The 144,179-nt window shown below is 37.3% G+C and overlaps 1 protein-coding gene and 1 non-coding gene across 5 annotated transcripts; one reads left to right on the plus strand and one right to left on the minus strand.

Annotated features, from left to right (window-relative positions):
* Positions 1 to 11,318: 11,318 nt before the first annotated feature.
* ECPAS (Ecm29 proteasome adaptor and scaffold) lies at positions 11,319 to 116,994 on the plus strand. 4 transcript variants are annotated; one of them, XM_063081556.1, is made up of 50 exons: positions 11,378 to 11,602; positions 19,314 to 19,417; positions 36,362 to 36,492; positions 39,888 to 40,004; positions 41,581 to 41,699; positions 43,185 to 43,334; positions 46,250 to 46,418; positions 49,103 to 49,242; positions 52,427 to 52,508; positions 54,722 to 54,841; positions 60,614 to 60,699; positions 61,068 to 61,146; positions 63,003 to 63,052; positions 64,150 to 64,216; positions 64,305 to 64,427; positions 66,252 to 66,355; positions 68,437 to 68,560; positions 69,550 to 69,630; positions 70,588 to 70,810; positions 71,238 to 71,329; positions 73,038 to 73,172; positions 73,972 to 74,134; positions 74,585 to 74,757; positions 75,992 to 76,093; positions 80,098 to 80,221; positions 82,642 to 82,787; positions 83,220 to 83,274; positions 84,295 to 84,409; positions 85,064 to 85,132; positions 86,589 to 86,706; positions 87,119 to 87,286; positions 89,453 to 89,532; positions 90,130 to 90,235; positions 91,013 to 91,060; positions 91,921 to 92,042; positions 93,741 to 93,891; positions 95,635 to 95,700; positions 97,080 to 97,169; positions 98,249 to 98,315; positions 98,895 to 98,986; positions 99,071 to 99,137; positions 99,377 to 99,568; positions 100,146 to 100,354; positions 101,200 to 101,243; positions 102,310 to 102,502; positions 103,743 to 103,881; positions 112,684 to 112,789; positions 113,008 to 113,096; positions 115,222 to 115,293; positions 116,722 to 116,994. In XM_063081556.1, the coding sequence occupies exons 2-50, from the start codon at positions 19,396 to 19,398 to the stop codon at positions 116,859 to 116,861; spliced, it is 5,520 nt and encodes a 1,839-aa protein (XP_062937626.1). In that variant the 5' UTR covers positions 11,378 to 11,602; positions 19,314 to 19,395; the 3' UTR covers positions 116,862 to 116,994. The 4 variants fall into 4 exon arrangements, with proteins under 4 accessions (XP_062937624.1, XP_062937626.1, XP_062937625.1 ...); XM_063081555.1 differs by lacking the exon at positions 11,378 to 11,602 and adding an exon at positions 11,860 to 12,241; XM_063081554.1 differs by lacking the exon at positions 19,314 to 19,417 and having other exon boundaries at positions 11,319 to 11,602.
* Positions 26,751 to 26,882, minus strand: LOC134366325 (small nucleolar RNA SNORA24). The gene has a single exon (XR_010022301.1). It is a non-coding gene; the product is annotated as a small nucleolar RNA SNORA24 (small nucleolar RNA).
* Positions 116,995 to 144,179: the final 27,185 nt, after the last annotated feature.

Consider the following 144,179-nt stretch of genomic DNA (forward strand, 5'->3'; position numbering starts at 1 on the left):
ATTATTTTGACAATGATTTCATCAGTGTACATGTATGTGAAAATTCATCAAATTGTACTCTTTAAATATGTGCAGTTTCTCAGTTGGTTAGAGCATGGTGCTGATAACACCAAGGTCCAGGGTTCCATCCCTGTACTAGCCAGGCACCAAAAAACAAACAAAAACCCACAACAAACAAAAACAAAAAAATTAAAATTAAATCTAGAGAAAGCTTAAAAATTTGTACCTCAATTAACCTGACTTTGGGAAAAGAATTAATATGTTGGAATATTTGATTGAAAGTTAGAATGACTGGCTAATGGGCTAAAAGATGGGGAGGCTTGAGCAATAGAAGAGTTGTAGGTGGCCACCAAGTCTAGGGTGTGCCCAGGGATGTGGGCCACTGCAATCAGATGACGATAAGGAAAGTGGAGAAGAAATTTCAAGGAAATGAAAGGCCAAAGTGTGGGATGGCTCCATCAATGGATGTTGACATCCAAGATGCTCTAGGACTTAGGATAGAGAGGAAGTCTCAAGCTAAGTGGAACATTGGTGTGCAAGCATCAGTGAGGAGCAAGGAGGCTAAGTCTACCACCTGTCTCGGTAGAATGCAAGATGTGAGAGATTTAGCAGTGTATGCTGGAGAGGGCTGCATGGAGAAAGACATTATCAGAGAAGGTAATATGTGAGAGTAATGTTTACAGAAAAAAAAATTTTTCTTTTGTCATTTGGCCAGTACAGGGATCAAACCCCAGACCCTGGTATTATCAGCACCATACTCTAACCAACTGAGCTAACCAGCCTGCCCCTAGAGAAAAACTTCAGACAAATTAAATGTAACAGTTTTTTTTTTTTGGTTGTTGGCCTGTATGGGGATCTGTACCCTTGACCCTAGTGTTACAAGGCTCTGCTCTAATCAAACAAGCTAACTGGACAGCCTACAGAGTTCACTGGAGCACAGAATGACTTGCAAATCAGGTTCCAGAAGAGGTTCAGAGAACTCCCCAATGTGGGCAGACAGTATTTAGAGACAAAAAATGTTAGCCGGGTACAAAAACAGCTTGATTGATTCCAGGTCCAGATTCACCTTGTTTGGGCATGGTCTGATCAGTTGGCAGCCTGTGACTGGCTGAAGTGTGGCTACTGTGATTGGGTGACACTCAGCTATTTGCTGCTAAAGTATACTCAGTTTGTTTAGGTACCAAGCTAGGTTGTAGTTCTTTATGTAGAGACTCAGGGTATCGAGGCAGCCTCAGGCCAAATTTAGTCCCACAGTAGGTTCTGGAAACTGTTGAGGATATAGGGGAGTGTGTAACTGCAGTAATTCCTCCTTATCCACAGGGGATCCATTCCAAGATCCCCAGTAGATGCCTGATACTGTGGACAGTACAGAACCCTATGTATCCTATGTTTTTTCTATATGTACATACCTATGACAATTTCGTTTATAAATTAGGGCTGGCTGGTTAGCTGAGTTGTTTAGAATGTGGTGTTTAAACACCAAGGTCAAGGGTTCAGATTTGGTACTGGCCAGCTGCCAAAAAAAGAAAATAAATTAAAAATTAGGCATAGTAAGAGGTTAACAACAATAACTAACAATAAAATAGAATAATTTATAATGGTATACTATAATAAAATGTATGCAAACATGCTCTCACTCTATCTCAAAATAACTTAATTTTTTTGGACCTTGGTTGAACGTGGGTAACTGGAACAGTGGAAAGTAAAACCATGGATAAGGGGGGATTACTGTACTAAACAGGATGCAGAGGCCTCAGCAGATGGTTTGAGGGTGCTTGTAAGAGTTTGGGTCAGCCTGGAAGGAATACACAGAAGCAAGGGGTTTACAGCACAGAAACATAAGTATCACACCTCCTCCTGGGGGGACTGGGGATTATTAAGAGAGGAAAAAGCAGTTCCTAGCCTGAGATAATTCAAGCTGAGTTCCAGTAGTTAGTTGTCTTCCCTCTTAGAGTATTGATACCATTGTTTGCCTACAGAGATTTCCTGCCTCATAGATACTGGCCCCATCCAGTTCCAAAGCTAATCTGGGCAGAGGCACAGTGTATCTTTCTGGGTGGGCCTTGGAGTTAAATAATTCTTTGAGGCCCTGGACTCTCCATGAAACATATTGGGTATTTGTGTTGTCCCTGCTTTCCCTGAGTCTCTTCTGCTGCCACATGACAGGGAAGACAGGTACCATACTCGACAACTGGATGCTATCCTCTCCCAAAGGCCTCATTGTCTGGGCCCTGATCCACTTGGGAACAAATGATAAGGGCAGGCGGCAATGTAGCCAAATGGTTTTCTACGCGTGTCCACCTTACCTAGTCAGAGTTGATGTCCTTGCTGGCTTAGAAATGTCCACCTTTGCGGGCTGAGCCCGTGGTGCACTTGGGAGAGTGCAGCGCTGGGAGCCCAGCGTCGCTCCTGCTGCGGGTTCGGATCCTATATAGGACTGGCCGGTGCACTCACTGGCTGAGTGCCGGTCACGGAAAAAAAAAAAAAAAAAGACAGAAAAAGAAATGTTCACCTTTGCTTTGACCTCAGCTAGGCATGTTGCTACAACTTGGCTTTTGTCTTTGCTGATAGTCTTTGTTCTTCTGTATCATTTGTCTTATTATTACAGTAAGTGGGTGACGGGGGAGATAATGAATAATTAATGTTTATTTAGATATCTCAACATATTCACAACCCATTTTAGCTTTTCCCTAGCCTCCAAACCTATTCCTCTACCTTGCCACTAAGGCATTATAGTCTGTTCTCTCCACTGGAAACCTTGGGAATGGTCTTCCTGTCCCTGACTCCCTACATCCTATCCGTCTTTGAACTGTCTCTTGAAATCCAACTCTCCATTTCTATTACTTTCATCTGAAATATTGCAGTACTACTGAAATAATTGCCTTCTCTTTGTCTTTTCCTTCTATTCACATTTATGAAACATCTGAATATAGAAATGAATTAAACATGATATGACAGCTTAATACAATCGGACACTACCAGTCAAGACAAAAAATGAATCATAATGAATTACTTAATTCTTATTGTCTCATAAAAGGAAGCATTGAAGTTTTCCTGAGATTCAAACTTTTTCCTGGCAAACTTTTCTAGGAAAAGCTATTCCTTGGATAAAGGACATTGGAAAACATAACGATCAGTTTCCTTAAAAGGATTTTCTTTTTGTTTTATTTATTTATTTATTTACTTTTGGTGGCTGGCCTGTACAGGGAACACTTGACCTTGGTGTTATCAGCACCATGCTCTAACCAAGTGAACTAACTGGTCAGCCTGGATTTTCTTTATTAGAAATTTTTTTTTTTTTTTAAGTTATTTTTAAATTTTTTTTTGGTTGTTGTTGGTTTTTCGTGACCGGCACTCAGCCAGTGAGTGCACCGGTCATTCCTATATAGGATCCGAACCCGCGGCGGGAGTGTCGCGGCGCTCCCAGTGCAGCACCCTACCAAGTGCGCCACGGGCTCGGCCCTTTATTAGAAATTTTAAAAATGTTACTGAGGCAAAGCAGCTCTTTGAGCCTGAGTAAAAACCTAAGGCAAAGCCCTACCTCCAAGAGCCAATGGAGCTTGCTGAGCTAGAGGGAACAAGACATTGGAATCTAATTTACAATGAGTTAAACTGCAGAAAACAAAACACATAAATTTCCAGAAAACAAAATATATCTAGAGCTGAATTTGGTGGAACTTGGTAGAACACATAATTAGCCTATGTATTCCATTCTACCTATCTTAATAGCAGTTATCTCAAATATGCTTTAGGGCCGAGCCCGTGGCGCACTTGGTAGAGTGCTGCGCTGGGAGCGCGGCGACGCTCCCGCCGCGGGTTCGGATCCTATATAGGACTGACCAGTGCACTCACTGGCTGAGTGCCGGTCACGAAAAAGCGACCAAAAAAAAAAAAAAAAAAAAAATCAAATATGCTTTAGATAGGTACAATTTATTCAAGATTGAATTCTTAGTCAAATGTCTCAAGGGAGGATGCTCTGTGGGTTTTTTTGTGTTTTGTTTTGTTTGTTTGTTTGTTTTGGTGGCTGGCTTTATGGGGATCCAAACTCCTGAACTTGGTGTTACAAGGCTGTCCTCTAACCAGCTGAGCCAATCAGACAGCCTGTTCTGTGCTTTTTTTTTTTAAATTTTATTTTGTCGATATACAATGTGGTTGATTATTGTGGCCCATTACCAAAACCTCCCTCCCTCCTCCTTCTCCCCTCTCCCACCCAGCATGTCCTTTCTGTTTGCTTGTTGTATCAACTTCAAGGAATTGTAATTGTTATGTCTTCTTCTCCCCCCCCAGTTTTGTTTTTTTTTTGTGTGTGTGTGTGTGTGTGTGTGAATTTATTTATTTATTTTTAGCTCCCACAAATAAGTGAGAACATGTGATATTTCTCTTTCTGTGTCTGACTTGTTTCACTTAATATAATTCTCTCTAGGTCCATCCATGTCATTGCAAATGGCAGTATTTCATTCTTTTTTATAGCTGAGTAATATTCCATCGTGTAAATATACCACATTTTCCGTATCCATTTATCCCATGATGGACATTTGGGCTGGTTCCAATTCTTGGCTATTGTAAAGAGTGCTGTGATGAACATTGGGGAACAGGTATACCTTCGACCTATTCTGTGCTTTTAATTGAAGAAATCCGTAGTGTACCAAACAATCAGGTGGTAAAGTTGACTTTCTGTTATGAGTATCATGAATAGGACTGATTACATCCTTACACCCCCAGACAGGGCCAATGTATGGAACCTCACTCTCAGACAAACCTTTTGACACCCCAAGTTTGTTTGGTCCCTTCTTAGTCACCAAATGACGTATTCTTTCCTTTCCCTGTGTTTCTCTGGTTCAAAGATTCCACTTATTCATATATAACCCCTTAGTTATGCCGGAAAGACTTGCAGATACTATCATCAGAAAGAAATGAATTGATCAACAGACATACACAAAGTCTACATGACAAATAGCTGAGTGTAGTGTTTAGTACCTGTGCTGTATACATTAATACATTTAATCCTCACTACAAACCTATGAGGTAGGTACTAATATTATCTGCATTTCACTGATGAGGAAACTGAAGCTCAGAGAGATTAAATGACTTATGCAAGGTCACTTAGCTGGTAAGTATTAGACAGTTGATAAAGTGACAGAATTGGGATTCCAACCCAGACAGCACAGCTCCTGAACCTGTGTTCCACTGTACACCATGAAGTTATATATTGTTGTTTTTGTTTTGTTTTCTCTTCATTAAGCATTCAGAAACCCTAAAATCCTATTTTCCTCTAGCCTCACTCTTTCTTTCTTTCTCAATAGCCTCCCGTGGGCAGCAGAGAGGTACTCACAAGTTTCTTGAGACCAGGATGACCTTTGCTCCTAGGAGGTTAACCTTGAAGTTTCCGCTCATGAAAGAGAAGCCTTGGGTCCTTCAGAGGGGGGCCACTTTTGTTTTGCTGATACCAAGCTTAATAGTAAGCTTGGAGCATTATATTGCGAATAAATTCTCTCTTTCAGCCCAGCAGAGGAGAGGAAGGACAGAAACAGGTAAAAGGGAATAGAAATTCCTACAGGGCATGGTCTCCATTCTGGAGATGTGCCACACAGTTTCTCTAGCTCAAGTTGAATTTTGTTTCTGGTTCTTACCTGGAAAGGCAGCCTAGATCCTTCTGTTCATATCAGCAGAAGGCTTAGATTTTTCAGTTTCCTCAGAGTAAATCATCTGCAAAACAGACTTTTGTCTTGATAACTTCGATGCATTGTTATACTACTGAAGTCTATTTATCTAGTACTTTGTTTTGCTAAAGACTTCTGCTTAGTAAGGAAGAAGGAAAGAAGGGGGAAATAGGGATGATCAATGTCATGTATATATACCTATAAATTTGCCTTATTGTGACTTAATTAGGTCCAGGATGCTGACTCATTGCATATTTCCAACTACTGCCTATCAGTTTATAGCGGTCACTTAACCAATTCAATAGGTAAGGAAGGAAGATGTAACCTAGTAATTAAATTGCTTTGTGATAATTCCTTGGGAGTATAATCTTATAATTTCAAGTGTTGGATGTGGTTGTAAACAAGCCTTTTTTAAATTTTTGAAATAAAATGTTCATTGTTTTGAAAATTCCAATCCTGCAGAAAAGTAGAATAGTACAGTACTCAAATACCTTCACCTGGGTTTGCCAATTGATAACATTTTGTGATGTTTTTTCTCTCTTTCTCTCACCACACACACATTTTAGTTTTGTTGAAACATTTGGAAGTTTCTAATATTGTTATATTTACCCTCTAAACATTTCAGCTTGTATTGTCAAAAACAAGAACATTTTCCTATATAACCAAAGTATTATTATCACATCTAAGGCATTAATGGATACAATATTATTATCTAATACACAGTCGCATTCAAATTTCTTCAGTTTCTCCAAAAAGGTCTTTATATATAAGTGTTTCCTCCACCTCCCCCTGCTAATCCAATATCCAGTCAAGGATTTGGTTGTCAAGCCTTGTTAGTCACCTTTAATAAAGACAGCAACCCCCCCCCACACACACACTTAAAAAAAAATCTTTTATGACACTGACATTTTATTTTTTATTTTTATTTATTTATTTATTTTTTAAAATGTATTTCTTTTTTTTTTTTGTCTTTTTCGTGACCGGCACTCAGCCAGTGAGCGCACCGGTCATTCCTATATAGGATCCGAACGCGCGGCGGGAGCGTCGCTGTGCTCCAAGTGCCACACTCTCCCGAGTGCGCCACGGGCTCAGCCCATGACACTGATATTTTAAAGAGTCCAATCTAATTAATTGTCTTGTGGAATGTTCCATAAACTGATTTAATGGGTATAAAATTTTTAATGGGTATAAAATTTCAGTTTTTCAAGAGGAAAAGAGTTCTGGAGATTGGTTGCACAATATTGTGAATATACTTAATGTTAATGAACTATACACTTAAAAATGGTTATGATGGCAAATTTTATGTTATATGTACTTTACATAGAAAAAAAACCCCAAAGAGTTTAAAGCAATGGAGCCTGAAGAACGCAGCACGTGCCTGAGGGGTGCGTGGAATGCAGAGGCACAGCCTCACTTGCTAGAGCTGGTGGGTTGTGGTCCGACCGAAACGAAAGGAAACTCCGGACAGCCAGCGGTTTCTCCTGTCTAGGCTCCCTGAGCTATGATGAGCAGTTATGGCATTGAGAATGAACACCAGAAGGATCTTAATGGGCTTTCGGATGGTTCTTCTAGGATTTTGAGCTTGTTGGAGTGCTTTCCATTTCTGTTCTCAATCTTGACATATACCTTTCCTGTAAAGGAATAGCTTGTGGCCATCTTCTAAGGCACCCCAAAATTTCAAAGGAAAACTATGGCCTCATATCAACATATGAACTTTGGAGGGACACAAATATTCAGACCATAGAATCCACTGCTCCCCTATATGTGGCAGATGAAGCTGATTCCCAGTTCTCCTGCCGGTGATTTTAAGCCAGACAGCGCACTGAGTACATTCATTAAGGGATGCATACATGGTTTAATTGGGTCCAATGAGATAGAGGGGGCATTTTCTTGGGGATTATAGAATAGAACTTCCCTCTTTTATGAGCGATATAACAGAAGACACTTTCTCCATCTACTCTGTGTGGTATAATGATATATGACATTTAGAACTGCACTAGCCATTTTTGCTACTGCAGGGTGACAAATCCAACACATAAATGAGGGTAAGGATAAGAAAATTCAGACATGACATGAATCTCTGAATCAGCTTTACTTTTTTTTTTTTTTTTTAAGATGACTGGTAAGGGGATCTTAACCCTTGGCTTGGTGTTGTCAGGACCACGCTCAGCCAGTGAACCAACCAGCGATCCCTATATAGGGATCCGAACCCATGGCCTTGGTGTTATCAGCACCGCACTCTCCCAAGTGAGCCATGGGCCGGCCCTTCAGCTTTACTTTTGGACTGTCGAATTAGATGAGCCAGTAAATCACATTTGTTGTCTGAGATGTTTTGATTTGGGGTCTTGTATTACTAACATCCTGACTTGATATAATAGTTCTCAAGGTAGGGATCAAGTTCCCCAAATGTCAACTATGTTTCTTCTCATGAAAGAAGAGTATTAGGTGACTATTTCTTTTTAAAAGCTACTTGTTATTCTAAAAAGAAATAACTCCTGAACGTATGTGTTATGGACTGAATGTTTATGTTCTCCTGAAATTCGTAGGTTGAACTCTTAATTCTCAATGTAATGGTATTTAGAGGAGGGTCTTTGGTAAGTTATTAGGTCATGAGGGTTCTTCCCTTATGAATGGGATTAGGGCCCTTATCAAATAGATTTCTTAGAACTCGCTCAACCCTTTCACCACATGAGGACACAGTGAGTAGACTGCCACTACAAACCAGGAAGTGGGCCCTCACTAGACACCAAATCTGCTGTGCCTTAATCTTAGATTTCCCAGCCTTAGAACTGTGAGAAATACATTTCTGTTGTTTACAAGCCACCCAGATTATGGTATTCTGTTATAGCAGCCTAAACAAACTAAGACAATTGATATCCCTGGAAAAAGTATACAATTCCAGGAGCCACACTGACAATGTTCCTTTATTAAGCTTGGTTAGGGAGTTGAGGGGACTGGGGGAAGGATGCCAACCAAGTATTATTCAAATTAACCTAATTATAAGGGTTTTTCCCCCTTCCACGCCCAACCCCTCCAATCTACGTAGAGAATTTAAGCATATAAACAGAGGTCAAAGAAAATTATCAAATCAAAATTTGAGATCTGAAAGTTTTTAATATGTTGCTAAAACTAACGGACTTTTTTTTTTTTTTTTTTAAACTAACAGACATTTTAAAGTTCTATCTCTTTTGTCTCAGTACATTTTGACACTCTAGATGATTACATTCTTGAAGCATTCTTTTCCCTTCTCTTGCTGGTCCAACTCTTGTCTTCTTTGTCAGTTCACTCTTCTCTGCTGAGCCAAATCTTGATCCTAAGTTACCTTCTCTTCATTCCATATTATCTCCTTATGTGACCTCATTCATGATCTTAGCTTCAAACACCACGTATACTAAGATAATTCACAGATTTATATTCTTTTCTACCACAGTGTAATCTGACCTTCATATTCAAATATCCACCTGCTTACTGGACATCTCTTCTTGAATGTCTCAAAGTCCCCTCCAACTCAACATACCCAAAATTAAATCCAACCATCCTTCCCTAAACACCTGGTTCCCCTATGCGCCATACAGTCCCTTAAATTAGAAGCCTGAGAGTCATCCTTCCTGTCTTTATCTCCCTCATCTGGTCCATCATTGACCTTGACTTCTTAATCCGTCTTGTATTCATCCAGATCTCTCCATCTTTATCACCAGCACTCTAATTTGAATTTCCATATTGCTCTGATTATTGAAATAAACTCTCAACAGATGTACTTACATTTTCACTTTTTCTTCCTTTAATAATCTTTTTTGAACTCTGTAGCCAAGGTGATCTTTTTGAAATGTACGTTTGACCAGTTCAGCTTCCCATTACTCCAAGGTTATGTACTTATTATGCAGCCATTTAAGAGAATGAGCTAGTCCTGTACATACTAGCCATAGTGGTTAAGAATGCAGACTCGGGAACTGGCTGGTTTGCTCACTTGGTTAGAGCGTGATGCTGATAACACCAAGGTCCCAGGTTTGGATCCTGGCCAGTAACAACAAAAAGAATGCAGACTCCCCTTACTGTCTAGTGTGAGGCATTTTAGATATGTTCCTCATCTATCCTGTGCCATAAAAATCCCTACGTCGTAAGATTGTTGTGAGGAGTTAATGAATCGATCCAAGAAAAACACTGAAAACAGTGCCTGGTGCTACTAGTATTTTATTAGCTATTATTGTCATTACTGATATGGAAGGACACTTGTGGTATATTATTTGTTGAAAAGATTAAGTTACATAATAATATGTGTAGTAGGATTCTTTTTTTTTGTTGTGTTTTTGGAGGTTGGCCGGTAGGGGATCCCAACCCATGACCTTGGTGTTATCAGCACTGCTCTAACCAAGTGAGCTAACCAGCCAGCCTAGTAGGATTCTTTTTGTCAAAACAGACAAAAATCTGTGTGTACACACACACACATGGTTTGCACATGTGGAGATCCTGAAATTTCCACATGGGAGGAACTAACTAGTTGCTACCTAGTTTTGTCTGGAGGTTAAAAATGCAGAACAAACTCAATGTTTTCTACTTAAATTCTTTATATATTCTTTGTAAATTGGAAAGATCCATTTGATGTTATGGGAAGCCACAATTTCCCCAAACGAATCTTCGGTGTAGCTACTTTATACAGTCACAAAAATAGTCAGGAAGGGTTGTAGGCACCGAACTGTTAACAGGGATTTGTCTGGGGAGTGGGATGAGGGGATGGTGGATATTGGGGGAAGGTGTTGATCTTTATACACTTCTGTATTGTTCGTTGTGCACTTGTTTTGGAGGCAACGTCAAATAAAAGAGCACGAGTGTCTACCAAAAAAGGGATTAACTTAACCATAAAGCCATTAACAAAAAGGGTGGCGGTAGAGTTAAGCCATACATGGGGTTGCATATATGTGTGCAGAGACAAGACCTTGAGGATGCACACTTAAATGTAACTGTTAACCATAATTTTCTCTGGGGAGTAGGATAGTGGAGCCGAGAGGAAGAACGTTCACTTTCAATTTTATCATATTCAGAATCATTTGCATTTTTTACAAAGATCATGTATAATTTCTATAAAAAAATAAAGGAAATAACAATGTCTTTAGAATTGTGTACTTTGTACTTGCCAATGTTACATCTGGAATGACATCTATTAAATTTTCAAGACATTAATTAGGGCCTTATAGATTTTCGCTTTTAGGAATAAATGCCATTTCAGTCCACTTAGGATCTTGATTTCTTCCTTTTACACAAAAGAACAAAAAAAGAAGTATCTGATCTTGTACCTAATTTATGACAGTACCACCACTTAAAGTACGGCAATTATGCAGTCCCTTGATTTGAATCCCATTTTACAAGTGTACAGGACCTCATGGACAAACTGAAGGAATTAAATTAAGATCGGTATATAGAAAATAAATCACACGGATTACCGAAAAGAACGTAGGTATCTAATAAACAAAATCTTAACAGCTCCCGTAACCATATGCTCGTATACTTCGACCTGAACTTTCGCAGGGCTTAGTGAGTCCCGCTCGCTCGGTGGCCCCGTGTCTAAGAGCATCAGCAGCAGCCTCTATGTCACTGCTGCCTGTCAGGGCCGTTCGCGGCGCTGGGGCTCGCCCGGGACTGAGTCAGCGCCGGGGCCGAGAAGTTCGGCACGAGGCGCAGGGCGGGGCTTCCTCCCGCCGACTCCGAACCCGGCTCGACTTTTCCGAGTCCACGTCTCTTCCTTTGGACAGGCGTGTTTCCTCAGGTCGGGCCCAGCCAACGTGACAGCCGCAGACTTTTCAAAAAGGGAGCTTCGGCCCCCGCGTCGAGGGGCTCCCCCGGCCGGGGCAGCCCGAGCTCGCTGCGCTCGGCCAAGCCCCTCACGGACTTAACAACGCGGGGCGCCGAGCGCGGCATCCCCGGCATGGAGACCGGCTCGGACTCAGGTCAGAGGCCCGTGCGTCCGGCCTGCGCTGGGGCCGCGGCAGGCTGCTCGGCGCGTTGTGGGGCGGCTAGGCCGGGCCGCCCGCGCAGGCCGCCGCGTGCCGTGTCCGCGCGGGGAGCGCTCGCGGGGCGGGCGGCGACAGGTGGGCAGGACGAGCCGCGAGAGAGCGAGAGAGCGAGCGAGGGCGGGCGGGCGCGCGAGGGGCCCTGCGGGGGGGGCCGCTGGGAGGATGGCTCAGCTCTTTCTAAATATAAAACCGGCGTGAGTGGGGCGAGCGCGGCGCCGAGCCGCAGAGCCGCAGAGCCGCCGGGAGCACGGGGACTCGGCCACACTGACGGCGGCGGCGGCTCCGCAGAGGCGCGAGGCAGCGAGAGCGTCCGGGTCGCGAGCTCGCGGGGGGCAGCGAGAGCGACGCTCGCAGCGCGGAGGACTCAGGCGGCGGAGACGGGCGGACCTCGAGGGCGCAGCGCGGCCCGCGCCAAGTGACCGGCGGTGGCACGCGGCCCCGACCGCGCCGCGAGCCCCGAGCCCAGAGCCCCGGCTCGGCCTGTGGGCGCCCTCCCCCTCCCGGCCCCTCCCTCACTCCCTCCCCGGCGCAACATGGCTGCGGCCGCCGCCTCCGCCTCCCAGGACGAGCTGAGTAAGTGCCGCGGCCGAGCCTGCGGCCGGGAGTCGCAGCTGGTGCCGAGCAAGGCTGGGGGCACGGCGGAGGGGGCCGGCTGGAGGGCTTGGGCGCGGGGTCGGATGGGCGGGCGGCGGCCGCGGCTTGCGGGGGCCTGGGGCGCTCGGGCCTGGCGGGCGGGCGGGGCGCGGAACGCCGCCGCCGGCGTTTGTAGGCCTCAGGTTTGCACCGTCATGTTGCGAAATTGAAACCGGAGCCCCGGGCGGAGCCACTTATGCCCGCGATCCGCCCCGGCCCGGGGGTGGGGGGAGCCCAGCCCCCTGCCCGTGGTGCCTGGGTTGGCGGATGGGCCGGAGACCCAAGGTGGCGTGCGGTGTCCGCCAGTCGCGTCTGACCCCGCCAGGGCCCCTGGTCCCGACTGTTGGGCGAGTTCTAGGGAGCTTTCGGGAAGGGGAAGAAGGTGCCATTCTGACATCCTAGAAGTCACCCGAGAGGTCACGAATAGGCGGTGACCCTCAGATAGAGCAGGGAGGGTGGGGGTGGGCAGAAAGGGCCGCCGTACCAACCGCAGGAGAAACCCCGGGGTGACAGTGCTTTCAGAAAGGAGAGTCGGTGCACACTCGACTGTGAACACTGCAGTTTTCCAGGGGACGGCGACCCACGTTCGCGGAGAGCGGTGGTCACCCTGAATCCCGGGGCGCCCCACTCGCCGCCCAGTTTTGCCTTGATGCTTTGTGGGAAGTGTAGTCCCGGGGTGCCCCAGGCCCACGCTGGGGTTACAAATACTGAATTTTCATGGCACACGTAAGATAATGATAATATCTGATTGCCTTTTGGGAGGTTAGTTGAAATGCTTTAGGTTGTTTGAGGGCTACCCCCCCACCCCATGCTGCTCTTCAGTTTATGACAAAAACAAGAAAGGTGTTATTTGGAGATGATGTGTTTAAATGGAAGGAAGCTTGGGTGAGGTGTTGCAAGCTTTGGGAAGCTTGTGTTGTTAAAGCCCCTTCTGAATTTCCATATGAAAGTAGTTATAAACATAATTTATACTTCTTTGGTGCTTGGCAGTTTAAAGGTACTTTTATATACATGATCTCACTTTTACCCTCATAACAGCCTTATGAGGCAGGTAGGTAGGAGTTATCCTGTTTTAAAGAGGAGGCAGGTTTGGAGAGATTAAGTTCCTTGCTGCTTTGACACAGAACTGGTGGAGCAGGAGTACTGTTTGCTCTTTTTGAAGCTGAAGTAAACACTTGGTGTGACCCTGGGCACGATGGAGAGCCAGAGTAGACAAGATCTCATGGTGTGGTTAGACATAGACATGGGCACATACCCACAGTTGATTGCTTGACTGTCACTTCCAAGTAGGAGCACCCCAGGCTTTCTGAGATCAGTTCCCTGATTTTTATTTTTCACATTTTTTTATTGTGGTAAAATACACATAGTATTTACTATCTTAAGCTTTTTTAAATGTACAGTTCAGTGGCATTAAGTACATTCACACTGTTGTGCAGTCATCACCGCCATCCATCTCCTGAACTCTTTTCATCTTGCAGAACTGAAACTCTATACCCATTAAACAACAACTCCTCATTCCTTCCTTCCCCCGCAACCCCTGCCAAACACCATTCTACTTTTCTGTCTCTGTGATTTTGACCAGTCTAGGTACCTTGGGTAAATGGAATCATACAGTACTTGTCTTTCTATACCTGGTTCATTTCATTTAGGTTCATCCATGTCGTAGCGTGTGCCAGAATTTCCTTCCCTTGCATGTATAGACCGCATCTTCTTATCCATTCATCTGTCTGTGGACGCTTGGGTTGCTTCCACATTTTAAACATTAGGAGTATTGCTGCTATGAGCATGGGTGTACAAATATATCTTTGAGACTCTGCTTTCACTTCTTTTGGATATATACCCAGAAATGGAATTGCTAGATCATGTGGTAATTCTGTTTTTAATTTTTTTTAGGAACTGCCATGCTGTTTTTTATAGTGGGTGTACCATTTTGCTTTCCCACCAAAATTGCGCAAGGGTTCCAGTTTCTCCATATCCTGATCAACACTTGTTATTTTCTGTATTTTTCAGTAGTAACCATCCTAATGGGTGTGAGGTGATCTGATTTTTTAAGTTGACGTATTGCATGATATCTGAGTTCCTGTCATAGCACTAAACACATTAAAATCTGAATTACTAGTAGGAATGGGAAACAAAACTAGGGGAAGAATTGGATGTCATTCTAAAGTGGCTGAAGTATTTGTGTATATGCAGTCTGCTACTGTGCATCAGGTACCTGTTAAGTTGCTGGTAGTACTTCTGGTTAAGTACTTTAGCAGCTAATGGAAAAGTTAGGAACAAATAATTCTAATCCTTGCTTTTTCATTGATTTGTTTGGTCAAATCATTGATCATCGGTCACAGGTATCTGTTGACTTGGTTTCTGTATTTCTTCAGGGGAGATTAAATACTTGGCAGTTGGTACCTTAGGATAACTTAACTTGACACATACATAATATACTGGTTAAGAGGTTTTAAATAAATCACTTTTAGTTTTAGAATGGCTATAGTAAAAGGGGAGATGGCTGATAAAAGGTGCTTTTAAAAATTCCACCCTAAAAAAGGAGGTAATTGTTTGAATATTTGCTATTATTTCTGACTAGTGGATGATAATAAAAGTAATGTAGTCGATACCAGCTTTGTTTTCTTCCCCATAACACTTTATTGTGAAAATCTTCAAACAAAAGGAAAGTTGAAAATGAATGTTCATATGCCTACTGCCTAGATTCTACCATTGATAGTTGAATCGCTTTATCATATGTGTTTGTTCCTCTTTCAGTCTGATTTTTTTCAAATTAACAATTTTCTTTTTTACTTTATTTAAAAGAAATTGTGGTAAAATAAACAAAACATAAAATTTACCATCTTAACCATTTTTAAGTTCAGTGGCATTAAGTACTGACTCCATTTTTTTTTTATGTATTTCAGAGTAAATTGGTGATGCCCTCACACTTTCCCCCTAAATATTTCAGCACCAGCATTATTTTAAATGATTTGTATATATTCTTTTATTTCTCAGAATAATCCTAGGAGGTAGGTAGAATTATTATTGTTGTTTTATGGAGTAATAAAAAGGCTTCTTATGTCCTTCCCCTGAGTCCTGTAGCTAGTAAGGGGCAGAGTTGGAATTGGATCCCAGGTGTCTCAGACTCTAGTATGCATTCATAACCAATCTTTAGGCCATATTACCTCTATTTACCATAGTCGGTGTGTTCATGCTGATGAAAAGTTCAAATCAGATGCATTGCTAGAGTCACAGCGAGATGTTACTTTAATCCAACTATTTGCTATTTTCCATTGCTGTTGGGTACAAAAGAAACACCAAAGTCCACCAAAGGAATTATAATGCTATCAAGGAAGAGGATAAATATGTGTAAATGGATATATAAGGACCAAAAGATATAATTATATGATATGGATAATACTGAAGTAATACCATCTGTGATTCCCAGGTCTGTTTTTTGAGATGTGTAGCTGTGAACACTGCATTTCTATAGATTTCAGATCAACATTTTTTACCTTTGGACTTGAAGTAATACACATATCATATCAATTTAAATTAAATCCATGGCCACTTTCAGTTGTATCTGCTACTGTACTTTGCAGGAGCTTCTGAGAAGCAGAACTGACTCTTATGTTTCTCTTTTATTTATTTATTTCTTTTTTAGAGTAGCATCATTGAGCATGAAAGTTGCTAAAAGGTAGGCAGGATAATTTTGGGTTGAGATATGTTAGAATTTGCTATCCTTTCATAAACCTTACGTAATTCTCACTTTGAGTTAGGTGATTATAATAGGATAATAGTAAAACTAATGTTTATTGAGGGCTTACTATGTGTTCTAATTGCTTTGTACATATTAACTGATAGAATCCTCACAACAACCCTGTGAGTTTGGTACTATTATGGTCTCAGTGGTAGAGCTCCCCTCATACAGAGTTTGTACTCAGATTCTCAAATTCCAAAATTTATCTAATTCTGTTCTACCACGGTCTTATCCTCCCTATAAGGGAGAATGTACAGTTTATAACAAGATGCAGATAGCTTTTAGAAAAATCTTATGTCTCACTAGTATCTAGAAGAAGCTCCTCTAGTGTTTAAAATGTGGTAATACTCTAATGTTTGTTGAACAGAACATACTAGATTTTTGGGTAAGGTGCCAAAAAAGAGAACAGTTCTGACTGTATAGTTTGTAAATTACTTAAGGTTAGAGTCTGTAGTTTTCTTTCTTTATATTTAGGGTTGTGAATAATATGAAATTCAATGCAGGCATGTGGCTAATTTTTCTTCTAATATTATCCTCTGCCACTTCATGGAAAAGTTGACATTGTAGTTATATTTTGCCAGCGGGTAGAGAGATGTCTGATAGAGGGAAAGAAGCATTTGAGACTTTTCACCTGGTCATTTGTTTAATGGTTTCATATTCTGGGCTATGTAATTATAAGGCACCCTTAGAATCTGTAAGAATTATCTTAGTTGGGATAAAGACAACTCATGAAGAAGCAATAGCCTGTAATCTTAAAGCATGTACTGTTCAATTTGAGCATTTGAGATAGCTATGGGAAACTTCACTTGCAAAAGTTGGCCAGATAATCAACATGTCAGATATTTTCAGAGAGAGTCTCTGCTGGTGTCAGGAATACTAGTGACTCTTTTGTAGGGTGAAATGTGGGAGGCTATGTGTAGCTGTGTGGTTGAATGTGATTCTGTGGACATACAGAAGTAGCCCCAAAGAAATGATCACTTTAATGATAGGCATACATGCTGTCAGTTGATCTTTGTAGAAAGTCTAAGCAAGCATGCATCATTTAAATTTTGGTTACTTAACCAAATAGAAAGGTTAAAATGGAAAATGACAATGGTATTTCTATTTTTTTTAAACAACTTCTAATCTTTTACTTTCACCCAATTCTGTTTTGAATTATGCTGTCAGTAAACTGTAATATTTAATAAAGGCGAATGTCAATAAGAATAGTTGGCACTGGGGCATTGACCTTGTTTAGAAGATAGATGTTAAAATCATAGGCACTGCCAGTGTACTCAGGTGGTTTGATCCCAGTTGCTGATCTCTTGTTTCAGTCCTGGCCAATCTCTTCTTTCCTGTTTGCCATCTTATATGGCTTGTTTTACCCACACATTTTCCAATTCAATAAGCAGACTTTTAAAATTGAGTGAATAATTTATGGTCCTGTCCTCAGAGGGCTTATAATTCTGCACAGAGACCAATTTATATATAAATATAAATAACTAATATGAAGCATGATATGAAAAATGCCTAACAGTTCTTTGGAAACCTAAAGGAATGAGAATAGCATTCCAGGCTAAAGGAATAGTAGCTTGAGCTGAGACATGGAAGTAGGAAAATATGTGCATTTTCAGAAAAAAATTGAGTAAATCTGATATAAATGGGATGAGAATGCTGTGTGAAGTACTGGGAAAGGAGATAAACTTTGGAGTTTGAGACTTGGCATAAGCTGCCTTTATGGTCTGGGATCTTGGGCAAATTACTATATCTTCCCAGGTCTCAGTTTCTTTCTCATAAAACTGGGATAACAACAAACAGTCATAGTGTTGTTAGGATTAGTGCATGTGAAAATGTCCTGTATAAACAAGCTCAGTACAAGTTATTATTATTATTTTTGGTGTGGGGCAATAGCAGATGATGCTGGAAGATAGGTTGGGACCAGGGTGATGCAGGTATGCCAATACAAGTAGTTTGGAGTTTGTTCTCTATAGAGAATCATCAAAGGCTTTAAGCAGGGCTGTAACATGAGTAGAGCTGTTGTATAAGGATAACAGGTGCAGTGGTGTAACATGGATTGCAAGGATCCAGAGACCATGAGCAGCAAGACTAATTAGGAGGCTGTCACAGTGGCCGAGTAAAAGAAATTTAGGGTCTGAATTGGGATAGTGGAAGTGGATTTGGCAAGGTGGTAATGTAATCTAGAATCCCTAAAATAGGCAGAAATTATTGGCCAAGTAGATGAGGGTTATTAAAGAGAGGGAGGAGTTAGAGATGATTCTAAAACTTTAACCTGAGAGTCTGGGAGGTGGAGGAATAGGGGAGAGTTTAGCCTTTAGACAGATGTAGGGAAGTGGAAGTAGAGAAAACAGAGAACAGGTTTGTGTTCAACAAATAAATTATATGTTGAACGAATGGGTTGAATTATTGAGGCACCCACGTTGAGTTGTTTAGGGAGACTGTTTTGAGTAGTGGCTAAAACCTTTGGAATTGGAGTCAGAGCCAATTTTGAATATTTAAACGAGGTACCTAACTTCTAAGTCTTGGTTTTCTTATATAAAATGGGATAATAACAAAACCTATCTTACAGGATTGTTATGAGAATGGGAAGAGATAATGCACATTAAGGAGTTGGCATAGTGCTTGGCACATGGGTTGCAGGTGTGTAGGAACTTCTGTTTTGGAGCTTGGGAGAGTATGGGAATGATGGTGAAGTCATGGGAATGGACAGATTGTTCAGAGGACAGCCATGTGGAGGCTACACATATGTAGGGATGAGAAGAAGACAAAGAAGAGCCAGGGAAAGAGACAAGGAATGCTGAGAGGTCAGAGGATACCAGGGTTGTGACTGTTAACCATTTACATTATCACTTGTAATGTACTAATAACATGTATATATACTCACTAACACTCTTCTTATAAAACTATTGTGTCATTCACAGACTTTCTTTTAATTTTAATGTAGGATTTTATATGTTTATGATATATATGCATATATATACATATATGATAAAATACGTGTTGTATTGGTATTGGAGTTTTTGTAGTCTTCAGTGAATAATTATCAATGTATTTTTTGAAGCATTGGCATATTCTCAGTAAATTCTGATTATGAACATATTCCTTATTCCTTCCCAAATTTTGTAATCACTGTAATTTTTTCCCCTCATTCTGAATTTGCAAAGCAGGGCTTCAAAGATCTTAGCAAGAAATAAAAAGTGCTAATTTTTTCTTAAAATGGTAGTTATGCATATAAATCTTTTAATTGTATTTTTTTGGTGTTCTAAATAATAGATTCTTTATACAATTGCATATGTACGAGTGGATGAACATACCATTGGTGATCCAGAGGATTTTTGTCAAGATTGGATAAACCATGTATCACATTGATTGTAGAGGTTAGTAGATTTAGTTCCTTAGGATGTGTGCATTTTTTTGTAGCAGCATTTAAAAATGCATAGGTTATCAGGTACCAATTTCCCCTCAACTACTTTATGTTTTTTTTTTTTTCTCTTCTAGCTATCCTGAGAGAATCAGTGAAGTTCATGTTAGTTTGTATGTGCCTGAAGCCTCTATTCTCTGTGATGATAAAAAATTAAAAAATTAGTAAGAAAGAAAAAAAAGATAAAATCTGAAAATGTTACTTCGCAGTGTGCACAAGGAAAAGACAATGGGTGATAATTTACAAGTAAAATTGTCTACCACAACCACAAAAAGTGATTTTACATGCTCCAGGAATATCACTATGGAGTTAATTGTTTTATTTGTGAAAAGAGATATTGAAGGAGGCATCATGATGGCAGTTGGATATTCCTAATTCAGCCATTTTGACATGCAGTGTGATTTTAAAAAAATCACTTAATTCTGCTTCATTCTGAGGCAGAACAAGAGTATGGTGTCAGTTTCACTCTTGGATGATGTTGGTTGGGTCCTCTGATTGAAATTCTGTAAATTCCGATTGTAATTCTCTGGTATCATGGGCTCAGTATCCAGTGAATGCCTGAGATTTTGTAGCTTCAATCCAAAATGTATTTTGTTATCTTCTAATTTAACTATTGGATTCCCTCCTCCCTCCATATATTCTATTTTTTGGTATATATGAGCATATTGCTGATATGGTATATGATGCCTTAATTCATTTAGGTGGAATTTTGAGGGATGAAATATTTTATAAAACAGAGTTCAACTTTAGAATAAATTTTGGTTTATTTTTTCTGTTTCACATATCTTTATTTCTTAGGTGTGTAGAGAAATAGAGAATCAGGAGGTTCAAAGAATTGTTTAGAAGAGTCATGAGGACATTATTTATTCCCTCCTAGATTCTTTAACTCTTAGAACTTTTGGGCCTGTGATGTGTTAATGTCATTTTTATATATTGAAGTCAAGCAGGTGAAACCACAAATGCTAGGATTTAAATAGTGACTTAAAGAACATTCTAGAGTTTACACATCCAAATGAGCATTGTTCATCTAAGTAATTAGCTGCTTTGGGTTGATCTTAACTATCGTACATTTGATCTGATTGCCTTAGTTCTAGTGGGCAGGGATACTAGCAGGGACTACTACATCAGCAGAGGCCTCCTGCTCAGGACCTCATTGCCCTCCTCTGGACAGCGCTGGCTGAAGGGAGGCAATCCTGCAGGAACTGTGATGGATTGTTCCTTTCTGGGAGTGAATCTTCTCCCCACTCCCAACTTATTATGTATGTGTTTACTGCTGGACTGCCTGACATTTTCCTTTCAAGTACATTTGCATTTAACGAGTTCCTTAAAAAAAGGCTGGAGGTGGGGGCAAACCTGTGTTTAAAAACAGGTAGAGAGATCTCTAGTAGTAGAGATCACATTTCTAGACATTAATTCCTAAAGAAGCATCCTGCTGGCCTCATTTGGATTTTGCCAAATATCAGAGTGGCATTCAGTGAATTGAAATGAAATTTAGGAATCAGTAGATGAATTGCACTTTAACTACCAGTTAGATTTATAATTCACAGGATTGATCTTCCAGAAAATATGAGTAAGTATTGACTATTACACACAAACTCTAGATGCCAGCCAGGGCTTCCTTATTCTTCATAGCTTTAGTCTCTAGCTACTAATTGAAGGGATTGTCAAAGTCCAGAAGTGCTCATTCTTTTCCCTACCCTCCAACCTGTCACTTGCAATTTTTATGAATTTCCTCTAATTTAGTTCCTTATGCTTTCCTTAGCCTCTGGGCTCCCATTTCTGAAAATGCTGCTCTGGTTCCACTCATGTCAGCTAGGACGCAAAACCCACCTGTTTCACTGGTTTACACACACGCGCGCGCGCGCGCGCGCACACACACACACACACACACACACACAATATCCCCTTTTCTCAAGCATTTCAGGAGTTAACTCTTGAAGATGTGATGAGTCATAGGGAAAGGCCTTGCCTTAAGAGCACTTGATTTTTCTGCCCTTTCACTGGTCCCCTCTCCCTCTTTGTCTTTTTCTTTTCTCCTACTCTCCTTCTCTCTGCAGTAACTACTGCACCCCTCCTGATTTGGAGCAGAACAGTTCTGCCACACAGTCAGACCTTAAGGAATCTCACTTTTTTATTTTTGAAAACCTCTAGGCAATTGTTATGATACCAGAAATATACAGTCCGGTTTCCAAGAGATTCTCATGCCAGTGTTATAAATTATCACCAATCCCCCTCCTTCCCCTTGCTATAAATATTAGAGGTATACACTTCTAAATAGCTTTTCTAGTGCATGAGGAATTAATATTTCATGCACTCAGCAGGTATTTGAGTAACTACTCTGCAAGACACTAAGTGCTGGGATACAAAGAGACTAAGTCATAGTTTCTCAACTTGGGGAACTGGAGGTAGATGAGACGAACGAGTATATAGTCAGGTGGAGTCAGATTCAAATCACACTTCAAATTGCTGTGAAGGTGTAGGAAGACTGGGCAATTCTGTAATATACAGCAAAAGATAAGTGCCAGGAGAGATACAGAAAAGGTGGCCCGGGGGTGGGTGGGTGTGTGTGTGTGTGTGTGTGTGTGTGTGTGTGTGTGTGTGTGTGTGTGTGTGTGTGTGTGTCATGTGGTATTTGAGCTGCACCTTGAATGGGATGGATTTGGAGGTGCGGAGATAGACGTGGGTAGTCTGGAGAGGATGGGAGAGTATTCCTGGTTGGGCCAGGAGAATTTACTGTACATTAAAGAAGCTATTGGTATATGGCTGTTGGGGAGTGACTGGATGTGTGGTTAAGTCCTTTGGGGCTAGATTGGCCTAATCTTGGGAAGGACTCCCTGTCTGATCTGATATTCAGCCTAAGTGTGTGATAGCTGCTTATTTTTTTAATGGATTCTTATGGAAGTATATATATCGTTTTTTTCTTGGCAAAGACCTTCCATTTGTATTTGGACCCAGTTGTAGGCTGGCTTAAGCAAAAATGGGGCTCGTATAAGGAATCAGGAAGTCTTGTGGTACCAAAAGAGGCCTTTAAAAGGAGTTTGGAATGAAGGACTAGAAGTTATCCAGATTTTCTTCAGCTTCTCCTCTTTGTGCCTCCATGCCATTCTTTCTTCAGGCCTACTTCCTCTGATTTTGTGCTCCTTGGTTAGGCTGAAGATGCCCATATCGTATCTTCTAGCTTACTCTTACAGGTCCAGTCACTCAAAGGAGTCTTGACCCTTTGGTCCCAATTCTGAATACCTGGGGAAGGGATGAATTGTGTCAGGGACCCATCCTTGACACATTGGCTGTGGCCAGGTACAAAGCCATGTTGTACATAGTTGTCTAATAAGATTTAGTATTTTCCACTTCCTCTTCTGACACCATGCTGTAATTTAGCATGCTAGAAGGAGCATTGTGTTTGGAGGTAGTCTGCCTAGGGCTTGCAGCTTAGCCCTGCCACTTACTAATTTTGTAATCTTGGACAACATGATTTTTTCTAGGCTTTGTTTCCTCATCTGTAAATTGGGGCTAATATTACCTACTTCAACAAGTAATAGTTTAGAGGGAGGTACTGTGTTCTAGTGTGCACCTGGAGGGTTAAGACCTCCCTGGGTTCAACTTCTGATTCTGTGTCTCATTAGCTTGGTGATCTTTGGCAAGTCAGTCAGGTTGTGAGTCCTGCTATGTTCATCTGTAGAGGAACAGACTTTTTTTGTTTTTGTTTTTGGAGGCTGGCCTGAATGGGGATCCGAGCCTAGACTTTGTGTTATAACACTGTGCTCTAACCAACTAAGCTAACTTGCCAGCCCCAGTTATTCAACTTTAAGTGCAAACAGTCTCTATACCTCACAATGTTTTTCCAAGGCTCAAAAGACCACAAAGTGAAACTTTGTGACTGTGATATGCTTACACATATGTGAGTCAGAAGAAAGTAAATGGCATTAGGAAGAATATTTCCTTGTGAAATATTCTAATAAGTCTAATACATTTCCATGGTAACTTGACAGATCTTAAAATAGCCTGTATTTCAAGCTTTATTTTATTTTATTTTATTTTGCAACTGCCTGGTACAGGGATCCGAACCCTTGACCTTGGTGTTACAAGGCTGCACTATAACCAACTGAGCCAAATGGCCAGCCCCTAACCTGATTTAAATTTAGAAATTTACTTTCATATTCAGAAAAAATAATGTTCTTTGTAGAAAATTTTTTTTGTGTGAAAAATTTTTATTTATGTTTTATTATTACACAAAGTATACATTTTTTGTGGCCAGTTACCAATTTCTCCCTAACTCCCTCCCTTTGTAGAAAATTTAAGCAACCTTAAAAAAAAAAATCTGAAATCTGTCACCCAGAAATAACCATTCTTTTTCTAATTCACACAAGTAATTCATGCTCATGAAGTAAATTAGTAATGACATAGAAGTAAACAAAAGAATCTTCTGAAATTCTATCACAAAGGAGTAGTCAGTACCTTAAATATAGTCCTTTCCTTATTCTTTTTGACAATGTGTACTTTTCTTGCGTACTTTCTAAGGAATGTTTTGATGTTCAGATTGTCCTGAAAAGGTGTTAGATCTAAGGAAACTGATTTATTGCTTTTTCTTTTTTTTTTTAACATTTTTTTTCCTACAAGTAATGATGTGAGTGAAAACCAGTGATTGTACGTATATTCCCTTTTCTAGTCTTGTGAGAAAAAAGGTTTTCCTCCTTAACTCAGAAGTCAAAGTTGTATTTTTTTGAGAGATCTGAAGAATGAGTGATTCATGTGGACAGTTTTATGTCTCAGGAATAATTTAATGTTTTCTGAAATATCAGCAGATAAAGGTGAATAATACTGTAATGAAGTCCTTAAACCTTTACTGGTCATTTCTTCCTTGTGGGGGCAGTAGGAGGGAGGGTTCCTTTGTCTTTAGATAAACAAAAGACATAAATAATATGAATTAGAGAATTATTTAAAGGGTCGTAAATGAATATATTTATATTTTTACTAGATTTTTCCTGCTTAAATTTAATAGTTCACTGATCTAAACTGGAAATTGGTTTTTTGTTTTGTTTGGGATTTAAGATTCTCAAGGTTTTGATACTTTTCATACTTTTCCTTTGAGAACAACTGATTTTATTTTTGTTCTTCCATATTTTTAAAATTTTTTTCCAGCTTTATAGTTCTGTGATTTAAATTTTTTCCTTTATCTTTGAGACATGGATTCCTTTTAAAAGTTTGTTCTGTGTACTATTTTTTCTACTTAAAAAAGAAATGTATTTTTTAATTAGAATACATTTGCTGAATATATAAGAATATTTAATTAGAATATAATTTGCTGAAGAATATTTGTAAAGTACATAAAAGTATAAAGAAGAAAAATCTAATGTATTTTCTTTTTAAAATAGTTCTATCATAAAATAGAATTATTATGGTATTTGTGTCTTTTTAAAAATAATGAAATATTTTAAGTATGAAGAGAAGTATGGATGGTAATCTTATGAACACTTAAGTATGTCCCACCCATCTTTGTCAGATCTTTACATTTTGTGCAGTTAGCTTCAGGTCTTTTATTTATTTATTTTTAGATCCCCCCCCCCTTCCCGGCAGCTGGCTGGTATGGAGAATCCCTTGATTTTGTTGTTATCAGCACCACAGTCTCCCAAGTCTTTCATTTTTTTAAATAAGTAAACATTACAGATACAGTCAAATTCCTGTTTGTTACTCCTTGCCATCTTATTTTCCTTTCCTTTTCTTTGTTCCTCTCCCCTCCCCTCCCTTTCTCTTCTTCTCTCCCAGACGTCATTCCTGTGATGTATATATCATATGCAATATATATATTGCATTTAAAAACTTCCCTGAGTGGAACCATACCATATATATCTTTCTGCAACTTGCTTTCTTTGTTTGATCTTAGATTTTTTAGATATAGTTCTGTTGGCCCATGTGACATGTAACTCTTGTTTATAAATTTCTACTGTTGTATGACTCTACCACAATTTCTTTATCCATCCTCCTGTTGATTTTTATTTAGGTCATTTCCATTTTTTTTGCTTTTACCAATAACCCTGTGGCTATGAACAGTTTCACCATGTGTCCTTGTGCTTCTTTCTCCCTGGGAGAGTTTTTTCCCAGGACAGTGTTATGCAAAGTGTGGTCTGAGGACTAGGGAATTATTTCTTGCAAATAAGGAAGGAACTTGCATCAGAATGTAAATCAACTAACACTGTCAATTTATTTAACATTTCTTATTCTAGTGTAAAACTTTTTCAGCAAAGGAAGAAGTGTTCCTTATCTCTTTGCTAACTAGTGACAGTTGTAGATGGGCTGCTTTGAATAGTAGAATTGCTAGGTTGTGCTTCTTCAACTTTACTAGAGATGACCGTCCCAGAAAATTGTTCTTCAGAGATTGTATCAGTGTGTACCCCATCAACAGTGAAATGGAGTTCCTTTTGGTTTGTTTCTTGTCTTTGCCAACATTTGGTACTGTTAGATTTTAATTTCTTTTTCCTGAAGTGATGGGTACAAAATAATATCTCATTGTTGTATTAATTTTGCATATTTCTGATTAGTGTGATTGGGCATCCTTTTATGTGTTATTTGGTATTTGTGTCTCTTCTCTGAGTTGTCTGCTTATATTCTTTGTCCATTTAAAAAAATTGGATTGATTTGCTTTTTCTTGATTTGCAGGAGTTCTCTAAGTATTCTCTATTGAATTCGTTTTTAGTTAAAAATATTGCAGCTATTCATAGCTTATCTTTTTACTTTATGGTGTGTTTTATGTTTTATCTGAATTTATTAGCATTTTATGCTTTGTGTTTGAGTTCTAATTTTCTCTTTTCAGTTTTCTTTTAAAAGCTTTAAAATCTTGCTTTTTACACCTTTGTTATTAATTTACCAAAAAGTGATCTTTTGGGCATTTTTTTCTATATGAGTAAACAATTCTTCCACATTTCATTGAGTAGTCTGTTTTTTCTCCTCTGATTCTTTTTTCTCCCCAACATGAATCAAGCATTTTATTTAATCATATCAAGGAAACACCTTAAATATTAATTTAAAAACTCAGGCTTATGTCGAACATAGTGCCCTGGTAGTTTCCAGAACATTATTTGGAACGCCCATACCCCAACTAAGATTTAAAAGTTTGGTGATCCACTGCAGGATGTTGAATTAGAACTTCACTCATTGTCACGTTGGATTTCTTTATATCTTGTGATGCTTTCATCACTCATTGGAACAATGAGTTCAGCTTCCTAGAAACATTTGAAAATAGCTGAGAAAAGTTTGCTCAATAACCTGGTGCCTTCCAGGTTTTTAACTGTGAAGAATGTTAACTTGTGCAAGTCAGAATCTGATACCAATTAAATGATGGAAGCTTTGCCAATAAACAAGAATATGCTCTTCCATGGCTAGGAAGGAAGAGTGTTCCAGCTGACAGGTCCTAAAGATTCATGGAGATCTCCTCTGATTCTTAATGCCATTTTTGTCAATCTCTAGTTTCCATGTTTTACCAGTTCTCTTTCCATTGTCAAAGAACAAAATGAGAATGTATTTAAAGATTTCAATTGGTTTTATTGTGATTCTAGAATTGTTATTCCATATAATAGAATAAGTGTTCCAATGAGCTGAGTACAGGAGGTTGGTTTTATAGACAGAAAAAGGTTGAAGAAAGAAGAAACAAAGAATAAAAGTGAATTGGTCATTTCAAAGTTATTTTCCTTGTATGGTGGGGACAGGAAGACAGAACAATGGAAAAATAACTGACTAGTTATCGTCAGGTTATTCTTGTGTAAGGATTAAAGCCCAGGGAACTTCATTATCATACCTAGTGAATATTTAAAGTAGCCCGTTTGGGAAATTGGCTGTTAATCTCTTTCTACTGATTTCTCAGGTCAGAGCACAATCTAAGTGGACCTTAGCAGGGATGACTCCATTTTGATTTTTTAGTCTGGTTCTTTGGGGCCCAGTGCAGGAACTTAGTCCATAACAATGACCTCCTCTAGTTTTATTTGACACCGTGTTCTCTGTTTTAATCTATTGATTTATTTGTGTACTTTTACTTCACACAATCTTAATTACTATAGCTTTATAAAAAGTCTTGAAATCTGGTAGGGCCACTCCTACCTCCTTTTTGTTGAAAATTATCAAGGTTATTCTTGGCTTTTTGCTATTCCATATTCAGTTCCATTCATATTCCATATGAATTTTGACGTTCACGAAGAACTCTGTTGCCTGTAGAGAATATTTGGTTGTGGGGGGCTTGCTGTCTTTGCATTATTGAGTTTGTGGGCATTAGTGCTGTTTAGCAGATGTTTTCTGTTTTCTGGGCACAAAATTCTATCTTGTTAACATCAGGATTTTATTTAAAAATATAATTTTCTGTCTGGTGTCTTTTTGGTCAGGGAAAGGGTAGGGGACATGCAATTTGTTTTGCTGGTGAGTTGAGCAGAAGGATTGGGGTGTGGCACCAGCCAGCAGTGTTCAAGATGGTGTTGTCTCTGTCAACTCGACTGCAGTGAGCAGAGCCCTCCTCCTCACCTGTGATTGATGAGTAGTGTAAGTTAGAACTTTTTTTTTTTTTTTTTTTTTTTTTTGTCGTTTTTTCGTGACCGGCACTCAGCCAGTGAGTGCACCGGTCATTCCTATATGGGATCCGAACCCGCGGCGGGAGCGTCGCCGCGCTCCCAGCGCAGCACTCTACCGAGTGCGCCACGGGCTCAGCTGAGAACTTTTTTTTTTAAGCCATGGAGATTTTGATGTTATCACAGAATAACTCATCCTGACTGATAGAGAAATCCACGAATGTTGTTACTATTCTCCATTTATTACTTGGCATTAGCCAAACCTAACGGATTAAAGGTATAGTCCTCCACAAGACTGTGCTCACTTCATACACTGCCCACACGTTCAGGTAATCCCAGGGCCACCCTCACTTCTGACCATCTGGCTGCAAATTTGGGGGTTCCCATCTGACTCCCTCAGGTTAAGTAATTTGCCAGAATGACTCAGAACTCATGCAAGCCCTATACTTATAATTACAGTTTTATAGCAAAAGGATACAAGTTAAGACCATCCAAAGGGCTCAGAGATATGTAGGGCAATGTCTGGGAGTGTAGCAGATGCAAAGCTTCTGTTGTCCCAAGTTGCTCTCCAAGCATATCAGTATGTGACGATATGCACAGAGTATTGCTGATTAGGGAGGCTCACCAGAGCTTTGGTGTCTATGGTTTCTATTGACCAGGCATGATTGATTGAATCGTTGCCCCTGTGACCCAATTTCTAGCCAATCCCTTATCATCTAGCCTGGGGCTGCAACCCTCTAATCTTATGGTGGTTTTGTGAGTTACCTTCTTAGCCTAAGCTGTCAGGTGTGGTTAGAGGGGCCCACCATGAACAACAAAGGTACTCGCCTCACTGGGGAAATTCCAAGGGTTTAGAGGTTACCTCCTTGGAACAGCGACAAAAGTCAACCAAATTCTTTATTACATAATAATATGAAAACTACACATATAATATGAGAACTGTATATAATATATTTTTCACATGCACATTTCACCCTCACAACATCCTTGTGGAGCAATCTTGTGTTGTTCTTTATAGATGAGGAAAATAACCTTAGAAAGGTTTAGTTTAATTAAAACCAGTAACTCGTGTCTGACATGAAAATATGGGTCCATTGGCTTCATTATAGACCCTCAAGAGAATCATTAGTTGGGCTTTTTTTTTTTTTTTTTTTTAAAAAGATGACCGGTAAGGGGATCTTAACCCTTGACTTGGTGTTGTCAGCACCATGCTCAGCCAGTGAGCTAACCGGCCATCCCTATATGGGATCCGAACCCGTGGCCTTGGTGTTATCAGCACCACACTCTCCCAAGTGAGCCACGGGCCGGCCCATTAGTTGGGCTTTCACATGGTTATATTAATAATAATTATGAACTAAATGAATTAATAATTAAATGAATAAGTGCCCATTTAAAATTGCTCCCATAATATATGTAAAGGAGGTATTTTATAATTTTTTACATATATATAATTTTTTTTTGGCAGTTGGCTGGTATGGGGATCAACATTTTATAATTTTTTAATGTGTTTTCCATGTGTGTATGTATATGCACACACAAAATCTAGATGCTTCCTTTGACAGAAATTCTCCTTAATTGGTTGATATGAAATAAAGGATATTTACCTAAATTATATTTGTAACTGAAGATTTGGAAAACTTTGGTTGTATGAGGGTACTTCAGAAAGTTCATGGAAAAATTAAATTAAAAGTTAATACAAATCTTTCCATGAACTTTTTGAAGTACTCTCATATATGTTTGTGTTTTTTTAGTCATTAGGAACTGGTGTAAATACTATGGGGGCTGGTGGCTCTACAGCAACAGCAGGTGGCATGTGATGACAAATGGCTTGAGCAAGAGAGAACCAAGCTTCTCACGCACTTTCCTTATAAAGCCATCAGAACCATGCCCATTACTCCATGAGTGGATCAGTGCATTCACAAGGGTACAGTCCTCACAATCTAATCTCCTCTTAAAGGCCCTATTTTTCAGTTACCATAATAGGATTTCCCACCTTCTTAACACTGTCACAGTGGAGATTAAGTTTCTAGTACATGGAACTTTGGGGGACTCATTCAGCCCGTAGCATTTACCATATTCTCCACATCCTTTTTAGACTTCCACTCATTCCTCTACCTTATATAGTTTACTTTTGCCTTTGCCACTTCATTGAAACTGCTTTAGCCAAGGTCAGGTATGAAATCTCTATTGCTAAAAGCACTGGATTCTTTTCAGTTCTTATCTTGCATGATCTCTTTGCATAATTTGAAATGATTGTCATCTCCTTGGAAAATCTTTCTTGCCTTAATTCTTCTGACCCCACACTCAGTTTTCTTCCCTATTTTTGTTTGTTTCCTATCATTCCCTTTTTCAGACTCTCCTTCCTCTATCCTTCGATGCTGTTGTTCTCGAGCAATGTGTCCCAGGCCTTCTGTTATTTTCTTTTTATGTGCAGTTATCATATACATGTGAGGTAAACCTATACAACATCCATGCCTCTTCCTTCTTCACTCTTTATACCCATGGCCACCAACCTCTGGCACATAGTAGAGTTTCAATAAGTACTCAGTGAGTGAATGAGTGACCTAGATAGGGGAGTAAGTGCTTCATTGTGAAAGTAGGAGCATGCTGGACCTTGAAGGAGGAGAGAATTTAGATGAGCAGGGAGGAGGAGGAGGAAGTTTTGCAGTTTGTCCCATTTAGTGTTAGCTTCTTACACATAGTAGTGAGCTTTCTCTAGTGTTGTTTTCCGACCTTTGAAATTGTGTATTTTTCCATTTTGTAATAAGTACTGCCTGAATGAGACACATTCTTAGGAACCTTTGGACATTCTCTCAAACAGAACTCCCTGTATAAAAGGTGTTGTATGGGTGTATAGTATAAGTGGTTTATAGAAAATAGGCTCATTGCTGTAGGCAGTTGAATGGTGTAGGCAAGGATTTTTAGACTGAAGGTCAGAAGACTCCATTCTAGTTCTTACTCTGCTGCTAATTACCTCTGTGACCTTAGGTGAATCCTTAAAACTCACTGTACTTTTTTTATATTAATCTTTCGGTCCTTTCTAACTCTGTAAGTCCAGTACCAATCTTTCTTTATGCGGGTTTCAAAATAATTTTTTTTTCTTGACTTGGATAGTAGTTACATGAATGTTTATAATAATTCATTAAACTGTGCACTTATATTTTTTATGTTTTTCTCTGTGTTTTATTTCACAATGAAAAAGATTTAAAAACCTGACGGAAGACTGTTTCCTACATCCTTACATTTACCAAAAGAAAATTCCAGATGGATCAAAGACTTGAATGCAGAAAGTAAAATTATAAATGTACTAGTAAAACAGATAGATATATGTGTCAGGGGTCTCCAAGACCAACCCCAGGTTCAGCAGTTCTCTAGGAGGAGTCAGCATATATTTGTACTCCTGGCTAAGATTTATAGCAAAATCGCCAAAGGGAAAAGGCATATTGGTAAAGTCTGGAGGAAATCAGGTGCAAGCTTCTAAGAGTCCTCCCAGTGAAGTCACACAGGATATGCTTAGTTCCTGTAGCAATGTGTTGTGACAACACATGTAAAATGTATGAAATGTATGAAATGTCTATTAGGGATGCTTATTAGAGACTCAGTGCCTAAGGTTTTTATTTGGGGCTGGTCATGTTGGTACCTTCTGCTTAAGGTGTACCAAAATTTCTCCCAGAAGGAAAGCTGGCATTCAGCATAAACCATATTGTTTGTCCAAACAGTTTAGGCACCATGAGCCACACTTACCCATTCTGGGTGTGGTGGGAACCCTCCTGAAGTTGAAGTTTTCAGATGCCAGCAAAGGGCCAGCCTCGGCAAGTAGGCCTTTCTACAAGTAGCAATCTCAGGTCTGCCATGTTAATTCTTTTCTGCACAATGCAATATTTTTAATAATCTTGCAGTGAAAAAGGCATTTCTAAGCATGTCTAGAAACTCTCAGAAGCCATAAAGGGAAGGAATGGTAAATTTAAGTACATTTGAAAAACTTAAATATGGAAAAGAAAAAAAGTGTTATAGAGTCAGAAGACAGACTAGAAAAAGCTATTTGTAACATACATGAGAAAAGGGGGAGATTTTTCCCCCCAATATATAAAAGCTGTTACAAATCAGCAAGTAAAAAGAATAATGTAATTTGCTGACGAAGATATTTCAAGTGACCTCTAAATATCTGAAAAGGGTACTTTACCTCAAGAAAAAATAGATAAAAAATGAAACAACAGTGTGATCCTTTTCATCTATCATATCAGCTAAGATTGATGAATTACAGTCTCAGTAAGATTGATTACTCAGTGTAGGAGAGGGTATAGGGAAATTGATATTACATTTCCTGCTGGTGGCATAGGTTAGCATAGCCTTTCTGAAGGGCATTTTTACAAAATCTGTTAAACTTGATGACACTTCCTACCCTTCGACTCAGTTCCATTTCTAGGGTTTTAGCTTACAGAAACCCATACAAGCACACAGATGCATATGGATAAGGATGTTTTTTGGAGCGTTGTTTGTAGTAGTATAATGCTGGTAATAACACAAATAGTTAAGTTATACTACTTCATAGACTAAGGGGCTATTTGAAATATATATCATAACACTATTATAACTTTCTAAAATCTGAAAAGTTCTGAGGCATATTCTAAGGGTTTCAGATAAAGGATTTGTGTTAATTAAAAGAAAAGAAAAGAAAAGAAAAGGCAAACTGTAAAATAGTATGTGTCATATTCCAGTTTTGGTGTTAAATAATGTTACTGTAGGAATAGGAAGAAATAATAGTATAGAACATATTCCCCACATTTAACAGTGATTAACAGGGTATGGTAATGTCTCTAATTTTCTCCTAAGTGAAATTAGCTTGATAAGAGTTTGCATAGATAAATAACATCAAAATTGCAGGGAGGATGGAACTTGCCTCTTACTCTGAGGTAATATTTGTCCTTCTCTGATGACTTGGAAAATCTCAGATCCTACATCTTCTTCAGTTGAGTCCTTAGGAAACGTAGACTTGAATTTTAGATTCCTTTTGAATTTTCAGAACTTTTGGTTCCGTCCTTCTTGTTTTTGAATAGACCCTTTTGTGGTCCTTTGCCTAATTTTGTTTGTTACTTTCACAAGGCTGTGTTTCCAGGGCTAAGGGTAAAGGACAGTGTTTGTATTCTGTGTTTCTGAAAACGGGATTCAGGGACCATACTAGTGCTAAGTCTTTGCTCTTTATTTTGCTAACTTTGACAGGTTGAAAAATGTAGTCATTGGGTATATATGTACATATTGACATTTCTTCCTTTTTATGAAGTTTGAACATGTATCTTTTATTTAAGTATAAATGTGTCTCTAAAGATGACCTAACAGCATTGCACTGATCCTCCTTAGAGGATGTAGGCTTTAACTTCTTCAGGTGTGCTCAACCTGCTTCAGAGGGCTGAAGTACATGTGATGTTTGGTGCCTTTTCTTCCTATTCCCACATTTCTACCATAAATAATTTTATTATGTTTAAGATGTATTTTCCTTTCTCATGAGGGAGAGTAGAAAGTGTTAGGTACGATAGTGGGGTTTCATAGGAAGCACCCAAATGATTGTATGAAAAATGAAAGGGACCAGACATTTCTCTCTCTCTCTCTCTTTTTTTTAAGCTTTGGCACAGATTCTCTAGGTCAGTGTGTTATGAAAAATTTAGCTTTCTGCCGTTGTCCACAGAACAATTCTTCTACAGTTCTTGTAGCTCAAATTTGTAGGCAGTTTTCACTGCCTATGGTCTGTAAGGCACTGGGCAGATAGGTGCTCCTTACCTGAAACTTCCACAAATACTGTGGGTTGAATTCACTGTTCCTGAGAACTCCTTTCACAGCAACATTCAGTATTTGTCAAATAGAAACATTGGTCTGGTAATCTCAGAGACAACCTGCTTGCCTTTCCTGCCTTCCTTTCTTGTTCTTTTCTTCCTTTATTATGAAATTTTAAAACAAAATTTGAGACTTGATTTGGATTTCACCAGTTTTTCCCTTAATGGTCCTCTTTTTTCCCCAGGATTCTATCCAAGGCACCATTGAGTGGTCATGTATCCCAGCTTCCTCTGGTCTGGGACAGTTTCCTAGTCTTTTCTTGTTTTTCATGATCTTGAAAGTCTTGAGGAGTATTGGCCAGGTGTCCTACAGAATGTCTCCCAATTTGGGTTTTTCTGTTGTTTTTATACTCATGATTAGACTGGGGTAATGGGTTTTTGTAACGAATATCAGAGAGATGAAATGCCTTTCTTGTTATGTCATATCAGAGGTACATGATTACCCACGTGACATCACTGATATTAACCTTCTTCACTGGGTTTTCAGTTTTCTGAACTGTAAAGTTGACATTTTCCCTTTTCTGTATTCAGTTCTTTGGAAGCAGTCACTAAATATAGTCTACCTTCAAGGGTAGGAAGGAGGCAAGAATTAAGCTTCACCTCCTGTAGTGGGAAGTGTCCACATATATTTTTAATTCTTCTATAAGAGAGATTTTTTCTCTTCTCAGTTTTTTAAATCATTCAGTCATTTATTTATATCACTATGGGTTCATGTAAATTTATACTTTTATTTATAATCTTGTACTATGTTATTTATTTCATTTCTCCAGTTGTTTCAGCTTTGGCCATTAGCTCTTTCAGGTTGGTTTCTGTATCCCTTGGACATGTGCTATGTCCCATTTCCTTTCTGGCACTATAGGGTGTTTCAGGCTCATCTTGTTTTTTCCCTGCCCAAAGCCCTAGAATCACCCATTTTTCCAAGGAGCCTGATTCCTTTTACTGGAGGATGGTATTTAAAAATATGATCAGTTCTGGGTGGTGAGTGTGCTTGTTGCTTATTGCTATCAGGGTGTTGTTTCTTCTGGCCCTCTCAGGATCAATTGATCTGTCTGTCTATCTATCTATCTATCTTCCTTCTTTTAGAAAATTATTATGGGAAATTTCAGGCAAACACAGAAGCAATTCTCAGTATCTTTTATGAAACTTGAATAATTATCAAATAGTAGCCAATCTTGGTTTCACTTATATGACCCCTCTGCATTGTCTCTCCCTTCATTGTTTAAAGTAAATCCCAGTAACTGTATTATTTCACCTGCAAATATTTCAATATTTATCTTTTTTTTTTTGGAGGAGCTGGGTGGCTGGTATGGGGATTTGAACCCTTGACCTTGTTATCACACCCTGCTCTAACTGACTGCTCTAACTGGCCAGCCTTAGTTTTTATCTCTAAAAAATAAGGATTCCTTATATTTTTAAATCGAGGTATAGTAGATACAGTAGAAATTATGAAAGTGTGGAGCTTGATGGAATTTTATAAATGTATACATCTGTGTAACCATCACCCGGCTTGAGATATAGAACATTTCTAGCCCCCAGAAGACTCCCTAATTGCCATCGGTAATTTTTGTAAGAACCTTTAAAAAACAAACAACTATAATACCATTATAGCACCTAAAAAATTGGCAATTATTTCTTAAATATCTAGTCATTTATGTAGTTCACCTCTTTTTTTTTTTTTGGCAGCTGCCTGTAGTTTCCCCTCTTATCCCCACCTTTCCCCTGCTGCTGCAATGTATTGGCTGAAGAAGCAGGGTTGTTTGCTCTATAGTTTATCAAAGTCTGGGTTTTACTGAGAGCATCCTTATGGTATCTTTCTTTTTTTTTTTTTTTTTTTTAAAAAAGATGACCGGTAAGGGGATCTCAACCCTTGGCTTGGTGTTGTCAGCACCACGCTCAGCCAGTGAGCCAACCGGCCATCCCTATATAGGATCCGAACCCGTGGCCTTGGTGTTATCAGCACCACACTCTCCCAAGTGAGCCACGGGCTGGCCCTCTTATGGTATCTTTTAACATGTTTCTCTCACAGTGGCTTTCTTGGGGGAAACTTTCTCTCATTTTCTTGTTAGGTAACCCCAACATAGTAATGGGCAGTGATTTTGTCTTTGGAGAAACTTCATCAGTAAGATGGTTTCACCAAAGATACGTTGTCCCAGGCATCTGGTTAAAGTTCTTCTGTCTTGCTCTACTAGCTAGTTCTAGAAGTTTCTTTCAAAATCTTATATTCTTTCCAGCATTCAAGTCCTTTAGAAAAACTTAATAACTTTGTATGTAGGAGAAAATTTTGTTATTCTTGGCTTTGTTTTCCTCCCTTCTAGAGGTTAAGTGACCAGGACAGGTGTAAGATAGTACAGTTAACCTTTTTAGTGTTATTTCATAGCTCTGTCAAAATCATCTCTGTACAGGGCTAGCTATGGTTAAACTTCTGACCGAAGGATCTGCAGTACAGAAAAAAGGATTAAGCTGTAAAAATAATTAGTCTCAGTTGTGTTTATTTGCTAAGTTCTCTTTTTTCTTCTTATATTATAGATCAGCTTGAACGGGTCTTTTTACGACTTGGCCATGCTGAAACAGATGAACAACTACAGAATATTATATCTAAGTTCCTTCCTCCTGTTTTGCTCAAACTGTCCAGCACCCAAGAAGGAGTACGCAAAAAGGTAAGCATAGGCTGGCTGGTCAGCTCAGTTGTTTGGAATGTAGTACTGATAACACCAAGGTCCAGGGTTCGATTCCTGTATTGGCCAGCTGCTCCCCCCCCCCCCAAAGGTAAGCATATTGGGGCAGTTAGGGAAATTAAATAGTGTATGAATGGATACATATTATGAAGTAGTTTTCTGTTTCCATTGTTGAAATCTGGGTTCATGATCCTAATTATGGCCTTTCACGATAGAGTCTAGAACTAGCTTTCATGATTTAAAAGTAGCTTTTATATGCTCAGCACAGCTGCATTTAGTACCAACTGTACACTTGGCAGTGCCAGATAATAGAACTGAGATAATTATTCTGGAATATGTTGTAGGCTTGATCTAAAATCCATGCCCCTGATTCCAGTATGAATGTCAGGTGGTAATGGGGCAAAAATATTCTTTAATCATTGTCCAACAGTGAATATAATATTAATTAAAAGTAAGTAAAGTAAATTTTTTTAAAGAAAAATATTGTTGTATAGCTCCTGTTGTAGGATTCTGCAAGGTATTGTTATAAAAGGTTGCATAACTGTCCTGTCAATATTTTCTTTTTGCGGGCTGGCCAGTTAGCTTAGTTGGTTAGAGCACAACCTTGTAACACCAAGGTGGTCAAGGTTTCAGATCCCCATACCAGCCTGCCATTAAAAAAAACTCAAAAAACAAAAAACACTCCAAATTTTCTTTTCTTTTCTTCCTTTTATTTTTTTCTTAAAGATAATTTCCTATATATATATGTGGGATATAGAGTTGACTTTGAATAGTTGTATATGATGTATGATGGTCAGATCACCAAATTTTCTTTTTTAACCTAACTGTTCTACATGGAACATTTTCCCCATTGATTTGTAAAATAGATTGTTATTCTTCCAGTGTATTTATAATAGACCTTCTGGTCTTTGAGCTATTGTCAAGTTTCATCTCTTGGACTGTTCTGATTGATTGGCAGTGACTTCCTGGAAGTCTGCCCTTAGAGGGATTCTGAGGCCAGATTTGGGTTCAGTGTGGAAAGAGTATCTGTAAGAATGTCTGTTATGTTTGCAGAAAGGAATGGGCATTCTTGTCATATACTTGACATGCTTGCTGTTAATCCTTCTTTGCTGAGATAGATGTGTGTTTGATCATGTCACTCTCCTATTTAAAACCTTTCTATGGCCTTCGGTTATCCACATGATAGCAAGTTCTAAAAGGCCCTTCATGAATTGATTTCTGTTTACTTAGCTTTATCAGTCTCATTATCATTTAGCAAATGTTTACTGAATGCCTTCTATATGCCAGGTGTTGGGATATGTTGGTGAATGAAAAAACATGTAGTTGGGGAGACTGGTGTTAATCAGTCAAATAAGTACATAATTATAATTTGTGATACTTGCTAAGATGGAAAAGGAAAGGATTCCGTGAAATAGTATATCTGGGGACTTGATTTAGACTGAGTGTGGGGCGTAAGGGAGGCCTGTGTGGTGTGCAGGAAGTAGCCAGGTGAGAGATGGGGAGACCATCACAGGGAAACCCCTGTGCAGGGGTTCTGAGCTTGGAAAGAGTATGATGTCCACAGTGAATTAAAGAAGGCCACAGTAATGCTCTTAGTGCATGAGAAGAAGAGTGTTAGGAGGAATTAAAAATAAATTTATCATAAAGAAGGAAGCATGTAATTATGTGCATGATAGTCTATCACCATCAATAATTATTTTCCATAGAGTCCTAGGAATCAGCCTACATTAGAATGTAAGAAGAGGGCTTTTCCTTTAGCCTGGTTCCTCCTGATACTTTTCTCCTGTCTAGCTGTATCACAGATCTGGATCAGGAAGGAAGTTTAGACGAAGTATGGATGGTAACGCAAGTTTCTAGGTTCTTGTATCATGTCTCACACTGACAAACACTTTAGCTAACTTGAGCTCAACTATCATTGTTTGAAAAGGTTAAAAAAAAATGGTTTCTTTTGGACCATAGGGAAGACTAATTAAAGAAAAGAGGGAGGGCCCGGAGTTCATCTCTTTTTTTTGTTTTTTGTTTTTTTTGGTGGCTGGCTGGCACAGGTATCCGAACCCTCACACTTGGTTTTAACTCCGTGCTCTAACCTACTGAGCTAACTGGCCAGCCCTGGAGTCATATCTTGTCTATGTCACTTGCTGGCTTAGTGTCCTTGGACAAGTTACTTCACTTCCCTGAAGCCTCTGCTTCCTCATCTGTAAAATGGGAATGATGACACCACCTCAGTGGTGGCTGTGAGAATCAATAAGGAATGCAAAGTGCTACTATGTACAAGCACACAGCACATAGAAACTACTTGATAAATGTTAGCTATTTTATTACTATTTTTATCTTTCATTTAGCAAACATTGATTATAGATTTGCTTTTATTTTTAAACATGATTCACCTGTTTCATTATTGCTTTAGATTCCTTGAAACTCTTGTGTCAGCTGTCTTTAGGGCTAGAGCACACATTTCAGAAATGATGGAGAACAGTGTAGACCTGGCCCTCCAGAATAGTTATCTTAAACTCTTGAGCTTTTGTTAGGTGAGGCTTTGTAAAAAAACAAAAAAACAAAAAAACTTTAATTCTTAATGCTCAAGTTCTTACTTCTCCTCTCTTAGATAATCTCTCCGTTGTAGTAAGATTGAAGCCATTTGATATAATAAGCCTCTATACCTTCCTTTCTACCCACAGGAACTGTTGACTTAATACCTATTTCTGTTCTCTTTTCCCACTTAAAGCAGCAGCAGCTTGTTATTTCCTTCTTAAATTTCTTAGTAGTATCAGATAATCTTCAGAATAAAGTAAAAATGCCTCAGCATTTTTCTAGAATCCTTTTATAATCTGGACCCTGCTTTTTATGAACTCTTACCACTCTGGGCTTCAGTCAGATGCAGTGTGCATGTTCTCTTGTATTCCTATACTTTCTTATAACTGATTCTCTGCTCGTAATTTGTATGGTGTTCAGGACTCAGTGCGCCTGTCATTTTCTCCCTGAAGTCCTCCTTGATCTGGCAGATGCTTTCTCTTCTGGAAACCCATAGTATCACGTACAGTTCTCTTCTTGTAGTATTCATGGTGTTTTGCAATCATTCGTTCTCAGGTTTTCTGGGGGACTGTGCTTTAGTTAGGCCCAACTTGGATCTCAGCTTTGGTTAACTAAAGGATTAACTACAAATAAATTTACTAGTAAAACCCTGGTGCATGGATTCTTGGGGGATAGCATTTTGGAACAAGACTCTGATATTTTGTATTCTCCTTTTCTGGGTTATCAATTTATGTCCTTTAGAAGAACAAAGTAGGTACTATTTACTAATATAAGTAATATCTGAGAATTGAATTTGTTTTAAAGATGTGATCGATAACTTCAGTTCCTATCTCTTTGCATTTTAGGTAATGGAACTGCTGGTCCATCTGAATAAACGTATAAAAAGCCGCCCCAAGATACAACTCCCAGTAGAGACACTGTTGGTTCAGTATCAGGACCCTGCTGCAGTTTCCTTTGTCACAGTGAGTGTTATCTTGGAATATTTTCTGACTTCTAGTAAGTTTTTTCCCATAACATTTATCAGATGTAATCAATGTGTTGACAAACTTAGAATTTCACCTTAGACCACTTCTAAATGAAACATGAGAAGTTTTTCTTTAAAAGACACACCGTTTTTCCACTGAGTACTGATCCAGAGGAAATACTACTTTAAAGGAAATGGTAGGAACAGGATAATGAATGGCCATTTACACTGGGCAAAGAAATGTTGGTGAAATGACCAACAGGTATGTTGGTATATAAAAGAATTGATTTGATTTTTAGTAAGAGATTATATGAGACAAGTCTGAATAGAGAGAAGAGAAGGGTTATATAGCATAGGCATGAATAAAGGGAGGTAATAGGAAAAAAAAGGAGTAAAATATCAAGAGGAGAATATGAAGTCTTGAATAAGAAAAACTTCTGGGGCTGGCTGGTTAGTTCATTTGGTTAGAGTGTAGCGCTGATAACACCAGGGCTTAAGGTTCAGGTCCCTGTGTCAGCTGGCCAGCTACCAAAACGAAAAACAACAAAACAAAACAAAAAAAGAAAAACTGCTGTGTTTCTGATGTGTATATTCAGAAAGTTTTCCTTTTTAAAAGTGGAGTAAATTTGAGGCTGGTAAGACATATTAAATTGTTGTCTTCATGAAAATTACATCTAAAAAATGGTAATGCTGTGGGATCATAGGTGATGTTCTTTTCCTGGTCCTTGTAGTTCTTAGCATTGAGGCACAATCTGCTGAATCTTGTCTAACATCTTGAGTCACAAACCTTTTGGAGTCACTTCCTTGTCCAGACACTTTGTCTGTTCCTATTCTGGATATACAGCTCCATTATAAACGTTATTTTCTTTAAGCAAATGGAAACACTGTGTGCCAGTAAAAATGCCAAGTAGAATGTGTTTAAAGGAATAATCTTATGAAGTTTGTTCACTTTAGTGGAGAATCCTTCAGAAAAACAAATCTTTATCTTATGTGTAAATCCAGATATGCATTTATGGGTTTTCTTAAAATGTGGCATTCATATGGATTTCTGTGATGCCAGCACACCCACAGCATTGAGCTTTCCTTGGTTCATCATCCAGTGGTGAGTTATTGGAGTGAGGAACCACAGAGTGCTGCAGTATAAAAAGGGTGTTTTAGTGACTGACCAGTTGGGAAGTGGCAGCCTAGGATTTCTTAACACATGATCTCCTAGCATGTAAGGATTAATGCAACAAACTGGGAGATCTGATGTTAACGTGTAGTATGTAGGTTTAGATAGGTTATGTGATTGTTTCTTCTCAGTGATAAGTAATTGTGTATATGAATCCTTTAGATGAGGTCATGTTTGCTCACATGAAGTCCACTTTAAAGCAAGTATCTTGAATAAGTTGGACTGGAATTCTTCCTCTGAGATATTAGTAGTTGGTCAAGCTGTAATGAACACATGGAAAGAGGGTGATTCATGTTTGTGATTTCTTTGTTATAACCATAACTCCCCAAGTTGTCAGCCATATGTTTTTGTTGAAATCAGAGTATTTCCTTCACACTCACTTGCTTTTTTCTCATTGCATTAGAATTTTACTATAATTTATGTTAAGATGGGCTATCCTCGCCTACCAGTGGAAAAACAATGTGAACTTGCCCCTACGCTTCTTACTGCCATGGAAGGGAAGCCTCAGCCACAGCAGGATAGGTATGGTTTCCTCAGTTATCTTATTTCTCACCTGCAAGAGTCAACAACTGCCTTTCAAATATAGGTTCACACATTTGGACAAATGAGAAAGCTTTAGCTCTTTTAGCTGACAAATAATTGAATTTTCTGTGGTACCTCAAAGTTACTGTTCTTTTTATTTTTTATTTATTTTTTGACACGTAATAATTGTACATATTTATGGGATACAATGTGATATTTGGATACATGTATACAAATCAGGGTAATTTACATACCCATCACTTCCAGTAATTGTCATTTCTCTGTGTTGGGAACATTCAACTCTTTTACAGCTATTTGAAGTTATGCAAAAAATTATTGTTCACTGTAGTCACCCTGCAGTGCTACAAAACACTAGAACTTACTTCTCTTATCTGGCTGTATTTTGTATCTGTTAACCAACCTCTCTCTTTTCCCCTCTCTTCCAGCCTCTAGTAAAAACTGTTCTACTCTCTACTTCTATGATATCATTAAAGTTACTGTTTCAATTATACTATCATAAAACTGCTTGATGTAAACACTGAAAAGTGTGCAGAATTTACACCATTTTTCTAAATCGAAATACTTTTTTTGTCAATTATTTTGAAACAGTTAATTTTATGTGATTGTAAAAATTAGAGTTAAAAATCCTTTTCATCACAACATTTCTATCTTGGAGGAAATAAAGTTTCAAAGCAATTTTCTTAAGGAACAGAGCACTTATTTGTATTAATAAGAGGACGATGATTGGAGAGGTTTAGGTAACATCATTTGTTTCTAAGCTTAGCTAAAAGTTCTGTATTTAGCCCTGTTGTAGTGGGAATCATAAGGAAGAGTACAGAAGTTGTGGAGGAAAGATGGAGTTGGATAGTGTTTTTAGTTCACTTTTTAGAGCCTGTTCATTTTTAAAAGAAAGACTGTAATACATGTTTATAAGTAAGCTTAATAAACATCACAAGCACTGTTTAAGATTGTTTGCATGTTTTAAGAATATCAGAAAGTGTTAGTGAGAGAAGGAATTACTGAAACTATGTACTTAAATTCATGCAGTGGAAATTTTAATATTGTATTTAAAATATTGGTATGATTTTTATTTTTTTAGATTTAGAATAACTTCATTAATTGTGGAAAAGAAAAATTTTATTGTAAAGACATATTGTAAGTCGAACTTTAACCTGATTTAATATAAAATCTCTTGTAACTTCAGATATTAACATTGAGCCCATATTATGTACATTTTTTCCAGAAGTTTTTAGTGATGAGCCAGATTGGCTAAATGCCAATTATCACCCAGTGTACTGAGCTTTAAATGAGAAAGAAATCTAGGCCAGTCTCTAGATTAGGACTTTATAAATCAGTAGTGTTGAAAATGAATGGCTCTTGTTACAACTGTGAGTTTTTGTTATGTGATTTTTGTTTTGTCTGTTAGTTGCATATATAAACACCTTATTTTTTAAGTAGTTGCAATAAATGTAATTGTTTTTTCAGCTTAATGCATCTTTTAATACCAACCCTTTTTCACATGAAATACCCTGTTGAATCATCAAAATCAGCTTCTCCTTTTAATCTTGCTGAGAAACCAAAGACTGTGCAGCTGCTTTTGGACTTCATGCTTGATGTCCTTCTGATGCCTTATGGGTGAGTTAAAAAGTAAAAACAAAAAAAAGCAACCTCATTCTTGACTACTTTTACTGTGTAAAGTTAAGTACATTTTAAACGGTTCAACTCTTTCACTTGTAAATGGATGGATCTCAGATTTTTTGCTGCAGCTCCAACTTCTGAACTACAGCTCTATTGTTCATTGGTCTTATAGATAGCGAGTTGCTGTTGTGAATTCAGACTCAACCTGTCCAAGCTGAAATCAGTCTTTCTCTGTAAAAATAGTTTCTTTTTAAATTACTATCAATGCTTTGATGGTTCTCTTAGTCATCTAGGCATACATTTATAAATTGTCTCCAGCTTTTCTCCTTGTTGCTGCACTATCAGTTTCTTCCCCTTGATATGTCCTGAAGCCATTCCTGCTGCTGGCTTCTAGTTTTGCCTCTTTTCATCTCTGGTCACAACTTCTTTCTCATCAGCTACTCTTCTTCAGACCTCTCGACACTGGCATAGAGTTTCCTGATTTTTAAAACTCTGATCTTACCAGGTCACTCCTTTAAGTCCTTGTGTTCTCATCTTCCAGTCGTTACATACACTTATGCATTTCATGCACTCTTATGTGTCCTTGCCTTTTTACTTTTCAAGAGAAGGCAGTTCTCCCTGCTTAGAATGCTTCCTATCAAAAAAGAAAAGAATGCAGAAAGAAAGAAAACAACAACAAAAAACGGCAACAAAAACTGCTTTGAAAAAGCATCCCAAACTGGTTAGGATGTTAGCTCTGTGTCTCTGACATGAATTTCTTGCCATAGCAGATATGATTGCACTGTTTTTCATGTCCTCATTAACACTAAACCCCAACCAATATGGCCACTTTGTGTTTTTACTGCATTGTTGACATTTTCATCCACCCACTAGATTGTGAGCTCTTTGTAGTCAAAATTTGTTTTATGTATCTTTGGTCACTGGTATAGTGCCCAGGTTGTGATCTGCTTCAGCATACTTATTTTGCTGTGCTCCTGGAGAAGTTTTTCTGAAATGCTGCTTTCATCATGTTTCTTCCCTGATCACAAATATATACATACACAGTAAGCTTGGTGTGTGGGGCTCCATATCATCTTTCCCTCAACCCAGAAATAAGAGAGTTCATGCTGTATGTTTTCTTTCCTCAATTTGCTCTCCTCCTGCCTTGGTTTTCTGGTTCTTCAAACACTCCATGTTCACTTCTACTACCTCTGTCATATTTCTTATTTTTCTGTGGTTTCTTTGTATCCGGTAACATGGCAAATGCTGTTACATGTGTTGTGTTGTTGTCTCAGCTTGCTGTAGGTAGCAGAGACTCAATCTTAGACCTTCATATATTCCTCTGTTTTGTGCTTAGGATGATGTTTTGCATAGTGGTAGATACTTAATGCATTCATCAATATTGCTGTATAACCTTTTTTTGTATTTGTTAAATCAGGAAGCAGCCAGAATTGACAGATGATGATGGCTTTGGTAAATAAACCTTGAAATCTAAATTTAACTTAGGAACATAATGGTAGTGTGTAGTACTCAAGCCAGTGATTTCTCACATTTTTCTTATCACATTTTCTTATGAGGACTTGCCTCTTTTATATAAAATATTAAAGTGGTTCCCCTCACAGATTTTTAAAGAAATAGATGAATTTAGGAATTGAACGAATATGACATATAAGTAATATAGAATAATTTGCTATGCTATCAGGTTCTAAGTGTTTTCTTTAACTTTTATTTATGGGTATTTTATTTTAATATCCAGTATGATAATGGAATTTGTTGTCATCACCATAGAATTTTAGAGTTTGAAGAGACTTGAATTAATATTTATATCAAAAATTTCATTTTGTTGGAGAGGAATGCCAGTTTAATTAGATCAAAATGAATTTATCAGAGATCTTAATCTACTCTGTAGAAGCTAAAGAAGAAATGGGATCATAAATTAATAACAGGGAGGTGCAAAGGTCCTTGAACATATAATGAGAAAAGCTAATTCTTATCTTTTATGACTTTTTCTTTTTGGGCCCTTTTGATTTTTTTCATTTTTGGTGTGTTATGTACCTGTGTGGTAGATGGTTTGGAGGTTTCAGTGACTTTTCTTTTTTTTTTTTTTTTTTTTTTTTTTAACTTTTGCACTTTTTTTTTTTTTTTTTTGTCTTTTTCGTGACCGGTAAGGGGATCGTAACCCTTGGCGTGGTGTCGCCCACACCGTGCTCAGCCGGTGAGAGCGCACCAGCCAGTCCTATACAGGATCCGAACCCGCGGCGGGAGCAGCACTGCCCTCCCAGGGCTGCACTCTCCTGAGTGTGCCACGGGGCCGGCCTTCAGTGACTTTTCTAATATAGGGATATAAAGAGTTCAGAGGGAATTGAAAGTGAATTACTCCTTAGTAGATATGAGAGTGGTTGTAAGAATACCCTCTGCTTTGGGTATAGAGCAATATCCCCTTTACAACCCCAGTCAACAAAACTTTTTCTGTATTTGTCAACTAAAAACTCAAAAGGAGGTGTGCCCATAGTGGCTCGAAGAGCAATAGTTTATAGATTGAGAATGAACAAAATATTTATGTTCATTATTGGTAACTTGTAGTTAATTTGTAACCAGGTTGAGTGATGGACTCTGGTTAATTTGCTGAAGGTGAAATACTAAATTAATTTATTCATTTACTCAATTAAATTTAATTAATTAATTTGTTTATTGATGGTTGGCTGGTACAGAGATCCAAACCCTTGGCCTTGGTGTTGTCAGCACCACTCTCTGAGTGAGCTAACTGGCCAGCCCTGTGCCTTTTTTAGATACGTTTAAAATTTTCCTTAATGGTGAAATTTTAATTTTAATTGTTTATTCTTCTAGAAAAATATGGTAGGAGGACGGTATATGATTAATGTGTGTAAATGCATGAGTTTTTATAGAGGGTTAAAGTTTTATTTCCTTTCCAGATATGTGTTAAATGAATCCCAGAGTCGCCAAAATTCATCTTCAGCACAGGGTTCTTCTTCAAACAGTGGGGGCGGTTCTGGAATCCCACAGCCTCCCCCAGGAATGAGTTTTTATGCAGCTAAACGAGTTATTGGTGACAACCCATGGACACCTGAACAGTTGGAACAGGTATCACACCTTGCTTGCTCATAATGATACTTGACCCTGTGTACTTGCCCCTATGAAGTCCGTGAAAGCATGTGTAATATAATTCTAGCATATTCTGACTCTCTAATGAAATATGTTTGAAAGGAGCAATTGATGTAATGTGTTTCCTTCATCGTGTCAATTATTTGTTAAGGCCCTAGGGAAAGGGAGGAGTGGGAAATACTTTTTAGTTTTTCTAATATTGCTTATGTATTTCAAGTATAAAGCATAACCCACTTATAAATTTGAGTATATTTAACTTCTGTCATTTTTTAGTTTTTTAATTATAGGCTTAATAATCATCTAGCTCCTTTGGTAACAGTTAAAATACAGTTATATTATTCAACTCTTTAGGGCTGTACCTTTTGTGTAAAGTGAAGAACCCCTATACTCGTACTTCACAAAGTGACAATGTGGGGAAAAGCATGACTCCCTTTTATATTTCTTCCTGGGAATTAAAAATTGGCATTAAGATTTTTATTCTGGATTTAAACAGGACACAGATGTTCTCTGAGCAGCTTTTAAAAATGACTGGTGCTCTACAGAGAAGGTGCCTCACTGTGTCTGTGTCATCAGGCACCTCAGGGAAGAACAGATGAGATCAGTATGTAATTATTTTGGAATTCAAGCAACATGGGTTAGTCTTCTAATCCTTCCTTTATCTCTCCATGGCAGTCTAAATGATTTGATCCTTTTCTTTTTGGGAATGTAAGTGACCATTGATCAAAACAGTGTTCCCAGGAGAGGGAAAAAGCGGCAAGTGGGGCATTCTTATCACTCACAGGTTTCTAGAATGTTTATTCAGTGAGGGTTATAATTGATTAGATTTACTTCATGTTTTATAGATCTTTTTTTTTTTTCTCTTTAAACCGTGATGTAAGAAAGGTAAATAGTAACAGAAGCTACTCTTTATTGAGTGTAATTTAAGTCACAGGCACTATACTGAGTTCTTTGAATACATTATCTCATTTAATCCTCACAGCAACCCAATGTGGTATATAAATTGTTAGTTCCATTTTCTAAAAGGCACTGAGGTTTCAAGATTTACCAAGGTCTTACTTCTAGTACCAGGTTTTGAACCTAGGTCTGTCTGAGGGCTAAGGCTGCAAGTGCTGGAAAATAATTTTTCATGTTTCTTGTCATTTTATGTTGGTCATTATTTGCTAAATTATAAGGACCCTGTATACGTTTTGTCAATTTCATAATCTAGATGCCAGCTCTTTTCCTCTAATTTTTAAATATCTCCTTTGTTTTATGTATTTTCTTCCAAATAAAATAGTTTTTATTTTTTCTGATTATTAAGTTAATGATAATGTATAGATTCAAGTGGTTAGAATAGCATGAAGAGAAAATAATGATTACCTGGAATCCTGCCATCCTAGTTTGTCATTCATCTATGGCTTGACATAGATATGTGTGTGTGTGTGTGTGTGTGTGTGTGTGTGTGTGTGTGTGTGTGTGTGTGTGTGTGTACACAAATACAGTTTTATCCAATACATTTTTCATGTCATATAATACATCATTTTTAGTTTATTTTTTTAATAGTATTTCAAGTTTTAAAAAAAAGTCATCCTTTTTAATGTTTGTATAAAATTTAATTATATGTAATATTTTTTAACCAGTCTCCTGTTGATGGATGTCTGTATTATTTTCAGTTTTCTTTACACATTTTTTCTTTATATCTTTTTGTACTTGACTTCCATAACTGTTCTTTTTGTGATTTACATAAATGTTTGAGTCTTTTCTGTTGTAGCTCTTGTTTCAAGCAAGTTGTTGAGCAGGACAGGGAAGGCAGACCTTTTTATGATCTGTTTTACCTTCTTTTAATTACGTCCTTTCTCATTTAATAATTGTAAGCTTTATCAATTCTCATTCATAAATGTAAGAAGTATTACGTAACAGATATTTAAGGTGAGCATAAAGTTTAACTTTTCAGGTGTGTTTATCCTAAATTGAGTTATTTGTAGTGAAATTCATAGATCCTTCTCACTGCATGAAGTTCTAAACAAAATCTCTCTTTAGTCTGTTTTTTACTTCAGCCAGTCAATTAGATTGAATACAGTTAGATTAGAATTTTACTTGCTTTAAGTAGGGTACATTTGAAATAATATACTTTGTTTTCAATATCTAAGAATAGAGAGGATAAGAATTAGTGTATTAAGAGTAGAGTGAAACTTTGTGGAATCTGAGTTGTTTAGATCTTTTTGGACTGTTATAAAAATCCATGGAACATTTTATTCCTAATATACTACCACCCTCTCATCAGGAGGCCCCAAATTTGGGCTTCAGGCTTTATCACTCAAGAGAGCTGTTTAACCTTCTTAGGTAGGCTGTGTTTTATAATAGTTTTAGACTCAGAGAGACTTGGGTTTGAATCCTGCCTTTATTACTTACTATGTGTATTAATCTCTTAAGCCTTGCCTCAGTTTCCTCATCTGAAATATAGGTGTAGTAATGCCTGTCTTTTAGAATGTGAGGGTTAAATGGAATCATGAATATTTATGGTTTAGTATAGTCCCTGGCACATTGTAATACTAAGTAGGAACTGCTGCTATTGTTACTATTAATCCTTGGTTTATGACCACACTGATATGTTAAACAAGACAGTTAGTGGGTGTTCTTTGTTTTCCTGACCGCTCTTTCTCCTTCCCTTCATTTATCTGCAGTGCAAATTGGGCATAGTGAAATTCATAGAAGCTGAACAGGTGCCTGAACTCGAAGCTGTTCTCCACCTGGTGATTGCTTCTAGTGACACACGCCACAGTGTGGCAACTGCAGCAGACCTGGAATTGAAAAGCAAGCAAAGGTGACTACTTCCCTATGAAGATTTCAAAATTGAAAGGGCTAGATTTCTGAAAGATTACTCAGCACATATTTGTCCTTTTAGGATTTTATGTAATGAGACATTCAGCTTATGAGATGATGAAATATACCTAGTTTGTAATAAGTAATGTTTGCTAAAGACCAGAATCTGTGTGAGACAAAGAATATAAACTATTTGGAGATGCAATTTAAAGTTGGAATAGGTTAGGAATGTCATTGCAAGAAATGAGACTTTTGGCCAGGTAAATAAACATAAAGAATTGATGTTAAGGAAAATGTCAGATCCAAGAAGTTATTCATTTTTGATTCTCCCTCTACCTCAAACCATTTGAGATTATTTTTAGTAAAGAATATGTATGTATTACGGTTAATACAGTGAAAATCAGGCTCATGAAAAGAATCTCTGAATGTATCCTAATTCACACAGGAAGAGATACAAATAGTAAATAGACTCATAGAAAACATTCTGCATAAGAAACTTAAAAAATAAAATCAATGAAAGATAAAATTTTCACAACAAACATGTAAAATTATCACAACAGTTTGGATGAGATACCAATTTGTTACGATGGTAAATAGAATTTTGTGTAGCAGTTGATAAATCCACTTATGTTTCTGTAGAAGCTGCTATTCTTGTACCCTATTGATTGTCATTACAAAGTAAATTAATTTTAGAAAGCAGTTTATAAGTAATGAATCATAAACTACTTTTACTATTTTATCCAAATCTTCTGAGAGTTTTATCCTAAGGAAATCCTTCAAAAGAAGAAAAAGACTATCTTTAGAAAAATGTGATGGATTTGTTCATTATAGCATTTCCCATAATTGTTAAAAAAAAGAGTTGGAAAAAATTTTGGTTCCCACAGTGGAGATATAGTTGAGTGAGTTACTGTATATAATTTTATAGAATATTAAATATCTGCCAAAATAATTATAAGAATAATATATCAACATGTAAATTGCTCACAAGTAATGGCGGGTGAATAAAGCAGAATACAAAATACGTGCACTGATTGTAAATTTAAAAAATGACATGTGCAAAGATTAAAGAATAGCATGAAAAAAATGAAGCTATTTGGTTAAAAAAGTTGACTCATGGAGTAGTTCTTTTTTGAATTTGTTTTAATGCTTATAATTACGTAATAACATTCTAGAAGACAGTAGAATATGGATAAGGTCATAAAGTTTTGTAATATTGTAGTTTATCCTGTCCAACAAGACCAGTGCAAGTAGGTTTAACAGATTAAAAAAGTTTACTTCATTTTGTTTTAATTTGCTTGTTGAAATATATGTGGGTGTGTGTGTGTGGTGGTGGTGGTTGGGAGCAGCTTACCACCAGAGAGCATGTGAGGTGGCATAGAGGAGGAGGGTGTTGATCATGAAGTTAATTCTAGTCATTCCTCTTGCTGGTTCTATGAATTTGGGAGGCTGGCTGCACCTCACTGGGTCTTAGACTCTGTAAAATAAAAAAGTTGGATTAGATTGTACTTAAGATTCCTCCCAAGTCTAAATTCCTTTGTGCTGCTGGTAACTGAATCTTGCTGGTATCCATTTCAAGGGATTTACTTTTGAAGTATCAAAAAAATCTTTCTTTAAAACTTGTTGTGTTTGAACTGGCCCCATTTTTTACATCATATAGTGAATTTGATTGTTGGAAATATTTGTGATACTTAAGTGTTTAGTTTTGGTTTCATCTATGAAAACAAATGTATGCATTTTTTCACATAAAATAATATAACATTTTTAAGAGATAAAAAGCAAGTTGAGAACCATATATAGATATTATTCTTTTTTGTCAAAGAAAAATTCCAAAGTATCTCTTCAAGTGATGTATCTATCTATTGATCTATATCTACTTGCCTGCCATACCCAACCACCTATTTTACATGTGTAAGAAAGACATCTAGAAAAAGATACACCAAAGTTAGTTGTTATTGTATTGAAAAGGAATAGGGATATACTGCAGATTATAAGGAATTTTATTTTCTATATTATTCATTTCTAAATTTTCACAACAAACATGTAATCAGAAAACTAAAAGTAGAAATATCGGAAGAAGAAAAATAGAAAGAACACAGGAAATTGTCCTTCTTAGTTAACTAGTCTGTTTCACTAAAGTGTTCACGCGTTTTGTCAAAATCTCTGAGCCTGAAGTATTATAGAAGGGAAACAATGATAGAACTTGATAATTAGTAGCAATCAGCTAAGGGAAGATGTAGGCAACTAATACCTAAAATATAGTTATAGAATGGCTTTGAGAATAGTGGGATTGTAGATATACAAAGAAAGGCAGATTAATAAACTATGGAAGAAGAGATGGATCAGAAAAGCAGTCAAAGCAGCAGGATGACTGTGTTCGCACACATACAGCATGGCTTGAAAGCAAAACCAATGTCAAAAGGCATTGGAAAAGAAGAAAAGATAGTATGATAAAACCTCACCAGTCAAGTGAAATGAAGGATTACATTATTGCTAGTTTCATAAAATTGGGTGGGGTCTGCTGCAGAGAGTGGGAGTCAATCACCAATCACCTTACATCCTAATTCACCTTATTGTGGGGCCCAAATAGGAATGTCTTAGTGACTAATGGCAATGTGACTGCTCTGTAGAATCAGGTACTAAAACTGCAAGTGTGTGCTGGTAGATAAGGAAAAGGGGATACTGGGAATACAGTGACACAATATTTGAGAAATTTGATGGGTTGTAAGCTTCCTAAGGTGTGGCTTTCATGGATAAAAACTTTTTTTGTCACTTTTCCTTATCTCCTTTGAATTTCCAAGTGGTTAAACAGAACAATCATACCCTGGCCCAGGGTTCTTTTAACAAATGTAATATAGCTTTGCTTTGTTGGAGTTGCCCCATGACATTGGTCCTGAGAGCATACCTGTATAGGAACAGAGTCCAGATTTCTTGTGTGGCAATAGTCTGCTGAATCAAGGAGGAATGAATGATTTGGTATTTTTTTTTGTTGTTTGTTTGTTTAAAAACTAACTTTGATAGAAGTTAGTCCCTTTTTTTTTTTTTTTCTTCTGTGATGTCAATTGCCCATTTAATTTGTGTGTTTCTGCATTTGCCTTTGGTAATAAATATGGGGACTATGATCTTCTGAAATCATTGAAGTGGGAAGAAAAAATAATTTTAACAACCTGTGTTGAAACCTTTTGTAGCTTAATTGACTGGAATAATCCTGCCATTATTAATAAGATGTACAAGGTATACCTTGGAGATATACCACTGAAGACAAAAGAGGTAGGTTGTTTTGATTTATTCTCACATCAGCATAAAAAGCATTTTTGCTGACATGAACTGTATGTAATTGAACATTTTCTCCTAGTTATTTTGACTTAAGCAGAATCTATGCTATATGAAATACTAGTTTTAAGCCATCCTAGTCTAGATGAATTAAAATCTCCTGGCAACTTAGTTTACTTAATCTGTTGTTTTCAATTCAGGTATTTAAATGATGATGATACATTGTCTAAATTAGGGATCAACAAATTTTTTCTGTAAATATTTTAGGCTTTGCAGGTCTTTGGGTGTCTGGGGCTGCAACTACTAAGCTCTGTCATAACATGAAAGCAGCCATAGGCAATACATAACTGAGTGAGCAGGACTGTGTTCCGATAAAATTTTGTGGATGCTGACGTTTGAATTTCATATCATTGTCAAATGTCACAAAATATTCCCTTTATTTTTTTTTTAACCATTTAAAAATGTGAAAATGATTCTTAACTCACAGGCTTTCTCAAAATAGACGTTGGGCTAGATTTGGCCCGTGGCTGTAGTTTGCAGACCCTTGGTCTAGAATCTAGAACAAAAGATGGGTACTTCTGAAGCCTTGAAATAAGATTTTTGCTTAATAACATAAGTTCTGTTTAGTTCACTTTGTTTAAAAGTATTCCAAGTCCAAACCCAGACATACAAGGATTATTTGTTTGCTTGCTTGCTTTCTTGTTTTTTAAATCATAAATAGTTGTTTAAAAAATAATATTAGCTCCAATTAGTTTAAATTGAATGTGGTGTAGCAGAAAGAATAATGAATTGGGCCTGCTGGATCCTAGCTCTGAATGGCTGCACATGAATGTGCTGGGGAGGAGAGGTTTGGCTAATCACAGAACTTCTCTGGACCTCATGTTCTTAATGTAGAAAATGAAAGTGTTTGTATTAGATTAGTGGTTCTCAGAGTGTGGTCCATGGATCTTTTTGGGAGTCACAAAGTGCCTTTTAGGGGGTCTCTGAAGGCAAGAGATTATTTGCCTTTTTTACTATGTTGGTATTTTTACTTATGGTACAAAAGCAATGGTGGGTGTACTTGCCAGGGTCCTAACACAAATCAAAGCTATGTTTCAAAGGAATACTAGCAGTCATTCTATTCTTCATTGTCTCACACTCATGGTAAAAAAGAAAAAGAGAGAAAGAATAAAACTCAGCCTAAGAATATTCTCCATGAAGCAGTAAAAATTATTTTACTTGAAAAGTAGACAGGCAACTATGTTTACCAAGATGGGTATTTGGCATATATTTTCTCTAAAAGGAAAATAATGAGGTTGTAACTTTAAGAAAAACAACATAATTTATTAGCAATGATAAAAGTTGAGCTTTCAAGCAAAAATTAGAATTTTGTGAAACTTGTATTCACCATGGTGGCTTGACAGCTTATCAGTACCTAATGGATTTTTCTGATGAGATTGGTGGTGATAGGAAACATGCTTTTTCTTTCTTTTTTTTTTTTTAATGGATGTTGTATAATGAAACATTTGCTTAATTCAGTAAGCCAGTACTTTCCAATAATGTTATAAAATCATACAAGCATAAGGGAGCAACTCAAAGGGCAAGATTTTAGTATAACAGTATACAAAAGTTTACTGATATTTCAACTCCAAATTGCAACTAACCTTTAAGAAGTTATTATTTATCAAGTTTTGGTGTAGCATCAAAATAGAATATCCACAATTACCTGAAAAGGCTAAAATCATCTCTACTTTTCTAATCACATATCTGTGCAAGGTGGGTTTTTGTCATGCACTTCAACCAAAACGTATTACAGCAGTTTGAATGCAGGAGAATATATACACAAATCCAGTTCTCTTTCTAGTAAGGTGGACATTGCAAACATTTGCAAAAAATGTAAATCAGTGCTACTTTCTCAGTACAATTTTTTGATTTAGAAAATAGTCCTTTTTCATAAAAATGTTATTTATGAAAATAATGAATTTATTAATGTTTCTGAGTGAATAAGCAAATATTTAAAAATTTCTCAGTTTTAATATATAATACAATAAATATTGATAGTTTATATTGATATAAACAAAAGCTCTTTAGAATCTTCAGTAATTTGTGAATGTGAAGGGATCTTAGAACGAAGTTTGAGAACCACTGATTTATATGAGCTTTCTTTCATGCCTTTTTCAGTTCAAAATAATTTTGAAATGCTGAGTTATAATCAGACGTATTTTTGACAGGGAGCAGTTCTGAAGCCAGAGCTGAAAAGGGACCCAGTTAGTACCAGAGTCAAGTTAAAGATTGTTCCCCATCTCCTCCGTTCTAGACAAGCTGCTGAAACGTTCCCAGCTAACATTCAGGTAATTTGTTCTTTCCAGAGAAAAATGGCCTGTCTGCAACTTTTATGTCTATTTAGTTAGAGAAAGAACTGTGTTAATGGATATTCAGGAGGCATGTTGATGTATAAAACAAGATCGAGAGTCTTTTTTCCCTATCTTGTTTGCTGTGGAATGATTTTTGAAGAATTTATTACAGAACATAAACTATGGTTTCCAAGGGATATGTTGATAACCCCTTTCAAACTGTTTTTTGTGTTTGTGTAGCTTTTGTCCAAAAATGGTACGGAACTTACTTAAGTACAAAAACTGAGTCATCCTTAACTGAAACCCCACATGAAGGCAGTCACCAGATCCTCTTGATTTTGTCTTCCTAATGTCTCCATCTCTCCGTGCCCAATGCTAATATTAGTTATTGGTTATTGCAGTAGTCTGCTACCTTGTCTCGCTGTCTATAGTCTTGCCCCGCATTCACTGTTTTCTGTGTTGCCACTGGAATTATGTTTGCAGTTGGAAATCCTGTACTCTCTGTTGGTGAAGGATGCAAACTCTTCCACAAAAGACCTTGTCTTTTGTACAAGTCATGACCAGCTCAACTCTGGAGGCAGATAGATTTGGGTATAATTTGTCTTCATTAACTATTTCCTTTTTTTTTTCTTTCCACTTTTTTTTATTGTGGGAAAATACGCATAAAACTTACCATCTTAATCATTTTTAAGTGTACAATTCAGTGATATTAAATAGAATCAGTGTTGTGCACCATCACTACCCATCTCTGTAACTCTTTTCATCTTGAAAAACTGAAAGTCTAAGACCGTTAAACAATAACTCCTCATTCTCATCTTTCCCTAGCTCCTGGCAACCACCATTCTACTTTCTGTCTCTATGATTTTGACAACTTATAGGTAACTCATATAAGTGGAATCATATAGTATTTGTCTTCTCTAAATGGCTTATTTCACTTAGTATAATGTCCTCAAGTTTCATCCATGTTGTAGTATATGTCAGGATTTCCTTTTTTTTTAAGGCTGACTGTCCATTTATCTTTTGATGGACATTTGGATTTCTTCCATATTTCAGCTTTATTGAATAATGCTGCTATGAACATGGGTGTTAGAAATATCTCTTTGAGATCCTGCATTCACTTCTTTTGGGTTTATACCCAGAAATGGAATTGCTGGATCATATGGTAATTTTAATTAAAAATAAATTTTTTTTTGTTCTGGTTGGTACAGGGATTAAACCCTAGATCTTGGTGTTATCAGCATCTTGCTCTAACCAGCTGAGATAACTGGCCAGCTGTAACTTTTATTTTTTGAGGAACCACCGTACTGTTTTCCATAATGGCTGTACCATTTTACATGCCCACCAGCAGTACACAACAAGGGTTCCAATTTCGCCACATCCTCAACAGCACTTATTTTCTGGTTTGTTTTTTTTTTGGTTGGGGGGTGGTATGCTACCGGCCAGTAAAGGGATTGAATTTTGGACCTTGGTGTTGTGGTTTTTTTTTTTTGGTGGCCGGCCAGATAGGGATCAAACTTTCTGATATATATATATATTTTTAAATAGCCTTCCTAATGGGTGTGGGGAAGTATCTGTTTCATTATAGTTTTGATTTGCATTTCCCTCATGACTAGTGACATCAAGCATCTTTTCCAGTACTACTTGGTGATTTCTGTATCCTCTTTGGAGAAATAATTAAGTCTTTTGCCCATTTTTTAATAGATTTGTTTGTTATTTTGTTGTTTAGTTTTAGGAGTTCTCTCTATATTCTGGCTATTAATCCCTTATCAGATATATGATTTGCAAATGTTTTTTCCTATTCTGTGAGTTGCCTTTTTTTCTCTTTTGATATTGCCTTTTGATGCACAAAATTTTTAGTTTTCATGAAGTCCAATTTGTCTATTTTTTCTTTTGTTGTTGCCTGTGCCTTTGATGCCATGTCTAAGAGACCATTGCCAAATTCAGTGCTGTGAAGCTTTTATCCTGTGTTTTTTCCTAAGACTGTCATAGTTTTAGGTCTTATATTTAGGTCTTTGATCCATTTTGAATTTATTTTCATATATGGTGTTAGGTAAGGGTTCAACTTCTTTCTTTTGCATGTGGATATCCAGTTTTTCCAGCACTGTTCGTTGAAAAGGCTGTCCTTTCCCCATTGAATGGTATTGACTCCCTTGTCAAAAATTACTTGACCATATATGTGAGGGTTTATTTCTGGGCTCTGTATTCTATTGCATTGCTCTGTATGTCTGTCTTTATGCCAGTACCATATTGTTTTGTTTACTGTAGCTTTGTAATAAATTTTGAAATCAGGAAGTGAGAGTCCTCCAGCTTTGATCTTATTTTTCAAGATTGTTTTGGCTATTCAGGATCCCTTGAAATTTGGTGTGAATTTTATTTTATATATATTTTTTATTTTATTAATTTTTTTAGCAGCTGGCTGGTAAGGAGATCTGAACCCTTGACATTGGTGTATGAGTACCAGCTCTTTTTTTTTTTTTTTTTTTTTTTTTTGCCTTTTTCGTGACCAGCACTCAGCCCCGTGAGTGCACCGGCCATTCCTATATAGGATCCGAACCCGCGGCGGGAGCGTCGCCGCGCTCCCAGCGCCGCACTCTCCCAAGTGCGCCACGGGCTTGGCCCGAGTACCAGTTCTAAAGAAGTAAGCTAACTGGCCAGTCCTTCCATATGAATTTTAGGATGGGTTTTTCTATTTCTGCAAAGAACATCATTGGAATTTTGGTAGGGATTGCATTGAATCTGTAGATTGCTTTGGGTAGTATTGATATCTAAATATTAAGTCATCTGGTCCACAAATGTGGGATGTGTTTCTGTTTATGTCTTCTTCAGTTTCTTTCATTAGTGTTTTGTTTTTTTCATTGTACAAGTCTTTCACTTCCTTGAGTAAGTTAATGCCTAAATATTTTATTTTTTTTGATGCCATAGTATATGGAATTGTTCTCATAATTTCCTTTTCAGATTGTTCATTGTTAGTGTATAGAACTGCAACTGATTCATGATTTTGTGTCCTGCTGCTTTGCTGAATTCATTTATTAGTTCTTTTGGTGGACTCTTTAGGGCTTTATACCTAAAAGATCATCTCATCTGTGAACAGAGATAATTTTACTTTCTCCTTTCCAATTTGGGTGTCTTTTCTGTCTCTTTCTTGTCTAATTGCTCTGCCTAGAACTTCCAGTACTATGTCAGATAGAAATGGCAAAGCGGAAGTCTTTGCCTTATTCCTGATCTTGGAGGAAAAACTCTGTCTTTTACCATTGAGTGTGGTGTTCACTGTGGGTTTTTTGTATATGGCTTTTATTATGTCAATGTAGTTTCCTTCTATTCCTGGTTTGATGAATGTTTTTATTGTGAAAACATGTTGAAATTTGTCAAGTGCTTTTTCTGCATCAGTTGAAATGAACGTGATTTTTTTTTCTTCATTCTGTTTATGTAGAGTATTACATTGATTGGTTTTCCTATGTTGAACCATCCTTGCCTTCTAGTAATAAATTCCATTTGTTCACACTGTATAATATTTTTAATATACTGCTGAATTCAGTGTGCTATTTTGTTGATGATTTTTGCATCAGTGTTTGTAAAGGATATTATTTTGTAGATTTCTTATGATGTCAGTTATTTGCTTTTGCTCTTAAATAAGTCTAAAGTGTTTTTCTTTTCTTCTCTCTCTTTTTTTAAATCTGTAATAATAGCACCTACCTCATGGCAATATTGTGAAGACTGAATGGAATAATGAATAGAAAGTTTAGAACACAGTGACTAGTACTCATTCAGTTAAGTTCTTACTAGATGGTGAAAGGTTGGAAGTTATTTGCCTTCTGGTCTCATCTCTCACCACCCCTTGCCCTGCACCTTATGCTCCAGTAAAAGATTGTAGCTCCTTAAATATGCTGTTTTCATGGCTCTGTCTCTGTTCATGATGCTCCCTCTGCCCAGCACAGCAGCTCCCCTCTGCCTTTTAGTCTGGTAAACATCTATTCACGTTTTAGTATTTACTCAGAGTGTCACCTGCTATCCGAAATGTTCCCATTTCCTGCCTCTCTTCCCTTTCAGTCCAAAACTGAGCACACACTCCTTTGTGCTTTCACTGTAAGGTGGACACAGACTTCTGTCTTAGCATCTCTCTGCTTGAGACTTATTTGTTTATATGGCTGCTTTCTTCTGTTCCGAGGGTCTGGCTTATTGCAGACACTCTAACGTATGGATAATTTTAAGTATTCTGTTCTGTGTCTCCATAAATATAAAATTTCCACAGGTCTTCTTAGATTTTAGTTTCCAAGAACTATTTCCCAGATAGCATCTTGATAATTTTGGTTTAGAAAATATACTTCTAGTAACACTACGTTATATAATATGCTGCCAGAATTTTTCGACAAAATATATGCTTCCCGTAGGTTTATTATACTTTACTTCTAATTATTTATATATTTTGAAAATAAGTCTAGCTAAAATTCAGCGTATGCAAAGGCAAAACTCACTACCTATAAATGTTCCTCCTTTTCTTATATTCCTATTTCTCATGATGGCATTACCGTTGTCCTGCATAGTTTGCCCACCCCTCTCTTCATCTGTGAATCACAGAATCCTTCAAGGTGTCATTCAGATGAGTCTCTTCTTTCCTGATTCCCATTCCTTTAACTAGGCATGTGTTACCTCACCTCAGTTTTGAACACATAGAAACACCCAGCACAATTCTTCACACATAATATGTGCACCATAAATTTTATTTTTTTCTGCAGAACAATAGTGTTCTGAGTAATCCTTTTGCTTCTAATATCTTACCATATTATTCTCTATAATATTGACATTATCAGATTAATGTTCTAAAAAAAGTGTTCCAAACAATGTAGCACTTGGAAAGTCAAACTACATTTACATTGATAAATTAAAATAAATAATAAATAAATAATAAAAAAACCAAAATCAAAACAAAAATAATGTAGCCCTTGATTGAATTTTGTCCTGCTTCATTTTTAATGTATGTATATCCTAACTCGTCAACAAGATTAACTGCATTGATAGCAATGCTTTTTTTTTTTTTAATATCTCATGGTATCTAGCATAGTGGTAATTATAAAGCAGATACTCAATACAACTACTAGTTTGTAGCTCAAGTGTTATTGTTAAATAAGATTAGAATACTGCTAGTAGTTTTAGGAACAAGAGTCTGGAGTTTTTTTAAATGTATGAGTAATATTTCCCGTAAAAAGTAGGAATTTGAGGGGTTTAGATATCTTTGAAGTTGATGTTCAATATTTGAACTTGCTGGAAGCCACACAGGACTTATGTGCATGATCTTTTTGCCTTGCAGATATGATTTATACAGTATAAGGATCACTTCTATTTTGACTGCACACTTCTAGAATGTTTAATTTTGTTTTTTGTGAAGCTTTTATTATAGTTTATATTATAATTTGAATCTCTACTACGTGTGATTAAGAAATGATCTTATCTGCTAGTGTCCCCTGTGTGGTATGGAATGGCAGAGTTGCCATCATGTACTCTTCCTTGCTTCCTAGTGGTAGACCTACAAGTTTTGTAGACTTGTGAGTTCAACCAGTGTGTTTTGTTACTGCACAGACTATTGATAGGAGTTATGATTGGTTTTCTAAGTCATTCAGCTGATAATGTTTTTCTATATTACAAAGAACTGCATTGATTTTGAAGAACAAGGTGTTAGTACAAAAGGCCTGCTATTGAATCCTGACTACTATTTGAAAATAGTAAATTTTTATTTTGCTAATTGGTGTTCTTTACTTTGTTCTTTTCACATAGGTTGTATATGATGGGCTTTTTGGTACAAATACAAATTCAAAGTTAAGAACACTGTCCCTGCAATTTGTGCATCACATTTGTATAAAGTAAGTTTTTTTAAGCTATTTTAACCGTAAAATGTTCAAACTGCTAGAATGATCAGATGATTCAAGTATATCTTTTTACCCATCTTACCTAGAAAGAAATCAAGTAGCTTATCTTAAAACATTTTCAGATTTTAGTAGGTTATTTAGGTTATTTCAGTCATGTCTCTATTTTTTTTAAAATTAAAAAAAACTTTTTTTGGCCACTGGGCAGTATAAGGATTGAACCCTGGATCTTGGTGTTATCAGCATCACGCTCTAACCAATTGAGCTAACCAGCCAGCCTATGTCTCTGTTTTAAATAATCATGTCAAAAGATATGTAATTATGAGATTCTTATCTTGCTTTGTGTATGTGTGTATTTTTTAAAGCTGTCCTGAAATCAAGATTAAGCCATTAGGTCCAATGCTTTTGAATGGCCTCACCAAGCTAATCAATGAATATAAAGAAGTAAGTCACTTGTCTTTTAAATTTTGTTAGCATGGTATATTTTAAAATATTTTCTATAATAAATCTTTATGCTGCACCTATTGATGTAGTTACTTAAAGTACGCTCATTGTTTTTTAACATTTTTCCTTGAAGTGGTACAAATTTCAGAAATTACTGCCATTTTTTGCCTTTTTCAAAAGTAAGTATTAAAAACTGATAGGAATCTTGAGGGGATCTTACCACTTTACACAACATTTTTTAAAGCAAGTGCATTTTATGCTACTTCTAGGTACTGTGCAAATATGGAATTAAAGGAATTAGCTGAAATTTATTTTTTGATTTATTTCCATATGAGACTATTTGGATTTGGCTTGTATTGGGAAATTGTTAATTCTTAGGGACTGAGATTTTACTGACTCAAAATTCTATCAAAACATGCATTCAGTAAATTTTTGATTCCTTAAGCTAAATGGGATGAGGATTCCTTGAATTGTAGATTTCCCAATCCTGCTTTTCCCTGCTGTATTTCTGTCACTACTCTAGTATTTCAGAGGAATTTGCTAAAAAAAAAGATAAGTTTTTAAGAACTCTAGTTAGGATTATTTTCCTTAGTCTTAGCTAAACATGAATGCATGTTTGCAATAGTAGAGTGAGATCAAGATTTTGCCATTTAAAGTTAGAATTGAGTTTGAATCCTAGTTTTGTTCTTTGGTGAGTTACTTAAATTCTTTGGACCTCTATTCTTTATTAGAAAAATGAAAATAATACCACCACCTTACTGAATTATTATTAAGATTGAGTTAATACACATAAATTATTCAGCACAGTCAGGGCACATTAGTAGATATTATTATTAGAGAAAAGCTGTTCATTTGCTGTGCTTTAGGGGTAATGGTAGGCCTGGTTTTCCTATCTTCTTTCTCCTGTAGAATAAAGCTTGCATGGTTTTTAAGGTCTAGGGAACCATTCAGGTTATTTTTATGGCATAGATAGATGCTTTGGAGTGGCTGGTAAAAATAAGAATGTTTTGGGTCTTTTGGGGAGAAGCTGTATATTTAAAAATAGGTTAGAGAGGCCAGAAAAACCACAGAGCCCTAATCCCCTTACCTCCAGATGATACCTACATGTCTTCCCAACAGGTGAATCCATAAATGTGTGGAAGGGTGAATCCTAGATTAGATGTATAAGCTTCAGTTGGCAGAAGTTTGTTACTGTGTTCTGAGTAATCAGACGATTGGTTTTCATAAAACCATGTAAAATTTTGTCTGTGTCTTGAGCAGGGACTTTCACTAATTCATTTGCTGATTGATTCTGACCTCCTTCTTTTTTTATGTTGAAATATATGTGAGGAAGCTGTTTATTATAGTGCAGAGTTTTAGAAAATCATACTACAAATTACTGCAATTTTGATAGAGAGGAAGAATCCTAGTCTGTTTGACCAGTGATGAATTTTCTAAGTTAAGCTATTTTTCTAGTGTATTGAAGATGAATTTTGGTGTTTGTAGGTTATATAGTGTTAAAAATATCCTGAACTTAGCACTAGCTGAGAGAAACCTTTCATTTATGACCACTATATATATATATATATATATACTTATTTATTTTTAAATTTTTTTTTTTTTTCGAATGAGTTGAGGATGCAAGGTTTTGTTTTTCCTTTTAATAGTGTGATAGATTCTGGGTTTGGACCTTTTTTTGTTTTGTTTTGTTTTGTTCAGATGCTAATATCATGTAGTTAAAGTGAGAATAAGGCTTAACAAGGAGTAAAATAATGCGTGTAATTGCAGCGAAAAGGTTTAGCTGTTTACTGTATTTTTTGTTTTGTCTGTTTTTGTTCTTTCTTTTCTTTTCTTTTTCTTTTTTTTTTAATTTCAAGGACCCTAAACTACTGTCAATGGCATATTCAGCTGTTGGAAAACTTTCCAGGTGAGTAAACTCTTTTTTAGTGAGAGATATCCTGTTGGTAAACTGAGAAAAATTATGTCGCGTTTAATAATGGATGGAGAATAAATTTGTTGTGATTCTGAAATGAAATGTATTTAATGGTATAGGTTGTTAAGAACTGTTTTCTTTGTAGAAAGAGAAAGATGTGAGACCTTTTAGTTTACATTTGAAGATATTTTACGGTATTAAACCGTAGTCTTGAAATGGGATTTTGAAAAGAATTGTGTCATAATGAGTTACATTTTTTTGTACTTTAGAGGCATTTGATTGACCCTAAGTGTTCTTGTTGCCACTTACTGCTAGTCTTTATAATCCCAATAATCAGGTTTTTATAGTGAGTCTCTTTCTGATAGTGTTTAGATTATGATTCTGATCGGCCCTGTTTCCAAAGATGGATTTTTTTCTTCTGCTTAGTATGATTTCCTCATTTCAGTTCCTCCCAGTTTCATCTTCCTTCACAGTATTTCAAAGCAGGGAGATAGAGCTGAAGCGGTCTCAGCGGCACCATGTGCTGCTTCCGCCCCCAGTGCAGGTTCTGTATCGACCTATGTAGACTAGGGCTAGCTCTTCTCTACTGTGCAGGGAAAGGAGCATTGGGGGTCGGAAGAAAGCCACCCCAGATCAACTGATGTAGCACACATTTCGTGGGCAAATCTTGTCCCTTGTCTGTTGGCCTTTAGTTTAAATCACAGTTCGGTCTGATCTGTTTTCTTCATGATAAAATCAGAAATGTTAACTGAATGCATGGAATATTTATAGAGGCAACATCTGGAAAATATGTATTTAAGGTTGCTTGGCTTAGACAGTTGAGGAATTAAATATTTGCTTTTAAAAATATTTGGCTCTTGGGGGAGATCATCTAATGATGCTGACATTGTGTTGAGAGGTGAAAATATGAGTGCAGAAATTCAGTATTTAGTTAGTTTTTTTTGGTGGCTGGCTGGCTTGGGGATCTGAACCCTTAACCTTAGTGTTATCAGCACTGTGCTCTAACCACCTGAGCTCCCTGTATTTATTTTCTCCCTTTTTCATCTCATGGAAATTTATGATGGTAATGATACTCTTGTATTCTCTTACAGTCGAATGCCCCATTTATTCACTAAGGATATAGCTCTTGTGCAGCAGCTTTTTGAAGCCCTGTGTAAGGTAGGAAAACAACTGGTAAGTTTATGCTTTTCGTTTGGATGTTCGCTGGGAAACCCTATGGAGGGAAACACTATTTTTATCATTATAGGAAGAGCCCGAGACTCGACTTGCTATTCAAGAAGCACTATCTATGATGGTTGGAGCTTATAGTACTTTGGAAGGAGCACAGCGAACTCTCATGGAGGCACTTGTGGCATCGTACTTAATAAAGGTCAGTCCAACTATGTGAATTACAATGGCTGGTAATATACATTTTATATTTTTAAGAACAAAACTTGAATTGCTTTTTTCCTTAATTATTTTGATAATTAAGAAGAATACTTGCTTTCACTTGGACTGTAATTTATGATCTTTTAAAATTATTTATGAAGGAATTTGATTTTAGGGGAGAGGAAGTGGTAGTATTCAGAGTAATGGCTATGTTTAAAGTCTTCCATGTAGAAAAACTGTTCTTAATGCCATATCTTCCAAGTTGGAAGGTTTTTGTCTTCTTAACTGGTAGATAAGCCCTGCAGTCCATTGGGGTAGAATTCTATATGTAGCATTGTCAGAGAAAAGCAGAAGGAAAGAAAGACAAATTCCGTATGTCAAAATGAGTCTGTAAGAAGTAAGTCAGTATCATCATACATGCTCTTCTTCCTTTTTTTAGTCCTCTTTATTTGGTTTTCATGGGAGTTTGTAGGAGTATTTTGAGTATCTGTAGATATATACACATATGTATATACATGTATATATAATATAAAATAATATATTATGCATTTGCTTTAGTCAGTTCTTTGTCCTCTATTTCTAAGAGTAGAAAGAGTGGGAGATTGGAAGAGGGAATGATACCAAAAAGTATTAGTGAGCTTAATATAAATTGGGTCCTACTGAAATTAGGCTGACATGATTTAATCCATATTGAGGGAATTATTAAAGGGTGAGGAAGGTATCTGGTTTCTATTGAAATATGACAGGTTAAATTGTGAAAAGTATATACCATACTGTGAAAAGTATATTTTCAAATGCTCCTGATGTCCAGTGCACATGGTTCATGGTCACATATCGTGGACAAAGATGTTTAGGCTTGGTTGGAAGTTCATCAGAATATTTAAAACTTTCCCTAGGAAACTTTACAAGGAAGTGTGATGCTTGTGTAATGCTTGTAGATACTGGTTCTGCTCATGCAGATCAAATCATGTAACTGTTACCAAGCCAAATCTAATTTCTTTTCACAGACTGCATTTAAAGGAACCAGACTCTAGGTTAATCATATACTTTAGATTAGTCCTTAATATTGTTGCTTTTTAATGTAGCTCAAGGACTGCTAAATAGCAAGAGCACCAGAATTAATGGGACAGTTTATATTTCTTAAGATCTTTCTTATCTCACTTATGTTTGTGGCTGGAGGAATGACTTGGGGGAAGGTACATACGAATAAAATTTAAGAATCAGTAGATTCCAAAACTGCTTTTTGGTTGAACTTTGCATTCAAAGATTATTAATCTAAGTTAATTGAATATATTTTTATAGTTGAAACTTTGCTTTGGAGTCAGTTTTAACTTTAGAGCTAATCTGAGAACATTGGAGATACTTTGCTTCAAATTTGTAGGGATTCCAAGTAAGCTCTGTATGTGTTCCCTGCAAAATACCTGAATTTCACTTGTGTGACTGAGAGTTTGAGAATTGGGGAGGCAGAGATGGTGGCCAGTGAACCTGGTCTTAAGGTTTGAGCTGAGGATGTGCATATACATATAGATTCTCTAGTTACGGTCTTTCTAGGTCTTCCTGATTTACTTGGAGGATCTTCTTAGATCACAGAAGTACTCTTTAAGCGATGCCACTGTCCAATGACTTTCAAACAACATTGTTAAAGATCTCAAACAAATGATTTGTCTTGATTTTATTGATTTTGACATATTTAATAAAATGTCAACTTAAATTTTGAATTGTGTACCATTAGGATGATTTATCTTGACTGGAATGAGTTGCTGGTAATTAAATTTTTTTTTTTCCCCTTGGGGGTGGGGTTGGTGTTCATTTATGTGTCAAATAGCCTGAAGTTCAAGTTCGACAGGTGGCTGTGAAATTTGCCAGCACGGTGTTTCCCTCAGATCATATACCTTCCAGATATTTGCTCCTACTAGCTTCAGGAGATCCGTAAGTTTCAAAAGGTGTTAATTGAATTTGGGTTCATTTAAAATTTATTTGAAAATAACTAAGATTTGTGTTGTTTGCAGTGTTGGCTTATGAAATATAGAAACAGATTATTAAATAGTTTAAAGTATGGCCATTGATATAGACGAGAGTCATTTATATATTTACATAATAATGTAGATATTACATGTATATCTATATCTTTATAATGTTTATAGGTTGTGTGTATATCTATGTAATTGATATGTAGATCATATAGAGAAATGCTCATGAAATTAACAAATTACATAATTGTATATGTAATATAATTAAATCTCTAAAAACAAGCCCTATGTAAGGAGGAAGAAAGATCAATGTTGATAGTTTGACATTTTAATATTATGCTGATAGAGTATCATTTTATATGTGGTATACTAAGATTTTTTAATGAGGTAAATACATTGAATTTTATATTAACGAATTATATTACTGCATTTTCTAGAGTAGATGATGCATTTTTTAAAACATTTAAATGGTTCTGAAATTGGGACATGATTTTAAAATATGTACATACAATGAGGTGTATGTGTCCATATTAAAAGAATTCTTATCAAGTCTATTATGTATCTTACAGTCAGTGACATCTTCAAATCCATGAAGCACTCTAATATATTTCGTAATATTAAACCATTACTACATTTAATGTTTAGAATTTTTGCATTTTTTAAGTGAAATTCTTGTATTTTTCTTCTTTTTTGTTATCATGGATAGCCTTATCTTGGGAGATGAAAAGTCTCATTCATGCTGAGGAATGATTTAAGTAAAATTATGCATTCTTTAATTTGAATACCCTCACCCATAAACTCTTATGGTCCACTTTTTAAATGGACAGTTATCAAGGGGTAATTGTTTCAATATTCCAGTTAACCCAGCTGTATGCTCCTCATTCCATTTATCTTTTATGTAAATTATATATATTTTGCTGTTGTTTTGTTGGTATTTTAATTGGGTATCACAGGTTATTGCCAGGCCCTGACTTTTGACTTCTGATCTTTTTTTTTTTTTTTTTTGTGGCATGGGGATCTAGACCCGTGACCTTGGTGTTATATTATAACCTTGCTGTAACCAACTGAGCTAATAGGCCAGCCCTGACTTCTGATGCTGGTCGCTGCTTCTCATACAGCCACATCTAGATTTTTAAGCATATTGAAATGTGGCTTTGGATTGTTAATCTTGATTCTGGTGGTTGGCTGCTTCTCACTTTTCTACCTTAGTTTCCCATCATAGGCCAAATGTCCTGTGGCCTAATGGCCAAGATGGCAGATCATGGTAGAGCCAGGACTTAAGTCTAGGGAGTTGGACATCCAGGCAAAGCTCTTAACCACTGTGCCTTCTCTAAGTTTCTCTAATTATTTTTTATTTAAAAAGCAAAATCAAAGCATATCTAATTCAGTAGTTATCCTTCTTTAGTTCAGACTGTTCGGGTCAAATGAAAATCTTCTGGCAACTTGAGGCTTTTTAAAAAATTACTTTTCAGCTCTTTATCTGTTGTTAGGAAAACCAGATACAATTCAGAGGCAATTAAGGACTTAAAAAGCAACATTATATGGTTTCCAAATAAGACTGTTGCTGAGGTCAGTCTCTTAGGTGATCTGAAATTGGTTGGGTTTTTTCATTTTTACACATTAATGTCAGTTATCTGTTACCAATTGTATGGGCTTGTAGCTGAATACATAGAGGTGTAGGAGTTTGGTGAACAGTCACTGAACTTTAAAATGTGTTTTATAATTGTTTATGATTTGCCTCTAACAAGGGTAAAGCACACAGATATATATTTACATAATAAATTTCAGTATCATGTCTTGTTTTTTTTCTGTGGATAAAATTCAAAGATGCAAGCCAGATCACTCTCCAAACCTCAGAAAGTCTCCAAAAAGAAGTAATTTCTTATAATGTATGTTATTGACTCTTTGCTTAGGTAGTCAAGAATATATTTAAGACATTTTCTTAGAACTTCAGCTGCCAAATAAAATTGCTGTTCTTATTGTTCAAATGATCATTCTCTAATTGGTGAAATTTATTTTCTATTCTTGTCTTTTTGAAAGACGAGAAGAAGTTCATGGAGAAGCACAACGAGTACTAAGGTGTCTTCCTGGCAGAAACAGAAAAGAAAGTACTTTTGAGCAGATGCCTTCTTTCCCAGAAATGGTATATTATATCCAAGAAAAGGTATGGCATTTTAACTTGAGATAATTAGTTTGAGTCATATAATGGATGATGAAAATAAACATACATTTTTAAATGAAAAATGTAATCATTAAATTTTGAATAGTGTAAATATTGTAAATATTTACAATAAGAGGGAGGCACAAAGTGAGGAGAAAAATATAGTTCTCAGTGTAATTGATCTGTTTTACCTAAATCTGAACCACATATAATTCTTTTCATGCTTGACAATATTTCGGCTGTGTTTAAAATTTTTTTCCCTTGGTATGACACACTTAAAAAAATACATCTCCTTTTTTTTTTTTTTTTTAAAGGGAACTATCTAGGGTACGGTAAATTTAAGGATGCTTCAGGGAGCAGTTCAGGTTTTTTCCGTCAGGATCATAGCAGAACAGCCCATCTGATTTTGCAAGTCTCTGCCTTTGCACAGTGCTTTCTTCTGGTAGATTCAGAGTACTGGCAGTAATGACCTGCAGCCCTGACTCTATCCCACTTTTTACATTAGTGTTTCTGTGAATATTCAGGAAGATACCTTACTGCCTTTCCCCTCTGCTGGTTATCCTAGCTTCTTGTTGGGTAGGCACCTTAAGGGAGTTGGAAGTCAGTACGAAGCAGCCATGATTCTCTTTTCCATAGCAGTCATATTTGTGGTCACAAGGCATTCTGTGTGCGTATTTTCCTCCTACCTCCATTATTAATGAAAATAACTTGCATGCAGTGGCCTGGCGTGATCATGTCAGTACATGTCTGGAGTAGGTTTATTCTTTTTAAAGAAGCCAGTAAAAACATGGAGGAGAAAGGCAACACACCTGTTATTTAAGGTATGAGGGACATGCATAATCAGCATTATTAATAAGAAAATGTTTTGATTAGAAAAAGAAGGAAACCTTGGATAATAATGTAGCTAGAAATATAGTTATTTTTGAGTTGAAGAAGGGCACAAGTGCTCCATTTTTTATTAATTGTATTTGTTTTGGGCTTATTTTTATTAGGCTTCTCATCGAATGAAAACTCCAGTCAAATACGTGACCGGGACTACTGTCCTTCCATTTAACCCAGCAGCCTTTGGAGAGGTAATGACTTTCATGTACTTCTATTTGCTTTCTGTAAAAGTTCTAAAAGATAAGTCCACAACCAAAAAGATGTCTGTGATTTTTTTTGTGTGTTCTAGGTAAACCCATATTGTGGTATCATTACTCTTTACCATGTTATTTTAAAAAATCAGTCTTTGGTAATTGGTATTATTTTAATTCATAGAGTCTATAAATAGATTATCTCGGTGAGATTCTCTTTGTGAAAGAACTGGATGCTCTGGAGTGATTACTATTGGGATTTTGCAGCAAGTTAGATTTGAGTTTTAAAGCCAGTATATTGTTGAAGTTGTTAGGATTATCTAGTTTTGAAGGTTGGAGAGGATTAATTTATCACACTTACTGAAGAAAATTCTATTTTTTTAGATCATTGACTTGTGCTAATTAAATTACAAGAGATAATGGTATTCAGAGTGAGTAAGAATACTCATAATGAATTGCTTCCTGTCCTATTTTAGCTCTTAAGGAAAAGGCTTCCAACTCCTTAGTAGCCAGTTTGTATCAGAGTTTGTTATGGTGTAATATTTACTCATTTGTAGATGATTTGAACCCATTTTCTCAAATTCTTTTGTTAGTGGAGATTAAATACAACTGGAAGTCCACAGGAATAGGTCATTTGCCACAGATTTCTGGCCAGTCACTTATATATATATGTAAAAGTATTTTCATTGCAATTTTTAGATTTAAAAAGTTTGCATTTTAACTCCATTGAATTCTTAAAAAACACACTCTTTGGATTGTAAAAGCTTGTTACATAAGTTTTGCTGAATTATAATAACTTAGTTAACCTATTGAGTCGTGTTTTCTGGCTTCCATTTAGATTGGAATAGCTTTGTGAAGGAGAGTGGAGGAAACAAACAAATTTGCACTTTGAAGACTACCCTCCCACACTGACTTTTTGAGATGCTTATCTGGTATTCCTCTTCCTTCTATTTTTAGATAGTTCTGTACTTGCGCATGTGCCTAGCTCACAGCGCGGGGGTGGTGCCTACTTCTCAGTGTTTGGCTGATATGCAAGATCACGCCCCAGCCATTGGACGCTATATACGGACTTTAATGTCAAGCCCCCAGGCAGCATCGTCATCTTCTAATAAGAGTGGAGAAACCAACCCCGTTCAGATCTACATTAGCCTGCTTCAGCAGCTGTTAGCAGGTGTTGGAGGTAGGAAGTCATGATGCTGAGGAAATATATGAAAGCACTTAAGCAAAAAATCTGATTTTAAACTCAGCTAAGAATTTATAGCAGAAATATTCTCTCTTCACTTCTGTAACTGACATTAGTGTTTGTTTCTTTTCTAAACTTATCTGATTCATTCTTGATAGAATGTTTCTTGTTTCAGAAAGAAATGGTAACAATAGATAATACGTTTTTACTTTGAGAGTAAAGAATAGGCCATCCACTTTTATAGACAATCTGTAAATTTGCTGTGTTGAATCACATACTCTATTTAGGTTGTGTAATTTTTTTTTTTTTTAGAACTGAGGGAATGCATGTTCAAGCAGTAGGCTTTTACTCTAAAGCAATTTAGTGATCCCTGTATGTTCATTACTTTTCTTGAAATTTAAAATGGTTCTAAATTCTTATTTAGGCTTGCCGGTCATGTATTGTCTACTGGAAGCTGTGTCAGTGTATCCAGAAAAGCTGGCTACCAAATTTGTAGACAAAACAGAATGGATAAAGGTATGTCCTGCTCATATATATTTCTCTTTGATTCTGTATATTTCAAACTTTAACCTCATGATTTTTTCTTCCTACCAGTATTTCTGTGACCTTTTTTGCCATTAGGTCATTTTGAAAGTCTCTCATTATCAAACACCGGGATGCATGTTGTTGACCCATCTGGGTGAGAGTGGGAGATGAATTGAAAGTCATATAAGTTAAAAATAATTCCTTTTCTGTTTCAAAAGTTTTTTAAAAAATAAGCAATAAATTTGAATAGTTTAAATAAAAAATATGTAAAATGTTTCCTTTCCCTGTCTTTTACCTACCTAGATCCCACTAACTTTCTGCTCTTTCCTCTTTTGCCTCTGACAAACATATGTAAGGCCATCACTTATATATGACATACCTTCTAGAGTTTACTTATGCATATACATACAAAAATATACATTTAAAATCTTCTCCCTCCTTTTACACAAAAAGGTAGTATACTATTCACACTATTTTGTGCCTTCTTTTATTTAATAGTAGAACTTGGAGCTATTCCTTTATATCTGTGGAGAGCATCCTGTTTATTTTAACAGTTTCATCATTTTCTATTGTATGAGTACACTACATTTATTCCAGGTTCTTACTGATGGTCATTTAAGGTACTTCCAGTCTGCTGTATTGAATAGTCTGTCATCTTGCATATGAGGAAGTATGTTTTTTAGATGGATTTCCCAGAAGTGGAATTGCTGGTTCAGAGGACATGTGCTTTTGTAATTTGGAAAGATAATGCCACACGCTCCTTGTGAGTGGTACCAATTTACAATTCTACCAGCCTTGTTTCTTGTCCCATGGTCATACCAAAAGGGTTTCCAGGCTTAGCAAATAAAAATACAAGATGTTCAGTTAAATTTGAATTTCAGATAAACAGGGAATATTTTTTTTTGTATGAATATGGCACGTACAGTTTTGTATATATACCTTTTGTGCTACATAATACAGTTCTTTTCAGAAAATACAGCTTGAATTATGGTAAAATGTACAAATTATATTTTTAAGTGTGAAATCACGAATGTAACTTACTAAGAGGTGTAAGTTTTGCACTTTTTTGGAAAATCTGGTCTCGTGAAAATGTTTCTAGTTTGAAAAGGTTTTTTATTCTTTATGAATATTTGCTGATTTAAAGATGATCCTATAGTTTTTGAGTTTTGATCTTTGAGATTAGGGGTTGTCATACTGTGGTCCATGGGCCAAATGTGGCCTGCCTCCTTATAGTTTTTACATTTTTAAATGGTTGAAAGAAAAAAATCAAAAGGCGAGTAACATTTCATAACATGTGAAAATTACAGTGTCCGTACGTTTTATTAGAACACAACCATACCCATTTATGTATTGTCTGTGGCTGCTTTTGCACTTCAGCAGCAGAGTGGAGTAGTTGCAGCCAAGACCATATGGCCCATAAAGCTTGTTTGGCCATTTGCAGAAAGTTTGCTGACCTCTGTTTTAGATTATCTGTGTGTTAATTTCACCTGTTTTGTACTTTTGTATCTTTGATGAAAATGCATGTAAGATTTTGGTATATAATTCAGCTTTCATTTTGTTTTTAAATAATAGCTTGTATTTTCTCATGGATACCAATAGATTGAACATTGTAATGTGTCATCTATTCCTTTAATTTTAAATGTTAAGTGTTGTCAGCAGGAAGATGATTGTATATCATGTGTACATACATTTTTTTCAGAGTCTGATGAGTAGCAGTAAAGAAGAAATGCGTGAACTGGCAGCGCTGTTTTATTCTGTGGTGGTATCAACAGTGTCAGGAAATGAGTTGAAATCAATGATAGAACAGCTTATAAAGACTACAAAAGATAATCATGTATGTTATCAGTTTTGTCCTCATTCTTTTTTGTATGAGATAGAGTTTTACAAAAGTATGTCACCCACTTTTAGTTTTGTGTTCTAATTTGTAAAATGAACTTACAATTTTCTTGCTTTTATAATTGCAAAGATTAAATGAGATAGATAATACATCGATTCAGTCCGTTTAACAAATTTGCGTGCTTTGTCGGGTAAGCACTGTTTTAGGTGTTGGGAATACAGTGGTGAGTAAATACATGAGAATCCCAAGAACGATGTGGTGCTCAGAACTGTTAGCTCCACCTATCTTCCACATCTACCATCTGCCACTTGTCACTGTGCCCATGAGAAAAGAAACTGCTTTCAAATAGTTTATTGCCTTCCTTGTGTTTGGAGGTTTTACCAATTAGAGATCAGATCTGTTTATTGTATTTTGTTGGTAATATGAAGAAATTATGCTTGAAAATTATGATACTATAGTTACATAAATGCTGTGAGATAGAAGAAAGTGTGAGTGGTATAGGAGCATGTAAGAAAGTCACCTTACCCAGAGTTGGAGTAGGCGTGGGATTAGGGAATGTACATCTTGAAGTAAATCAAGACTCAGTTTAACTTCTTAAAATTCTCTGTTAGAAACTCAAGGTTTCTCTTGTTCTCTAAGCTTGATTCATTAGCATCCCATGGAACTTCAAGTGATCGCTTTATTCTTTGACCTTATGTTTTATCAGAGAGATGAGTCTAATAAATAGTTCTTTCAATGTATTCTTGTACATGTGAGAGGGAGGCAGAGACATATGATATTGCGTTGTTGAATTCAGAGCCCAGAGATACAGCATGGATCCTTGCTTGCATTGGGATTCACGGTGGGAAGATATTTAGCTAAAAAGAAAATGAGAACGGCAGAGCAACAAGACCTGGAGACAAATGCAGATTTTCTGCCAGAACAAGAAGAGCTCATTCAGAGTGCCACAGAAACAATAGGTAATTAATGTATTTATGCTGACTTGGATGTTGTAATTTTTGAATTATATTAAATTTTAGTACTCATATGGCCTTTTAATTTCTTTTTATAGCATTACACTTTAAAGGCACAAGCTTTTTCACAAAAACTTACCTGATGCTGAATAAGTTCTGTAATTTTAATAACAATGAAAGTAGTGTTTTTTTCTATATTTTTTTCTGTATGTTCCCGTATAATAGGAATGATTCTGTTATGGGAAAAAATTTAAACATTCAAAAAGGATGCTACTTGTGCCCTGTTGCCATGGTGTCTATATTAATGAAATAATTTTAGCAAATTGTCAACTAGAACATATTATAGACTTTGATTTTATTTGTTGCCTTTAAAAAAATCTTGCATCTATTGCTGGTTGCTTTGGATCACAAGGATAATAGTATATTATTCTCTGTTTTGTCTAAATGTGCTTATAGGCTCGTTTTTGGACAGTACATCACCTCTCTTGGCAATTGCTGCATGTACAGCCCTGGGTGAAATTGGCAGAAATGGTCCACTCCCAATCCCTAGTGAGGGATCTGGCTTTACCAAGTTGCATCTTGTAGAAAGCTTATTAAATAGAATACCTTCCAGTAAAGAAACAAATAAGGCAAGTGTCTTTCTTTTTTCTTCCCTTCTGGAATTCTTTCTTTCTGGTCATAGATGTGTAAATAAGCAAAACCAAATTGTAATGAGGATAGATGGCATTGCAGCTAGAGGCAGGATTTAATGTAAAAAGGAGGGATAAAGTTAAAGAAGAAAGTGTAAGTTGGGGATGATTTCTGTACAACCTTAGTGTGTGCATCTTTTGACCCCATTATTCTAATTGAGGCCCTTAACTATTAAGATTTGAGTAAAGTGTTAAATTCATCAGGAAATCTCTTGTCATGTAAAAGGTGGATACTAAACTGTTAAGTAGTTTTATGACTTCTGTAATTTTAGATCAAATGTAGATCTTAACCTCCTACAGCCAGTTTAGTATTTAGAAGTTTGTGCATTAGTAAGCAGTGTGACTGAGTAAAAGGACATTTAAAGTTTTTTAGTTTTAGATAAATATGACGGTAATTAAAGAGAGTTCATGAAAATATTTATATTATCTTTTAATTCTTTTCCACAAACTTTGTAGTACTTTTGTATTTTTATGATTTTAAAACATTTTCTTTGTGATTAGAGTACATCAGCATTGAAGTGTAAGGTGATTTAATGAGCAGAAATAATAGTTTACTACAAATTTAATAAACATAATAATCTTATTATTGATCTAACTGCTGTTTAAAACTTTAGAAGATCACACGGTATAGTTTTTATAAGTTGTTATTAACTAATTGTTACCAACCAATGTTAAGCACTTGTAATGTACCAGGGAGTATGCTAAGTGCTTTCCATACATTAATTAATTGAATCCTCCAAAAGGTCTAGTGAAGTAGGCACAGTTGGTCATCTCTGTATGAGATAACATGAGGAAAAAGAGTTACAGAGAGGTTAAGTAACTTGCCTAAGGTTGTGCACCAGTAGAGACTACTAAAATGGTCAAGGTGTGATTTGGTCTTACTCCTCTGGGCAAAAACCTACTAGGAACTAGGACAAAAGTCTAATTAAAGGCTTTCTTCTTTCTTTCTTTGCAGTTATGGGTCCTTAATGGACTCAGTTTTATGTCTTTCTACCAAGAATGTCTTATAGTAATACTATTGTAAAATTGGATGCTGTTATAAAAACTTACACATTTTGGTGTGTGCATTAGAAAAATTGCCACTTCCTTTCATCTGTCTCGTTTTGGCAATACTGTTTTGGGGTAAAGCGGTTATATACTTAATTTAGAAGAAAAAAGTTTTGTTTTCTTCCAGATGAAAGAACGAACCATACAAACACTGGGATATTTTCCAGTTGGGGATGGAGATTTTCCTCACCAGAAACTCCTCTTGCAAGGTCTGATGGATTCTGTGGAGGTATGTATATTGCTATCTGATTTTTAGTCATTCAATCAAAAGGCATTTTTTAGTTGCAGTTTTGCATGCTGTGAGATTTTTAATTAAACCTTTACTCATTTTTTCACCAAATACTTAATTTTGAGTGCTAGCATTGGGCTTGTCACTGTGCTAGGCATAGCATTGAGTAAATCACTTATGTGGGAGAGACCTTTTCTTATAATTTTTGAGGGAAGCATGGTGAAATGTAGGTAAAAAGGGAAATTGATGCAGTCAGCCAGATGTAGCAAGTGGGTGCTGTTATTTCAGTAACTCTTGAATCTGATGATTTAGCTTCTGTCTTCTAGATAGATCCCCAGTGTAGTGGAGAAGACCTACAAGTAGGCACATGCTAATACAGTGTGATAAGTGTCTTAGCATGGTCTGGCCCCTGCTTCCTCTAGCCTTGATTCTTGACATTCACTCACATTTTGTATCCCAACCTCTTTGGCCTTCTTTGCTCTGAGCTTTTGAAAGCCACATGCTTCTTTCCTTCTCAGATTGTTGCCGTGCTCCTTGAAAAGCTTTTCCTGACCCTTCTAACTAGAGCAAATTCTTTAGTTACTATCATGACTCTTATCTTTTTTCTTCACAGCATTTATCACAGTTTCTTTTTTTTTTTTTTTTTTTTTTTGTCGTTTTTTCGTGACCGGCACTCAGCCAGTGAGTGCACCGGTCATTCCTATATGGGATCCGAACCCGCGGCGGGGCGGCGGGAGCGTCGCCGCGCTCCCAGCGCAGCACTCTACCGAGTGCGCCACGGGCTCAGCCCCCTTATCACAGTTTCTAATTGCCCACTAGATACAGGCAGAATCTCTTTTGCTCACTATTATTATAAAACACGTACCATACTGTTATAAAACAGTATGATTGGTAATGGTAGGATCTCAATGAACATTGGTAGCATAAGTACCTAAACAAGAGACATTTGCATATAAGGCAGTGGAATCACAAATAGGTTGTGAGTGATTCTGTCGGGGAGAGTAGCTGCAGATTTTTTTAGAGTAGAGGTTGCTGCTGGGCCTTGAAGGACAGGAGGGAGGAGAGAGGAGAGTCGAGGCTAAAGAATAGGTCAGCTGAGTGAGAGAACTGGTATTAGAATTCAGACCCCTGGATTCTTTTTCTTCGGTGGCTGGCTGGTCCAGGGATTTGAACCCTTGACCTTGGTGTTTATAACACCACGTTCTGACGAGCTGAGCTAATCACCAAGGTCCTGTGTCTGGATTCATAACTGAGTATTTTTAAAGTGAATTTTTTTTGACAGTGAATTATATCCATACCAGGTTCTCCCCAGATGTCACTGACTATTATAACTAACCACTTGACATGAAGATTTTGATGTTTGCTTTTTAATCGTTTTTCCTTTTTAAATCCATGAGAGAGATGGGTTTCTTTTACGTTTGTTTAAATAAATGAAGCCTTTTCTGGATTCTTAATTTGCTTTTGATGCCATTATTTTAAAAGTTTATAAGTATAGGTATGACAATATAGAGGGATAACCAAACTCACTTTCTTCTATACTTTTACAGCATGGATCACTTCTGACACCATAGGTAGGGGGGTTTTCCACCACACATCAGGTAATCAATCAGTGATACAGATTTTGTAGTGGACACCAGCTGGGTGCTTCCAGTTCAGTTCTGACACTGTCTACCTGGACATAGCATCAGATCCCATGGGTTGAAGGCTCAGTCCCATAATACTGCCCCTCACTTCCAATGTCAATTGCAAGCCCCAGGTTGTTTTACCCGTGCTTCTCACCAATGGGCTGTAAATTGGGGTTTCCACGACCCCTTCCTTAGGTTCTCACAGAACTCAGACACTTACTTATGTTGACTGGTTTATTTTAAAGGATATTATAAAGAATACAGATGAATAGCCAGATGAAGAGATGCATAGGGCAAAGCATGTGGGAAGGAGTGTGGAGCTTCTATGACCACTCCAGGTGTGCCACCCTCCAGAAACATCTATGTTTTCAGCTATCTGGAAGCTCAGGGAACCCTGTCCTTTTGAGTTTTTATGGAAGCTTCATTGTATGGGCTGGATTGATTAAATCATTGGCTATATGTGATTTACTCAACCTTCAGCTCCTCTCCCCTCTCTGGGGGTTGGCAGGTGGGGCTGAAAGTCCCAGTCCTCTAATCCTGCCTTGATCTTTCTAGTAACCAGCCCCCATCCTGAAGCTACCTGCTAGCCATCAGTCAACTCTCTGGCATACAAAAAACACTTAGCACTTGGAAGATTCCAAGGATTTTAGGAGTTGTATGCCAGGAAACTAGAAGAAGACCAAATATATATTTTACAATATCACGACAGAAATACATGAAAAGCAAGAAATATGGAATAAGGTAGAAAGATTAAAGGAAAACAGTGAATGGAGATTAAGACTCAGAGAAGAGAATATCCTTATAATCAACTAGTACAAAAGTTCTAAATATTTTTCTTTGAACTTTTTATTATGGTCAATTAAAAAATTACATAAAAGTAGAGAGAATAATAATATAATGAATCGCCATGTGCCTATTCTTATTTCATCTGTTGACCCCTTTCTTTATTTCTGGAATATTTAAAGATTATCATATCATTCATAAATGTAGTTGTTGAGTTTTGTTTTTGTTCTTAATGCCGACTATGTTGTTATTAAAAATAGGAAACATGGGCTGGCCCGTGGCTCACTTGGGAGAGCGTGGTGCTGACAACACGAAGTCTAGGGTTAAGATCCCCTTACCAGTCATCTATCTATCTATCTATCTATCTATCTATCTATCTATCTATCTATCTATCTATCTATCTATCTAAAGTAGGAAACATATGCAAAACTATGCAAAAGTAGGAAACATATGGCTGTCCTCTGCCCATCTTGTTCCACCTCAGTGCCCTGGCTGATCTAGTCTGAACATTTATGAGCAGCCTCCCTGGGGCATGTCCCTCTTCTGTCCTGCCTTAGTATTAGAAGTGACAACTCATCAAGACTAGAGCATTTTGTTGATTGAGCAAAGGAATGTCTAAACTTGTCTATATGCTTGGTAGAGTCATTGTTTCCATATCCCTCATATGCTCTCTGCTCTTCATTCACTTCTTATTCTTCCTATGCCTAGATTTCTTCTAGTTCACAGTGAAGAGAGAAAAATGCCAAAGGGAACCAAGGCAGGTCCAGTTCCATGCTGGGTCAGTGACTCATACCTGTGAAGCATGTCAGAATTTCTAAATCATATGTTAAGTCATTTAAGTATGTACTATGTAGAATTTTTAATGTTTTACTTTTGAAAAAATTTCAAACTCACAGTGAAGTTGTAAGAATAATATAATGAACTCTTGTGTACTTTTTATCCGGATTTACCAAATTTTAGCATTTTACAATTGCCTTACCATTCTCTATTTTATTCTGTACCATTTGAGAGTAACATGCAGGTATGTAGTTAAAGAGTGCAAAGACTTAATAGATTAGTTTAAATGTTAACAAATTATAATGGCTACTATTTATTGTGAAGTTACTATAATCAGGTGCACTGTATAGTAGAAGCTTTATGTACATTAACCTCATTTGATCCTTATGGCCTGATGGGTTGGGTGATGCTATTATGCTCATTTTACAAATGAAGTTGTTGAGAGTCAGAAGTTTAAATAAGGGTATTTAGCTGGTGAGAAGCAGATCTAGAATTTGCACTGAGATCTGTGTGACTTCAAACTCGATGGGTGCCCTGTCCTCTTAGGTGAACCATATCATGCTTTCAGTGATTAAAAGTCACTACTTAGTGGTTCTCTGTGAGTGAGGAAGGCAGCACAGACTCGGAACAACCTTAAGTTGTTCTTACATTCTCCATCCCCTCACCCTACTCTGCTTTTGAACCACTGAGTTAGCTAAAAGCAAGCTGGGCAAAAGAGTGAAAACAAAGCATGCTGAGAAAGAAGATGTTAAGCAGACTTTCTGTAGAAACGGATGTTTTGTTCTCTCTCATTCATGGGTTTTGCTTCCTTCTTCACAGGCCAAGCAGATAGAACTTCAGTTCACTATTGGTGAAGCCATTACCAGTGCTGCAATAGGGACTAGTTCTGTGGCTGCCCGAGATGCCTGGGTAGTGACGGAAGACGAATATACTCCTCCTGCTGGTACCAAATATTCAGCTAATCTATTTATAATCGTCAAGTAACCCTTTTCTGTTCTCTTTATCACATTTGAAGCAAAAGAAATTATACATTCCACATTAATTCTTTTTCCAATACTTATGTCTGTCTTACTGATTTGGTTTAGTCAAGAAAAGTAGGTGATAAAGGGAGAATGAGCATGAAATTAATGAGAACTTCTTTTATTAGTCCTTTGGCAAGCAAGCAGGGTAGTTAGGTATGGATTACTTTCAAGCTTGTGCTCTTTTCAAGAGGATTGTTGTATTTAGCCAGTTTCAGAATTCAAGGTATAGCAGTTTCCAGATTATGTGTCCTCTAATCCTTTATTAAGTAATGCCGCTTCAGTGTCTTCTGCTAGTGACTACGTAGTTGAGGGGGCATGTGGTTTCTGACTATATGTTATAGATATTATGATTTCACATATGTTGTGATTTGATTTGAATTTGGAATTGAAAATATATTTTGGTATTTGAACCAGAATTTTTAAAAATCTTTAAAACAAAAAAAATCTCCACATTTTTATTTTTTATCTTCTTCGTTGGGGAAATTAGAAAAAGATAGTGTTCTCATGGCAACAATTGCATTGTGAATTGTATTCCATCATGAATACATTAATTTAGTTATTGCTCTTAGTGCAACACTTAGCATTTAACCCTACCGTACTGTGTTTATCTGTTATTTTATTAGCCATCATAAAGAGATTTAAAGGAAATCGCACTAAGAGAAAACACACGTGCTTGCACTCTAAGTAGGAGAACTGTGAATGGATGGAAACTGAAACAGAGTCAGTTCTTTCAGGCTCTCTTTGAATGCGTATGAGGCAAGGCAAACAAAAATTTGTGTAGAAGGAAAAAGATACTCGGGGAAGTGACCATTTTTAACAAGAAGGCAACCAAACCTGAAGTGGAAATTCTCAGGTTGCGTGTGAGAGGTGATATTGGCGGCTTGACAGAAGTGAGGGCTTACACTGAGGAGTGGATTTGCAATAGGCGGCATGTTTGTGAGTCCATGGGCTTTTACATAGTGACCTAAGCAAATTAGGGTTAATAGAGAGGTATCTGTGCCGGTCGTCATATTTCTGAACTTCCTTTGTATTGCCTCAATACATTGGATCCTGTTTGACTTCTTACTCATCCAAAAGAATCTCAAATTGTCCATTAAATGTTGAGTTTCTCCAGTCTTTGTGTGCTTAGGGAAAGGAAAACATAAAATATTGTGGATAAGTGGGTGATGCTGGATGTTTGGCCTGAATTTTGATCATACATGTTCTATACATCATTCTCATCTGAGGACTCCTCAACCTTTGAGATGTTGTTTTTTACAGTGTACTAATCTTGTTGTGAATAGAACAGCATTTGAGAAACCAGTTAGAGCCTAGGTCTTTAGCCATCGTAGTATCTCTAGCATGTAACACCTGGCACATTGTGGGAATCTAATAAGGGCTTGTTAATTTGATAATCGCAGTTGCCCAGCAGAACTGTAAGTGGCTAGAACTGTGGTTATGGCAAAGTAAAAAGAAGGGATTCTGTCTGACTCTGAGAACTAGATTAATGTCATCAGTGAGGGGCTATGAAGGGGCAAGGGGAGTGGTGAGAGGGGGGAACCAACTGGGTCATATACTGCTGATCAATTAAGATGAGAGTTGAGAAGTGATCATTGGACTTAGCAACAGGAAGGTAATTAGTGACTTTTATGAGTAGTCTTTGTGGAGAAGAGAAGATAAAAGGCTGATTTGGAGTGGGATCAAGAAAAATTAACAGGAGAGAAAAGTTTGACGTTAAGTATGGATAACTGTTTTGAAGGCTTTTACTATAAAGCAGTGGTTCTTGCCTGGAGGAATGAGATTTTTGTCCCACAGGGGACATTTGGTAATGTGTGCACACTGGGCTGGGTGGGTGCTGGTCTCTAGTGCATGGAGGCAAGAGATACTGGTAAACATCCTACAGTATACAGGTGGCTCTCCAGAACAAAGAATTATCCCCCCCAAAAATGTCAATAGTGTTGGGTTGAGAAACCCTGAAGTAATAAAGGAAAGAAGAAAAATGGTACAGTAGCTGGAGAAGGAGAGCGAAGTCAAAAGAGGTTTGTTTGTTGGCTTTTAGATGGAAGGTTAGAAAGATCTAGTAGAGAAAGAAAAGTTGATGAGACTAGAGAAAGTGGGGTAATTTTTTGTTTTGGGGAACTAAAGTTACCTGAGTATCTTTGAAAGGTTATTTAGCGTATGCTAGGTTCTGAAGTGAATAATTATTGATTCCTTCAGCAACTTATTTAAACACCTCAGTCATTTGAATTTTAATATGTTATATGATCATCGTATTGAATATGTGTTTATTTAAATTTAGCTTTTTCAGGAAACTATATTGAATTATTTTAATTGTTTCTTATCTTTCTTTGTATGTCCTCAGGAGCCAAAATAAATGATGTGGTCCCATGGGTGTTGGATGTGATTTTAAATAAACATATCATTAGCCCCAACCCACATGTGAGGCAAGCAGCCTGCATCTGGCTCCTTTCCCTTGTGAGGAAGCTAAGTACCCATAAAGAAGTGAAGGTAAGCCGTGCTATGTATGTGATCAGCTCTGTTGGGAACCACAGTATTAGTGAGGGTAGGAAGGAAAGCGCATGAAGGTGAGGGCCATTAACCAAAGGCAGATATTTTGAAATAAGCTGTACATGAAGGAAGGAAGGATGTTGGCCTGGTATATATTAGCTGGAAGATGATACAAAACTTGAAGGTGTAGTCAGAATTGCTCAGGATGGGGAGGCTCAGATTGGGACAAAGGTCAGATTGCGTGTTTTAGACTACATGTTAAGTGGTACAACTTCAGATAACTTGGGCCACCTGTAAAGACGAGAGCACAGCAGGATTTGTGACTGCCTTCGGGTTGTAAGAATTTATGGGTCTGTGCACCCTGAGAGCAAGATTTTTACTCTCCCAAAGAGCTAGGATTTCAGTGTTCTAATGCCTTTTTTCTTCTTTCAGTCTCATCTTAAAGAAATTCAGAGTGCGTTTGTTTCAGTTCTGTCAGAAAATGATGGTAGGTTGTTGGTAAATATTTGATTTCTAAACTTTACTAAACTTGTATTTTAAATTTTAAAAAGCCTGGATTAATGAACAGAAAACTCTGAGCTATATGATTAAAACAAAATTAAACCTTATTTATTAGTGTTAAGAGTAAGTATTATGTTAGTGGCTAAAAAACCAAAATTTCTGGTTAGGGTATAAGAAACCTGAATTCTTTCTTACTTATTCATTTATTTATAAATTAGAACATGTTCTTCAGCTTTGCGTTTAAAAATGTACCTGAGGCCTTCTTTAACATTAGTACCTCTACTAAGTAATAGCTTTTCTTATACTTCTGATTACTTTTCCTCTCTGATTTAAGCTAGGAGACAGTGAATCTGATTACTTTTCCTCTCTGATTTAAGCTAGGAGACAGTGAATGTGTATATGAAGGTGCTTCAGAAAGTTCATGGAAAGATTTGTGTTATCATTCAATTCTATCGTCCCATGAACTTTTTGATATACCTCATATATGTTAGACATTTATTTATTTTTTGGGGGGGGCGGCTGGCCAGTACAGGGATCCAAACCCTTGACATGTTCTCCTAAGTGAGCCACTGGCCAGCCCACATGTTAGACATTTAAATAGTAGCTTTGCTGTATAACTTGTTTTCAGTATATGGTCTTGTATTGATTTTTCATTTTTAAGAAACTTGCTGTGGGTATATTGAAATCCTGTGAGGCTGTTTTGTCTCTGATGTGTATTCTGTCACTGTTCACTGTGTTTGGACACTGTATAGGTCCATCAGTGTTGTCTTGCTCTGTAAATTTGATCTTCTTCGAATGTAGTTCTTATGGTATCTTGTATGATGCCGTGTCCACCGAGATGATTTAGTACATTTTAAACGAAATAGGAAGATAGGTTCTGTTTTCAGATCTTTACTTTTATATCATTTGGAGTTAATGTTAACAAAACTTTTTAAAAATTTTGACTTGATGGCTAGTAGACAAATTTTTCTTAAAAATAACATAATTTTGTCTGACTTTTTTGTAGAACTTAGCCAGGATGTTGCCTCAAAAGGCCTTGGGTTGGTTTATGAACTAGGCAATGAACAAGATCAACAGGAATTGGTTTCTACTCTTGTGGAAACACTTATGACTGGCAAAAGGTATGGTAAACTTGAAAATTTTAGGTTTGAACACATAGAGAAAATGTATGCACATACTGAGAATATGTCGTGGAAGAAGGAAAATTCAACTTTTCATTTTCCTATTTATTAAGGCTTTTCTGAGTTGCAAGTCAGTGATTGTTATGCTGTGGATAGCAGTTTAATTATCTCAGTGTATGCTGTTTACCTTAGAAACATCCCAGTAGGTCAAGATGTGAAAGGTGAATGGTCCTAGGACAATTAAAACATTGGATTAGAAAAATAACAATTTTGTGATTAAGATGTAGAGAAGAAGCTTGCATATCATTCACAGTTTGGTCCATGAGGAGTATATGAGGGGAAATCATTCTTGTAATTGGTTGCTGCCTTATGTTTCCTTCCTTGTAGGAAGGATGGTTTTTAATGTGGGAGCACATTTAATTCAGTGTAACTTTTTATGGGATGTCTTTTACATCTATTAATTTGTTCATTCTAGATTTCATTTTATAAAACTCCCAGCCTGGTGGAAAAGAATAGTTGAATTTTATATCTTGCACGTAGTAGACACTTAATAGGGAGTTCAGTTTTATCAGTTTGCAAATGAAATGTATCCATTAGTTGAATGCTGGTATGAAAAGTTTGAGGCTAATTTAAATTCTTATTGTTTTGATTTAGAGCTAAACGTGAAGTTTCTGGAGAGACAGTGGTATTTCAAGGGGGAACCCTTGGCAAAACACCAGATGGGTAAGAATGCCAAATCCATTGATCAATTACTGTAGACATCTTTAAATATATATATGTATATATATTTTAGTCTGGTAAATAGAACAGTCATTAAGTTGATTTCCATCCTCTTAGGAAATGTTGTGTGTTGGAGGAAGAAGAAAACTTCTATGGAAAAAGCCTACTGTCTTAGATTGGGTTTCCTGGGAAAGAGACTCTGAGATAGAGATTTGTGTGCTGAAGTTGATTGCGGAGTGCCCTGGGGATCACCTTTGAGGGGAGTGAGGAAGAAGGACTGAGGACTGAGAGAGAGGCTGAACTTCTGCCATCATCTCAATGAATACTGCCCCTCTTGAGGCGCTCTGAGCTGGGATGGCCCTCCAGAATTGTCCTGCTTTGGGACATGGGAACTGGACTCATTATGTCCCCTGATTAGGCCTTTACACCCCCTCATTGACTAGCCATTGGTGGTGGGCTGCTCCCAGGAAGGCCATGATGTTGGGCTCTGAGGGCAGTTTTGGGAGATTTAGTAGGCAAAGAACTGCGTGCTCCAAGGCAGCTGAGTCCTGATGGGGACCTGGCAGCATAGCTTAGCATCCATTGCACCTAGTTTTGTGGTGGGGGCAACTCTATATTAGAGTCCACCAATTCAGCATTCCAAATTAATTCCGGCTTTACCTCCTTTATTTTATCCACCATGATTATATCATTGCTTTTTCTCTATGAATTGTCAGGTGAATCCATGCAGCTCATTTGGCCTTGCGGTGGTGTCATGCAGAGCCCTGCTTCAGTGTTGTCTGCAGATGGAGAAAGCTGTAATTTGTTCTGTCCTTGTGCTTCTCCCATAGCTCACTGTTTCACACCAGAAACTGTTTTCACTCCACTTACTCTTTTTGTAGACTCCTTCTGAGCTTTTAAAAAAGTGCTTACTTTTCAAGAAATAACATAAAATGATCAGATGTTTGATCAGATATTATTTGTTAAGGGGAAAGTTGACAAGACTCAAAGAAGTTGTTATCAGGATTAGGGTGATCTAGCTTAAAAGAGTCTTAGGGAAGACAGACGTTGTCTTCAAATGACTCTTATGATTATGAAAGAAATTTGCACACAATACAATAAAGAATTATTGAGTTACCTCCCAAGGTGGTGAGGGCTTCATGTGAACTCCATGGGAGTTGCAGGCACATTTAAGTCATTTACCAGGGGGCCGGCCTGTGGCTCACTCGGGAGAGTGCGGTGCTTATAAGTCATTTACCAGTAGCAGTGTAAAGGGGCTTAGGAATTGTTGGTAATTGAATTGAGTGACTATATTCTTCTCAACCTGGTTTTCTGTCTCCGTGGTGATGAGATAACTTAATATTAGAAATTGAGTGAAAATGTAATTTTTAAATGTCCTTGTAATATTGATGATGTAATATTTATTAGGTTGGAGATAGAGAAATATATTATTGCATACTTCTTTTTGTTTGTTTCCAAGCCAGGGCCTTTCTACTTACAAGGAGCTTTGTTCTCTGGCAAGTGATCTTAGTCAGCCAGATCTGGTGTATAAATTTATGAATTTAGCCAACCATCATGCAATGTGGAACTCTAGGAAGGTGAGTTGCTATCACTGGTCAGGTTTCATATTTTTCTTCCCTCCAAAACTAAATATGCTACATTGGCAATGGATATGAAGTGAGTTTTGTAAAAGTTTTTGCCTGATTAGAGAGACCCAAACCACCACACAGCTACTGTTATTTTTTTAATTTCTTTTGGGTGGCATGCTGGTACGGGGATCCAAACATGTGTCCTTGGTGATATAATGCTGTGCTCTAATCAAATGATCTAACTGTCCAGCCCAGCTACTATCATTGATTGGTAAAGCTGGGATACCCAAAAAATCGTGCACTATTCAGGGACAAGTTTGGGAGGGAGAATTTTGTGATCCTCATATGTTTAAATATGTTAATATTTTACTACAATAGATATGTCTGAGTTACCTCATATTATTATTATTATTATTTTTAGGGTGCTGCTTTTGGGTTTAATGTAATTGCTACCAAAGCTGGAGAACAGCTGGCTCCTTTTCTGCCTCAACTAGTTCCTCGTCTTTATCGTTATCAGTTTGATCCCAACCTTGGCATTCGACAGGCCATGACAAGTATTTGGAATGCTTTGGTCACTGACAAATCAATGGCAAGTATCTGTGAATCCTTGTGTGTGTTAGGAAAACACTGTAGCTTGTCCAAGATCACACACAGGGTTTAAACCCAGTATTCATCTTCCTTTCTAGTTTTCATATCTATTTGTTTAAACAAATAAACTTTCATTCCTTGCTTTCTTCCTTCTTTCAAGGTATCAAAGATGCTCATGGCAACATTCATTGAAATCTCAAAAATGGAAACAATCTAAATGTCCACTGGGTGGATGGCTAAGGAAATGACGGTGTATTCACACAAATGGAATACTCTGTGTTGATGGGTACTGTTAATGCAGTGGAAAACGGGTCACAGTGCTACCTTCAAGGAGTTCACTTAGTTGGGGAGATAGACAAGGAAGCAGACAGTTACCATATGTTTTTTCTGTTGGTTTTCTATCATCATCTGGCTGTTTATCATGTTCTTTCCCACTTTTAGATATTAAGATTTCTCAGGGCTTGCCTCTGAGTAGGTTTTGCTTTTTCAGCTCTTCCTATCAGTTCCAGGGCATATAAATGTCGTCTTTATTGTGATGGTTCCCAATCTTATACTTCTGGCCCAGGCGTGACTTGTGCTCCAGACTTGTATATCCAGCTGCCTCCTTAACATCTTCACTTGGGTACTGTTTCAAGATACCATAAACTTAGCATGTCCACAATAGAACTTGAAAAAAAAAACCTTCCCCCTCTATTCTCACTGTTCCACCATTTACACGTGGGCCAAGAAAACTTGGTGTCATCCTTGATTTTTCTGTGTATCGCATCCTGCCCCCAACTAAATCTAGTAGCAAATTCTGTTAATTCTGCTTCCAAAGTATTTTTTGAGTCTAGTCTCTTCTTTCTCTGATTATTTCCTGATGAACAGATCATCATCATCTTTATCTTCTCTTTGCCTTCCTTCATTTAATTATCTGCATAGCAGCAAAAGTGATTTTTAAAAATGCAGATTGGATTGTGCCATTGTGGGTTAAAATCCTCCAGTGATTCCACAGTTCACTTTAAATAAATTCCACGATCCTTTCTATGTCTTACAAGTCCCTGTGCATGATGTAGCCCTTTCCTCTTTTCAGTCTGATATTAGGTTGAGTGTGTTTCTGTTCATGGTGGTAGGTACTTTGGGGTTTACCTGTGAAGGCTCAGTGAGTTCTGTTTGCTTTAGGAGAGAATGTGGTATGTCTGGATCAGCCAAGATCTGACAGGCCAGGGGGCTTTGTAGGTCTGAGTTTAGGATATACAACTAGGCTCTTGAGATATGAGTGTGATCTCTGTGTGAGTCAAAGGTGAAGCCACAAGTGTAGATGAGATCACCTATGGAGAATGTTTAGAAAAATGGACATAGGAAGACATCAGTACATCATTTGGTGAGTTACTTACCTCTCTGTTTTGATTTTCTTCCATATAAATGAGGATAACAAAACCTCTCCTACCTACAAGAGTAAAAGTAGAAAAGCTGTTAAGTTTTGAGGGTCTCTGGATCAGTATAAAGACTGAGTGTACCATAAGTTTGTCATTATTGCGAAGTTGTAAGTGTATATCAAAACAGAACAGAGGCTTCAAAGATTAAACTCATCTTTCATTCTAAATAATCATAATACTTCATTATGAGTCAGACACTGTGCAAGGTACTGGGGATACAAAGATGAGTAAGACGCTGTCTCTGCCCTTGAAGTCTCCAGTGTAGTGGAGCAGTGCAGTTACTGTATGGTCAGCTATGGTGCCTCTTAAGAAGGTACTGTGGGAACACAGAGGAGAGTATGTAGGCTAGTCTTCTTTGAGAAGGTGATGGCTAATTTGAATCTTGAGGAACAAGTAGGAGTTAGCCAAGCTGGTAGGATCTGGAAGGGTATTGTAGTTAGGGTTAGTATGTGCGAGACAGAATATGATACCTTTGGAGCTAGCTGAGTCACAGTGAGCTTCGTTCGCATACCCAGATGTTTGGACTTTGTTCTCAGGCACTGAGGAAAACAAGAGGATCAAGCGTGTGTTTTAGAATGATTACTGTAGCAACTTATAGCGACCAAAGTAGGGTGAGATTTGTAGGCTGAGAGGCCTGAAGAGATGCTTAGGCTATTAAATACAGAAACATGGTTACTTTGGTTGAGAGGTGAATAATTTGATTATTGATGGACTTTGTATTTTTAATTTTATCCTTTTGCTTTTACTAGGTGGATAAATATTTGAAGGAAATTCTTCAAGATCTGGTTAAGAACCTTACCAGCAATATGTGGCGAGTTCGAGAATCCAGGTACCCTTTTTGGAAATAGAAGACTAGTCAAATAAAACTGAATTTTTTTCCTTCAGATTTCCAAGTTTTATACTTCGTGCTAACTTAAAACGACCGAAAAGCATGTTTCTAGTCAGCTAAATAAGACAGTTATTTTTCTTTAATTATTTAAACTCTGGTTGATGGTTTTTCTAAGTTGTTTTAGTTTATATAAATGTGATATTAGCAAAGCTGAAGATCACTTGTTGAATTGGTAGACACCAAAGATATGACTTTGTAGTGTAGCATTTATTTATATATATATATAATTTATATTCATTCAGTGCCAAATATGTGCTTGGCAGTGTGCTAGGCTTGGGAACACAATAAGTAAAAAAATGATGTATCATGTCAAAGGGATTGTATTCTCGTTGTGGGAAACAAACATTTGATGATTGTAAATGCTATATTTGTGGTATATTTGAGGTACCAAGAGAGAATAGTCATTACTGTCTTGGGGTGAGGGGGTTAGGACTGGAATTATAGGTGAAATTTATATTCTTATTTAGTGTAAATGTTTCATAGTAAAATATTCAGCTTTCTTGATGGCACATTTGAAACCAAATTGTTTGTTTTCAGCTGTTTGGCTTTGAATGATTTGCTGAGAGGAAGACCCTTAGATGACATCATTGATAAACTTCCAGAAATTTGGGAAACGCTTTTTAGAGTGCAAGATGACATCAAGGTATTACAGAAATAAATATGCATTTATTTATAGAAAAGCTTAAACAGGAATTGTTAAAATATGTATGTTATATATTTCAAAATTCTGTGTCCATACAATTTTAAGAGACCGCAGTTTTCTACCAGAGTTTCAGTCTTGATGCATCTGTGAAGTGCAGGGTTGGGTATGTTTAAATCTAAATTGAATTGTCTTAAGAAAAAAGGTGTCCACATCCTGACTTACTTTCAGTAAAGTTCTCATGATGCTATTGTGTTAGGGACAGATAACAGTTTTGAAAAGTACATAATAACTCTACTTTTATAAGTTTCATAAATTGTGTCGGTCATTCCCAAATAATATGACCCATTCCCTTGAATTTTTCTGGGCAATCTAAATTGTAGGTATTTTGATATCTTACCATTAAAATTACTCACTTCAGTTTTGCCTTTCTTTTTGCTTTGTTACAGATTTTTATGTCTTTCAGAATCCTTACATATATTTGCTTTTATAATACATTTAGTTTCTGAACTGTTTAATACATAATAGCCAAATAGCAAAATATTTGTAAGGTCAAAGTAGGTAATACCTAATGTTTGAAAATTAATAATATGGCATTGTAGTATGTTTCTTGATGGGCAAACAGCCTAGTGAGATTTTTTTTTTTTTTTTTTAAACCTGATATTCAAAGTAGGGTTTTTCACTAATCTGTGTGGACTCTAAGGCAGTTAAATGCATATTGTGGAGTAGATGAGAATGAAACTCTCTAACTTGTATGATATCAAACTTTTTCATTTTTAGGAATCTGTACGAAAAGCTGCAGAACTAGCTCTGAAGACTCTGAGCAAGGTGAAAACTCTTATCTTACATTAGGGATGGATAGGGACGGGGCTCTGTGTGACTGAGACAATAGTGATTTATTTTTTGTCATATGAAATTACATTTAGTTGCAGTGTAATTGGCTTTGTGTTATAGTTTACTACTCCTACAGTGAATGAGAAAGTGGGTGCTGTAACATAGATATTAGTATCTTGAGCAAAGTATATCTTTCTTTTCATTAAATGGTAAACTTAAGATAAAACTTTAACTTGACCCTGAGGAACACAGTACTCACTTAGATCAAGTAACATCTATCTTACTATTACCGTGTTTATGTGTAAATCTACCTTTCATATTTATGAGGTTGGCAAGCTTTTTGAAACTAAATAGTCTCCCACTTAAACTTGATTTTGTGATATATTGGGGACTTCTACGTTCTAGTTGCACAAACCTTGCCATAGGCCACATTAATAGTAAGTAGTAAAACCAGATTTTAAATCCTGATGTGTCTCATTCCAGATTTGTGTTTTTGACCACTATATTGTGCTGCCACCCAAAATTATTGATGATGATGATGATACCTTAAACCTTATTTATAGTGCTTTCTTAAATGTTTTCTCATTTCATCTTTATCTCTTTTGTTCCCCATTTCACAAATTAAAAGACCAAAGCTTAGAGAGTAAAATGCATTACCAAATTTTCTGTTCAGTTATTTGCAGACCTAAGACTCAATCCCAGATCTCATTCTTCTTTCTCTCCCCGTGGTGTCATACAAAGAAGATTCACTTACTCTTTTCTATGGATATGTGAAGTAGAAAGTATTTTGTCAGATGAATGCTTTATTGGATTCAAAGCCAGTTTCACTAATGTCCGTGTTCTTTGTATGTGAGGTTTGTGTGAAAATGTGTGACCCTGCCAAAGGAGCAGCTGGCCAGAGAACCATCGCTGTCCTTCTACCTTGTCTTCTGGACAAAGGAATGATGAGTTCTGTGACAGAAGTTCGAGCCCTCAGGTGTGATCTGTTGATGAAATGAACGTTTTGGATTTGCTCAGTTCCTAGCCATTTGTTAGAAAGTTTGTTTCTTTAAATGTTAGATTCTTGAAAATATGGAGAAATAGGTTGAGGAGAATTCACTGAGGTGACTTTTGGGTTATTTGTGAAAAGTTGTGAATCAGAATGTTTCGCAGAAACATTTTCATGGGATCTTGTTTGTGACCAGCATTCTGAGTCAGGTGTCTTATTTATTATTGGCCTCTGCCCCCAGCAAATACATCTTCCTAGTATGTCACACATCCTCAGGAGCTTGCTTTTTGGTTGTAACACTTTGTAACATTTCACAGATTAAGGTAAACTGTTTACCACCTTCAACAATGAAATACTAAAAAAAATGTACTTGCATGTTTAGATATATATGGTTATTTTAAGTTAAAATCAACAGTGTAGGATTCTAGTTTGTATTTTTTCTTTTTTCTTTTTTTAACTAGAATGCTATCTAGGAACTTTGTTTCATTTTTATTTTACTCTTAAAACTGGAACAAATTAATAGTACAAACAGTATTTCACAGTAACTAAATAGTTGATGAGGTTATAACACCAAGATAAAGGGTTCAGATCTCCACACTGGCCATTTGCCCTCCCCCACCAAAAGAAAAAGTTGATGAGGGAAGGTTCGTTTTAGGATGACTCACCTAATAAATGCAAAAGCACGATAAAATTATAATATCACTGTTTTGCTGTGTAAAATTATCTATGTAGTGATTGTCAGTGGCTCCTAAATCCAATTAGTGAAAGATTGTTGGAAAGCTTTATAATGGTTCAGGCCAACCAAACCTGAACCCACTGATCACTCTTCTTTTTTTTTAAAATTTATTTTTGTGGGGTACAGTGTATTGTTTCAATACATGCGTATGCTGCAAAATGCCACTGATCACTCTTAACAGCACAGAAAGAAAACCAGATATTATGTGCACCCTGATGTGATGGAATAGAACAAATACAGCTATGAAAGATTCTTGTTTTTTTTTTAAAAATGGAACCTGAACTTGATTTAGCCTGTAGATCTGTACAGGGGACAGAGGAACATGTTCAGTGATGCAACTAGAATACAATGAATGAGGACAAATAAATGAGAAAAAAAGAGGAGAGAGGGGACTGTTAAAAAAGGTTTGAGAAATGTAGTAAATTGTCACGTGGTTGAACTCTGGGTCGTGATTCCAACCAATGAATGAACTGTTAAATTTGTGAAACAGGGGAATTTGAATATTAGTTGATATGAAAAAAGTTATTAATATTTTTAAAGTGTGAAAATGATATTATGATTATGGTAGAATTTTTATTTCTTGGAGATATGTACTGAAGTTTAGTTATGGGGTATGCTTCCAAATAATACAATGGCAGGGAAAAAAAGTATGCCTGTGTATATAGAGGAGGTAGAAATGAAACAAAATTGTTCAAATTTTGCTTATTGTTGAACTGGGTGGAAAATATAGGAAATTTCATTTATCATTCTCTCTGCTTCATTTATGGTTCTCTCTACTTTCATATATGCTTGAAAATTTCTATGATTAAAAAAAAATAGTACCAGGACCAGGCTCTGTAACTATGTAGGTATATGCCTCAGTGCAGTAAACTGTAGAACATCCTCATGATTAGATTTATAGGGCTTTTTGTGTTAAAAGGACTCAGGAATTGTGTTCTGTGTATCTGTAGCATTAACACCCTTGTGAAGATCAGCAAAAGTGCAGGAGCCATGTTGAAACCACATGCACCAAAACTCATCCCAGCTCTGCTGGAGTCCTTAAGTGTATTGGAGCCCCAAGTTCTCAATTATTTGAGCCTACGGGCTACGGACCAAGAAAAGGTGAGTTGATAGCACAGGCATATTGGTAAATATCTTGAAGGAAGAGCCCTGTTAACACGCTGAGGTCTATCTGAATAATCCTTCCAGTGTCCATAGACAAATTCTATGACTTGAATATTTTCACCACTCTTACAACAACTCCACCCCTGTGACCATATGCAATCTTTTTTTATTTTTCCGGGGGGGGGGGGGGCTGTCAGCTCATAGACTGCTTTGTGAATTGGATGAAAAGTGATACCTCCATTCAAAAAATGTGTTAACATTTGTTTAATATAGTTTTTTGTACATGTTTATTTTTTAGGGATTGGGTCTACACTTTCAGAGTCCTTCAGTGGACCTTCCCCTGCCCTACAAGTACAGAGGATTTGCATGTAGACTCTGGCATAGTCCAAAATCGTCCTGCTTTCCAGTTACACTGTAGTCATCTAGTCCCTGATCAGAATCGTTTTTTAAAAATTGCAGATGAAATAAATTTATTGTGTAAAATTAAAACAATACAGAAGGGTAGAAAGTAATCAGTCCTCTAGTGGGTCACCTCTTCCCTGCCACCAGTGTCAATCCCTGAGGAGTACCCAGTGGCACCAATTTCTTATGCCTTTTTAAAAATTCTTTTGTAGTCATAGGCTATAAAACCAAACAAACATACTAGTTTTAAAAATAGTGTCACGCTGTGAATCTTGTTCTGCAGCTTGGGTTCTTTAAATTGTCAATATAGCATGTCTGCATATAGGTTTAGCTCATTCTTTTTAATGCATGCATGGTATTGTACAGTGAGGTGATTTTGAATTCTTGTAGGGGAGGTTTTGCAAAATCAAAGGTTACAATTTTTTTCTCCACACCTTTGCCAACATTGAATAACAGAACATCCATCTGATAAGCAAAAATCTCACTATTCTGATTTGCACTTTCCTTTTACTAGTATCGTCCATTGTCTTTTCATATTTTATTAGCCATTTCTATTCCTTCTGTGAATTGTGTTTTTATTCCATGCTTATTTTTTACATGGCTGTTTATTTTTTTGCATTTTTTTTTGTTTATTAAGACAATTAAACCCTTGTTATATATAGTGACGGGTGTTCACCATTTGATTTTTAACTTGCCTAAATTTTCTAATACCTTACTCTCTTCTCCCTTTGCCTCTAATATTGCTCTTTCTTCTCCATTCATTGTTCTTTCCTCTTTCTGCAGTAGACTTGCTCCTTCCTGGGTTTCCATAGGATGTTTACTAGGTGTTGAGAATTAGGAAACATAAATTCTGGTTCAAACTTTGCAGCCCTAGGCAAGTCACTTCTGTATGCCTCACTTCTCTCGTTTATTGTGTTTGGATAGTATTAACCTCTCCTCCAACATAGTTGTTAGACTAAAATATATTGTAGCTATGAAGGCTAATTACAGAATTAAATTAGACACATTTAAAAAAAATTCTTAGATAAAAATTTACTTGGTCTCTTCCTTTATTTAGTGGTTGGAGAACCTGAGGCTAGAGAAGGCTGGATGACTTGCTCAGAGCCAAACTATGTTAATTTTTAACTGCAGTTAATTTCTTACTGTGGTCTGAATTTCTCAGCTGTACTAAGTGAGATGCTTCCTCTACAGGTAAATTGTTGAGGGTAGGTCAAGTGAAATTAGAGTGAGACTTGTTTATCTACAGATAGTTTGAAAGTAAAGCCCTTTTATTGTAGTGTGTGTGGGTTATTCCTAATTCATTGAATATCCTGAGTGACTTGAATTTGTGTTCTTCAGGCTGCGATGGATAGTGCTCGACTCAGTGCTGCCAAGTCCTCTCCCATGATGGAAACAATCAACATGGTGAGTGTCTATGCAAAATGAGAAAGGTTGTTTGTTTGCTTACCTAAAAGCATAATTCTTTAGTCTTCAGGCTACATTAAATGAAGTAGAGATTTAAAGGATGAGTCAAGCAGCTATTGTGACTCCAGAGTTTTCTTAGTATTGCTCTTTTTTCTTCTTTTATATTACTAAATGGAATAAATAACTTTTCAAATACTAGACTCAGTCCATATTTGTGTTACAAGGGATGATAACATTAAAAGATCTCTATAAATCTGTATCTATATATCTTTTGGTACACCTATTTAGAAAGGTTCAAATCTTTGCCTCTGCCTGAGGCAGAAATCTTTGGAAGAAACTAGGAAGTTGTAAGCTGAAGGTATTCAGTGAAGTAGGTGATGTAAAGGTAGGTGAAGAGAATTGAGTCATGGTGTGATATGTTGTTTCGTAGGAAAGAATTTGAAGTAAAGAGCTGCTTGGCATTCTGGGGTTCTGATTTCTTAGGTCCATAGAATCTTGGTAAAGTCAGCTCTGCTGTGCGTATCCCGTGGTGGTTAACTAAGCTTGTGTGTTACTGGAAATTGTTTTGCCAAGCAGATCACAAAGTCATACAATATAAGTAGATATTTTTTAGTGCCCACCGGGGGACTGCCACCAAAATTTTTTTATATAAGGAAGTAATATCCTAGTTGGATTATTGGGAGAAGATGAAATTTAAAGAAATAGGAACAGTTAGCACATACCATTCAGGTATGTTCATTAATAATAGAATATATGTCATTGCATTTTCAAAAATAAATTCTCCTACAATTTGCTATTGTTTATCTAAGAAGTTGATGTGTTAGAGGTGGTTCGGTAGGGTATGTCCACTAATGAGGTCAGTTTTAGTCTTTTTATGTTAGATTTTTACATTTAGTTTTTTTACATTAAACATGGATTGATAAAGAGGAAATAGGTCCAAAACAGATCATTTATTATTTGTTAATCATTAGTCATCCCTCAGTATCCTCAAGGGATTGGTTCCAGACCTTTACATATACCAAAATCAGTGGTTATTATTTTTTTTCCCTGAATATTTTTGATCTGTGGTTGGTTGAATCTGTGGATGTGGAACCTGTGGATTCGGACAGCTGACTGTATTTTCTCCTTTAATGAATTGACGTTTTTTAAAAAACATAAATTTTTTTGTTTTGTTTATAATGTTGAACCATTGATCAATGTTTGTTTATAGTACAATGGTGGTTTTATCATTGAAATCAGAGCAAAATCAAACAGCAATTTTTCAATTTCATGTCAAATCCCATGGGTATATATTTGACCTGGGCTGTTTTTAATTGAAGATGTGATACTGATTTAATTATTTTCTAAGGTTTACCCTTATATTTATTCTTTTCCAAAAGTGCCTGCAATATCTTGATGTGTCGGTGCTGGGTGAGCTAGTTCCTAGATTATGTGAATTGATCAGAAGTGGCGTAGGTCTTGGAACTAAGGTAAGAGTATTTTTCACAAGAGGAAGTGTGCATCTTCATTAGTTTTAGCCACAAAAATATACCAGCTGTCATATTTGAAATTCAGATGCTTTCATGAAACCTAATACTGTGTATTAGCCGTTTTGTTTCTGAGGTTGCACTTATAACTTAAAGCGTAACTGATTCAGGAAATAAAACAATGTAACTTATTCAGTAAATATTGTCTTACTTTTTTAGTGGAAAATTATTTCTGTTCGTTGGTTGCCACGTACATGCCTCTGGGTTCTCATTCATTATCATTTAATAGAATGATCACCTAGTCATCAGGGCATGATTGTTTTAGGTGATGATTAGCATTTTTCACAAAAGGATCAGCAGGTATATGGATTGAAAAATGTCTTCCCTTTCATGATCTTTCTAGGATCAGACCCATTCGCCCTTTAAAATAAACAACTCATTTTTTCTCATGGCAAAATTAACGCTTGCTTGTATTTTAAAATTTTAGCATTTATAGGTCAGGAGAAAATTAAAAGTAAAAATCATACATAATTTTACCATGCAGAGATAACTGCTGTTAACATTTTGGAGTGTTTCCTTCTAGTCTCTTTTCTGTGCTCTTGTCTTCTACAGTGTCCTTTGTAATGGTCATATGGTACTCTATTGTATGAATGTAACATCATTTATTTTAATTCATCAAGGAATATCTGATTGGTTTTCAGTTTTTTTTTTTTTTTGTATTAAACAAAGTACAGTGATGAATATCTTTGGATACATCTGAAGCTATTTCCTTTGGTTACATTTCTAGAGCTGTAAATGTTAGCACAAGGATGGATAAGACAACAGAAGAAACTTCTGTTCTTCCAGAAGTTTGTGCCAGATTTATTTCTTACAGTGTCATCCATCTTTCTGCTGGATGTCTTGAAAAAAAAAATCTCTGCATCACTAGTTTAAAATAAGAGTTTTCTTTTTTTCTAGACTGAATCCTGGAAGGGCTATTGGCTTCTTGTATTCATATCTTTAAACCTTTGGCACCTAGAGCAAATGCTTTTATGGAACATTGTGACTATCAAATTTAGACCTTTGCTTTTCTAATCCTGTAGGGAGGCTGTGCCAGTGTCATTGTGTCATTAACTACTCAGTGTCCCCAGGACCTAACACCCTACTCAGGTAAATTTGTCAAATTGATGTGTTGTGATTTTTTTTTGCATAGTCATGTCCTGTGTGACAGTGTTTTAAAAGGAAAAATAATGATTTTTCAGACATGCTTGTGGTGCTGTCTGCTTTTTCTCATCTCAACCACCCTAACCCCCTCTCTCTTTATCTGCAGAAGGTGTAAGTTTTCTCAAGTTCAGCAAGTTCTCACTTTATAAATGTTTGGTTATTTCTTAGTGGTATAAGGAGTTAAAAGTATCTGCCATTCTGTAGGACTCGTTTACCTTTATAGCTAATTTTATATCAGTATTTTTCTCTTTTTAGACTGGCTCTTAGATGGGGCTAGTGAACCTTATGTACTTAGGTCTCAGTTTTGCAACTTTTCCCACAATATTCTATACACAGGTTAATTTTAAATTTTGTATCAGGCAACAGGAAGCAAAATGGATAGTACAGATATATCATTCAAGGGATTTAAACTACTATGGAGCAAATCGGATATTAAGTGCAGGGTTACATTTGTTTTGGTCTTGGGAACAGAGCAGAACATTTGGCCAACCAAGTATCAGATTTTTTTCACTTTATGTTTGGTAGGTAAACTTATGAGTGCTTTGCTTAGTGGCCTGACAGATCGGAACAGTGTGATTCAGAAATCCTGTGCATTCGCCATGGGCCATTTAGTTCGGGTGAGTTGAAATTCTTATTTAGTTAAATAAAACTTTTTGATACTTATAAAGAAGTGATTGGGATTTTTTTTTTTTTTTTTCCAGACCTCACGAGATAGCAGCACTGAAAAACTCCTACAGAAGCTGAGTGGCTGGTATATGGAAAAAGAAGGTACCTGTCTTTTCCTGTTTTATGTCATTTTTAATTTAGGTGTTTACAACCTAATAAAACAGTTCAACTTAGGTCTTATCCTTTGTGATTTTACATGCTTTGCTAGAAACACTTCTAACTGATTTTTATCTATCTATTTATTTTGTTGTGTTACAAGGTGAGTGATAGTCTATTTTGGATCAGTTACCCTTAAAAACATTAGTCTTATAAAGATTTTGGTTTCTTCTGCTTCTCTTCAGAACCTATCTACAAGACCTCTTGTGCTTTGACTATTCATGCTATTGGACGATACAGCCCTGATGTATTGAAGAACCATGCCAAAGAAGTTTTGCCTTTGGCATTTCTAGGCATGCATGAAATTGCTGATGAGGAGAAATCTGAAAAAGAAGAATGTAACTTATGGACTGAAGTATGGCAGGAAAATGTACCTGGTTAGTAAACGGTGCCAATGAATTAGACTTGCTTCTTAGGAACCACAGTTAGAAGTTTTTACTCATTCTCTATTCATAAACTCTTCTATGGTTACTTTCTGAGGACCTTAACAACATCTAAATTGCTAAGTTCTCAGGTTGGCCCTCAGAGCTCTTTTCTTTACTCACTCATTGCTGCACATGTGAGAGAACCTAAACTCTGTGTAAGCAAAGTAGAGCTTTATTTGTTTTAGTTGAGAATGTAATAGTGATTTTATGTTGCCTTAGAGTATGATTTTAGAGTATCGTTTCTCAAATGTGTTTTTTTTTTTTAAACCTTGACTCATATTAATGGATGATGACCATTTGCATGACACCTTCCTGTGGACACATCCAAGTTCAAAAAGTCCTACCATTGTAAAAATAAGGTACACCACTACCCACTTTCTCTCACTTTGAGAGAATGGTGTGTTTTAACAGTTGAGAATCACTGCTTTAGACTGATCGTCACTAACTTCTTTTTCAGACTTAGAAAAGAAAAATTAGTTAATTTTCTTGTCACTTAAAAGTTGTTTTAATTTTGCTTTTTATAACCTAGGTTCCTTTGGTGGCATTCGGTTATACCTGCAGGAGTTGATTACCATTACCCAAAAGGCTTTACAGTCTCAGTCCTGGAAAATGAAGGCACAGGGTGCAATTGCCATGGCATCAATTGCAAAACAAACCAGCTCCCTAGTACCTCCATATCTCGGAATGATACTGACTGCATTGCTACAAGGCCTGGCTGGAAGAACATGGGCAGGAAAGGTAAAGGAACCATTCATGCCCAGCTAAATTTAAAATATTCTTAAAGGATTACAACTGCATCTTTCATTTTCCATAAAAATAATAATGTGTTTTGGTATGAACTTCAGATGGATTATTTTTGTGAACCAGATTTCCTAGCTTTGGGTAAAACTTAGACTAAGTATAATATTTCATTTCAAATTGTAACCCACAAGCCCTTGTTGAATAATGCATAGTAATGCTGGAGATTGATATATTTATCATATATTTAGCTTTCCAAGTTACATGTTAAAACAAATTGTCCCCATTTTGTACATGTTGGCCTCATGAATAGATCAGGATTGGGCATATGTGAAATTGAGTTGCAAGGTGAGCTGCTTCTAAATATGGGGCTGAAGATGCCCATCTTTGGGGCCTTTGAATTAGTCATTTTTTACACAAAGGCTGTAGTAGGTCATTTACAATGAACACTCAGTGGGGAACATGAGATGCGGCAACATGTAATGATCCACTTTATGTTGTAAATGTCAATAGTGGCCAATGCAGTATTGTAGAAGTAGTACTTGACTTTGAGTCAGACATAGTTCTAGTTCTTTGGTTGACACTCCTGTCTGTATGACCTTGTCCAAATCAGTTCTCTAGGCTTTTATAAAAGGGAGCTGAAGTTAACTATCTTGCATTCATGGTTTGGAGTAAAACTCGGTGGATGTGTTTGTTAAACAATAAAGTGCATTAAAGATAATATGACTCTTGTTAACTTTTGTTGTCATAGTTATTAAATATTTCTGAGGCAATTGTGGTCATAGTGTAGAGAATGTAAATGACATGTTTGGGCTTAACAGTCCCTTATCTTTTTAACTCCTTAGGAAGAATTGTTGAAAGCCATTGCCTGTGTGGTGACAGCCTCCAGGTAAATATTCTTTCAATGAAAATGCCATTTCTTTTTTTTTTTCCTCTTTAACAACCAATATGTACAGATACATGCTTTGCAAGGTTCTGTTGACAGGACCATCTTAGGTATTAATATGATACCTGCCTTTCAAAGGCTTATAAACTTATAGGGGAAAAAAGATATTTACATGAATATAATAATTCCAGAAAGACTGTGATAGAGTCATGAAAGAATTGCAAAGTAATTTAAGAGTTCAAGAAGAAAAACACTACTTCCTGCTGAATGGATCAAGATGGTATTATATCTCACATGTTTTATAGAGTTGCAGATCAAAATAAAGAAAACATCTAATTTATTTCTTTACTCTTACACAGAATCTCTTCTAAACTCTCTCTGAAAGCAATTAATCTGCCCCATTTTATAATACCTGCAAAGGAGAATTTTCTATCTTGATTTATCAGATCATGATTCAAAATTATTCTTCAGTAACCCTTAAAATAACTTTTTCTTTTTTTTTGAAAGTCAGGATAATTAGTATGTTAATCATTATAAAATGTAATCATTTTGTGACCCTTTACCAATTTCTCACTACCCCCCTCTCCCTTTCCCACCTCTAGTAACCACAGTTCTGTTCTCTTCTTTTGAGAGTTTTGTGTATTATTGTGACTGTTGTATCTTTCTTTTTTATTTATTTATTTTTTTAGCTTTCACTTATGAGTGAGGACGTGGTATTTCTGTTTCTATGCCTGGTTTGTTTCACTTAACATAATTTTCTCCAACCTCATTCATGTTGCTATAAATGGCAGTATTTCATTCTTTTTTTATGGCAGAGTAGTATTCCATTGTGTATATATACCACATTTTCCTTATCCAGTCATCCATCAGTGGACATTTAGGTTGGTTCCAGCTCTTGGCTATTTTAAGTAGCGCTGTGAGTGCAGGTGTCCCTTGCACATGATGATTTCTATTCCTTTGGGTATATACCCAGCAGTGGGATTGCTGGATCATATGAAAATGCCATCTCTTAAACCTGAAAGCTGTAGCCTTTATTAACTGTTTTGATGTGTTTTTATGTATCCTGTAGTGCAGAGCTGGAAAAGTCTGTGCCTAATCAACCCAGCACAAATGAGATTCTTCAAGCTGTGCTGAAGGAGTGTTGCAAAGAGAATCTCAAATACAAGATAGTAGCAATCAGCTGTGCAGCTGAAGTCTTGAAAGCCACCAAAGAAGACAGATTCCAGGAGTTTTCTGACATTGTCATACCTCTCATCAAGAAGGTAAGGACCACCTGTATCCTCTTAGGTCTGGTTTATATTTGAAAAAAAAAAAAAAGTAGAAGTTTTTTTGTGTCTCCTTTTAGTTTAGCTCCGAGTAGCAGAAAATCCCAAAATATCATGGCTTCAAACAAGAAATTTGTCTCTCACATAATAGTTGGGAACCTCACAAAGTCTTCAAGGATTCTGTCTCTTTAGAGCTTGCAGCTCTTCCATCTCTAGGGTCTAGCCAACATCCTTATGGTCCACAGTGTTCCAGGCAGGTGATGGCAGAGGAGATGAAGCAAGAATGAAGGATCCCAGTGGGCATGTTAGTTCTCTCTTAATGGGGAGTTCCTGAGAACTGCTGCATGCCACTTTCTGGATATCCCATTGGTCAGTACTTAGCCAAATTGCTACACCTGGCTGCAGGTGAGGCTAGAAAAGGTAGTCTTCATTCTGGGCATCCCTTTGCTCTCCATGGAAGAAGGGGAGAGTGGATTCTGTAGTGAATAAACAGTTTCTGTCATAATAAGCTTTGCCTTGCAAGCATGTGCAGAAGCCATCCGAGTCATCCTAGAGTTAAGACAAGGAGCTCAGTGTGTCATGTAGATTTCCTTTGCCATATACTGGGGGACTTAGTCAAAAAAAGGACTTTGGTTTTATGTGGAAAATGAAGTAGTTAATTTTAAAGGTTGGGCACTGGTTCAAAGAGAAGGGTATAATTTACCTATTTATTTGTGAGACATGAAATATTTTAAATAGCATTCTTATTTCTTGTGTTGCTGCTAATTTTCAGTTGTTTTCTTTCAGTAATAAGGCTTTTTAAATGATTTTGGTTACATATGTAATGATAGCATATGGATTTGAGAGACTTGTATTTTAAATTGATCATATCATCAGCTAGTTGGATGAGTTACTTCTCTTGGCTTCTTTTTCCCTATCAAGACAGAGTTTGGATTTAGATCATTATGGAGTTATTTCCATCTTTAATTTTCTGATTCTAATGGGAGTCTTCTGTTGTGCTCAAAATACTACATTACAGTATTTTTTTTCCCACTTTTGTTTGCAGACTCCTTTAAAGAATATCCCAAATTTATTGGAAGTGTAGTATTCTTGTTACAAATAATTCATGGTAGACAAGTTAGTATATGATTATTGGTTAACATGTTCTACCCTGGTTCCCTGATTGCTTGGTAGTATACCTATAGGTTTGAAGAAGAAAATAGTAAGTTTTGCTTTCCTTTTCTTTGTTATATCTTAGAACTCACTTGAAAGCGTTGGAGTCCGGACAAACAAAAATGAAGATGAGAATGAGAAGGAAAAGGAGCTGCAGCTGGAATCGTTGCTGGGTGCCTTTGAGAGCCTGGGCAAAGCCTGGCCCCGAAACGTGGAGACGCAGCGTAAGCACCAGAACCTGCATTTGAATAAGTGCTGTAACCAGAGGTTACTTAATGAGAGCAAAGATTTTCTGTATGACAAATTATAGGTATTATTTCCGGTAGAGCCTGATTGCTGTAAGAAAGTACTACAGATTGGGTGCCTAAACAACAGAAATTTATTTTCCTGCAGTTCTGGAGGGTATAAATCCAAGATCAAGGTGTAGGAAGGGTTGGTTTCTTCTGAGACCTCTCTCCTTGACTTGTGAATGCCCGTCTTCTCCCTGTGTCTTCACATGGTCTTCTCCCTAAGTTTCTGTGTCCTAATCTCCGCTTCTTATAAGGACACCAGACATATTGGATTAGGGCTCACCCATATGACCTTGTTAAAGACCCACTCTTCTAATACAGTTATGTGCATAGGTACTGAGGGTTAGGACTTCAACATAGGAATTTTGGGGGACACAGTTCAGCCCATAGGAATCATTATAAATTTTATGAAGATAGACTATAAAAAGGGTTCTGTTACTCTTCTTTATGATCATAGCTCTATTCTGAGTAATTCACAATATTTATTACTGGGGTCTCTTCATCTCAAAATTAATGGTCTTACTTACTTCCAAGTCTTTATTAAGCAGGTGAAATTTCTTTTTCACTGAAAAACTTATGACTGTTTGAGAGATTTTCAGAATTGGACATGTATTTTCAAAGGATTAAATAAATAAATAGTAAACCTTTATTATTGTATTAGGTTGCAGTTTGGAGTCCTCTGATGGGCCTTAAACTTGGGACGATACTACTCTAATTTTGAATTTGCCCTCTGTTGGGTCTTCTAGTGCATCCTGCTGAACATCTCAGTATTTTTGAATGTTGTAAAAAAACGTATTGACTTTTCATCATCGAATATTTCTAAAATCAGACTTACGACTTTGAGTCCTGTCATCCTTTGCATGAATTTACATATTTGCTATGTATGGGAAGGATTTCCCCAAACCTACAAATTTACAAGTGGTCTTATTTCTTGGTATTATGTTATGGACTGCAGTGGAAGTCCACTTATTTGACACCATTAAGACTATTAACTTTTCCTTGATAGGTAGAGAAAGTTAAAGTAGGGAATTATATAAAAAAGATGATACATTATCTGCAATTTACTGCATATTATTAAATGACTGGAAGAGAGGATGTCCTCATCTCAAAGAAATTGTTAAGTTTTATAATGATGAATATACTGATACCCCTGATTTGATCAAATATGTATAATCTATTCATTTTAATTTTAAAAAATTTAAAAAATGATGCACAAGGCAGTTTATTTATTTTTTTTATTTTAATTTTATTTTGTCGATATACATTGTGGCTGATTATTGCTCCCCATCACCAAAACCTCCCTCCCTTCTCCCTCCCCCCTCCCCCCCAACAATGTCCTTTCTGTTTGCTTGTCGTATCAACTTCAAGTAATTGTGGTTGTTATATCTTCTCCCCCCCCCCGGTTTTGTGTGTGTGTGTGTGTGTTTGTGTGAGAATTTATATATTAATTTTTAGCTCCCACCAATAAGTGAGAACATGTGGTATTTCTCTTTCAGTGCCTGACTTGTTTCACTTAATATAATTCTCTCAAGGTCCATCCATGTTGTTGCAAATGGCAGTATTTCATTCGTTTTTATAGCTGAGTAGTATTCCATTGTGTAGATGTACCACATTTTCCGTATCCACTCATCTGATGATGGACATTTGGGCTGGTTCCAACTCTTGGCTATTGTAAAGAGTGTTGCGATGAACATTGGGGAACAGGTATACCTTCGACTTCATGATTTCCATTCCTCTGGGTATATTCCCAACAGTGGGATAGCTGGGTCGTATGGTAGATCTATCTGCAATTGTTTGAGGAACCTCCATACCATTTTCCATAGAGGCTGCACCATTTTGCAGTCCCACCAACAATGTATGAGAGTTCCTTTTTCTCCGCAGCCTCGCCAGCATTTATCGTTCAGAGTCTTTTGGATTTTAGCCATCCTAACTGGGGTGAGATGGTATCTCAGTGTGGTTTTGATTTGCATTGCCCGGATGCTGAGTGATGTTGAGCATTTTTTCATATGTCTGTTGGCCATTTGTATATCTTCCTTAGAGAAATGCCTACTTAGCTCTTTTGCCCATTTTTTAATTGGGTTGCTTGTTTTTTTCTTGTAAAGTTGTTTGAGTTCCTTATATATTCTGGATATTAATCCTTTGTCAGATGTATATTTTGCAAATATTTTCTTCCACTCTGTTGGTTGTCTTTTAACTCTTTTAATTGTTTCTTTTGCTGTGCAGAAGCTTTTTAGTTTGATATAATCCCATTTGTTTATTTTTCCTTTGGTTGCCCGTGCTTTTGGGGTCGTATTCATGAAGTCTGTGCCCAGTCCTATTTCCTGAAGTGTTTCTCCTATGTTTTCTTTAAGAAGTTTTATTGTCTCAGGGTGTATATTTAAATCCGTAATCCATTTTGAGTTGATTTTAGTATATGGTGAGAGGTTTGGATCTAGTTTCATTATCCTGCATATGGATATCCAGTTATCCCAGCACCATTTGCTGAAGAGGCAGTCCCTTCCCCAGTGAATAGGCTTGGTGCCTTTGTCAAAGATCAGATGGCAGTAAGTGTGTGGGTTGATTTCTGGATTCTCTATTCTATTCCATTGGTCAGTGTGTCTGTTTTTATGCCAGTACCATACTGTTTTGGTTATTATCGCTTTGTAGTATAGCTTAAAGTCAGGTAGTGTTATGCCTCCAGCTTTATTTTTTTTGCTCAGCATTGCTTTGGCTATGTGTGGTCTTTTATTGTTCCATATAAATGACTGGATAGTTTTTTCCATTTCCGAGAAAAATGTCTTTGGAATTTTGATGGGGATTGCATTGAATTTGTATATCACTTTGGGTAGTATGGACATTTTCACTATGTTGATTCTTCCAATCCAAGAGCATGGAATATCTTTCCATCTTCTTGTATCCTCTCTAATTTCTCTCAGCAGTGGTTTGTAGTTCTCATTATAGAGATTTTTCACCTCCTTGGTTAACCCAATTCCTAAGTATTTTATTTTTTTGGTGGCTATTGTAAATGGGCAGGCTTTCTTGATTTCTCTTTCTGCATGTTCACTATTGGAGAAAAGAAATGCTACTGATTTTTGTGTGTTGATTTTGTATCCTGCTACTGTGCTGAAATCATTTATCAATTCCAACAGTTTTTTTGTAGAGGTTTTAGGCTGTTCGATATATAGGATCATGTCATCTGCAAACAGGGACAGTTTGACTTCCTCTTTTCCAATCTGGATGCCCTTTATTTCCTTCTCTTCTCTGATTGCTCTGGCTAGTACTTCCAACACTGTTGAATAGGAGTGGTGAGAGTGGGCATCCTTGTCTAGTTCCTGTTCTTAAAGGAAAAGCTTTCAGCTTTTCCCCATTCAGGATGATATTGGCAGTGGGTTTGGCATATATGGCTTTAATTATGTTGAGATACTTTCCCTCTATACCTAACTTATAGAGGGTCTTTGTCATGAATGAGTGCTGAACTTTATCAAATGCTTTTTCAGCATCTATAGAGATGATCATATGGTCCTTGTGTTTGAGTTTATTAATATGGTGTGTCACATTTATTGATTTGCATATGTTGAACCAACCTTGCATCCCTGGGATGAATCCCACTTGATCGTGATGAATAATTTTTCGTATGTGTTGCTGTATTCTGTTTGCTAGTATTTTAGTGAGGATTTTTGCATCTATATTCATCAAGGATATTGGCCTGTAGTTTTCTTTTTTGGTTATTTGGGATCAGGATGATGTTTGCTTCATAGAATGAGTTTGGGAGGTTTGCGTCCGTTTCAATCTTTTGGAATAGTTTGTAAAGAATCGGTGTCAATTCCTCTTTGAATGTTTGGTAAAATTCTGCTGTGAATCCATCTGGTCCTGGGCTTTTCTTTGTTGGGAGCCTTCTGATAACAGCTTCAATCTCCTTTATTGTTATTGGTCTGTTCAAATTTTCTCCGTCTTCATGGTTCAGTTTTGGGAGCTTGTGTGTGTCCAAAAATTTATCCATTTCCTCCAGATTTTCAAATTTGTTGGCGTATAGTTGTTTATAGTAGTCTCGAATGATTCCTTGTATTTCAGATGAATCAGTTGTAATATCGCCTTTTTCATTTCTAATTTTTGTTATTTGAGTCCTCTCTCTTCTTTTTTTTGTTAGCCATGCTAATGGTTTGTCAATTTTATTTATCTTTCCAAAAAACCAACTTTTTGATTCGTTGATCTTCTGAATTGTTTTTTGGTTTTCAATTTCATTCAGTTCTGCTCTGATCTTAATGATTTCTTTCCGTCTGCTAACTTTAGGTTTGGATTGTTCTTGTTTTTCTAGTTCTTTAAGGTGAAGTGTTAGGTTGTTCACTTGCCATCTTTCCATTCTTCTAAAGTGAGTGTTTAATGCAATAAATTTCCCCCTCAATACTGCTTTTGCAGTATCCCACAGGTTTTGGTATGATGTATCATTGTTTTCATTAGTTTCAAGAAATTTTTTGATTTCCTGCTTGATTTCTTCTTGGACCCATATGTCATTAAGTAGAATGCTGTTTAATTTCCATGTGTTTGTATAGTTTCCAGAGTTTCGTTTGTTATTAATTTTTAGTTTTAATCCATTGTGGTCTGAGAAGATACATGGGATAATTCCAATTTTTTTGAATTTATTGAGACTTGATTTGTGACCTAATATGTGATCTATCTTGGAGAATGATCCATGTGCTGATGAGAAGAATGAATATTCTGAGGTTGTTGGATGGAATGTTCTGTAGATATCTGCCAATTCCAATTGGTCTAGAGTCTTGTTTAGATCTTGTGTTTCTCTACTGATTCTTTGCCTAGATGATCTGTCTAATATTGACAGTGGGGTGTTCAGGTCCCCTGCTATTATGGTATTAGTATCTATTTCCTTCTTTAGGTCTAATAGCGTTTGTTTTATAAATCTGGCTGCTCCAACATTGGGTGCGTACATATTTATGATTGTTATGTCCTCTTGATGGATCAGTCCTTTTATCATTAAGTAGTGTCCCTCATTGTCTCTTTTTATGGTTTTTAGTTTAAAGTCTATTTTGTCAGATATAAGAATAGCTACTCCAGCTCATTTTTCTTTTCTGTTTGCATGGTAAATCTTTTTCCATCCTTTAACTCTTAGTCTGTGTGAATCTTTATGGGTGAGGTGGGTCTCTTGTAGGCAGCATATAGTTGGGTCCTCCTTTTTGATCCAGTCAGCCAGTCTGTGTCTTTTGATTGGGGAATTTAAGCCTTTTACATTAAGAGTTGTTATTGAAAGGTGTTGATTTATTCCTAGCATTTTATTGGTTGTTTGGTTGTCTTAGGTGTCTTTTGTTCCTTGCTTTCTGATTTACTGTTTGGTTTCTGTGTTTGTTGGTTCCTTAGGTTGTAGATAGCATTTTTGTTTGCTTGTTTTCTCTTCATGAATGCCATTTTTATTATACTAGTGGGTATTGATTTTTCTTGGGTTTTTATGTCAGTGGTAGTTATTTTTCAGGAACCAAACCCAGTACTCCCTTGAGGATTTCTTGTAAGGGTGGTCGTGTGGTAGTGAACTCCTGCAGTTTTTGTTTGTCTGAGAAATATACTATTTGCCCTTCATTTCAGAAGGATAGCCTTGCAGGGTAGAGTATTCTTGGCTGGCCATCTTTGTCTTTTAGTATTTTGAAAATCTCATCCCATTCCTTTCTAGCTTTTAGGGTTTGTGATGAAAAGTCTGATGTTAGCCTGATTGGGGCTCCCTTATAGGTGATTTGACGCTTCTCTCTTGCAGCTTTTAAGATTCTCTCTTTGTCTCTGAATTTTGCCAATTTGACTATGACATGTCTTGGAGAAGGCCTTTTTGGGTTGAATACGTTTGGAGATCGTTGAGCTTCCTGGATCTGAAGATCTGTGACTTTTCCTATACCTGGGAAGTTTTCTGCCACTATTTTGTTGAATATGTTTTCGATGGAATCTCCATTTTCCTCCCCTTGTGGAATACGCATGACTCGGATATTTGAGCGCTTAAGGTTGTCTGATATCTCTCTCAGATTTTCTTCCATGTCCTTGATTCTTTTTTCTTTCTTTTTGTCTGCTTGTGTTATTTCAAACAGCCCATCTTCAAGTTCAGAGGTTCTCTCTTCAACTTCGACAAGCCTGCTGGTTAAACTCTCCATTGTGTTTTTTATTTCGCTGAATAACTTCTTCAGTTCAGCAAGTTCTGCTACATTTTTTTTCAGGACATTGATTTCCTTGTACATTTCCTCTTTCAGATCCTGTATACTTTTCCTCATTTCATCATGATGTCTAGCTGAGTTTTCTTGTATCTCATTCAGTTTCCTTAGAATTATCACTCGAAATTCCTTGTCAGTCATTTCAAGGGCTTCTTGTTCTATAGGATCTAGAGTTTGAGATTTATTAACTTTTGGTGGTGTACTTTCTTGACTTTTTGTATTTCTAGTATCTTTGTTTTGGTGTTTATTCATTGTGGCAGGGGGTTTCACAGTCCACCGTTTTGAGACTAATCACTAACTAGGATGTTGCTGTGGTTGCCAATTTCGTATGGCTACCTCCGTTGCTGCTCAGTTGGCCTCTAGTGCCTTGTGTGTGTGGTTGCCTCAGGTCTTGGGCTTCTCCGGGGAGCCACCTTTCTGGTCAGCTTGGACTCTGCTGGGCTGGTGGATCACGTACCACAGGGTGTGTGATCGCTTTTGAGCTTTCACTTCCTGTGCAGGACTTCTCCCTGTTCCGTGTGCTCTGGTCCAGGCTGTTGGATCGTGCAGTGGCGACCCCACTGGATGTGTGGTTTCTGTCAAGTCTCCGCCTCCCTGGCCGCATGTCTCCTCACTCTGTGCGCACTGTGCTGGGCTGGGGCGTGTCTTCTGCAACCCTCGTCTATCAGCTGGGCCTTCAAGACCCTTCTCGGCAGCACCTCGCCCAGGAAGTCTACCAGGTTTCTGCTAGGCACAGACGACCGGTTGCTCTGGGTGCCTTTGTAGCACTGTGTAGATCTTTCTTGGGACTTGTTCACCTTTCTATCCCCCCGGTATAAACCGAGTCTTGCGCCCGCCTGCAGCCAGCTCTCCAGCAGGTTCAAGCGGACCTGGGAACTCTCCTACCACACTATTCCCAACTAGAAATTGGTTAGGCTTTTTTCCGAACTGGTGGCCACAGAGATGGTAAGTGCCTCCCAGTTACAGGAAGTTTACGGGGGGCCGGAGTCCTGGGTGTGGTGGAGTGACAGTTGTCCAGCCTGCACTTCCTTGCCCTCCTGACACTGGCCGGGGATGCCCCATGCCACCAACCCGCCAGAGAACCGCGGAGGGAGTGGGAGGGGAGGTCGGCCCGAGGCTCTGGAAAGCCCCACGCCGGGCCAAGCAAGTGGGAAGGCTCAGTGACGGCCAAGCCGGGCGGAGCTGCTAGCACCTGGGAAAATGGAGGCAGCCCCGGGGCGGTTAGTGACCCGGTGATGCAGGCGGGAGCCGGGTGGGCGTCAGCCCCCCAAACAGGGCTGGTCCAGGGGTCACTCACAGGGTTATGCCAGGTCGGGTGCTCACTCTCTGCCTCTGGTTTGCTGCCTTCCCCATTCTCGGCCGCTGCCGCCTTGGGCTGTTCAGTCGTGGCGCGGCTCGGGCGCTCCCAGGAACCTTCTTAAATGCCGGCCTGAAACCTCAAATCCTGAATAGGGCAGCTGGCCGCCTTCAGCGCGGCCCCGGCCTCCAGGATCCTGTCTGCATCCACAGCAGCCCTGGCACTGTGTTCCCTGTTTAGAGACTCGCTTTTGCAGCTAAGAAACAGTTCTTTTCCTGCTCCACACTTCAAAGCTGTTGCCTGTAAATGAGGCAGCCTCTCCTGCCGGGGGCAAAGTGGCGGTCAGCCCCCAGGACCGGCCACCAGCAGCGGTCCTCCCTTAAGAGATGGCAAGAGGAAGGTCCACGAGTTTCCCAGCTGCTTGAGGTCCAGTGGCCGCCTTTTCCACCTCAGCTACTCCGCACCAACCGCCGCAGCCACCACCATCTTGAAACGCTGGTTTTTGTATCTTTAAAATAGAGAAAGACATGACAAACTCTTATGAAGCAATCTAAATGCAGCAGTCTAGATTTTTATCCTCTTGCCCTGTCTTTACATTTGTTTGAGTCCTAGTAAATTCTACAGCATTTAAAAAAACAACTCATCTATTGAGTTTTATCCTGATTCATCAGTAAGCATATTAATTATATAATTACAATAATTCTAGTTGGCATAACAGGTTTGTGGTAAAGCACTGTTTATTCTTGGGAAACCTACAATTTGCAGAAGCTTGAGTGTCTAGAGAGAAGCTCCCATCCCTCAGAGTTCTGCTTTCTTTGGCTGTCATTCAGGGAATTTTAAAGGAGAAGGGGAGTGTGGTTAAGGTGCTGTCTCAGTTCCACAGAGATGACATGCCTTGAAAGCGAACATTTATGAACAGTTATATTGCACCTTTGTGAGAGTTTCTTTCCCCCCCCTCTGTAGTATTTAAAACCAAAGAAGGGGGGTGGTTTCTGATAAAGGCAGTGTGTTTGGGAATTGGGCACAAAGTCAAAGTTTTTTGGGAAATTTCATAGTTTTAATTAAAGGCATTTATTTTTTTATCCACCCCCCATCTCCCCCGTCTCTCCCCTCTCTCCCTTCTCTTCCCTACCCTGTCTCTGTCCCTCTGTCTGTGTTTTGCTCTCTCTGTCCCTCTACTGTCTGTCCCTAATTTGCTCTGTCTCTCACTCCTTCACACTCTCTCTCCTGCTCTGTCTCACTTTGTCTTTTTTCCCCCAGGTTGTTATCGTCAGGAACTGTGCAAATTGATGTGTGAACGGCTAAAACTCAGCACGTGGAAGGTGCAGCTAGGAGTCCTGCAGTCAATGAATGCCTTTTTTCAGGGGTAATTTGATTCATGTTTCAGTTTTTTATTTTGCATGCTACCCCTCTTGCTACCCCCAAGCATTTTATATATAATCAATGGAATTCTTAGACCTTTTAAAACTAATAGCTAAAGTGACATGATAAAGTGATAAATGCAGTAGAAATTGTTTGTGCCAGGAAGGTTTTAGAATGTTTCTTAGTAACTAGCATTTGTATCTTGCTTTCTGATTTGTATAGATTAATGCTTTTGGAAGAAGAACATGCAGATCCTGAGGCTTTGGCTGAAATTCTCCTTGAAACTTGTAAATCAATCACATATTCTTTAGGTGAGTGTAGTAAACTGAAATTAATAAGGAGTTCTTATTTTAAAGTTAAGGTGCTGAGCTTCAAATATTCCTTATCTTGTCCTAAGAATTAAATTTCTGGAAGAACTACTGAACTCTCCTACTTAATATACTCTGTGCATACTCCTAAACTGGAATTTTTAATCTGAAACTATGATAGGATTTTAGCACCCAGATTAGAAAAACCTTTGTGACAAATGTTCAAAATTTTTTTTATTTGTAAATAATTTTAAACTTACAGAGGAGTTGCAACAGTAGTACATATAATATCTCTATGCACTTTACCCAGAGTCATCTGTTAACATTTTGTCCCATTTGCTTTATTATTTGGACTTACATATTTTTAAATATCTTTTTCTGTATGTGTTTTTTTCTGGATCATTTGGAAGTGTATTGCTTACCTCATGCCCCTTTATTCCTAAATTCTTCAGTGTGCATTCTTTTACATAACCACAGTACAGTTATCAACTGTAGGTAGCATAACATAGATGTGGTATTTTTATCACATTTTTACCATTTATATTCTAGTTTTTTCAGTTGACTCACTAATGTTCTTTTTTAAATTAAGTTTTTAAATTTATTATTAGCATGTTCATTCTTACAAATCATGATATTTCTTTATGCCCTTTACCTGACCTATCACTTCCCAAACCCCCTCCCTCCCTCACTAATGTTCTTTATAGGACTTTTTTCTTCCCTCCATTAATTGATCAAGTCCAGGGTCATTTATTGAATTTAGTTCTCATATTTTTTTAGTCTCCTTTAATCTGGGAACACTTTTTCAGCCTTTCTTTGTCGTATATGACATTGACAATTTTGAAGAATAAAGCCCGCTCCCCCTACTTTCTTTTTGAAAAACAAAATGTTTCTCATTTGGTTTTTACCTGACATCTTCTCATGATTAGATCCAGATTGTGAATTCACAGTTGGGGTACTGTATAAGTGATATTGTGTCCTTCTCACATTAAGAGGCACACAGTGTTCATCTGTTCTCATTTGATGAGATGTTAATTTTGATTACCTGGTCAAGGTACTATCAGTTTTCTTTACTGTATAGCTACTATTTTTCCCTCTTGTATCTAATAAGCAGCCTGTTGGAACACATTTTAAGAACACTGCATCTCATAAGCAGTCTGTGAGAAGACACATTAACACCATTCAAATACTCTTCTCTTCAAAATTTCTTCTCTGGATTTAGCATGCAATGATACTTTTTCCTTGAATCAATTTTTGCTAAGATGATTTTCCAACTCTAGCACTTTCTTCACGTTTACCATTTTGTAGTTGGCATTCTATTGGACGTGAGATTCTTCTCTTCTCTCTCTATTTATCTGTTATTGGTATTGATTCATGGGTCCCCCTGCCCAAGGTTTATAATTATTTTATTAATTGTTACTCAAGTTTTCTTAGCTTTGGTCAGTGGAACCTCCTTTGAGCTGACTCCTGTGTCCTTTTGACAGGTCACCATAATTCTTTGTAGCACTGATGTACTTTATAGCATAGCAAGATGTTACAGGCTCATCTGATGCCTTCTGTGCCTTGGGATTGATTATGTGTTAATTTTCTTGGTAGACAATTTCATCGTGAACTAGATGCCATGTCAAAGAGCAGACATGGAAGCGTGTTTCAGTTGCAATTCTTGGATGTAGCATGCTTTTACAGATGAAGAACTGGCAGCTAACAAACTTGTCTTTGCAGGGTTCAAGGTGTCCCAGAATTGGTGTAAACACTGGGTTGTATACTGTTCTTTGGCAAAATGAGGAGGGTCATGCAAACTCAAAGACCTTTCTTAGGTGTAATGTGAAGATGACTGACTGTGTTTGAGATAGTGTATTTTGATCTCCCAACTAGAATGGGTCCTTTAAATATGCCGTTTGGTGTAGTGATGGGTATATTTGGTTGATTTTTTTTTTTTTTCTAAATTAAGGAATGTGGACAAGTAGCACATTTCAAGTATTTGATAATTAGAAAAGGGAAGCTTACTTAAAAAAAACAGATGTATCTTTCCCTGGAGTTATAATTTCTGAACATCTTTCAGTAACACTAATTTAATCTTGGAGGTTCTGTTTTTAAGGCATGCATAAGAATTATATGATTTTCTTCTTAGAAAATAAGACCTACTCATCTGTGAGAACAGAAGCTTTATCTGTGATAGAATTACTACTTAAAAAACTTGAAGGTGAGTTCTTGATAGTTCTGATTGGAGGACCAGAAGAAAACCAGGACACTTTATGACATATGTTTTAGAAATGTTTTGTTTTCTGTTTTTGCTTATATTCTAAGCGTACATTCTAAAATACAGATTAACACATATGCTCATGCACGTATAATGTACAAAGCTAAAACAATTAAATTTTATTAAGTATTTAAATTTGATACGCTAATTTATATACTTTTAATGTATTATTAAGCTACAGTTATCTCAGAGTAATAAAGTTTTTGTTTCCATCGTGCATCCTGATTTAATCTTGATTAATTACAGGAAATGGTTGACAGTGGCACAGTAGAGTTCACTGCGTGCATGCATGTAAATAAACAGAATGACACACTGAAAAGTGGAGTTGGAAAAACATTTTAACAGTTACCTACCTGAGTCAGCGAATTTGATAGTAGCAACTTTCTTAATCCTATTTCTTTTTTTCCCGTTTTCTTTTTTTTTTTTAAAACCTTCTTATCAAGAAGCAGATTTCTTCTAATGGTCACTTGTATCAATGGTAAAAGATAATTGCTAGCATTTTTTCCAGTGGTATATCTGTTACTGATTTCAAAAGGAGGCCTCTTATTTTCTTCTTTTATTATTTTGACTCTATGGATTCAGAATGTAGAAGATGAAACAGTTTTCTCCACAACTTTGTATATTTGCTGTTCCTAATTCTCTATCTTTGCTTAGCAATTAAAACGCCCCTTTTAGGGCTCCGTAAAACAGGCCTTTTAGACTTAATAACAGTAAACATCTCATAATCCCTTTTCCTTGTTGAAATAAAAGACCTAGGCACTTAGTCATATTGCTGAATTCTCAGGTTGCCAGATATGTACTAATATATTCTGGATGAGGAAATGAGGCTAAAAGATTAAATAACTTGCTTGAAGCCACATTGCTAGGAAATGGCGCAGCCTTGTAGATACAATTTAAGATTTTTATGTACTTATTTTATAAAATTTTCAGTATGTATATAGTTCTCTGATGCTTTCCTTAAAGAAAAGGGTAATAAAGTGTAGTCTACCTAAACTGACCTTGCAATTATGAAATTTTTTCAAGATTTTTTTACTGAGCATGTCTTACAAAGTGGCCTTTTGTTTTTGTTGAAATGACTTTTTTGTTACCATGTATGTGCCTTGCCTTGATACTTCCTCCTTCTCACTTTACTGTAGTTCATTTCTCTTTGTCCCGCTACTACTGGGGGAAGGGAATGAAACTCCCTGATGTACTTTCAAACAATTGTCGATAGTTAGGTTTTGAGACATTAATTCAACCTGTGGTCATTAAATACTGGTCTGTCATCAAGCGGTTGCTTTGTATTTATTTTGGGGTTAGAACAACTGGAGGAAAATTTGCTTTTTTTATAAGGATTCTTAGTGGTTTTTTTTTTTTTCTTCTTACATTCAGAATCTAAACAGTGGGATAGTTTGACATCTGAATGCAGAGTGCTCCTGATTGAATCTTTAGCAACTATGGAGACAGACAGCAGACCTGAGCTGCAGGAGAAAGCATCATTACTGAAGAAAACACTTGAAAGTCTGGAATAGAAGGGGAAGAAATAAACAAGTGCCATGTTCATTGGGGGTTGAAATGGTGAAAAAACCAAGTGGGGAAAAGTAAAGATTAATCTGTAGCATGCATCATTCCTTGGCTGAAATAAAAAAAAAAAAAAGCCTTAAATTTTGTTCCTTTTTAGCTTTATTTTACTTGATGTTTTTAAAGTATCTGAGCTGAGTGAGCTTAATGGGACCTTGGATGTGTGAGAGGTAGTTGTAAATAAGACTGGACAGAAAGAGTTATTAAAAGAATTAAAACTATTATTAAAGGAATTAATAGACAAAAGTTGCAGATCAAGCTGTATAAAAATCTTAGACCTGCACCCAAATTAAATAAAGTTATTTCAGGATGAGACCCTATAAATCACTTGGTTTAACCCCTTGTTTTACACCTGAAAAAATAGGCTCTGAGAAGACATGGCTTTCTTTCTGAGGCCTGTGCCAAGGCTAGAGAACATGTGTTTAATGTTCTGCCCAGTACACTTTCTTTTACCACCTGCTGCCAAATCAGTGCTAAGTTTGGCCTACCTAAGAAAATCCCAAGGTGAGGTACATTTATGTTGGTACACCCTAATGCAAGGGTGGTCCCTATGCCAGAACTGAACGGACCCTTACCAGTGGGTTCTTGAAAGTCAAAAGCTGAACATTGTCTTATTGTGTCTTTAGTGGGTTGATTTTTAGAAAATGATTATTTAGCACATCTTTACACGTTGAGAGGGCGAATTTGGTCTCCATGTGATAATTCTGATTGTCATCTTTCTACAGGCAGATAGAAGAAGATTAGGAGAAGATCGCTCATTCTGTCTGTATTTGTGTTGCTTATTTTGCAAAACCAAAAACAAAATCGCAGACTGCCTTGGTTTAGACTATAATCTCAAAACTGTAATGACGACTTAAAACTTTCTACTCACTTTTATGCTAACAATGTAATCTTATGGGTTAGAAGGAAAGCCTTTTAATTAGCCATCTGGGAATTACTTTTTTTTTTTTTTAATACCTTTTCTCAAAATAACGTGGTACCACTCCAGATAAATAATTGTACCTAGGGGTTCTCATCTTCCTCCTACTCCTCATGCCCCTGCCTAAAGGTAGGGTAAGGGGAAAAAACAAGTTTAACTTAAGTATTTATGCTAAACTGAGAATTCTGTAGCTCACCGTGGATTCCAGAGCGCAAGATTGGTTTACATTCAATCCTGAACCCTTTTTGACATTAATACCAGAAATCTCCATGTGTGTTATTTTTGGTGGGAACCCCATGTTTATTATTTTTGGTGGTTTCCACTGACCAATGTATTTCAAACTTTTTTGACTGTCACTCATAATAAAAATAACTTTTTACATCATGACCCAGAACATGTGTGTGCGTGTGTGTGTGTGTGTATGTGTGTATGTATGAATATACAATCTTTAACTGAAATAAATGCTTTGTGAAATATCCACAGTATATGCAATATACTTTGATATCTCTAGCTCTTGTTTTAAATGCTCTTCAGACCCACCAAATTCATTTTCTGACTCACAACTGGTTTGCTACTAACAGTTTGAAAAACATTGCTAAAGATAATACCTAAACTTAGCTGTGTGCTATGGGATTGCTTCTAATTGGGAAAGGGACTTACAAATAAAAATTTAAGTGTTTATTACCGGAACATACTCTTTACTGATACTGACATATAACTGTAAATTTTAATAGTAGCATCATGCATTTTAAGGAAACTGTCATGGACTTCAATTTGAGGCTTTTGCTTGGGGGAAAAAAAATCAGTTTTGGATGTTTTTCAGGAACGTTATGGCCTCTTATGATGTGGTGTTTTCCAGATCAGTATTTTCCCCTCCACTAAGTGCCGTCCAACTTTAATTCACAGTACCTAGGATACTCTTCCTTAGCAAGGATGCAATGCAGGTTATGTGTTTTTGAAAGTAAGATCATAAAGGCAAGAATTGTGCTCTTGGCCTATATCAAGTGTTAAAAACTCACCAAATTTTATGCTTTTTAAGCTTCTTGTTATTTAATATTGGGAATTTCCCTTGGTGCTGAGAGTGGTGCTAAGACACCTGAACTTTACTGCTTTGTGCTATTGAATTATGCTTATTTTAGGTTTCTAAGCACATTTCTAATTTATGTATGTAATGCCTTCAACTTGACCAGCCAAATCATTTGCACAACTAATAATGCTAAATCGTTGTCTTGCAGTGCAACTTATGTTTGGTGTACACGTGTGCACATATTTATTTAAAAGGGTTGAAAACTGAGAGTTTGTAACTGGAATGTTGATGCTGTATGTCATTATATCATTGCCCTCTATTTTCCAGAACAGCTATCTGGAATAGATTTTGATTATTTTTTCCTTAGAAACATTTAGTGCTACTTGTGATATAAGCAACTGATTTGTAGGGTCTATTAATAAGTTCCTTATTCCTGGAATTAGTGCACTAGATATATCTTCACAAATTTGTTAATATATGAAAAGGAGACACATTAAGTGTGGCAATTGGAAATCAGAACCATGAAAATAGTATAAAATAGTCTTTTTGATGATAAAGAGCAGCTGTTTTTCTTTAATGAGTGTTTGTGTCCGATTTATAATTCCTGGTGTGTCTATCTGTAATGCAATCTGCCTGCACAACAAAACTGACTGCCATCAAGTCCCCATTGCTTTCCCCTCATCTTTTATTTGTGTATTTACTGACAAGAAAAAAGATGTGACCTCAGTCTGTGCTCTAGTAGCAACTGCACTATGTGAACACTGCTCTTTGTAGGCCATTTCTACCTCCTGCTGCCACAGTATATTCATGCTGCTTGTTAAGTCCAGGGAGTTATTTTGACATTGGTAGTCATTGTAATGTACAAACTTGTTAAATGGATATATATGTAACAGATACTCGTATTTTATATGCAGCATCTTCACAGAATCCTCTACAGTATGTATTCAGCTAGTTAAGCCTGTGATAGTTTTATTTGGAAGGAAAATCGCACCCATGCCCAAGAGGATATTAAACGGTAAATAAAAGCTGCATGATCTGTTCTTCTGAAGTAGTGCATTAGTTTTTTACCAGTTCTTGAGGAGAATAGTTCAACTGCCAAGGCATCATTGGCTAGTAATACTTATTTAAAAAGGCCCTACTTCCTATAGGAAGTAGACATCGCTGGCTTAAAAAAAAAGGTTTTTATAAAAAGATTTGGTTTTCTGATAAAAGTAATTCTATGCATATATAGAAACAACAGTCAGTTCTCTTTTTGCCCAAGATTAATATACATGGCTATGTACAAAATGTCAGAGATACAGGCACATCCTGTATTATAAACTGCCAAACAAATTTTAGGTTGTTGAAGATAGGTTTGAAGTTGGTAGCTACCTTCCTTATTCTCTTGTGGCAGCCAGCAAGCCTAAGATGTTCCTTTCTGGTGTGCTTTTTTTTTTTTTTTTTCCATTTTACTTTCAAACAGGTTCCAAGTTAATTGATTTAAATAACAAATTTTTTTTAAGTGGAAAATCATAGTGTTGAAAAAATTAGAAAAAATCAGCCTTTGAAACTGATGCTTATTGAAAGTTTTAAGTGTTTCTTTACCTTTAAAAATGATATATTTCTTTTACATTTTGGTAGCATTGATAAAGCCTTATTAAAAAATATAAAGGATAGTGAGAAAACGGGTAATAATGTGACACCTATGTTTGTTTGGGTATTCTTGAAAAGAGTATTTTAAAACCAATTTGGGGTGTTAGTGGTTAGATGTACTATTATGCTACTTTTGATTCCAGAACAGTCTTCAAATACGAAATCTTTTCTGAAATCATTTGAAGGAAATGTTTTTTTAATATTTGTTCTATTTTAGCACTATGAAGATGTTTCTCTGTTTCTGGCCTACACGTGGCCATTCAGATTGTTGTTTCCCTAGATATGGCATATACATTTTCTGTCTGCTTTCATGATTTTCCCTATCTTTGGATTATACCACTGTGACTATGATGTGCCTAGGTGTACTTTCCTGTTTGAGTTTTGCTTAGATTTTTGATTTCTAAATTTATGCATTTTAACAAATTTGGGATTTTTTTGGCCATTATTTACTCAAAAAATATTTTTTCTGTCATTCTCTTCCTTCTCTCTTTTGGAACCCCAGTTAAATCTATGTTAGGTCATTTTATATTGTTCTATAGGTCTTAGTCATTAAAAAAAAAAACCCCAAAACCTATCTTTAAGTTCACTGACCCTTCCTCTGCCATGTCCATTCTTATATTAAAGCCCATGCAGCGAATCTTTCAGATATTTAAATTTTCAGTTCTAAATTTGGTTCTTTTTTACAGTTAAAATTTTTCTTCTATTTCCAATCTTTTCATTCATTAACTTTTTTTTCTTTGACAGTATAATTATAATAACTGCTTTGAAGTTCTTGTTGATAGTTACATAACTGAGTCATCTTCGGTTTGGTTTTTGTTGATTGTTTCCCCCCCCACCCACCTCTCCTCCCCACCTTTTCCTGGTTCTTTATATATCCAGTATTTTGGGATTGTATCCTGGACATTGTGAATGTTACGTTGTGGAGACTCTGGACTCTAATTCTCTAAAGAGTTGCTTTTCTTTTAGGTTAATTGCTAACTATCTCATACTATAAACCTATCTCACCTTTGGTGGATAGCAGCTAAGCTGTTTGCAATTTTCCTTGAACATAGGTGGTTTGGAGAATTTCCCTCTCACTTTCTTTCCCAGCCTCAGCCTTCTTCAGGCCAGAAAGATGGTGCTTTTCAATAGTTCTTTGCCATTCTTTGGCTATGCTTTACCCTTAGGACAAAGCCATAAAGCCAGGAAACTCTCCCCATGCTGGCCCCTTCCATGTTTTGGCTCTCCTCCAAAATCTGCCTGCCTTTGTTAGTGCTCCAGAGTCTTAAGAGAATTGTTGTTAATATTTTGTCCAGTGTTTATAGTTTTTACAGACAGATCAGTCTCTGGGAAGTTACTCCACCATACTGGCATATTTGTTTGAGAATATTTGTTTGTAAATGAATTGAAAATGAATGTCCATGCAAAATCTGCACATGGATGCTTATAGCGGCTTTATTCATAATAGCCAAAATTAGAAGCAACCAAGATGTCCTTCAGTAGGTGAGTGGATAAACTGTGGTTCGTCCACAAAGTGGGATATTCAGTGATAAAAAGAAATGAGCTATCAAGCTATGAAAAGACAAGGAGGAACCTTAAATGCATATCACTAAATGAAAGAAGCCAATCTGAAAAGGCTACATACTGTATGATCTCAACTATATGACATTCCGGAAACGGCAAAACTATGGAGATAGTAAAAAGATCAGTAATTGCTAGAGATTGGGGGAAGGGAAGGATGAATAAACAGGCGGAGCATAGAGGATTTCTAGGGCAGTGAAAATACCTTGAATGATACTACAGTAGTGAATACATGTTTTCTATACATGTCTAAACCCATTATAAACACCAAGAGTGAACCCTAAGGCAAACTATGAACTTTGGGTGATGATATGTTGATGTAAGTTTGTTGATTGTAACAAGTGTACCACTGTGGTACAAGATGTTGATAGTGGATGAGGTTGTGCATGTGTGGGGGCAAGGGAGCTTGTGAGAGCTCTATGTAACTTCTCAATCTTGCTGTGAATCTAAAACTGCTCTAAAAAGTAATGTCTGAATCTAAGAAATAAGATTATATAGGTTTATTTTGGATTACTAAAGTAATACATGCTTGTTGCACAAAGAACATTTTAAAGGTGAAGATCAGTTATATTCAACCATCCAAAGATAATATCTGTTAATATTATGATGAATACCATTCCAGGAATAATAGCTATTAATGACATAATTATTAATAGTGTGATGAATGAAGTGTTACTAATTATAAGTTGAAAATCATATTCACTGTTTTTTGACTTTTATGTACTTAATATGTTATGAAATGTTTGTGTGTTAAATATTGAACTTAGCTTTTTTATGATTTCAGAATGCATGTAGGGCTATGCCAGTCTTCTATTAATGGATACCTAGGTGTTGCTTGTTTTATATTCTTTCTTTTTTTAACCTTAACTTACACATTATAATTGTACATATTTATGGGGTACAATCCAGTACTTTGCATATATTCTGTAATAATCGGGTCAGTGTAGTTAATGTATCAATCACCTCATGCATTTATCATTTCGTTGTGGTGGAAACCTTCAAGAGCCTCTCCTCTAGCTATTATGTAATATACAAAACTTAATTTTTAACCATAGTCACCCTACTCTGCAATAGAACATCAGAACTTAATCCTTCTATCTAATTGTAATTTTGTACCTGTTGGCTAACCTCTCCCTGTTGTTCCTCTCCAGTCTTTGGTAAAAGCTGTTCTATTCTCTGCCTCTATAATAACAACTTTTTTTTCCTTAGGTTTCACATATGAGTGAGGTCATATGGTATTTGTCTTTCTGTGCCTGACTTACTTAACATAATGACTTCCAAGTCCATCCATATTGCCACAAATGACTGGATTTCATTCTTTTTTATGGCTGAATAGTATTCCATTGTGTGTATATATACACTACATTTTAAAATCCATTCATCTGCTGTTGGACACTTATGTTGATTCCATATCTTGGCTATTGAAAATTGTGTTGCAGTAAACATGGGAGTGTAGGAATGTCTTCTGCATACTGACTTCATTTCCTTTGGGGATATCCCCAGTAGTGGGACTGCTGAATCAAATGGTAGTTCTATCTGTAGTTTGAGGAACCTCCACACTGTTTTCCATAATGGCTGTACTAGTTTACACTCCCACCAACAGTGTGCAGTCCCTTTTCTTCATGTCCTTGCCAACACTTCTTTTGTCTTTTTGATAATAGCCATTCTAACTGGAGTGAGGTGGTTTTGTTGTTTGATTTGCGTTTCCCTGATGATTAGTGATGTTAGGCAGTTTTCATATCCTGTTGGCCATTTGTATGTCTTCTTTTGAAAACTGTGTATTAAGATCCTTTGGCCATTTCCATTTCTCATTTAGGTTATTTGTGGTTTTCTGTTTTCTGTTTTTTTTTTTTTTTTTTTGCTGTTAAGTTCCTTAGACCCCTTGTCAGATGTATAGTTTGCAAATATTTTCTCCCATTCTGTAGGTTGTCTCTTCACTCTGTTAGAGGTTTCCTTTGATGTTCAAAGCTTTTTAATTTGATATAATCCCACTTGTCTATTTTTGCTTTTATTGCTTGTGTTTTTGAAGTCTTATTTAAAAAATCCTTGCCCAGTCCCATGTTATGGATCATTTTCCCTAAGTTTTCTTCTAGTAGTTTCATAGTTTCAGGTTTAAAATCTTTGATTTAAATCTTTGATCCATTTTGAGTTGCTTTTTGTATATGGTGAGAGGTAGGAGTCTAGTTTCATTCTTCTGTATGTGGCTATCCAGTTTCCCAACACCATTTACTGAAGAGATTGTCTTTTCCCCAATATGTATTCTTGGCACCTTTGTCAAAGATCACTTGACTGTAGGTGCATGAATTTATTTCTGGATCTATTCTGTTCCATTGGTCTATGTGTCTGTTTTTATGCTGGTAACTTGCAGTTTTGGTTACTACAGCTTTTTTTTTTTTTTTTTTTTTGCAATTTGGTACCTAATCCTTTTACATTTTTTTTTTTTTTTTTAATTTTATTTTGTCGATATACATTGTAGCTGATTAATGCTCCCCATCACCAAAACCTCCCTCCCTTCTCCCTCCCCCTCTCCCCCCCAACCATGTCCTTTCTGTTTGTTTGTTGTATCAACTTCAAATAATTGTGGTTGTTATATCTTCTCCCCCCCCCCCCGGTTTGTGTGTGTATGTGTGTATGTGTGTGTGAATTTATATATTAATTTTTAGCTCCCTCCAATAAGTGAGAACATGTGGTATTTCTCTTTCTGTGCCTGACTTGTTTCACTTAATATAATTCTCTCGAGGTCCATCCATGTTGTTGCAAATGGCAGTATTTCATTCGTTTTTATAGCTGAGTAATATTCCATTGTGTAGATGTACCACATTTTCCGTATCCACTCATCTGATGATGGGCATTTGGGCTGGTTCCAACTCTTGGCTATTGTAAAGAGTGCTGCGATGAACATTGGGGAACAGGTATACCTTCGACTTGATGATTTCCATTCCTCTGGGTATATTCCCAACAGTGGGATGGCTGGGTCGTATGGTAGATCTATGTGCAATTGTTTAAGGAACCTCCATACCATTTTCCATAGAGGCTGCACCATTTTGCAATCCCACCAACAATGTATGAGAGTTCCTTTTTCTCCGCAGCCTCGCCAGCATTTATCGTTCATAGTCTTTTGGATTTTAGCCATCCTAACTGGGGTTAGATGGTATCTCAATGTGGTTTTGATTTGCATTTCCCGGATGCTGAGTGATGTTGAGCATTTTTTCATATGTCTGTTGGCCATTTGTATATCTTCCTTAGAGAAATGCCTACTTAGCTCTTTTGCCCATTTTTTAATTGGGTTGGTTGTTTTCTTCTTGTAAAGTTGTTTGAGTTCCTTATATATTCTGGATATTAATCCTTTGTCAGATGTATATTTTGCAAATATTTTCTCCCACTCTGTTGGTTGTCTTTTAACTCTTTTAATTGTTTCTTTTGCTGTGCAGAAGCTTTTTAGTTTGATATAATCCCATTTGTTTATTTTTCCTTTGGTTGCCCGTGCTTTTGGGGTCGTATTCATGAAGTCTGTGCCCAGTCCTATTTCCTGAAGTGTTTCCCCTATGTTTTCTTTAAGAAGTTTTATTGTCTCAGGGTGTATATTTAAATCCTTAATCCATTTTGAGTTGATTTTAGTATACGGTGAGAGGTATGGATCTAGTTTCATTCTCCTGCATATCGATATCCAGTTATCCCAGCACCACTTGCTGAAGAGGCAGTCCCTTCCCCAGTGAATAGGCTTGGTGCCTTTGTCAAAGATCAGATGGCAATAAGTGTGTGGGTTGATTTCTGGATTCTCTATTCTATTCCATTGGTCAGTGTGTCTGTTTTTATGCCAGTACCATACTGTTTTGGTTATTATAGCTTTGTAGTATAGCTTAAAGTCAGGTAGTGTTATGCCTCCAGCTTTATTTTTTTTGCTGAGCATTGCTTTGGCTATTCGTGGTCTTTTATTGTTCCATATAAATGTCTGAATAGTTTTTTCCATTTCTGAGAAAAATGTCTTTGGCATTTTGATGGGGATTGCATTGAATTTGTATATCACTTTGGGTAGTATGGACATTTTCACTATGTTGATTCTTCCAATCCAAGAGCATGGAATATCTTTCCATCTTCTTGTATCCTCTCTAATTTCTCTCAGCAGTGGTTTGTAGTTCTCATTATAGAGATTTTTCACCTCCTTGGTTAACTCAATTCCTAAGTATTTTATTTTTTTGGTGGCTATTGTAAATGGGCAGGCTTTCTTGATTTCTCCTTCTGCATGTTCACTATTGGAGAAAAGAAATGCTACTGATTTTTGTGTGTTGATTTTGTATCCTGCTACTGTGCTGAAATCATTTATCAATTCCAAGAGTTTTTTTGTAGAGGTTTTAGGCTGTTCGATATATAGGATCATGTCATCTGCAAACAGGGACAGTTTGACTTCATCTTTTCCAATCTGGATGCCCTTTATTTCCTTCTCTTCTCTGATTGCTCTGGCTAGTACTTCCAACACTATGTTGAATAAGAGTGGTGAGAGTGGGCATCCTTGTCTAGTGCCTGTTCTTAAAGGAAAAGCTTTCAGCTTTTCCCCATTCAGGATGATATTAGCAGTGGGTTTGGCATATATGGCTTTAATTATGTTGAGATACTTTCCCTCTATACCTAACTTATAGAGGGTCTTTGTCATGAATGAGTGCTGAACTTTATCAAATGCTTTTTCAGCATCTATAGAGATGATCATATGGTCCTTGTGTTTGAGTTTATTAATATGGTGTATCACATTTATTGATTTGCGTATGTTGAACCAACCTTGCATCCCTGGGATGAATCCCACTTGATCGTGATGAATAATTTTACGTATGTGTTGCTGTATTCTGTTTGCTAGTATTTTAGTGAGGATTTTTGCATCTATATTCATCAAGGATATCGGCCTGTAGTTTTCTTTTTTGGTTATATCTTTACCTGGTTTTGGTATCAGGATGATGTTTGCTTCATAGAATGAGTTTGGGAGATTTGCGTCCGTTTCAATCTTTTGGAATAGTTTGTAAAGAATCGGTGTCAATTCCTCTTTGAATGTTTGGTAAAATTCTGCTGTGAATCCATCTGGTCCTGGGCTTTTCTTTGTTGGGAGCCTTCTGATAACAGCTTCAATCTCCTTTATTGTTATTGGTCTGTTCAAATTTTCTACGTCTTCACGGTTCAGTTTTGGGAGCTTGTGTGTGTCCAGAAATTTATCCATTTCCTCCAGATTTTCAAATTTGTTGGCGTATAGTTGTTTATAGTAGTCTCGAATGATTCCTTGTATTTCAGATGAATCAGTTGTAATATCGCCTTTTTCATTTCTAATTTTTGTTATTTGAGTCTTCTCTCTTCTTTTTTTTGTTAGCCATGCTAATGGTTTGTCAATTTTATTTATCTTTTCAAAAAACCAACTTTTTGATTCGTTGATCTTTTGAATTGTTTTTTGGTTTTCAATTTCATTCAGTTCTGCTCTGATCTTAATGATTTCTTTCCGTCTGCTAACTTTAGGATTGGATTGTTCTTGTTTTTCTAGTTCTTTAAGGTGAAGTGTTAGGTTGTTCACTTTCCATCTTTCCATTCTTCTGAAGTGAGCATTTAATGCAATAAATTTTCCCCTCAATACTGCTTTTGCAGTATCCCACAGGTTTTGGTATGATGTATCATTGTTTTCATTAGTTTCAATAAACTTTTTGATTTCCTGCTTGATTTCTTCTTGGACCCATATGTCATTAAGTAGAATGCTGTTTAATTTCCATGTGTTTGTATAGTTTCCAGAGTTTCGTTTGTTATTAATTTCTAGTTTTAATCCATTGTGGTCTGAGAAGATACATGGGATAATTCCAATTTTTTTGAATTTGTTGAGACTTGATTTGTGACCTAATATGTGATCTATCCTGGAGAATGATCCATGTGCTGATGAGAAGAATGAATATTCTGAGGTTGTTGGGTGGAATGTTCTGTAGATATCTGCCAATTCCAATTGGTCTAGAGTCTTGTTTAGATCTTGTGTTTCTCTACTGATTCTTTGCCTAGATGATCTGTCTAATATTGACAGTGGAGTGTTCAGGTCCCCTGCTATTATGGTATTAGTGTCTATTTCCTTCTTTAGGTCTAATAGAGTTTGTTTTATAAATCTGGCTGCTCCAACATTGGGTGCGTACATATTTATGATTGTTATGTGTTCTTGATGGATCAGTCCTTTTATCATTAAGTAGTGTCCCTCATTGTCTCTTTTTATGGTTTTTAGTTTAAAGTCTATTTTGTCAGATATAAGAATAGCCACTCCAGCTCGTTTTTCTTTTCTGTTTGCATGGTAAATCTTTTTCCATCCTTTCACTCTTAGTCTGTGTGAATCTTTATGGGTGAGGTGGGTCTCTTGTAGGCAGCATATAGTTGGGTCCTGCTTTTTGATCCAGTCAGCCAGTCTGTGTCTTTTAATTGGGGAATTTAAGCCTTTAACATTAAGAGTTGTTATTGAAAGGTGTTGATTTATTCCTAGCATTTTATTGGTTGTTTGGTTGTCTTAGGTGTCTTTTGTTCCTTGCTTTCTGATTTACTGTTTGGTTTCTTTGTTTGTTGGTTCCTTAGGTTGTAGATAGTGTTTTTGTTAGCTTGTTTTCTCTTCACGAATGCCATTTTTATTGTACTAGCGGGTTTAGATTTTTCTTAGGTTTTTATGGCAGTGGTAGTTATTTTTCAGGAACCAAACCCAGTACTCCCTTGAGGATTTCTTGTAGGGGTGGTCTTGTGGTAGTGAACTCCCGCAGTTTTTGTTTGTCTGAGAAATATACTATTTGCCCCTCATTTCGGAAGGATAGCCTTGCAGGGTAGAGTATTCTTGGCTGGCAATCTTTGTCTTTTAGTATTTTGAAAATATCATCCCATTCCTTTCTAGCTTTTAGGGTTTGTGATGAAAAGTCTGATGTTAACCTGATTGGGGCTCCCTTATAGGTGATTTGACGCTTCTCTCTTGCAGCTTTTAAGATTCTCTCTTTGTCTCTGAGTTTTGCCAATTTGACTATGACATGTCTTGGAGAAGGCCTTTTTGGGTTGAATACGTTTGGAGATCGTTGAGCTTCCTGGATCTGAAGATCTGTGATTTTTCCTATACCTGGGAAGTTTTCTGCCACTATTTTTTTGAATATGTTTTCAATGGAATCTCCATTTTCCTCCCCTTCTGGAATACCCATGACTCGGATATTTGAGCGCTTGAGGTTGTCTGATATCTCTCTCAGATTTTCTTCCATGTCCTTGATTCTTTTTTCTTTCTTTTTGTCTGCTTGTGTTATTTCAAACAGCCCATCTTCAAGTTCAGAGGTTCTCTCTTCAACTTCGACAAGCCTGCTGGTTAAACTCTCCGTTGTGTTTTTTATTTCGCTGAATAACTTCTTCAGTTCAGCAAGTTCTGCTACATTTTTTTTCAGGACATTGATTTCCTTGTATATTTCCTCTTTCAGATCCTGTATACTTTTCCTCATTTCATCATGATGTCTAGCTGAGTTTTCTTGTATCTCATTCAGTTTCCTTAGAATTATCACTCGAAATTCCTTGTCAGTTATTTCCAGGGCTTCTTGTTCTATAGGATCTAGAGTATGAGATTTATTAACTTTTGGTGGTGTACTTTCTTGATTTTTTGTATTTCTGGTGTCTTTTTTTTGGTGTTTATTCATTGTGGCAGGGGGTTTCACAGTCCACCGGTTTAAGACTAATGACTAACTAGGATGTTGCTGTGGTTGCCAATTTGGTATGGCTCCCGCCGTGACTGCTCAGTTGGCCTCTAGTGTCTTGTGTGTGTGGTTGCCTCGGGTCTTGGGCTTCTCCGGGGATCCACCTTTCTAGTCAGCTTGTACTCTGCTGGGCTGGTGGATCACGTACCACAGGGTGTGTGATCTCTGTTGAGCTTTCACTTTCTGTACAGTACTTCTCCCCGTTCCGTGTGCTCTGGCCCAGGCTGTTAGATCGTGCAGTGGCGACCCCACAGGGTGTGTGGTTTCTGTCGAGTCTCCGCCTCCCTGGCCGCACGTCTCCCCCCTCTGTGCACACTGTGCTGGGCTGGGGTGTGTCTTCTGCACCCCTCGTCTATCAGCTGGGCCTTCAAGACCCTGCTCAGCACCGCCTCGCCCAGGAAGTCTACCAGGTTTCTGCTAGGCACAGACGACCGGTCTCTCTGGGTGCCTTTGTAGCACTGTGTAGATCTTTCTCGGGTCTTGTTCACCTTTGTATCCCCCCGGTATAAACCGAGTCTAGTGCCCGCCTGCAGCCTGCTCTCCGGCAGGTTCAAGCGGACCTGGGAATTCTCCTACCACACTATTCCCAACCAGAAATTCGTTAGGCTTTTTTCCAAACTGGTGGTCGCAGAGATGGTATCTGCCTCCCAGTAACAGGAAGTTTACCGGGGCCGGAGTCCAGGGTGTGGTGGAGTGACAGTCGGCCCGCCCGTACTTCCTAGCCCTCCCAAAATTGGTCGGGACGCCCCACACCCCCAGCCCTGCCAGAGAACCGCGGAGGGAGTGGGAGAGGAGGTCGGCCCGCAGGGTCCGGAAAGCCCCGCGCCAGGCCAAGCAAATGGGCTCAGTGATGGCCGAGCAGGGCGGAGCTGCCCGCACCTGGGAAAATGGAGGCAGCACCGTGGCAATGAGTGGCCTGGTGGTGCAGGCGGGAGCCGCGTGGGCATCCACCCCCCGAACAGAGCTGTGCCAGGGATCACTCACAGTGCTGTGCCAGGTCGGGCGCTCGCTCTGTCTCTGGTTTGTTGCCTTCCGTGTTCTCGGCGCTGCCGCCTCGGGCTGTTCAGTCGCGGCGCCGCTTGGGCGCTCCCAGGAATCTTCTTTAATGCCGGCCTGAAACCTCGAATCCTGAATAGGGCAGCTGGCCGCCTTCAGCGCGGCCCCAGCCTCCGGGAACCTGGCTGCATCCACAGCAGCCCTGGCGCCGTGTTCCCTGTTTCAAGACTCACTTTTGCAGCTAAGAATCAGTTCTTTTCCTGCTCCACACTTCAAAGCTGTTGCCTGTAAATGAGGCAGCCTCTCCTGCCGGGGGCAAAGTGGCGTTGAGCCCCTACGACTGGCCAGCAGCAGCAGTCCTCCCTTAAGAGATGGCCAGAGGAAGGTCCACAAGTTTCCCGGCTGCCTGAGGCCCAGTGGCCACCTTTTCCACCTCAGCTACTCCGCGCCAGCCGCCGCAGCCGCCGCCATCTTGAAACTCCGTTACTACAGCTTTGTAGTATAATTTGATGTCAGGTAGTGTGATGCCTCCAGCTTTGTCCGTTTTTTGTTTTTGTTTTTGCTTTTCAGGATTTCTTTGGCTATTTGGGGTCTTTTTTGGTTCCATATGAATTTTAGGATTGTTATTTCTATTTCAGTGATAGGGATTGCATTAAATCTGAAGATTGCATTGGGTAGAATAGCCATTTTAACTATGTTAGCTCTTCCAATCCATGAACATAGAATATCTTTCCATTTATTTATGTCCTCTTTGATTTCTTTCTTCAAAGTTTTATGTTTTCATTCTAGAGGTCTTTCACCCCCTCCTTGGTTAAGTTTGTTCCTAGGTATTGACTTTTTTTGTAGTAACCATAAAAAGAATTGATTTCTTTTTCAGATAGTTTGCTATTAATATATAGAAATGCTACTGAATTTTGTATGTTGATTTTGTATCTTGCAGCTTTACTGAATTTATTTATTAGTTCTAACTGTCTTTTGGTGGAGTCTTTAGGGTTTTCTATATGTAAAATCATGTCATCTGCAAACAGGGACAGTTTTACTTCCTCCTTTCCAATTTGGATGTCCTTTTTTTCTTTCTTCTGTCTAATTGCTCTGGCTAGGACTTCCAGTACTATGTTGAATAGAAATGGTGAAAGTGGGGATCTTTGTCTTGTTCCTGATGTAAGAGGGAAAGCTTTCAGCTTTTCTCTGTTCAGTATGATGTTGGCTGTAGGTTTATCATATACAGCCTTTATTTTACTGAGGTACATACCTTCAATACCTAGTTTGTTAAAGAATTTTTTTCACGAAGGAATGTTGAGTTTTGTCAAATCATTTTTCTGCATCAGTTGAAACGATCATATGGTTCTTGTCTTTCCTTCTGTTAATATGGTGTATCACATTTATTGATTTGCTTATGTTAAACCATCCTTGCATTCCTGGGATAAATCCCACTTGGAGCATCAAGTGGCTCTGTGAAGGCCTGTAAAAGGAGTAGATACCACTGCCTGGCCAAGAGCTGGTGTGCATGGGTACAGCAGGGCCAGGTGGCTCCATGGAGGCCTGCCTGAAGATGCAGAACCACCATCCAATCTGCTGTCAAGTAAGGAGTTGGTGTGCACAGGTGCAGCAGGGCCTGGCAGCTCTGTGGTGGGCCACCAGACCAGCTGTTGAGCCTGGAGCAGGCCTGCAAGGGTGCAGCAGGGCCCAGCAGTTCTGTGGAGGACTACCAGATCAAAAGTCAAGTCTGGGGCAAGCCTGCAGTGGCATAGCAAGGTTCAGCAACTTCATAGCAGCCCACCAGTGGGAGGCATGTCTGCTGCCTGATTCCTGTCAGACAAGGAGTAGGCCTACACAGGAGCAGCAGGGCCCAGCAGCTCTTTGGAGAGCTGCTGGATCAGCTCTTGAGCCTGGAGCAAGACTTCAAGGGTGAAGCCAGGCCAGGCAGCTCTGTAGAAGCCTATCACGGAGGGACAAAGCCACTGATTAATCTGCTATTGGTCGGGGGGCAGGTATTCGATGGTGCAGCTGGGCCTGGCAGCTCTGTTGAGGGTCACCAGATCAGCCTTCGACCCTGGAGCAAGCTTGCAAGGGGTGCATCCAGGCCTAGCAGATGTGTACAGGCTTGCCGTGGAGGATCAAAGCCCCTGCCTGACCCACTGTTGGTCGGGGAGCAGATTTACACTGGTGCAGCAGGCAGGCCCCAACAGTGCTGTGGAAAGCAATGGGGGGAGGTGGCTAGTGCTGGACTGACTGTCATCTGGTATGGGCACCTGTGGACTCAGAGGACCACAGGTTGTGCAAGGCAGTGCCCATGAATGTGTTGGTCTGTCTGCTTGCCTGGGGCTGCTGGGAGGGGATGCCTCATGGGTTCAGATGCTGGAGTTGGTCTTTCTGCCTGGCATGGGTCCCAGGCAGCTGTGGTAGTGGTCTTGCTGGTGTCTGTGTGAATGTGTAGGATGTAGGGCTGGATGGAGTCAGTTTGACTGGGTCTGGGGCAGGCTTCACTCTAGCAGCAGGTTCGGTTTCAAGATGTGGCTGTGCAGTAGCTACTTATGGCAGGAGAGGGTTGCTCTCCTTGGCTGCTTCTATGAGGCCGTAAAGCTGCACAAACTCCCAGATATTTTCCAACTCGGTTTGGGGCTTGTGAGGACTGGGGACTCCCCTGTGGCAGGCGTTACTGGCCTTTGCAGTTGCAGTGGGAACAGGGTGGGTTTCTCCAGCTTCCGTTCTTTCCACCAGACTCTGAACTGGTCCCTGCAGCAAGGCCGAAGCTGGATGCTTTGCTGTCTGCGGTGCTATCCCAGTCTCCTGAGCTCTACAAGGATTCATCTTTCCCCTGATGCTCTGCAGCATACTTCTTCTGTCATTCCATTTAAAAGGTAGTTGTTTGTTGTTTTAGTCTCTTTTGGTGGAGGGGAGGGACGTGAGCGCCAGACAACCAGTCAGCCATCTTGCTCCACTTTCGCCAAAGGCTATTTTCCTTTCCTAACAAGGCTGTAATATACATCCTCGGACACTCAACTTTGAACACTCGTTCAGTTATTCATTTGAATAATTCTTAAAAATGGAATTGCCAAATTGGAACTTAAGGGAGTTGAAATGTTCTGTTATTTAAGTGGAGTGTAAGGAATTAGTAGAATGTCTCCACAAAGATGAGAGGAATTAATTTCTTTCTTTTTAAATTTCTTTCTTTTTATTTTTTTTCTTAATTTTATTTTATCGATATACAATGTGGTTGATTATTGTGACGCGTTACCGATACCTCCCTCCCTCCTCCCTCTCCCCCCTCCCTCCCAACAATGTCCTTTCTGTTTGCTTGTTGTATCAACTTCAAGGAATTGTAGTTGTTATGTCTTCTTCCCCCACACTGGTGTGTGTGTGTGTGTGTGTGTGTGTGTGTGTGTGTGTGTGTGTGAATTTATTTATTTATTTTTAGCTCCCACCAATAAGTGAGAACATGTGGTATTTCTCTTTCTGTGCCTGACTTGTTTCACTTAATATAATTCTCTCAAGGTCCATCCATGTTGTTGCAAATGGCAGTATTTCATTCGTTTTTATAGCTGAGTAGTGTTCCATTGTGTAGATGTACCACATTTTCCGTATCCACTCATCTGATGATGGACATTTGGGCTGGTTCCAACTCTTGGCTATTGTAAAGAGTGCTGCGATGAACACTGGGGAACAGGTATAGCTTCGACTTGATGATTTCCATTCCTCTGGGTATATTCCCAGCAGTGGGATAGCTGGGTCATATGGCAGATCTATCTGCAATGATTTGAGGAACCTCCATACCATTTTCCATAGAGGCTGCACCATTTTGCAGTCCCACCTACATGTATAAGAGTTCCTTTTTCTCTGCAACCTTGCCAGCATTTATCGTTCAGAGTCTTTTGGGTTTTAGCCATCCTAACAGGGGTGAGATGGTATCTCAGTGTAGTTTTGATTAGCATTTCCAGGATGCTGAGTGATGCTGAGCAGTTTTTCATATGTCTGTTGGCCATTTATATATCTTCCTTAGAGAAATGCCTACTTAGCTCTTTTGCCCATTTTTTAATTGGGTTGCTTGTTTTTTTCTTGTAAAGTTGTTTGAGTTCCCTGTATATTCTGGATATTAATCCTTTGTCAGATGTATATTTTGCAAATATTTTCTCCCACTCTGTTGGTTGTCTTTTAACTCTGTTAATTGTTTCTTTTGCTGTGCAGAAGCTCTTTAGTTTGATATAATCCCATTTGTTTTTTTTCCTTTGGTTGCCCGTGCTTTTGGGGTCGTATTCATGAAGTCTGTGTCTAGTCCTATTTCCTGAAGTGTTCCTCCTGTTTCCTTTAAGAAGTTTTATTGTTTCAGGGTGTATATTTAATTCTTTAATCCATTTTGAGTTGACTTTAGTGTATGGTGAAAGGTGTGGGTCTAGTTTCATTCTCCTGCATATTGATATCCAGTTCTCCCAGCACCATTTGCTAAAGAGGCAGTCTCTCCCCCAGTGTACAGGCTTGGTGCCTTTGTCAAAGATCAGATGGTTGTAGGTGTGTGGGTTGATTTCTGGGTTCTCTATTCTATTCCATTGATCAGTGTGTCTGTTTTTATGCCAGTACCATACTGTTTTGGTTATTATAGCTTTGTAGTATAGTTTAAAGTCAGGTAGTGTATGCCTCCAGCTTTATTTTTTTTGCTCAGCATTGCTTTGGCTATGCGTGGTCTTTTGTTATTCCATATAAATGTCTGGATAGTTCTTTCCATTTCTGAGAAAAATGACATTGGAATTTTGATGGGGATTGCATTGAATTTGTATATCACTTTGGGTAGTATGGACATTTTCACTATGTTGATTCTTCCAATCCAAGAGCATGGGATATCTTTCCATCTTCTTGTATCCTCTCTGATTTCTCTCAGCAGTGGTTTGTAGTTCTCATTATAGAGATTTTTCACCTCCTTGGTTAACTCAATTCCTAAATATTTTATTTTTTTGGTAGCTATTGTAAATGGGCAGGCTTTCTTGATTTCTCTTTCTGCATGTTCACTATTGGAGAATAGAAATGCTACTGATTTTTGTGTGTTGATTTTGTATCCTGCTACTGTGCTGAAATCATTTATCACCTCCAAGAGTTCTTTTGTAGAGGCTTTAGGCTGTTTGATATATAGGATCATGTCATCTGCAAACAGGGACAGTTTGACTTCCTCTTTTCCAATCTGGATGCCCTTTATTTCCTTCTCTTCTCTGACTGCTCTGGCTAGTACTTGCAACACTATGTTGAATAGGAGTGGTGAGAGTGGGCATCCTTGTCTAGTTCCTGTTCTTAAAGGAAAAGCTTTCTTCTTTTCCCCATTCAGGATGATATTGGCAGTGGGTTTGGCATATATGGCTTTAATTATGTTGAGATACTTTCCCTCTATACCTAAGTTACAGAGGGTCTTTGTCATGAATGAGTGCTGAATTTTATCAAATGCTTTTTCAGCATCAATAGAGATGATCTTATGGTCCTTGTGTTTGAGTTTATTAATATGGTGTATCACATTTATTGATATGCGTATGTTGAACCAACCTTGCATCCCTGGGATGAATTCCACTTGATCGTGGTGAATAATTTTATGTATGTGTTGCTGTATTCTGTTTGCTAGTATTTTAGTGAGGATTTTTGCATCCATATTCATCAAGGATATCGGCCTGTCGTTTTCTTTTTTGGTTATATCTTTACCTGGTTTTGCTATCAGGATGATGTTTGCTTCATAGAATGAGTTTGGGAGATTTGTGTCCATTTCAATTTTTGGAATAGTTTGTAAAGAATCGGTGTCAATTCCTGTTTGAATGTTTGGTAAAATTCTGCTGTGAATCCATCTGGTCCTGGGCTTTTCTTTGTTGGGAGCCTTCTGATAACAGCTTCAATCTCCTTTATTGTTATTGGTCTGTTCAAATTTTCTACGTCTTCATGGTTCAGTTTTGGGAGCTTGTGTGTGTCCAGAAATTTATCCATTTCCTCCAGATTTTCAAATTTGTTGGCGTATAGCTGTTTATAGTAGTCTCGAATGATTCCTTGTATTTCAGATGAATCAGTTGTAATATCGCCTTTTTCATTTCTAATTTTTGTTATTTGAGTCTTCTCTCTTCTTTTTTTTGTTAGCCATGCTAATGGTTTGTCAATTTTATTTATCTTTTCAAAAAACCAACTTTTTGATTCGTTGATCTTTTGAATTGTTTTTTGGTTGTCAATTTCATTCAGTTCTGCTCCGATCTTAATGATTTCTTTCCGTCTGCTAACTTTAGGTTTGGATTGTTCTTGTTTTTCTAGAATTTTAAGGTGAAGTGTTAGGTTGTTCACTTGCCATCTTTCCATTCTTCTGAGGTGAGCATTCAATGCAATAAATTTCCCCCTTAATACTGCTTTTGCAGTATCCCACAGGTTTTGGTGTGATGTATCATTGTTTTCATTAGTTTCAAGAAATTTTTTGATTTCCTGCTTGAATTCTTCTTGGACCCATATGTCATTAAGTAGAATGCTGTTTAATTTCCATGTGTTTGTATAGTTTCCAGAATTTCGTTTGTTATTGATTTCTAGTTTTAATCCATTATGGTCTGAGAAAATACATGGGATAATTCCAATTTTTTTGAATTTGTTGAGACTTGATTTGTGACCTAATATGTGATCTATCTTGGAGAATGATCCATGTGCTGATGAGAAGAATGAATATTCTGAGGTTGTTGGATGGAATGTTCTGTAGATATCTTCCAAGTCCAATTGCTCTAGAGTATTGTTTAGATCTTGTGTTTCTCTACTGATTCTTTGCCTAGATGATCTGTCCAATATTGACAGTGGAGTATTCAGGTCCCCTGCTATTATGGTATTAGTGTCTATTTCCTTCTTTAGGTCTAATAGAGTTTGTTTTGTAAATCTGGCTGCTCCAACATTGGGTGCGTACATATTTATGATTGTTATGTCTTCTTGATGCATCAGTCCTTTTATCATTAAGTAGTGTCCCTCATTGTCTCTTTTTATGGTTTTTAGTTTAAAGTCTACTTTGTCAGATTTAAGAATAGCTACTCCAGCTTGTTTTTCTTTTCTGTTTGCATGGTAAATCTTTTTCCATCCTTTCACTCTTAGTCTATGTGAGTCTTTAAGAGTGAGGTGGGTCTCTTGTAGGCAGCATATAGTTGGGTTCTCCTTTTTTTTTTTTTTTTTTTTTTTTTTGTGACTGGTGCTCAGCCAGTGAGTGCACCGGCCATTCCTATATAGGATCCGAACCCGCAGCGGGAGCGTCGCCGCACTCGCAGCGCCGCACTCTCCCGAGTGCACCATGGGCTCGGCCCTGGGTTCTCCTTTTTAATCCAGTCAGGCAGTCTGTGTCTTTTGATTGGGGAATTTAAGCCTTTTACATTAAGAGTTGTTATTGAAAGGTGTTGATTTATTCCTAGCATTTTATTGGTTGTTTGGTTGTCTTAGGTGTCTTTTGTTCCTTGCTTTCTGATTTACTGTTTGGTTTCTGTGTTTGTTGGTGCCTTAGGTTGTAGATAGTCTCTTTGTTTGTTTGTTTTCTCTTCATGATTGACATTTTTATTATAATAGTGGGTTTTGATTTTTCTTGGGTTTTTATGGCAGTGGTAGTTATTTTTCAGGAACCAAACCCAATACTCCCTTGAGAATTTCTTTTAAGGGTGGTCGTGTGGTGGTGAACTCCCACAGTTTTTGTTTGTTTGAGAAATATACTATTTGCCCTTCATTTTGGAAGGATAGCCTTGCAGGGTAGAGTATTCTTGGCTGACAATCTTTGTCTTTTAGTATTTTGAATATATCATCCCATTCCTTTCTGGCTTTTAGGGTTTGTGATGAAAAGTCTGATGTTAGCCTGATTGGGGCTCCCTTATAGGTGATTTGATGCTTCTCTCTTGCAACTTTTAAGATTCTCTCTTTGTCTCTGAGTTTTGCCAATTTGACTGTAACATGTCTTGGAGAAGACCTTTTTGGGTTGAATACTTTTGGAGATCATTGAGCTTCCTGGATCTGAAGATCTGTGATTTTTCACAGATCTTACCTGGGAAGTGTTCTGCCACTATTTTGTTGAATATGTTTTCAATGCAATCTCCTTTTCCCCCCCTTTCTGTAATACCTGTGACTCGGACATTTGAGCACTTAAGGTTGTCTGACATCTCTCTCTGATTTTCTTCAATGCCTTTGATTCCTTTTTTTTTTTTTTTTGTCTGCTTGTGTTATTTCAAACAGCCCATCTTTTTTAAAATTTTTATTTTATTTTATTTTTTTTTAAATTTTATTTTGTCGATATACATTGTAGCTGATTATTGCTTCCCATCACCAAAACCTCCCTCCCTTCTCCCTCCGCCCCCCCGACAATGTCCTTTCTGTTTGCTTGTTGTATCAACTTCAAATAATTGTGGTTGTTATATCTTCTTCCCCCCCCCCCCGGTTTGTGTGTGTGTGTGTATGTGTGTGTGTGAATTTATATATTAATTTTTAGCTCCCTCCAATAAGTGAGAACATGTGGTATTTCTCTTTCTGTGCCTGACTTGTTTCACTTAATATAATTCTCTCAAGGTCCATCCATGTTGTTGCAAATGGCAGTATTTCATTCGTTTTTATAGCTGAGTAGTATTCCATTGTGTAGATGTACCACATTTTCCGTATCCACTCATCTGATGATGGGCATTTGGGCTGGTTCCAACTCTTGGCTATTGTAAAGAGTGCTGCGATGAACATTGGGGAACAGGTATACCTTCGACTTGATGATTTCCATTCCTCTGGGTATATTCCCAACAGTGGGATGGCTGGGTCGTATGGTAGATCTATTTGCAATTGTTTAAGGAACCTCCATACCATTTTCCATAGAGGCTGCACCATTTTGCAGTCCCACCAACAATGTATGAGAGTTCCTTTTTCTCCGCAGCCTCGCCAGCATTTATCGTTCACAGTCTTTTGGATTTTAGCCATCCTAACTGGGGTTAGATGGTATCTCAATGTGGTTTTGATTTGCATTTCCCGGATGCTGAGTGATGTTGAGCATTTTTTCATATGTCTGTTGGCCAATTGGATATCTTCCTTAGAGAAATGCCTACTTAGCTCTTTTGCCCATTTTTTGATTGGGTTGCTTGTTTTCTTCTTGTAAAGTTGTTTGAGTTCCTTATATATTCTGGATATTAATCCTTTGTCAGATGTATATTTTGCAAATATTTTCTCCCACTCTGTTGGTTGTCTTTTAACTCTTTTAATTGTTTCTTTTGCTGTGCAGAAGCTTTTTAGTTTGATATAATCCCATTTGTTTATTTTTCCTTTGGTTGCCCGTGCTTTTGGGGTCGTATTCATGAAGTCTGTGCCCAGTCCTATTTCCTGAAGTGTTTCCCCTATGTTTTCTTTAAGAAGTTTTATTGTCTCAGGGTGTATATTTAAGTCCTTAATCCATTCTGAGTTGATTTTAGTATACGGTGAGAGGTATGGATCTAGTTTCATTCTCCTGCATATCGATATCCAGTTATCCCAGCACCACTTGCTGAAGAGGCAGTCCCTTCCCCAGTGAATAGGCTTGGTGCCTTTGTCAAAGATCAGATGGCAGTAAGTGTGTGGGTTGATTTCTGGATTCTCTATTCTATTCCATTGGTCAGTGTGTCTGTTTTTATGCCAGTACCATACTGTTTTGGTTATTATAGCTTTGTAGTATAGCTTAAAGTCAGGTAGTGTTATGCCTCCAGCTTTATTTTTTTTGCTGAGCATTGCTTTGGCTATTCGTGGTCTTTTATTGTTCCATATAAATGTCTGAATAGTTTTTTCCATTTCTGAGAAAAATGTCTTTGGCATTTTGATGGGGATTGCATTGAATTTGTATATCACTTTGGGTAGTATGGACATTTTCACTATGTTGATTCTTCCAATCCAAGAGCATGGAATATCTTTCCATCTTCTTGTATCCTCTCTAATTTCTCTCAGCAGTGGTTTGTAGTTCTCATTATAGAGATTTTTCACCTCCTTGGTTAACTCAATTCCTAAGTATTTTATTTTTTTGGTGGCTATTGTAAATGGGCAGGCTTTCTTGATTTCTCCTTCTGCATGTTCACTATTGGAGAAAAGAAATGCTACTGATTTTTGTGTGTTGATTTTGTATCCTGCTACTGTGCTGAAATCATTTATCAACTCCAACAGTTTTTTTGTAGAGGTTTTAGGCTGTCCGATGTATAGGATCATGTCATCTGCAAACAGGGACAGTTTGACTTCCTCTTTTCCAATCTGGATGCCCTTTATTTCCTTCTCTTCTCTGATTGCTCTGGCTAGTACTTCCAACACTATGTTGAATAGAAGTGGTGAGAGTGGGCATCCTTGTCTAGTGCCTGTTCTTAAAGGAAAAGCTTTCAGCTTTTCCCCATTCAGGATGATATTGGCAGTGGGTTTGTCATATATGGCTTTAATTATGTTGAGATACTTTCCCTCTATACCTAACTTATAGAGGGTCTTTGTCATGAATGAGTGCTGAACTTTATCAAATGCTTTTTCAGCATCTATAGAGATGATCATATGGTCCTTGTGTTTGAGTTTATTAATATGGTGTATCACATTTATTGATTTGCGTATGTTGAACCAACCTTGCATCCCTGGGATGAATCCCACTTGATCGTGATGAATAATTTTTCGTATGTGTTGCTGTATTCTGTTTGCTAGTATTTTAGTGAGGATTTTTGCATCTATATTCATCAAGGATATCGGCCTGTAGTTTTCTTTTTTGGTTATATCTTTACCTGGTTTTGGTATCAGGATGATGTTTGCTTCATAGAATGAGTTTGGGAGATTTGTGTCCATTTCAATGTTTTGGAATAGTTTGTAAAGAATCGGTGTCAATTCCTCTTTGAATGTTTGGTAAAATTCTGCTGTGAATCCATCTGGTCCTGGGCTTTTCTTTGTTGGGAGCCTTCTGATAACAGCTTCAATCTCCTTTATTGTTATTGGTCTGTTCAAATTTTCTACGTCTTCACGGTTCAGTTTTGGGAGCTTGTGTGTGTCCAGAAATTTATCCATTTCCTCCAGATTTTCAAATTTGTTGGCGTATAGTTGTTTATAGTAGTCTCGAATGATTCCTTGTATTTCAGATGAATCAGTTGTAATATCGCCTTTTTCATTTCTAATTTTTGTTATTTGAGTCTTCTCTCTTCTTTTTTTTGTTAGCCATGCTAATGGTTTGTCAATTTTATTTATCTTTTCAAAAAACCAACTTTTTGATTCATTGATCTTTTGAATTGTTTTTTGGTTTTCAATTTCATTCAGTTCTGCTCTGATCTTAATGATTTCTTTCCGTCTGCTAACTTTAGGATTGGATTGTTCTTGTTTTTCTAGTTCTTTAAGGTGAAGTGTTAGGTTGTTCACTTGCCATCTTTCCATTCTTCTGAAGTGAGCATTTAATGCAATAAATTTTCCCCTCAGTACTGCTTTTGCAGTATCCCACAGGTTTTGGTATGATGTATCATTGTTTTCATTAGTTTCAATAAACTTTTTGATTTCCTGCTTGATTTCTTCTTGGACCCATATGTCATTAAGTAGAATGCTGTTTAATTTCCATGTGTTTGTATAGTTTCCAAAGTTTTGTTTGTTATTAATTTCTAGTTTTAATCCATTGTGGTCTGAGAAGATACATGGGATAATTCCAATTTTTTTGAATTTACTGAGACTTGATTTGTGACCTAATATGTGATCTATCCTGGAGAATGATCCATGTGCTGATGAGAAGAATGAATATTCTGAGGTTGTTGGGTGGAATGTTCTGTAGATATCTGCCAATTCCAATTGGTCTAGAGTCTTGTTTAGATCTTGTGTTTCTCTACTGATTCTTTGCCTAGATGATCTGTCTAATATTGACAGTGGAGTGTTCAGGTCCCCTGCTATTATGGTATTAGTGTCTATTTCCTTCTTTAGGTCTAATAGAGTTTGTTTTATAAATCTGGCTGCTCCAACATTGGGTGCGTACATATTTATGATTGTTATGTGTTCTTGATGGATCAGTCCTTTTATCATTAAGTAGTGTCCCTCATTGTCTCTTTTTATGGTTTTTAGTTTAAAGTCTATTTTGTCAGATATAAGAATAGCCACTCCAGCTCGTTTTTCTTTTCTGTTTGCATGGTAAATCTTTTTCCATCCTTTCACTCTTAGTCTGTGTGAATCTTTATGGGTGAGGTGGGTCTCTTGTAGGCAGCATATAGTTGGGTCCTGCTTTTTGATCCAGTCAGCCAGTCTGTGTCTTTTAATTGGGGAATTTAAGCCTTTAACATTAAGAGTTGTTATTGAAAGGTGTTGATTTATTCCTAGCATTTTATTGGTTGTTTGGTTGTCTTAGGTGTCTTTTGTTCCTTGCTTTCTGATTTACTGTTTGGTTTCTTTGTTTGTTGGTTCCTTAGGTTGTAGATAGTGTTTTTGTTAGCTTGTTTTCTCTTCATGAATGCCATTTTTATTGTACTAGCGGGTTTAGATTTTTCTTAGGTTTTTATGGCAGTGGTAGTTATTTTTCAGGAACCAAACCCAGTACTCCCTTGAGGATTTCTTGTAAGGGTGGTCTTGTGGTAGTGAACTCCCGCAGTTTTTGTTTGTCTGAGAAATATACTATTTGCCCCTCATTTCGGAAGGATAGCCTTGCAGGGTAGAGTATTCTTGGCTGGCAATCTTTGTCTTTTAGTATTTTGAAAATATCATCCCATTCCTTTCTAGCTTTTAGGGTTTGTGATGAAAAGTCTGATGTTAACCTGATTGGGGCTCCCTTATAGGTGATTTGACGCTTCTCTCTTGCAGCTTTTAAGATTCTCTCTTTGTCTCTGAGTTTTGCCAATTTGACTATGACATGTCTTGGAGAAGGCCTTTTTGGGTTGAATACGTTTGGAGATCGTTGAGCTTCCTGGATCTGAAGATCTGTGATTTTTCCTATACCTGGGAAGTTTTCTGCCACTATTTTGTTGAATATGTTTTCAATGGAATCTCCATTTTCCTCCCCTTCTGGAATACCCATGACTCGGATATTTGAGCGCTTGAGGTTGTCTGATATCTCTCTCAGATTTTCTTCCATGTCCTTGATTCTTTTTTCTTTCTTTTTGTCTGCTTGTGTTATTTCAAACAGCCCATCTTCAAGTTCAGAGGTTCTCTCTTCAACTTCCACAACCTGCTGGTTAAACTCTCCATTGTGTTTTTTATTTCGCTGAATAACTTCTTCAGTTCGGCAAGTTCTGCTACATTTTTTTTCAGGACATTGATTTCCTTGTACATTTCCTCTTTCAGGTCCTGTATACTTTTCCTCGTTTCATCATGATGTCTAGCTGAGTTTTCTTGTATCTCATTCAGTTTCCTTAGAATTATCACTCGAAATTCCTTGTCAGTCATTTCAAGGGCTTCTTGTTCTATAGGATCTAGAGCTTGAGATTTATTATCTTTTGGTGGTGTACTTTCTTGATTTTTCGTATTTCTGGTATCTTTTCTT

The sequence above is a fragment of the Cynocephalus volans genome, chromosome 17, assembly GCF_027409185.1.
Source record: "Cynocephalus volans isolate mCynVol1 chromosome 17, mCynVol1.pri, whole genome shotgun sequence".
In the NCBI taxonomy this organism is placed as follows: Eukaryota; Metazoa; Chordata; class Mammalia; order Dermoptera; family Cynocephalidae; genus Cynocephalus; species Cynocephalus volans.

Coding starts and splice junctions, on each gene's coding strand:
- ECPAS (XM_063081553.1), top strand. CDS start 12,202: ATGGCTGCGGCCGCCGCCTCCGCCTCCCAGGACGAGCTGA. Junction 70,811..71,237: donor GCTGTTAGCAGGTGTTGGAG/GTAGGAAGTCAT, acceptor ATTCTTATTTAG/GCTTGCCGGTCATGTATTGT. Junction 112,790..113,007: donor ATGAATGCCTTTTTTCAGGG/GTAATTTGATTC, acceptor TGATTTGTATAG/ATTAATGCTTTTGGAAGAAG.